The sequence below is a fragment of the Capricornis sumatraensis genome, chromosome 22 (assembly GCF_032405125.1).
Source record: "Capricornis sumatraensis isolate serow.1 chromosome 22, serow.2, whole genome shotgun sequence".
Lineage (NCBI taxonomy): Eukaryota > Metazoa > Chordata > Mammalia > Artiodactyla > Bovidae > Capricornis > Capricornis sumatraensis.
This window is the reverse complement of record NC_091090.1, coordinates 19,766,446-19,889,756: the sequence shown is the minus strand read 5'-3', so window position 1 is coordinate 19,889,756 and position 123,311 is coordinate 19,766,446. Positions and strand designations below refer to the sequence as shown.

The window sequence follows — 123,311 nt, the reverse complement described above, 5'->3', positions numbered from 1 at the left end:
ACCTCGCAGCTACTGATGCGTGTGCTGTACTTAGTCGCCCAGTCATATCCAACTCTTTGTGACCCCAGGGACTGTAGCCCCCTAGAATCCTCTGGGATTCTCCAGGCAGGAATACTGAAGTGGGTTGCCATGCCCTCCTCCAGGGGGTCTTCTCAACCCAGGCATCGAACCAGGTCTCCCACATTGCAGGTGGCTTCTTTACCATCTGAGCCACCAGGGAAGCCCAAGAATACTGGAGTGGATAGCCTATCCCTTCTCCAGCGGATCTTCTCAACCCAGGAATCGAACTAGGGTCTCCTCCAGTGCAGGCAGATTCTGAGCTACTAAGTAAAACCAAAACTAGAGTTCACCTTTCTGAACTACTAGTCCGGTGCATTTTTCACAGGCACCACAAGTTCAAAAGAGGTCTGATCTCTCTGAGATAGAATGACTGAAAAAGTGAGAACTGAGGAGGGCTTTGGATAGTGAACATTCTGATAAGTAGAAGGATATAGACGTCACTGAGTATTTTTAAAAGGGAGAATTGTGTGAGCAAAGACATATTAAGGATGGGGGTGACTAATGTAGAATATAGATTTTTGTTTGAAAACTGTAGGAAATCAGGCTGAATAAATGAGAGTTGAATAACTTGAGAGTTGCTGGTGAATTCAAGGTAGGAACTTGCAAAATTGGTAAGATATGCATTAGAAAGCCATGAAATATAAAATCATTTTAGTATCATCTGGGTTCAAAAGTAATTGAGCAGGCAAATTTATAGCTGAAAAAAATCTGTTACGTGTATAATACATTTGAGAGAGATTAAATAAAGTTTTTCTTAATCACTAAGAAATAATTTCCCTATAAATAGTCAAACAAAGCCTTTCCTATTCACTGTTAACTTGCATTTTGGGCTGAGAACAGAAGTCACCATTCCTGGGTGGTCACATGCCTTCCTTGTCTGTAGGTAAGGTGAGTGCCCTAGTTTAATGATCAGCTGTGTCTTACTTTCTGGCCCCCTCCATGATCACTCTCAGCATCTCCACCTACCTGCAGTATTCCCTTGTGAAGGACTCCTGACTTCTGGATGATTCTGTCTGGAACTGAGAAGTGTCTGTAGGGAGGAAAAGATGACTGTCCTTAATTGCCTGTGTTTGCATTAACTGAGAACATTTAAAAATTCCTGACTATCTTTCATGAAAATTGCTTCCCCCATTATAAAAATGGTAAATTTAGGTTTAATAGTAACCTTACATGCAAGATTAGGGTACTAATTCTTTTTTCCTTAAATGCAATTACTTGTGATTTAAATAGTAATTCCTTTCATTCTCAAACCTCCCAAACCAATTCCCAATTCTGTTTGCCAAAGAAATGAATAAAGAATATGACCGTCTGGTTTGATGACTAATTCTAATAGTAGAAATCTATGAACATATCTGGATCAGATTTATAACTAGGTGGGAGAGAACCACAGAAGAAGTGACCTAGTAGAGAAAAACACGAGGGCACAAGATGTCATCCCACCAGGGTCACAAGAGCCAGAAGAGGTTTTCAGCTTTACCTGGTTGATCCTAAATAACCTCTGTCCTCCAGATATGCCTCTTCCTCTGCAGCTGACTTCTGATCAAAAGGCAAAGACTTGAAAATGCCGTGCAGATGTTACCTGTTTGGGCTCAGGAGCACAGGTGGTGGGACTGAAAAGGAGTCTAAAGGAACGATTATAGGGAGGGTTTGTGCTAAGTAAAAGGACTGGCTCGCTGATTATTTAATGATGTCATACAAGGTAAAGTAGGTCTAAGGAAACTGGAATCTGGCAGCACTACTGTGATGCACAGTTCTCAGGCACCATCGTATTGCAGCCTGAGAGAACAGCATGCTTTGTTCTGCATGTCTGTGCACAGAGACCCCGGGTCTGGGAAGCCTCCCTAAGAGTTTGGTTGTGCTGGAAAGGTCCTGAGCCTCGCTCACGCCTAGACTGACCAAGATGCCTTATCTAAAGGTCAATACTGACCTCTCAAAAACAAAAGGCTGAAAAGCAATTACGAATGATAGTGTGATTTTTTCATAATACCAACCAGGACATTCACTGTTTTATTTCCTCTTCCCCTCAGAAACTACAAAAGTGCAAGTTACCACAGACCTCATCAGCCAGAGACCAATTTCTCCAAGTCACTGGTCCACCTTCACAGAGTCATAAAAATGTTACAGCCAAAGGGAGGTATTAAGATCATTGATCAAAATCTTCATTTTAGTATTTTACCACCACCAGTTCGCCACATCCCTTTCCCCCACCAACACCAACACCAACTTCTCCTTTATTAAAGTAGAGAAAAAGAAGATATTCCTGGGTCTTGACAGCTGTCTTCAAATATGAAAGAAGGCACAAAGCTGAAAAATGAGTGAAAAATTTGCAGGAAGGTAGAGTTCACCTGGAATTCTATCACTTCCACTAGCTTTGTTCATAGTGATGCTTTCTAAGGCCCACTTGACTTCATATTCCAGGATGTCTGGCTCTAGGTGAGTGATTACACCATCGTGATTATCTGGGTCATGAAGATCTTTTTTGTACAGTTCTTCTGTGTATTCTTGCTACCTCTTCTTAATATCTTCTGCTTCTGTTAGGTCCATACCATTTCTGTCCTTTATCGAGCCCATCTTTGCATGAAATCTTCCCTTGGTATCTCTAATTTTCTTGAAGAGATCTCTAGTCTTTCCCATTCTATTGTTTTCCTTTCTTATCTCTTCTTGCTATTCTTTGGAACTCTGCATTCAGATGCTTATATCTTTCCTTTTCTCCTTTGCTTTTCCCTTCTCTTCTTTTCACAGCTATTTGTAAGGCCTCCCCAGAAGCCGTTTTGGTTTCTTGCATTTCTTTTCCATGGGGATGGTCTTGATCCCTGTCTCCTGTACAATGTCACGAACCTCATTCCATAGTTCATCAGGCACTCTTTATCTATCAGATCTAGGCCCTTAAATCTATTTCTCACTTCCACTGTATAATCATAAGGGATTTGATTTAGGCCATACCTGAATGGTCGAGTGGTTTTCCCTACTTTCTTCAATTTAAGTCTGAATTTGGCAATAAGGAGTTCGTGATCTGAGCCACAGTCAGCTCCTGGTCTTGTTTTTGCTGACTGTATAGAGCTTCTCCATCTTTGGCTGCAAAGAATAGAATCAATCTGATTTCGGTGTTGACCATCTGGTGATGTCCATGTGTAGAGTCTTCTCTTGTGTTGTTGGAAGAGGGTGTTTTCTATGACCAGTGCATTTTCTTGGCAAAACTCTATTAGTCTTTGCCCTGCTTCATTCTGTACGCCAAGGCCAAATTTGCCTGTTACTCCAGGTGTTTCTTGACTTCCTACTTTAGCATTCCAGTCCTATAATGAAAAGGACATCTTTTTGGGGTGTTAGTTCTAAAAGGTCTTGGAGGTCTTCATAGAACCATTCAACTTCAGCTTCTTCAGCATTACTGGTTGGGGCATAGACCTGGATTACTGTGATACTGAATGGTTTGCCTTGGAAATGAACAGAGATCATTCTGTTGTTTTTGAGATTGCATCCAAGTACTGCATTTCAGACTCTCTTGTTGACCATGATGGCTACTCCATTTCTTCTAAGGGATTCCTGCCCACAGTAGTAGGTATAATGGTCATCTGAGTTAAATTCACCCATTCCAGTCCATTTTAGTTTGCTGATTCCTAGAATGTTGACGTTCACTCTTGCCATCTCTTGTTTGACCACTTCCAATTTGCCTTGATTCGTGGACCTGACATTCCAGGTTCCTATGCAATATTGCTCTTTACAGCATCAGACCTTGCCTCTATCACCAGTCACATCCACAGCTGGGTGTTGTTTTTGCTCTGGCTCCATCCCTTTATTCTTTCTGGAGTTATTTCTCCACTGATCTCCAGTAGCCTACTGGGCACCTACTGACCTGGAGAGTTCCTCTTTTGGTATCCTATCATTTTGCCTTTTCATACTGTTCATGGGGTTCTCAAGGCAAGAATACTGAAGTGGTTTGCCATTCCCTTCTCCAGTGGGCCATATTCTGTCAGCAGTGGCCACAGGACTGGAAAAGGTCAGTTTTCATTCTAATCCCAAAGAAAGGCAATGCCAAAGAATGCTCAAACTACCGCACAATTGCACTCATCTCACACGCTAGTAATGCTCAAAATTCTCCAAGACAGGCTTCAGCAATACATGAACCGTGAACTTCCAGATGTTCAAGCTGGTTTTAGAAAAGGCAGAGGAACCAGAGATCAAATTGCCAACATCCACTGGATCATTGAAAAAGCAAGAAAGTTCCAGAAAAAACATCTATTTCTGCTTTATTGACTATGCCAAAGCCTTTGACTGTGTGGATCACAATAAACTGTGGAAAATTCTGAAAGAGATGGGAATACTAGACCACCTGGCCTGCCTCTTGAGAAATTTGTATGCAGGTCAGGGAGCAACAGTTAGAACTGGACATGGAACAACAGACTGGTTCCAAATAGGAAAAGGAGTACATCAAGGCTGTGTTTTGTCACCCTGCTTATTTAACTTCTATGCAGAGTACATCATGAGAAACGTTGGGCTGGAAGAAGCATAAGCTGGAATCAAGATTGCTGGGAAAAACATCAATAACCCCAGATACGCAGATGACACCACCCTTATGGCAGAAAGTGAAGAGGAACTAAAAAGCCTCTTCAGAAAAGTGAAAGAGGAGAGTGAAAAAGTTGTCTTAAAGCTCAACATAGAAAACGAAGATCATGGCATCTGGTCTCATCACTTCATGGGAAATAGATGGGGAAACAGTGGAAACAGTGTCAGACTTTATTTTTTGGGGCTCCAAAATCACTGCAGATGGTGACTGCAGCCATGAAATTAAAAGACGCTTACTCCTTGGAAGAAAAGTTATGCCCAACCTAGATAGCATATTCAAAAGCAGAGACATTATTTTGCCAACAAAGGTCCGTCTAGTCAAGGCTATGGTTTTTCCAGTGGTCATGTATGGATGTGAGAGTTGGACTGTGAAGAAAGCTGAGCACCGAAGAATTGATGCTTTTGAATTGTGGTGTTGGAGAAGACTCTTGAGAGTCCCTTGGACTGCAAGGAGATCCAACCAGTCCATTCTGAAGGAGATCAGCCCTGGGATTTCTTTGGAAGGAATGATGGTAAAGCTGAAACTCCAGTACTTTGGCCACCTCATGCGAACAGTTGACTCATTGGAAAAGACCCTGATGCTGGGAGGGATTGGGGGCAGGAGGAGAAGGGGACGACAAAGGATGAGATGGCTGGAAGGCATCACCGGCTCGATGGACGTGAGTTTGAGTGAACTCTGGGAGATGGTAATGGACAGGGAGGCCTGGCGTGCTGAGATTCATGGGGTCGCAAAGAGTCGGACATGACTGAGTGACTGAACTGAACTGAACTGAGAGTTCACCTTGGTGAGAGAAGTTTTCTAACAGATACTAAGAAGGAAATGAGCTGTCCTACAAGGCAAGCTAACTGAAAATGTTAAAACGAAGAGGGTGAACTGTTGGCCCTCTGTAGTGAAATTTCAGTCTTAACCACTGGACCACCAGAGAATTCCAAGGGTGAACTCTTATCTGGGTTGTGGTAGAGGGCTATAGGTTTGGGGGAACATCTATCCACTAAAGCTTCTTTAGGCAGCTAACTCCTACATAACCCTCAGATCTCACTTCTGGCATTATCTCCTTCAAGGAAAAATCTTACTCATTTCTCAGGCTGGGCTAACAGCCATTTCTCTAGGTATCCAAACCCCTAGGTAGTCCATTTTATCACCTTTACCAGGCCATACTGGAATTCTCTATTTATATGTCTGTACCACCACCACCCCCCAAAAAAAACCTGATAATTTCACTTCGTATTCTTAACACCTATTTGAAGCATCTGATACACATAAGGACTCCGTATATGTGTACTGAAGTAAAAATTTATAATAATAAAAACAATAATTAAATGTATTGAGCACTAACCATATGCCTGGTACTGTTCAAAGCACATTATATATTTTAACTCATTTAATCCTCACAACTACCCTATGAAGTGTGTGTTGTTCTTTTCTTCAATTAATTGAGGTTAAGAAACTTGCCCAAGGGGCTTCCCCAAGTGGCTCAGTGATAAAGAATCTTCCTGCCAATGCAAGGAGACATAGGAGACTTGAGTTTGATCTTTGGGTCAGGAAGATCCCCTGGCAGAGGAAATGGCAATCCACTCCAGTGTTCTTGCCTGGAGAATCCCATGGACAGAGGAGCCTAGCAGGCTACAGTCCCTGGGTTCGCAAAAGGGTTGGACACCATCGAGCAACTGAGCACACACCCACAGCTTGCCCAATATTGCCAACCAAAACAAGTATGACCTCTAAAGTTCCTTTTAACTCTGAGATCACACTTTTTTTAAAAAAAATTCTGGTATTTCAGTGATAAATGACTCTCTCCACCTATTTTTCTCTCTTAACCTGATTTCATCTTTTGAATGAAGAGTTCCAAGTATACGAATAAAGAGAAGTGACGCCCACATAGCTTCTTTCTGCTCCCTGATTTACCTTGGGGAGAAGGCAGGTGCAATCTGTCTGTGATCACTTGTGTTAGTATTGAGCCAGTGTCTTTGTAGCTACAGAATCGGGAGGTCCCGCTGGAGCTCTTAGTGGAACAGATGGCGAAACGGTGGAAGGGGACAAAGTCTCCCCCATGACAGCTCCCACAGCGGCAGGCCAGATCTCGAAGAAAGCAGGCACATTCAAGGTGTAGGGCTGTTTGCTGTGCCTTGGGCCACAGCTCCCAAGCCCCTTCCCGCAAAAGAGGCACTCCAAATTCAAGCACCTCCATCTGAGGTAGGGATAGTTCCTCTTGTAGCTTTAGAGGAGAGTGAGCATCTGAAACATAGGAAATGCTAAATGAGAGCCTCCCTTAAGGTAGTAAACTCCCAAGCACATGCTACTAGTTTATAAGACAATTCTATCAATAATTCTTGTTTGGTATTATTGCTTCCTTTGTATAAAGAATTGTATACCAGAGATACTGACCATATTTAGGATAAAGTACAACAGGGAAGAAATGATCAGGAGACAGATTTCTTAGTTATTCCTCCTAAATTGAGCTTTTCTTTTCTATTAATATAAATTATTATAAACATCAAGTAACCAGAAAGGCTCTGCTCAAATATAAGACTTAACTCAAAGTCAAAGGGAAACTATTTGTGGATTATATGTGCTTTGGGTAGCCTATGCCACAATTTTATTCTTTCATGTGGAGAATATGAGAGTGCAGCTATTTAATGCATATCTTGCTTTGCTCACGTCTGTTTCAATATCACACTTAACTCCCTTGTGAATTTCTAAAATCAGAAATAATTTACCCACTTTTCTTCTTATTTATCCCAAGAAGCCAATAAAAGACTAGGGCAATATTTTCTAAACCAAAAATCAAGATACAAATACTTAATGCACAGGGTTTAACATGGAGCTAGAATTCTTGAAATTAAGACAATTTTGAAAAATAAAAGCTATTCATTCACTATAAACATGGCTCTTCCAAGATTAAAACAATAATTTCCCCAATTCTTTAGACATAAGCTTTAAGAGACGGGGGCCCATGATACATAATATTGATGTTCTTTCTGAACAAACACACCCTCACCCAAAGCTCTCTATTTGGGCCTGAGAACAAGGCACCAGCTCACCTGACTTTGTCTTCTCTTTGGTACGCTCATTCTCGACAGAGGAAGGCACTAATATCGGCTCCGCAGGATGCTCTTGGCCCTTATTGCACCAGCGGAGCACGTGCATATCCACAAGATCCTTCAGTACCTCAAGTAGCTTATTTTTACTCCAGCCAGGCAGGAGGTGCTGCAGCAGATCTATGTGGAAGGAGTGACCAATGACTGCAGCACATTTAACCAGCGACTGTTCCTCTGGGCTCAGTTGATCTAGTTGGTTCACTGCTATTTCTGAAGAAAAAGAAATTAGCAATGAATAAGTTTTCTACCAACAGAGAATACACCATGTTAGTAATCTGCTCATTAGAATTATAAAAAGGCTTGCTTTTCCTTTCACCTGTTCTCCACTCAGCCAAATCTCTTGAAAGAACCTTATCTCCATGTCTTCTTTTCTCCCCATTCCTCATTCATTATTTATCCAGCAATTGGGTTTTCACCACGACACTGAAGCTATTTCTTACGGTCAACTAAACATGGAGGCTGGGCTTCCTGGTCCCAGAAGCCAATTAGTGTAAAGAGCTAAAAACTGCAAGCATTTTAGTAAATTTCTCCAAATTCTGATCCATATATTAAAGCAGTTGTTACTAAATCAATTATATTACCAAACCCCAAATCTTGGAATAATTCTAAACTTTTCCCTCTCTCTCACAACCAACTAGCCACCCACTCATTCTCTTTCTAAAAGTTCTTGAGTATACTTCCTTCCAAACAATTCTAGTCTAAGTAGTCATTTTCACCTGGATCACTATACTACCATTTTGAACATCAGCAGTCTTCTTCTCTTCTTATCCCAATAACACATTAACTAGTGGTAGAACTGTACACCTAAAGTACAAATATAATGTCAGCCCCCTTATAACTTATATGGCTTTTTACAATGCAGCTTTGGCTTTTCATTTAGACTTGCTGACTGAACTATTCATTTTAGCTTATGAGTTAACAAATCCTTTTGCCTTCCCTGTGGAATACTGACCTTGTGTTAACTTTCTAGCCATTGCCTAGGATCCCCATAAAATTAGAATGTCAGCTGAGTTACCAGGTAGCACTGCTTATGCAAAGAGTGAGCCTTGACTGGAAACTGAATTTGGACTAGGAAAACTGTGAATAAGCTACAGCTACCTGGTGGTGAGCCACAGCTTTGTGGGGGTTCCTCGGGTGTAGTGATTCCTGTAATAGGTCACAGTGCCTAGAAGCTATGCCTACAGGTCTATTCTAAGAGACAGCAGTTTCTCGTTGGGAAATAGGGCATCTAAGCACCCATCCATCATAGTCTCATTCCATCTCATCTAAGTTATTCCCTGAGGTTCCAGAGGATAGCAGTAGGAACTGTTGTGAGGATCCCCACTGAAGGAAACCACTGGCTACGTTCTCCTGGAGTGCTGTTTCCTGACCTGTGCACTTCTCAGTTCGTGAAGCCAAAGCTAAGTGTGGCCCATCACAGTTGGAGGAATATGAACTGTCCAGATGGACCTAAAACCCACCAGAGTGAACAGCTTATGACAGCTAATATTCACTGACTTTATTATATACCATGATTTATTTCATTTAATCTTCAACTAACCCCATGAGGTTGGGAATATTATTATCCTCACTTGACTGATGAGAAGACTAAGGCTTAGATAAGTTTATCTAACATTTCACATCCAGGAAATGGGGGAACCAATGGTACCCAGGTTTTTCTGATGCCAGAGCCCTGGCTCTTAATTACCAAGGCGTTCTGTGTTGCTGTTTCACATTACATGTCTATATTCTCAGTAAGACCACAGTTGACTTGAAGGTATGCTTAATCATAATATTCCTGAAAAGGGGTTAATAAAGTACCCTGGCCACTATACATCTGAATAGAACATTACAACCTTCACGTATAAAAAGAGCACTCCCTGTCTAATTATGCCTAGCCGTTCTGAGGGCTTTATTCTTCATCTCATCAATCATTATAAGCTTATACTTCACCCTCTTTTTCTTAAACTCCTGCTAGGTCTCTAACACTGTCTCTTCACTAGCACCACGGATTTTCTTAAACCTCAGCAACATTTTCTCCCTTGATTACTGTCTCCTCCAGCACAGGAATATGCACAAAGGGAAACTCAGGTCATAATTTTTATTAAATAACTAGAAAACTTTTCCAAGTCAGCCTCAAAGAGAACAGTGGGCTCAGTTATGTAAAACATAACTCAAGTAGCATTACAAAGTCTTTAACAACTCTTCAGGCAGTGCCAGAATTTGTTTCTGAAAGGCAGGTTCCCTTTTTGAAGAAATGAAGCTAGTGTGATAATGAGGGATCTATACTCAATCACCCACCAAATTACTAAGTGCAAGGACATCCCTAATTGATTCACATGAGGTCTTCAAGGGACCTGCCTTTTAATAACGGTGGAAGAAGCACTGTATCCAAGTTCACATCATCCTTGACTGTGCAGACATAAAGTTCCTGGTCTTCAGAGCTGCCAGGAGAAATACTGTACATTGTGGATTTCATGGCACTGGCTGCAGGGAAAGAAGACTATGATTGAGGAAAATGCTCAGTGGCTGTAGTTTTAAAGACACAAGATAACAAGAATGTACTCAAGAAACTGAATTGTTTAAGGTGAATGGGACACACACCCTTAAAGTGGTTTACCCCACCCATCCTGCCTGTTCTCTCATTTTTCTCTTAGAAACTAACAACATTTTCTGTAATACACAGTATCTAACATTCTTACTCTTCCTGTTTACCTCCCAACAGCCCTCTCTGTTACTGCATTGCAGCTTGAGGACGTCTTTCTGGATTTACACATACTTCTACCTCTTTCTTTTTCCCTTCTCTCATTCTCCATTCAAACCCTCAAGTCATCCTTCTCATCACTAATGTGCAATTCTCTACTAGACTCTCATATTTATCAATCCTCTTTGATGTTTATAAATCTTATTTTTAAATCCCCACTTCTTGGGCTGCTCAAAAAAAGAACTGAAGTAGGTTGACTCAATTACTTTATCTGAGGCAGGTATTTAGCGTTTTCAACATGAAAAGTGAAAGAAGTGTTAGTTGCTCAGTTGTATCCGACTCTTTGTGACCCCAAGGACTGTAGCCTGCCAGGCTTTTCTCTGTCCATGGAATACTCCGGGCAAGAACACTGCATGGGTAGCCTTTCCCTTCTCCAGGGGATCTTCCTGGCTCAGGGATGGAACCCAGGTCTCCTGCACTGCAGGCAGATTCTTTACGGCCTTAGCCACCAGATGGTAAACACAGCTGCATATTATTTGTATAGTTCACTTAGCCAGGAAGGCCTAATCCAGCTTATAACGTCAGCAGGGAATAGGCATATGCCTAATAAGGGCCAGGTGATGCCATGTTCAGACACGAGCTCCAGCAGCGGGACCAGGGTAGAATCATGGGAAGCTCAGCTTACCTGAGAGAGTCTCCCACTTGCTGTTCTCCACTTCCTCCTTTTGGAGGTCATGAAAGCACAATATGTTTTTAGAGAGAAGATCCTGGCATAAGACCTCACAGTAAAGGGGGTTTCCAAAGCACCTGTGGAGAAGGTAGCTGTAGAGAGGTAAGCAGGGGATTGCTGACTAAAGAGGCCCACTTGAAGAGAGCCAAGCATAATGGTATTTCATAATGAGGACTACTTCTTTTGTTAAAGTCACTCCCTGATGATACACACTAACAGAGGGAAGCGGCAGCCCAGAAATATAAAAAGACGTTTCTGACTGGTTTTGTAATGTATTTTGGTAGTAACTTTTCTCTCTTAACTATTTTGCTTGAAATAGTTTGCTGGCTTAACTATTTTGCTGAAAAGGAACTAATACCCCCTTGCTGAAGGGTCTGGAAGAAATTGGCCTGGCCACACATAATGGAAAAATGAGGCAAGCCATCCAAGTCCTAACTGTCCTATGAAAACCTGGGTGAATGGTTGAGGGAGGTAGCCCTTTTACTGGGTTACTAGGAGACTGTCTACTCTTAAATCCACTTTTGGGCTTCATCATGGTTTCTAATGCCCTTCTCTCCCCCAACTCTGGTGTGAGACCTGAGCCTTCTCCTATATTATGGCACTGGCTCCTCCCTTAATCAAGTGCCCAGCTAGTCCTAGCCACTCACATCTGCAGCTCTTGGGGGATGCTCACCACCCCCAGTTCCCAACATGCCATTCTCAACAGTGAGGTCGCTGCCAACTTTGAAATGGGCACCAGGACAGCTGGAGGGCTCTGCAGGAAGTACTGGGCCTGGCCACACAGGGCGGAGGTAGGGGTCAACGTCATCACCATGATGATGGGCACGCCGGAGAGCAAAGTTCCTGAAAATTCCCAGGAAGCTGCATCCATATACTGGGCCTCATCAATGAGGAAAATCAGTGGTGTTTCCCTTACTGCCTGGAAATAACAGTTGAGAAACACTGAAAACCTCTGATTAGAAATGAAGTCATCTGATTTTCAAATCTACCATGAATTTCGAATTTCCCATCAACACCTTAAATGTCAGTACATGCTGGTATTTTCAGAGTAAAATGTAAACTAAGCCCAGGTAATATTTTACTTTATACATATAAAATAAAGCCTGTATATCTAATTCCTAAAGAAATGTATTGAGTTTCTTTGAACATGAAAATACTCTAATTGAAATATGAAACAAACATCAAAATGTTCTCCAAATCAAACTTGAAGCTTTCAAATATTTCATTTTGGCAAAAGCTTCAAATTGTGTGGTAATGCACAGTATTTTTAATAGAGTAACTTCCAAGCCAGGCTGCACATCAGAATTACCTGGGAGTACTAGCTAAAACCACCAATTATCATGTTCCACTCATGTAGACTTTAAAAAAAGTATTTTCTTTCATCCACATTCTCCGCCCACATTCCATTCCCCACTGCCACAGGTAATCATGCCAGTATACTTATCCTACCACCTTCTGCTTGTATTGCATTCCTATAAAATGCGCATCGCTGTTTTGTCAAGTAAAGTGTTTTTATGTAAATGGTACTGTATTACAGGTCTCATTATTTCTCTTTTTACTCAGGATTTCAAAAATTGGTTTATAGCATTATATGTTTTATGTGTACAATATTATATTTTAACTTCTGTACACACTACACCATGCTTACCACCGAAGGTATAGTTTCCATCCATCTCCATATAGTTGACCCCCTTCACCCTCTGGCAACCGATACTCAGTTCTCTGTATCTATGTGTTTGCTTTTGCTCATTTATTAATATTGAACATGAATGAAGTTATATGGTATTTGTCTTTCTCCATCTGATTTATTTCACTTAGTATGGTGCCCTCAAGTTCCATCCATGTTGTCAGAAATGGCAAGATTTTATCTTTTTTATTCAGCCATTCCACTTCTGGATATTCATCTGAAGAATATAAAAACACTAATTTGGAAAGATACATGCATCCCTATGTTCACTGCAGCATTACTTACTATAGCCAAGATGCAGAAACAACTGACGTGCTGGCCGATGGATAAATGGATAAAGAATATGTGGTGTATAAATATGTATATGGATATACACACACTCAGCCATAAGAAAAGATTACAAAAGATAAAAACCTCTGCCATAAGAAAAGATAAAATATTCAGGATTATTTTTAGATCACTCTGTGTTGCTGTGTTTTCCCTTTTGCTTTACTTCTAATATCGGCACTATATATACCCAAAGTGTGCATCTATAAATTCATGCCATCACCTCCCTAACCTTCACAAACAAAACACTGCAGTGAACCAGCTACCTGGGATTTATATCCAGAAGTAGAACTGCTGGGTATAGATGATGAATTTTATTAAAAGTTTGACTGGTTACTTCAACACAGCTTTCCAGAATGGCTACATCAGTTTCTTCTTATACAGGTCCTTGACTCTGGAATCCTAGACTGGGGACTGAGTATCTGTATTTTTGATAAATAGGAGGTAAAATAGCTATCCACCTGCGTCTAGAAATCACTGTTTTGAGTTATTAAAATTTCATTAAGAAACAGGATCAGGAAAGAGCAAACACCTTTTCTTGTATGCTGTGCTATAGGATGGATTCAAGGTTAAAATAAATATAACAATGAAGATATCAATAAATATGTAGGCCAAGAAATGTCTAAGTCCAGGCAATATGTGGATAGATTATGCTGAGCATGAATCATTTCCACCTATTAAGAATTAATGGTATGTAGCAAAAATACCCACCTTCTCAAGCACTTTGAAAAAACATGCTTTAATCTTCTGTTGTCTGGCCAGGTCATCCATGCGCGAAACTTTGAAGGATAAGGGAAACTGACCGGGAAAATTAACCATATATTATCATTCAAAATGACAATCTAATAAAAATATACAGGTTCTCAAAAGCAAAGAGAAAATGATTTTATTTTGAGTAAGAATGGGTTTCTACAGGAGTGGGCATAGGGTTACAAATACCAATCAAACATCAATATATAGTTCAGAGGGTGATACTGAAAGTTCACTGGTAGTTAGAGAGAGACATCTCCTTTTCATGCTGAACTTTGGCAAACCGTTAAAGGATCATGACTGAGGAATAAACTGACAAGTCAGACTTAGCAATGTCACTCTGGACACTTCTAGTACCCCAGTTATTCTAAATATACCAAAATGAATGTAGCATCAGACTTGTGAGAAAGTATTGCAATCGACATCCCCATTGTGCCAGGCTGGAGCACATGAGCTCCCATGGGCCTGAGAGCCAAAGTGAGACTGCTCCTTGGCGACTTCAGGGAAGGCCTGTCTTAAGACAGCCGTATGCTGAGGGACTGGAAAGATTTTTGTTTTCTCTATTTTTCATTAGATTCAATGCCCTGCATGCTGGGTAGATTAGGAGAAGTGATGAAGGATGAATAAATGGAATTGTGGACCAGGGCATTCTTAGCCTACTTGCTATTGGGTACTAGATAAATCCTAGATCACTGGAAGCTTTTGAGATTCAGATGCTGGTTCAAGTGACATACTCCATGACACAGGAATGGAAAGGGAAGGTTAAAGAACAAGATGCTGCAACCAACTAGAGAACACATGGATATAACTGCTGGGTATCCTTGACTGGTCAGTATCACCTTTTTAGCACTTTCACATTTACAGTGCACCCTACCTCCTCTAAAATTCATACAAAAACCACATAAAATACTACAACTGTCATTTTGCAGGTGAAAAAAATTGAGGCTCAGAAAGGCTAAGTGATTTGTGCCAAGACATACAACTAACAAGTTTCAGAGTTGGTCCTAGAATCCATTCTCCTCAAAAAGGAAAAAGTCTGGGTTCTGGTGTCAAAGACTTTTCAGTTCTCAATCCTGCCATTGCTAACTCTGTGTCCTTAGGATATATGTACATATATGTATATATGGCTAAAGGGTTTCAGATTAGAAGACAATCCTGGGTCCAATTATCCACCAAAAATGTCAGTAATATCAGTAATCCAGTTCACACAGCTATCGCCTTTGTTACCTTCACAAAGAAGAGGTCATTAAAAAGGCAGTGGAGTGGCTCCTCCACTATCCCACTGAGCTGTTTGCGGAGGCGCTCTTGCCGGTAATGGGCCGGGCATGTATCAATCTCAAAGAAGATGGCCATGAGAGTCTGGATGGCATAGAAGCACTGCTTGGAATCCGCTTTCTTCAGCTTCAATGGCAACACCCTGGTGAACGTTACTATGGTCACTGGGAGTCCCCTGATGCACAGAGAGGCCTCACTCCAGCAGCCCAAGGATGCCGGATCTAATGATACAAGCATCTCACCAGTGAGGGAAAGGAGCCCCAAGAGAAATACACGCTAAGTCAGAAATCAAGAGTCTTTACCTGTGCCCTTCCTTCTGGGCCAGGAAGTTTATTTCAGCCAAGAGCTGACTTTTTCCGCAGCCTTTTCCACCCTCATATAGAACAGCCTGTCCCTTCTTCTGGTGCAAACATTCCTGCTGTGCCATTCGGAAAGCTTCCAGTTCTTTCTCCCGGTCTGTTAAAGAGACAAGGAGCACATAACATACCTGTACTTCTTAGCAGATACTTATTTATTTGAACTAATTTGTAAAGGTAATTCTCAGAATGGCTTCTCCCCCAGAATCCTTGGCAGAATTCCATTACTTGATAAACCTTCAGATCTTTTTTTCCAGAAAATCAACTCTGGACTATACATAAATGTGTGTTGGGCTTGCAGGCTGTCTCCAGAGCCTAAGTAATAATATTGAGGACAATGAGGCACCATATGGACACGGGAGCTACTATATCTTCTCAGCTTTTTGTAAAAAAAATTTCCATTATAACTATTGAGTGTTCAGAATCTGTCACTGCTATGTGAAAATAATGGTCTAGTGGATATAGATAAGAGAAATATACAGACAGGGTAAACACAGTATGGGTGGAACAGTCTCGGTGCTATCGTCACCATCTCAGGATGAGGAATTTCCCTCTAAAGATTTCTCCCTAAAGATGCGAATCCTTACAAAGATTCTTACTAAATGTTGGAACTTGAAATGTAAACATCCAGCGTGGAAAAGAAATGGCAAGTCCTCCTCAAAATGAACATAAATTCACTAAGAAGGTTGCTCTCTATTTTCTATTACAAGCTTAGATGCATTTAGTCTCTTTTTGCTTTTTAAATAACATTTAATCACCTACAAAATTATGACTTAAGGTAAAAAGGGAAACTTACCTAACAAAGAGTGATTTTTATTTCTCTCTGTGGCCAAATGTCTCTTTCCAAACATTCTGGGGAAAAGGACAAAGGGAAATGTGTTAATTAAAAATAGATTGAGATAGATAATATACTTTTAAATAGAGGACAAGTTGTCCTTATAAACAAATATTTTCAAACAATCAAAGAGGTCCAGAGTTCTGTATAAATGTTTTTTAAAAACTAAAAAAAATTGGAAGGGGAGAAGGGGAGAAAAACTATTAATTTTCCCAGGCTTAGGGAAGTGACCAGTGAGAGTACACAGAGAAAAAAGAACATCTAGACTAGTGACCCACTACTACCCTCCTCTTCAGGTTGCACAGAAGTTCCCTGAGGAGCGAGCTAAGAGCTAAACATACAAGCTAAAGATCGCAGACAGGACACCCTCCTCTTACGCCTCTTATTCCATCAGGCCAGTATTAGAAGCATCGTTCTTTCTAATTTCATACAGTTAAGCACTGATTCTTTCTACGCCCACCTCTCTAAAACAGAGGGGAGTGAACTATCGCAGAATGACACTCACATACATCTTCTATGGCCAATGTATTCATACATCTTCCCTGGGTTAGAGATATTTTTCATCATTTTCTCTGGGAGCTTCCTGAAGTTGTAAGCAGGTAGCATAGATCTCAGATATGTTACCTCATCACAGGACACCAAACCCGGATAAGCAGTTATCATTCTTGCCACGAGGCTTACTTTTGGGCCAATAACTATCACAGAGACAGTAAAGAAAAGGATGGAGACTTTTTGATCACCTCCTCCATCTTTGCCTTCTAAATCACAGACCTAACAGTCCAATATCCTATCCTACCTGTATATTCGTGTCTTGAAACTGCCCCAACCATGCCACAGAATACTGGTCCGTTGGTGATACTGATGGAAACAAGCCTGGGGATGAGAAAAATAACAGTTGGTAACTATGTACTCAGAAACCTCTACTTCAGGCACCAGACTGCCACTCCCCTAGATCCAGAAATCTAGTTTTAGGGCTCATAATACACAGGGCCAGAGGCTGCTGTCAGACAGCACCACATGGTGGGTACAAAGTAGTGAATATTAGGGAAATAGTCAAAAGGAACAAAATGTTTCTCCTCCAGGAATGGCAGTTGAAAAGCTATTAGTAGTAAAAACACTAAAAGTACCTTGTATCTATCAGATACTTTATGTGTGCTCTTTGAAGTACTTTCAAATTCATTACCTCATCTGATCCTTTGAGGGATAATTAACAACAAACATGTGAGGTATGTAGGGCAAATATTTAAAATCCATTTGACAGAAGGGAAAAAAAAACTGGACCCATTAATTAACTTTTCCAGGGTTGTACGAGTTAATATTAGAACCACAATGAGAATCCAGGCCTCCTGACTCCCAGACCAATGTTATTTCCACTATACCACACTACTTCACATAAAATCCCAAACTGAAAAGTAGATCAATAGAACTATACAGGATTAATGGATCAAATAATGCTAGAATGTGAGGGAAAAGGAATACTCAGAATGTCAGGCTGCTGATGGAAGCATTTCCCAAAATATGCTCCTTAGAACATTCATCCTTCTGGGTTTTTATATGTCTTGGTGTTTGGTGATCAAGTAAATTTGAGAAATGTTGAATAAAACAAAATACAGCAAATTTCTTCACTGTGAGACTACTCAGAAACTTTGATTTTAACGTATATTGTGAACCTTCAAGAAGAAAATACAGTTGTATCAATTCCCAAACATACAGGACCATGAAGACATTTTCTGTTAGTATTTTTAAAGGGACTAATGTTCTACCAAACACATTTTAGGAAATTACTGAATCAGTAATTATCTTCAAGAAAAAAAAACAAAAAAAACAAACACTGACCTGGAAAGTAGATTTTAGAATCTATCACTGTCAAATTACTTGGCTTTCTAACATGACCTATGGGTCTTAGTTTACTTAAGTTCAGGAGGCCAAACGAGATGAACTCTAAGATCTTGTCTAGCTCTTAACATCTACAATGAAAATGAAAGTGAAAGTCACTCAGTCGCATCCAACTCTTTGCGATCCCATGGACTATACAGTCCGTGGAATTCTCCAGGCCAGAATACTGGAGTGGGTAGCCTTTCCCTTCTTCAGTGGATCTTCCCAACCCGGGGATCGAACCCAGGTCAAACTAAGGATCAAATCAAGGATCGAACCAAGAGCTAGACAAGATCTTGAGAACTCATCTCAACATCTACAATATTCTAAACTAAAAAAGACTGAAAGGATCAAGTTATGGTCTAAGAGTCATAGAAGGCATGCTTAAAGCCATTGTAAGATAACCAATCTCTAATGACCAAAGAAATGACTATCTTATTCAACAGTAAGGGCTAACGGCAGGACTGTTGAAGACCAGAAGTCAGTGCAAAATTTGGAAACAGAATAGACCGCACTGGAAGGAATGGCTTAGCATACTCATACTGGAGGTACGACTGGGAAGTAGGCTATAGTATCTGCGGATCTCAGCAAGCCTGAAAGAACTGCCATCACATACCTGGTGGCTCAGATGGTTAAGAATCTGCCTGCAATGCAGGAGACCCAGGTTCGATCCCTGGGTCAGGAAGATACCCTGGAGAAGGGAGTGGCTACCTACTCCAGTGTTCTTGCTTTGAGAAATCCATGGACAGAGGAGCCTGGTGGGCTACAGTCCACGGGGTCCCAAAGAATTGGACACAACTGAGTGACTAACACTTTCACTTTTCACCAAGAAAAGCAACTGTAGCATCTTATCTATAAAATACCAGGTTGGCCAAAAGGTTTGTTTGGGTTATTCTGTTACATTTTATTGATAAGCCTGAACGAACCTTTTGGCCAACCCAGTAAGTAGTTGGAGAGACAATCTCTAAGTTCCTCTTCAGTATGAAAAGGGAATATTTGTATTTTGTAAGAGGCAGCTATGAGGTAATGAAAATAACACAGGTTTGAGTTCAGAAGATCTGGGTGTCATTACCAGTTCTGCTACATGCTAGTAACTCCTCTTCTGGGGCCTGTTTCCTCATGTGTAAAAGGATACAAATGTTCACACTGCTAGCATATACTAAAGTATTTTAAAAATGTTAAAGTATTATGAAAGTACGTGATATAATTTTTATTCATCTTGAATAAGTATGGCAAGCAAAGAAATCTTTGACTCAACATTGACATTAGGAATGACTGTTTTTCAAATCTATTCATGTACACACTTTCCTTATACCTTTCTAGTGGAAAAAAAAATAAAACCAAAATGGTCATTTGAAAAATTCCAACCAATCATGTCATAGTTGCACAACTTCATTAGGACTCGGCTTTTGTAGGTGGGAGAGTGGTGTGGATATGGAGGCAGGAGATCAATTCAGTGGGAATTCCAGAAAAATCAACAGGACTGGGAAAGACCAAGAGTGAAAGCCAAGAAGAAGAGCGTTAACCAGCTGTGGTCCCTTTCTATCGAGGTAATTGCTCCACAACTTCTCTTCCTTCCCCCTCCCCTCCCCAAAGACAGGCAGCCATCTCTTCACATACAGATTTATCAGTTGTGTATTAATTTACACACTGGTTGTTCCTTTGCAGTGTTCTAGCATCTTGCTATGCACACTCTGCACCTTCCCCTCTCCCACCCCACTGGATGAAGGCTTACACCCATTTCCCCTGGGAATCTAGCACACAGTTCTGTATCTAGTGATTTCTTAACATATCTTGTCTTCTGACTTCTCTTAGCACGCTCCCTCCCCTTCAGGCAGACTCTGGATGCTCTCAACTCCTGATACTTGCTACCACCTCCTACCCTGCCTGAAGTGCCCCACTGGGTCTGAGAAGCTCCTCTCTGCCCCACCTTCCTCCTCACTTGGTCTCAGCAAGATTCTCCCAGCAGAAGCTGAAGATGCTGAAGGAGCTCTCCAGGGCATGTGCACACTCGTCTGGCTTCTTATCCCCAGGAAGGCCGAAAACACAGAGGAACATGCAGCCCTGAGACAGGTGACAAAGAAAGAAAAGGGAAATTGACCTGGGGAAGAAATATAGGTTGCCTCAACTGAACCAGCTTCCCTGAGTGAAGCCAGACCCCTTCCTGGCTGGGATTTCTATTAGACATGAAGGACTCTATAAGATTCATGAAATCGACATCCTAGGCTACATCAACAGGGAAATATTTAAAGAAAGAAAAACTTCATTTAACTACATAAAGAACTGAAATTTAAAACACCAGAGAAATATGTTAAGAACTTTCAAAAATTCAATTTCTAGTCTCTATCTTTGAGAGAGAGTGTCTATCAGTGAGAGAGAAACTGGTCATAAGACTATTATTCCTTACTCACCTTTAATGTTGATACGGCAAGTTCCCTTGTACTTACTGTCTCAAACATAAAGATTCGGCTCAGCTGGCCACCCCCTTTCTCTATCACTGTGGAGATGTATAACGCAGCCTCCTGGATAAGATGACACAAATGTAACATCCATGCTGTCTTGTGGAACTCGAGGCTGACCAAAACCATTGTCACAGTACGGAATTCGGATATATACTCCACAGGTTGGCCTTCATCAATCTACAAAGATATGGTCAGTCACCTTGCTGTATCTTCAACTTTCAGTACCATGTTTAGGCATTTAAGTTCTATATTCCATGGTAAACATGAGAAAATAACTTCCGGACATTAGACAAAAAAATTAAAATTCAGGTTCAAGAGGAATAGAACATGTACCAACTAGTGCACTTGGAGTTAAAATCATTTGACTTTAAATCTGACTTACTGATGAAATTTGTGAAGCTTTTCTATTTTCTTCTCTAAGACATAGTTTGATATATCTAATTCTATTAGTCTTTATATCACTTACTACAGGATTCACATATACAGAATCAGTCAACACGTATTTACCAAGCATACACTCTATACCCTATTTACAGAGTATTAGTTTCCAGAGGGACAAACAAAAACCAAATATGGTTTCTACTTTCTAGGACTGAGAAATCTAAACTTATAAGTCATGTCAGTAATTGGTGCAGATGGGAAAATCTGCTGGTATTACAATGCGGAGGAGATGAACTGGATCAGTATGAATGGTTGTCACATATGTATATGTACACTTATTTATACAAACACACACAAAGCCTACACACAATGGCTCAAGAACTAGGAAACAACCTTCTTCAAAAGGTTTTTCATTATGTGCTTCCGCAGGGTTTGCTCAAGTGCAGAATCTGGATCCAACTCCAGGGCGGTTCTTAGAATGTCTGAGAGAAGGAAAGCAAACAAAATGTCTCCAGCCATGCAAAAAATTTATCTTTGAAATGGGCACGGGTAGTATAATAAAGGACAAAGTAACTTACCAGCACTTGTCCGGTAATGCGGCAGATAATCGAGGCACTTGTAAAAATGCTCATCAAAATCAAATGGGTCAATGATCCGCATATCTCTTAACTATGGAAAGGGAACTGCTCAATTCGGTGTCCACCCACCAACTGGATTACCTTTGGTTCTTTAATAGAGGGCTGAGGAAGGCATTTCCCTTGTTTATTGCTCATCTTTTCCGCCTTACTATTCTGCCTTATTTTCCTGGGAGAGTATCCCTCACCTCCCTCCAAAATAAAGTTCCAGTGGTTACTGGTTTGGCCTGGTGTTGAGCACCGCCAGAGTACTGCCCTGTGCAGCAGGAAGTCCTTTTCAGGACTTTCAGTGGATGCGACCAGCCTCCTACCTTCACAGCTTCATCCTCCCGCATGATTTCCACTTCAAACATGTATTGCTCACAGAGCTTCCAGCAGTTCCAGGACAGGACAATCTCATTTGCTTGAGCCAGCCGTTGAGCTAACTGGACACCATCTACATCCCGCCCAATCACCAAGAGGTACTGGCGCTGCTCATCTCCAACTATAACCTGGGAAATCCGACCTGCAGAGAGACCTATCCAGAGAAAAGAAGACAAGTGATGACTAGACAAACTCAGCCGGCAAACTATATATACAAAGAAACAAAGATAAAGCTGAAAGTAGATTTTTTGTTGGAAACGCTGCAAGCTAGAAGACAGCAGAACAGCTTTCACGTAAGAGGGGAAAACTCTGTCGATCTAGAATTCTATACCCAGGGGAAATGCCCTTCAAAAACAGAGGTGAAATATTTTTTTTTGCAGACACAGAAACATATCTACAGCAGACCCAGAAACATATCTACAGCAGACCCATACTATGAGAAATGTTAAAGGAAGTTCTTCAACCTCAAACAGACAATAAAAAAGGTTGATTAGGACATGGAGAAAGTGGAACCTTCATACATTGCTGGCAGAAATGTAAAATGGTACAACCACTTTGGTAAAAAATAATTAACAATTTCTGAGAAAGGTAAACATGCATCTACCATTATGACCCAGGCCTTTCACTCCTAGGTATTTAACCAAGAGAAGTAAATGCAAATGTCCATACAAAGACTTGTACACAGATGTTCATGGCAGCTTTATTTGTAATAGCCCAAAATGGATAACAATGAATGATGCATGTAAAATTATGCTGAATTAAAGTAGCCAAAAAGTACATACTGCATGATACCACTTATATAACATTATTTAAAAATTAAAAATAAACTCTAAGATAGAAAGGAGATCTGTGATTGTTTGGGGGTGGGGAGGGAAGGGAGGGAAAGTTTATAAAGGGGCACAGGACACTTTAGTGAGTGTTGAATATGTTCATTATTTTGATTGTCGTGATGGTTTCAAAAGTATATACATATGTCTATGTACAGTTATCAATTATGAATTATCTACCAATAAAACAAAAACCAGAAAAACAAAAAAAAGGATGGTAGGAGAGATGCCATACAACTCAGAATATTCTTCACTTCTGCTCAAAATACCAATGAATAGCTGAAGCCAACTTTTGCCCTTACTTCAGAAACCCCTGGAGGTTGTGGACTCCTGTGAAGCGGTTTTTTGTATAGACCGTCCCCTTCAGCCTTGACTTTGCCATTGTTGTAACTGTGGCCTGTGTTCAGTTTTTAAATTTCTATGGCATTGTATTATATTTTTGATAATGTAATACAGTAACATAGTTCAAAAACCAAACTATATAAAGACTATACATTAAAAAGTCTTGATTCAAACTTATATATCTATCTACACTATTTTCCTCCAATAGGTAACTTTTATTAGTTTCTTATATATATTTCTGGTGTTTCTTTATATAAATTAAACAAATAAAAATTCTTAACTTTTCCTCCTTACTCAAAAGGTAGCATACTAAACACAGTGCTTTGCATCTTGCTTTTTCTCACCTATATTTTGGAGCTATTGCTAGAGCAAAACATCTTTTTTTTAAGTTGCAGAGAATCTCAGTAGGTAGACATGTTATTGTTTATTTAACTAGTCTTCCATAGATGTACTGTTTTCAAACTTTTATCACAATTTATATTGCAACCAAATTTTACACATATGATATTTTATAAGTATTCAGATGTACCGATAAGATAAATGGTATGGTTGAAGGATAAATATTAGGCTTGCTGGGTTGAAGAAAAAAAAAATGCATTTGCAATCTTGATAGAAATTACTGAATCACCCTCCATAGAAGTTGTACCACTGTTGCCTCTCATCAGCACTGTGTGAGGTTTATTCCTCACAGCCTCATCAACAGTGTGCTCAGCATCTGAATTTTTCCACATCTATAGATAAGAAATGATCTAAATTGGTACTTTCAATTGGTATTTTTCTTATTATGAAGTTGACCAGTTTTCTACAAGTTACAAGGGATGCTTTCTTTATGTGCTGCTTGTTCTTTGCTCATTTTTCTCTTAGAATGTTAGTCTTTTCTTGATTTCTAGGTGTTCTTTCTATATTAGAAAAATTCACCTGCTGTCTACATAAGTTCCAAATGTTGTTTTTCTCTAGGTTGTCATTTATCTTTTGAATTTTTATAGTGGTTTATTATTATTAACTGATCACTCTTTTAGTAGCTATTACCTATCTTTAGCTGCAGGTCCTGGCCTTCTCTGGTATGGTAGATCCCAAATTTCTCCTGTATCTCCAGACTGCATTTTGCCACCAGAGTAATGATGTCACTCAGTTGATTTTGTTCCACTGTCCAGAGTGCTAGGAGCACATTCCCTGCAGAGATAAAAAATAAGCTGACAGAGATCAAATATCTGAATTCACTCTCCAGGGCAAACCCACAGTAATGCAGATGTCATGGAAGGTGTCAGCAAGGTTTCTTGGCCCTATTTATCATGCTAGGTTAAAATACTGCTTTAGATCCTCAAAACTATTCAGCATATAAAAACATTACTAGGTAGAAGCTGAAATGTTCCTAAAACTAAGGCTATTTTTGGTAGCCCTTTCTCTTTTTTCCATCAGTATATTAACAGAAAGAGGAGAGGGACTAGCTAACAAGTTCACAAAATGTAGGATTACATTCAAGTTGAATTTTAAGTTTTTAAGTGGTTTTATTAAATTTAAATGAAAGGATAGGCCAACTCTGTGGCAGACAGCTGTTAGTGATCCTAAGAGTTCTCCAGAAAGGAGAGACAAGCTAGACTTCTCTCCCTATCGTACACTTAGCTTCTGCTATTAGTGACCAAGGTTTTCGTTCGTTTTCTCATGAGTGCTTTACAGGTACTTCTTTTCCTGTCATTCAATCTGAACAAAATGTAAAGTACATGGGAGCTGACTACCGACACGGCTTTTCCATTAAATTGAGAGATCCTCTGAGGCAGAGACTGTGCCTTCCTCATCTTTGCTTTCCCAGGGCCCAGTACATGTTAAATAACCAAACAATGCTATATGCCAAATTCCATCTAAATATAGTCTTCCTAACTTATAGTGCTGTAAATGTTAAAAAAAAAAAACCCAAAACTGAAAAATACCTGTGATATTTAGGATATCTCCTCCAAAACAGAGCACATCTGAAATCAAGTAAGGGAGAGAGAGGAAAACGAGTCAAAAATCAGAGATACGCCAGATCACGGGTAGAGTCATGTATGAGGAAAAGAATGGCCTACTGAGTTTTTCCTATTTTTTTTTTTTTTTGGTTAATTTATTCTCTCTAAAGCTCAGACTCCTTTCCCCTAAATTCTCCCACAAATCTGTGGTTCCTATATCCATATTCTCTAAAAACGGGAATGTCCTCCTCAAAAACCCTTTGAAGTTATCTTCAAAGCCATTCTATTTGTTTTCTGGATCCTAGTCCCTTTCACCCTCTTAAAAGCTTCACTCCCTTTCTTATCGTCTCTCTACTCCATCATTCCCATTAATATATATTAAACAAAACAAAACAAAACAAAACCAAAGCACAACAAAATTAACCCATGTATTCTTGACTGTTTTCTTCTCTAGTTATTAGCTCATTTTTGTTATATTCCCAGCAAAATGATTCTCAAGAGGCTGGTGATACACAAGTTTCTCCTCCTATCCTAATCATGCTTATTTTCTTTATCATTCTCTTCTCGGTTTATTCCAATTTGGCCATTCCCACCAATTCACTAAAATTATCATCGACAGCATTCATCTTGCTAAATTCACTATTTTTCTGACATCACTGCACTTGATACCCTTTCATTCTCAACCCAGCTAGAACGGCCCTCTTCTAGAGACATTACTTCCACTTATGTCTTCAGAAATACCACAAAATCCTACCTGACTGGCTGATTTACAGTCTCTTTTGTAGGTTCTTTCTCGGTAATCAAAATCCTCCCCTGGAATTCCTTAAGGCTTAGTTTTAGGCTCTTTATTTACACTCGCCCCACACAGACTCAATCATTTATTAACTTTAATATCTTCATGCCATCAACTCACTTTTCAACTCTAACAGATATATTCTCTGAGCTCCATCTCAATCACAGCTACTAACTTCATTTCTCCCCTTGAATGACTGACTTATTACCATCTTTAAACTCAATCTATTTTTTTTAAATTTTTATTTTTACTTTATTAAAATAGAACCCTTAATTTTCCTTCTCAGCCATCTTTCCCATCACGATTCAGTGATTCCACCATAAACTCAGCTACAAAAGTCAGAAAACTTGAGAATCCCCTTCCTCACTGCTTCCCACTGAAATCTGATACATTAGAAAATCCTGTCTGCTGAACTGCAAAATATTTGTATTTCAAATCACCTCCATATAGCTCCCTTCATTGCCATATATCTAGACCAACGGTTTCAACTTTTACTGCATACTGAAATTGCCTGTGAAACTTTAAAAATCCTCATTCTTGGGCCTCATCCAAGATGTTCTAATTTAACTGGTCTGGGGTGAAGTCTAGACAGGATTTTTAAAAGCTTCCTAAGTGGTTATCCAATGTGCTACCAAGGTTGAGAAACACTAACCTAGATAAAACCTCCATTATCTTGCTGCAACTGCTCCAGATGCCTCTTCCAGCTTCCATTCTTAACACCTATCCTCCACTAGTCCCCAATAATACAGTCTCAACAGGGGTAGGCAGGTACTGCATCTATTTGATTTTCCCATCTGTTCCAATACCCAGCAGTTCTTGCTTATAATACAAACATGATATATGATTTCCATCTCCTCCTTTCATCTAAACTTGAAGAAATCAATTGAAAGACTTTATTTTTAAATTAAAAAAAAATTTTGGCCACACCCCACAGCTTGCAGGATCTTAGTTCCTGGACCAGGGATTGAACCTGGACTCCAGTATTGGAAACATGGAGTCCTAACCACTGGACTACCAGGGAATTCTCTAAAGACTTTTTATACTTGTTCCTCAGGGGTACAGGGGCAGTCAAATAGTCACTTCACATGGCTAAAGGAAATGCCACGAAGTAATTATTCTGGTGAATCTCGGAATAATGATATAACTCAACAGGATACTGTCAGTAAAGAAGGCAATGTTATATTAGTACTAAAGGGTATAGGGCCAGAGTAATTTATGTTAGGTAGACCTAATGACTCAAAGCTCTTTGAAGAGTAGATTTTTGTATGCCCTGCACTTATTATAATATATGTCACAGAGACGGTACTCAGAACATGTTTATTGTACAAATGAAAAGTCCCTTCCCCCTCCAGATTAGGCAAATATCCACAAACTTAACACATGGCAGAAAGTAAACACTCATTCCTACTTCAACAGATCAAAAATGCAATAACAGAATGGGAAGGTGTTCTATATATTTTATCTGATATACACGAGATACATATTACAGTCTGAAGAGACAACCTGAGGAATACTTTATTTTGAAATAAAATACAAATATATAAAGTAAAAAGCAGCACTTTCCTCCCCTTTCTGAACAGGATGAGTCAACATGATGTGAAACTGGGTATAATGGCAGATACAGGCAAAGGTCTAGCTCATCAGTGGCAAAAATATAGCAAGATATTAACCAAAAGATATTAAGGATGAATGACACTAAGCATTTTAAAGTACCCCAGGTCCCCTTCTGTTACAAACCCTCAGGGGCCCAGCACCACACCTCTTTCCTCCCCGACAATAGTCACTCACGCTCCACGATGTCACTAATGTAATAACTGAAGATGTGGGCCAGTCTGTCCATGTCATGTTCCAACTTGCAGCTCAGGCTGAACCTGTCCATTAATGCTGTAAACCCTGACCACCAAAGCAAAAATCACTATGTTAGCTGCAAATCCTAAACTTTTAGGCTCTATTCCCTCCACACATCAGGCCAGTAAAACCGAAGATCTCTTCAAGATGAAGTGAAGCGAAGTGAAGTCGCTCAGTCGTGTCCAACTCTTCGCGACCCCATGGACTGTAGCCTACCAGGCTCCTTGGTCCATGGGATTTTCCAGGCAAGAGTACTGGAGTGGGTTGCCATTTCCTTCTCCTCTTCAAGATGAGTCATTGCATTATCTTTTAACATGATGTTACTTAGCAAGTGCTCAGGGCCAGACTGGTTGCTGCTCCCTCTGGGAGTCCGGAGGGCCACCCTCCCCCATGATTCCAGGAGCTGCCCGTGGTGAAGACTCATCCAAATTCAGCTACTGCTTTCCCATTACACCTTCTTAAGGGTCCCTGGCCCAGGGAAACTGTGGGGTTCCCCCCTGCCCCAAGTGAGGGACACAGAAACCACTGACAAGGAGAATGGATTAAAGCCTTATGGAAAACTCACGGAGAGCTTTTTGAGGACAGACACCTGAATCACTCATTTTCATATCCGTGACACTTAACTCCATAAATATCTGTTAAATAAATGACTCTCATAGCAGTTGTTTATGCATATGAAGTCACTTCAGTCCTGTCCAGCTCTTTGTGACCCTATGGGCTACAGCCCGCCAGGCTCCTCTGTCCATGGGCTTCTCCAGGCAACAATACTGGAGTGGGTTGCCATGCCCTCCTCATACGTATCTTTCCCACCCAGGGATCAAACCAAGGTCTCTTCTATCTCCTGCATTGGCAAGCAGTACCACTAACGCCATCTGCGAAGCCCCTCTGCTAGGTCTCAACTCCTAGAACAATGGCGGGCACTTACTTACAGACTCAAAATAGGAATTAACTGACCAAATAGCATCACTGGATGAAGCAGAATGTTTAATGGAAAATGCTCAAGGTTGGGAAACACTTGGGTTCAAAGCCTGCCATATGACCCTGAAAAATCCTTTCCCCTTTCTGTGTCTCAATTACATCGTCGCTGAAGTGAATTCCAGGGCTACGCCAGGTCGTCGGAAAAGGCGTCCTCCTGCTCTGCAAATGGCCCTCTAGTTTTCGGCGGAGGCGGCGAAAAGTGCAGACACACTCCGCCTTAGCTCACCCCGGGGCCACGCCCGTAACCGCCGCGGCCCAGAAGAGCTGAAGCCCAATGGCCACTCCTCCAGCAGGTCGGGAGAGCGACGCGTCTCCCTTCGCCCTCACCCGTCACGTGAACGCCAAGGAGGACGCCCTGGGCCGTGGCGAGCTCGGGTTCGGATCCCCTGGGCTTCCTGAAGACCAGTAGGTCGGGAAGCAGCGCCGCCAACCGGGCCTCTACTGGCCACAGAGGCGGCGCCGCCAGCCGCTTGGCGGTTGCCATGGCGGCGGCGGGCTTTCCCGTCGAGTTACCGGAAACGGGGTTCCTCCGCGTAGTAGCCAGTCTTCAACGACGGCCCTGACTGGTCCCTCCCATCAACCAATCAGTGCGGACTCCCTTGGGGCCGGTCCCATGTTTTTCGGCGCTTTAGCGCTAGCTTCGGCTTCCGGTGGGCGGGGAAGCGGAGCGGAAGGCGGGCTGGGCGGTGCCTTCGAAGGAGCAAAACTTGTACGTTTTAAAATATTTGAAACATGAAAATGCTTCTACAGTGAAACTGATCAACTGGGATAAGTATCGAAAGGGCGGTCCTTTTCATTTCACCGGCACTGAAAGTTGGGTCATCTTAGTTTGTAAGGACGAATTCCATTTGGCATCTGACGAAAACAAACTCAGAATGGTTCTTAAGTTTAATACCGTTAGACTAAGGCTGTTTAACACAGGCAGTCCTTTTTTTCCATTTTTGTTGTCTGCCAGGTCATTCGGTATCATGGGAGTATTTCCCGAGCGGTCTTTCTCGCACTTTTGTGTGAAAAGGTACTATTTAAGGTTGCCGGTCTGTGGTTCCTATTTGTTAAAACACTAAAAATAAAAGGATGAGTATATTATGGATTTTTAACAATCACAGAAATGCGTCCTTTTCTGCATAAAGAAATTAAAAATCACATCTTCACTGTGTTTAGTTGTACACGTCAATGCTGTTTTGGTGATAACTAAAGGGTTAGTTTTACTCGTGGAATTATTGCCTCTTGTGAGAGTATCAAATAAATGTATGATCAACCCACAGGTGGCAATAGTATCTCCTCAGGAGAGTGGGAGGGCCAAAAGGGCAGAGAGTTGAAGGGGCAACACACAGCTCCAAGTTTGACACTGTCCATAGATAGAGCACATGTGTTTACAAAGACTGCAATACATAATAAACACAATCTGGAACCCATGGGATGCAGACTCCTCAAAATTCAAGACACTTTTTTTTTTTTTTTTAGCATTTTTATGTTTATTTTAAAAAATAACAATTGAAATGACATCAATGATCCATCACCTGTGCTTCTTCCACTGCTGAGGGGGGAAAAAATCCCCAAACCCTTCTATGTAGTTGAGTCGGGAAGGAAAATCAAGACATTATTACCAGACATCCATTAGCGAGAAAAATGCTCTAAAAATGCTCTTTTGGTCCAGTGGTATAGACACTGACATGATCAATGTACCAGTGCAATTAAAATATATACATTTACAATTGTCCTGCCAAAAAAAGCACTTAAGTAAAATAACTATGTATTAAACCAATTATTCACTCATCCATTCACTCTTTTTGCATCACTACAGTCACAAGGACAAATGAATAAAAGAACTTCTAGTAACAAAGAAAAAAAATCCAAACCTCACCCCCACTTTGTGGGTTATTATGTGCTAAAATGACCACAATAAGAGGGTCATGAGCTATCTGAAATGCAATGACAAAATGACAACTGAAGCATTTCATTTTTAAAAAAACCTAAACTCAAGCTTGTGAGAAAAAAATCCCCAACAGTATGAGGTTGGTAGTATATGTACAATCTTACAGACACAAATAAATAGCATTTTAGAACTGTTGTTGGCTTAAGTACTAGAAATTAGGTCTGAGGAATTTCTTCTGAACTCTGCATCTTGAAGACTCCTAAACAAAACCAAAGGATAAAAACTCCTCATTGTTTTTAGTAATGTCATCTTAAGAACCTGGGGCTTACCAAATAAAGTCAATACCAAAGGGTCAACCCCTCCTGATATCTGGAAGCTAGGACAGATGAGTAGACTCAAGGGACTAGGGAGATCCTTCACTTCCTGCTTTCTCTGCACAGCTCTGTACCTCTGTTTTGTACCATTACATTGATTTTCTTTTGTGATGTTTTCTTTGGTGGGTTTAATTTCTTTTCCCTCTTAATACAGCTAGAGTGATATCAAAGGAAAAGCCAATCGGCTAGTCTTGGTATTAAAATCAAAACCAAATGTTCTTTGAAAGAATTACAAAGTTTTCCTTGTTTCTAAAAACCACCACAACAAAAAACCAGCAACTCTTCTGAAATCACCTTAGTTCTCCCAGGGTTCCACATCTAGAAAAGAAACATTTTTTTCTGACGCACAGCCTACTCTGGGGGCTTCAGCCTTGCTCCTGACCTTGCAAGAATCTCTATCTCCACCTTACCCCCAGAACATGGATGCAAAGTGAAAGCCTTTCTGCACAAGACTTATGGAGCAAAGGGGAAACGAGCGGAAACTGGTACCAAAGAATCAGCTGCCATGGGAAAAATGAGAACGTTCCCTCTCTCGGGCCAGCACAAAGCACAGTAGGAGTGAAGCCAACATCCACCCCACACTCTAGCAGGCAACCTGGATTAGGTCCCAGCTAGCTTGACTAAACAGTGCTTTCCAGAAACTGTCAAGAATCAAATCTCAGACCTCCCTTTCCATGCTTGTTAAAAGGTTATAGTATAAATGTAAATTCTTCTCTTCATTATAATGATCCATCCCAGGCATCCATCCACTGGCGAATCATGCTATATGACATCACAAGGGTATATATACTAGTCTTTGTCCTTCTGGACTGAAACACACACAAACCTTTCTATTCCCCAAATGCTGTCACAAAGCCTATGATTGAAAATCTCCAGTTTTGCTGTTTTGGAGTTACTATACATATCCTCACTACTTCAGTAAAGAAGTTGTATAATTTTGTTTTCTACTAAGAAAAGGCAGTTTCAAGGTCCAGTACCCTCAAAATCATCTTACAAGTAGCCTCAGCAAGAACTGTGGTCGATATGACCTGTCACCAGACAGACAAGTAGACCACATCTTGTGAAAGCCAAGAGATCCAGCAATCTATGTTTTTAGTGCTTCAATCTTTTATCATTCTATCCCCAGAGTTAACTTTTTCTTGGCTGGAGTCCAAAAATCCCAATCTATCATCTGGGTAGAAGAGATTCTTATTATTACCACAGATTAGATGAATGTATCTCAGAATTTATTGTTTCCATATCATGAGATGGAGCTTCCTTGCCTGGAAACCATCTCTGAATACAAAAGGTCCATCAGTCAGCCTGAGATCTCCCATTAGAGGGATGGGTACTGTTCAGAATCTGTGGGAAGTAATCGGCTGCAGCTTCCCCAATTGCAGTTTAGGTTGAGAAAGTTGTTCTCTGCTCAGATGGCTGGCTGGCATCTCCAGTCAACACAAGTGCTATGTGTGTACTGCTGGGCTGGCATGAGTCCCTTGCATCATCCCAATCCATGAAATGTCAATGGCAGCAACAGTCTGAGAGAAGTCCTGACTGAAAGGGTGAGACAAAGGCTTGCAACTTCAGTTTGCCAGACATCCTTGCAATTATAATACTGAGCCACTTATTAAAAACTAAGTGGTTTCTGTCCTGTAGAAAAGGGCAGAATGTGGTCGTCAGTGTCCCATCGGAAGAGGTGATCAGTTTCCCTGAACGGTGGGAAACAGCGTGAGGAAGATGGCCTCGATTGGCTCCATCGCAAGGCCTGGGGTTAGGACACGCGGATGATTTGTGTCATAGCCTCCTCATCCGCTTGATTTGGATCCTACAAAGGGAAGCATAGCAACAATTAAAGTCCTTTGCAAAAGCAACCAGGAATTCAGGGCTCTCACTACTTACCACCAAGTGGAAGTACACAAACACTCTGTCTACACACATGGACTACAATGCAATTCCACTAGGAAAGAAGAGACAATAAAATTCATTCTTAGAAAAAGATTTCAAGTCTGGTCTGGCACTCCATGACAGAGCACTCCAGAGTTGAGAGAGTATCTCACTTTTTTAACACCTGTGCTGTGCTCTACACACTTAAGGATTAAGGATCCCTACGTGGCTAAAAAAAGACCTAGAGAAACCAAGTCATGTTGTATATTTTCATTATTTAAATACTGAACACTTGGCAGGGTTGGAAAGGACATTGGATTTTATTTACTTTAATGCACTCATTTTGCAGATAAACCTGAAGCCTGGACTAGAATCAAAAAGTTAGTGACAAGCCCAGCAAGAATTAATTCTCAAATCTCTTGGCTCCGACTTAATCTTCTTTCCACTAAACTCTGCCTGCTGCCTGCCTTTTTCAAAACCCTGCACTGTTAAGACGAAGGTCAGTCCTTGGGAGTTCACTGGAGGCCCAGGGTGGGTCTGCTTTCACTGCTGTGGCTTACATTCACTCCCTGGTCGGGGAACTAAGATCCTGCAAACCACGCAGTGCTACCGTCTACACAAAAACCCACTACCTAACAGCCACCTTCAGTTCCTCCATACCAGGGCTCTGAAGCCTCAACTGGCATGATCCAAGACAAAGCTGAAACATTTCTAGGGGTGGCAGGACAAAAGGCTGAGTCTTGATCAAAGAGGAAGACCAATAACCAACATTTACTGAGTTCTCACCATGCACTAAGCACTGTGATTAAAAAAGCACTATCTTATAAAGATGGACTGGACCACAGTAAAGCTGGAATGCGACGGGTCTTCAGAATAAAGCTTCTGTATGGGAGAAACAGAATAACGGGAGGAACCTAGTCAACAAAAATTTACTGGTACTCATTCTTGAATGGGTATTATGCTAAATACAACGGGGAACAACTCTTGACTCTCTACACAGCTTATAGTCTAGAGTAGACAACCACTGCACAGTTACACAAATAAAATGATTATTACTACACTCAAAAGGAAGACGTGAGAAAATAATGGAGTAGAAGAAACCTCTGGATATGGCCTCTCAGATAGAAACCAAGACCTAAAAGATATGGAGACAGTCATGCAAAAGGATGGCATGCAAAGCTTTACAGACAAGCTATTTTAAAGACAGAGGTTCTTGAACAGTACAGCAAGAGCATGAACACCGAGCAGCAGGAGGAAATAAAGCCACAGGTGGGCAGGAGCTAGATCCTACAGGGCCCTGCTGGCCATGGTAAGCACTTTGGATTTTAGTCTGTGTGCAAATGGAGAAGGGCAGGCGTGGAAGGGAGCAGGCTGGTGATGTGATATGATACAGACACTAAGATGTGGAGAGTGAACTAGAGGGGCACAAGAGGAGAAGAAGGGAGATTAGACAGCTGTTGCCTTAACTGAAGCAAAGAAGAGAGGGTTAGACTAGCCTGACAGCAGTTGGGAGGGAAAAAGTAAGCTGATTCAGAGAACAGTTTAGAGTTAAAACCAAGAGAACTTCAAACCCGGACAACTCTAGCTTTAATAATTGGGTGAAGGGACAAGTGACTTATTGAGATGAGTGTCTGGTTTAGGTTTAAAAATAAAATAAAAACCAAGAGTTCTACTTTGGACACATTGACTAGAAATGGCAATAAGATACAATCAGTGAAATTAGATGTAAGAACCAGTATGGCTATAGACTAAGTTCTGGAATTATACACAGCCTAGGCATGAATTTCAGTTGTACCATTTTATTAGATATTTTACTGTAGGTAAATGACTTAACCTCTCTAAACCTCAGATTCAAATGTAAAACAGAAACTATAATTCTTACCTCATGGGGGTCAAGGCTGTTGTAAAGATTCAATGATAAAATGCTTAACGTAATGGCTGGCACACAGCAGTTAAGAGTTAGCTGCTGCTACCACTACCCTAGGGAATAAACTTGTTCTCTGAAAATCAAAAAAAGTGAGAATTTCAAGAAGGAATTAATAGTAGTAACTGGAAAAGACTGAGGAAAAAAAGGCCACTGGATCAAAGACCTTAGTTCTTTTAAGAAGAAAGGGACTCTAAGATATACAATGTTGCATCCAGTTTACAGACTTATTAGTCCCTAGTGTGAAAATAGCAAGAGGACACTGTGAAGGCTTCCACCCAGGAAGATTCAAGGCAATAAAGCTAATAATAAAAAGTATAAATCCTCTTACCTGCATATGAGGACTATCCTTTTCCTTTGGAGAGAAAAATCGTCCACCTTCACCACGCTTCCGTGCCATGGCATGACGGTGCCGAGACTCATGCAAGTATTTCTAAAACAAGAAAAACCAAGTTACCAGCTGAAAGCAGCAGAGCTCTCCAATGCTCAAAAGTTTAGGATGGCTGTGATCAAAACCACCAGGGGCAATTATGACCTTGTATTATGGAGAAATCTTGGAGAAACACAAACAGCAGCTAATCGTATCTAACTATCATAAGAAAGTAAATGCCAAATGAGTAATAACTAAATACAGGTTCCCCAAAGATCGCCACCTACCCCCCAATATATATCCTCCCTTTTGCTTTAGTAACAAACCAAATTTTAGCTGATACAGTCTCATTAAAGAGATGGCATTTCCTAGCCTTATTTGCAGGTAAGCACTTTGGATTTTAGTCTGTGTGCAAATGGAAAAGGGCAGGCGTGGCCTTGTAATTAAAAGTATGGCCATGTAATTAAATTTTGGCTAATGTGATTATGGAACTTTTTGAATGTTTCCTTGAAAGAAAGTTTCCTTATTCCCTCTGTTCCTTGGCTAGAGCCCAGGCAGTCATCTTGGACTACGGACAGCACACTAAACAATCAGGACAGTAAGACAGGAGGAGAATGCTCCTGAGGGTTGCCACACCCCAGGACAACAGGTCTCTGCACTCTGTGTTAGTCGCTCAGTCATGTCTAACTCTTTGCAGCCTCACAGACTGTAGCCCACCAGGCTCCTCTGTCTATGGAATTCTCCAGGCAAGAATACTGGAGTGGGTAACCACTTTTCCCTTCTCCAGGGGATCTTCCCAACCCAGAGATCAAACCTGGGTGTATTGGAGGCGGATTCTTTACTGTCTGAGCCACCAGGGAAGTCCACCTCTGGACTTTACGGAAGATTAAAAAACAACAAAACAACAATAAAACGGTATTTATGTTGTAGTTATTTTTTAACTGTTATAGTTGCAGCTCCATATAGCAATAATAAGTACCATTACAAAAGGTAACAGCTATCCAACTTCAAAGTCTGGAAGGTACTCAAGGAAACTAACCACATAAAAGGTTATTTCAGAAGTAGAACCCTGCTGTTCTCATCCTGTATCCGTCCCAATGTTATACATACCCGTCTCTCCTTTGGAATTTTCCCTTCTGCTTCTAATTTAGCCCGAGCTTGTCTCCTCTTAAGTATACGGTGGTACTGTTTGGCATTGACATAGAGAGGCTCTTCTTCAAGCATCTCTGCCCCAGGGAGAGGGATTCTCTGGATTGCAGGCACAGAGCCAGCACCAGGTACCATCTGTGTGAAGAGCAAAATCAGAGCTTATTAAGTACTAACATGAAGTATGGACCTGGGAAATAATTTCTCGGTCCCTGTTCTTCTGAATGCTACGACGAGTAGCTTTATAGAGTACTTGTTGAATGCAGATTCCTGGAGAATATTTACACTTAAGGCCGGCATTTTAAACAAATGTTCCAGATGATTCTGTAATAGGGGGCCAAGGACCCACACTGAGCAACAACATAACCCTGTCCAGGTTTTTGCCCCCACACAGCTCCATTTTCTAAGAATGTCTGCTGCCATCTAATGGTCATGAACAGTAATCACAGGCAGTAAAAGAGCTCAAAGGATCAACCAAGCGCTGCTAACAGCGTCTAGTTACATAATTGTTAACTTACTATACAATTCAACCCACATTTTCCAGAACAAATCAGGTTCCACTACCTTCCCAATAATAACAACTTTAAATGGTTATATTGTTTCTTCTAGTGGACTCCTCCACTTCTGTGTAGTTTCTAATACTTCTTTCTTAGCTTACCCATTTTAGGTATTGTACACTGACACTCTATTTTGACATTATGAGTTTACAGTCAACTCTCCTTCCCCTCTTCGCAATATATTTACATCACACCTTTTTTTTTGGCTTCTCTATTGACTACATCTTTCTAATTTTTAACGTTTTTGTTTCACCCACTTTGGGCTGTATACTTTCTACTTCCCAAAGATTAGTAGTCTATAACTCTCTTCATTTCAGTTATGAATAAGATTCCAGAAGTGAATATTTACATCTGCTTTTCTTCTGCTATATCTCTAGCACCTAGAATAGTCTCTGGCACACAGTAGGTACACAGAATGAGTTATGGTTTACTGTAATATTTATTGTAAAAGTAGACCACTGTGTCTTAAGAATCTCAGTCTCAAGAGGTCAGGATTATACACAAGCTTCATGAGAGATTTTAAAACACAAGCTGAAGAAATTTTCAAAGACAAAGATACATGGAAAAATAAACTATAGACAATGAAATGAAAAATCAGGTTTCTTACCATGACCATCCCGCCTGAACTGACCACGTTGCCTGCCACTGGCAGTGTCACGGTGACAGTCCCTTGCCCACTGCTGGTTGTGTTGGTGTTGGCGCTGGCTCCTGTCTGAACAATCTGTGCTCCTGCCAGACTGGCTGCGGGGATGGTGATCATGCCTGAAACAGGGACTGTAACTTTAAGAAAATAAAACATAAAACAAACAAACAAAAAAACAGGTATACAGAAAGAAGGGAACACAGTTAGTCCCTCTTCTATCTGGCACACATTTATTAATTCTGGAAACACATGCTCTTTTAGCCAAGGGGAGAAAAAGCACTCTTCCATTCTCTGCCTTGCTTGCTGTATATAATCCAAGTAATCACAAGTTTAGAGACGTTAATAACTATATGGGTTCTAGTCCTGAATAAAACTACTCATACTGAGCCAAAAGTTTTCAGTGGGTGACCAAATATTTTGGAGGCTTCCCTTTCTATGAGTTAGTCTGACTTCAGCTATAGCCTCTGTTCTTATATAAATGACCTGTTTCAGGATGAAGATTTTAAAAAAACTGTTTATTTTCAACTGACAATGAGTCAGACAGCTACAGGACTACATCTTAAAATTAAACCAGGCATGCCAAGCCCCCAGACTTCAACAGCAGCACTTGAGGATTTGCCCCTCATTCTCTGAGCTGTGCCTGTTCTGGCTCTCCTGGGTCACAGGAGAGCACACTGCCTGCACTCACTGGCTCGTCTACTGCCAAATTTTAATCACAAGTCAAACCTTCCATCACAGAAGACATACCACTAATAAGGGTTCTGCACGGTATTTGTTTGGTCACATTCATGTCTCGCTTACTAGACTAGAGTGTCTTTGAGAAGAAAACTGTTTTCAGTAATGTGCTACATACAGTGGTCATTTAAAGTCTTTTGCAATAAATTAATAATGAAGTGGCCTGGGGGAAAAAGAAAAAAAGCAGCAGAGATATATTTCTCTACCACTAAAGAAACTCCGTATTTCTAATCTTCCATTTAGAGAACAGTTCTCAGAAAGAATAAAAACCTTGTATAATCCCTAGGGTCATAGTGGCTGAATTTAACAACTATTGTAGTTCTCCTACGAAATGGAATCAGCACTGGTCGCATATTGGTGACAAGGAGCTAACAATCAATGGACACATCACAAAATTTCTAAAGCAGTCATTTGCTCAAGATGAACAGGATGCCCCCAAAAGTCCAACAGAAATGCCGGGCATTCGTACCTTGCTGGAGAATGGTGCCATCTGCATTAACTGGCTGGTAGACGATCGTCTGCCCTTCAGCAGTCTGGGCCACTTGCTGCCCCTGGACAGCAATCTGCTGCTGTGTCTGTAGGGAACAAATCATGACACAATGTAACAATTCCAAAGACACCACAAGAAAAAAGGACCATGCAGTGCTTTTTGAGAAAAAGGCATTTCTGTGATAGTTTTCTTCCCCGTTTCTACTACATGTGAAACACTCTACCCAGTTGTCTGACCCTCGCAAAGCAGCTGTGCGCCTCTGTTGACGCCGTGCAGAGACCGTGGAGTTACCTGCGTCTGGCCAGCAGTGACAGCTGTCTGAGGCTGCTGGATGATGATCTGCTGGGTCTGGCCCTGCTGGCCCTGTACCTGCACGGCCTGCCCACCCTGGATCTGGATCTGTCCCGGTGGGACCAACTGTATCTGCACAAGAGAACACCAAGATTAGTGCCCTGCTGACACTGGTTGCCACTGGTCCTGGAGTGTTAGCTACTCAAATTCATCTACAAGGCAGGAAATGCTCTGGAGAGGAAAAAAACACAAGTCCTGTTCTTCTCTCTTATGAATTAGAGAGAGCTTGTTTTCCACTTATGAAACTGGGGAATTTTGATCACTATCTGGATAGTGGATGATATTAAAGATGATATTGCTGGCACTGGGAATATATTTCTAAAAGCTTATTCACTTAAAAATACACCCTGAAGTATTTTTGATAGATGAAATGGTAGTGCATATATTCAAAATAATCCTTGAGTCAGGGGAAATAGATGAAAATAGATTTAAACAGTAAAATATTAGTTTTTGTGTTAAAATGGGTGATGAGGATTCGCCGTATCATTCTCTTTGCTCATGTCTATGTTTGAAGTTTTTTATAACAAAATATTGAAAAAAATTATTAAGTAACTTTAAAATTTTCTAGCTGGAATTCTATAAATACACACACACACACACACACAAAATCCTTAAAAGATTTTGTATAGAAAGGGGTATTATCATATTACATATCCCTGCAGTCAACACTGAAATTTAACAAATTAAATTAGAAAATGTTGGTAAATAAACAAGAAATTTATCTGGTTATCTGGATCTATTTCTACCTGTTTTGGATAGCAAGGAATACCTGTTATTGGTCAATAGGGTTAACTCTTCTATCTATTCATATTCTTTGCCCATTTTTCTATTTGCGTTACTTTCATATCAACACATATAAAGAATTTAAAAAAATGTATTCTGGACACAAACCCCATTATACATTAAAAATATCTTCTCCAAATTATGTCTTCTACCTTTATTTTACGATATATTTTGACATGCACCAAGTTTTTCAGTTATAAATTTTTTTTTTTTTTTGGTTTTTAAGAAATCCTCTACCCCACATCATAAAGAAAATATTCCTATGAACAGAATATAAAAGTTTCCAAGTATGCTTTTTTTATAGTTAGATCTGTAATCTATCTAGCAAGTATTTTTGATATAGTGTGAGGTAGAGATCAATTTGCCTTTTTGATACCACTCTTGAACCATTTCTTCACTGAAACTTCACACTGTTTTTGTTATATACCAATTTCCAATAGTCGTACATCTATTTCTTGGCTCTCTACTCCATTGTCTCTATCACGTCACGGATCTTAATCTGAAGAGAGAGCACAGGCTTAACTGGAATTCTAAAACAGAAGGTACAGTTCAAAAAAGGTGAAGTACACTTCTAAAAGACATGGTTATTCAAAAACCATACACACTAAAGCAATCTCTAATAAAAATGGATTGAAATTTTAAGTGTTTTATGGGAGGCTATGGAATCATACCTAGAGCCATGTCATGCAACATTAACAGAAAATAATTTTTCCAAGATGGTTTGATTAGTTACAGTGCTGCCTAGAGTGAGGGGAATAAGATAACCTTTTCAGTGTCTTCTCTTAAAGGCCAAAAATCCTACAAAATCCACAGAATCTACAGCTGAAATGAACACTAGCAATCATCTGATATAAACTGCATTTTTCAAATGAGAAAACCAACAATCAAAGAACTTGGCCGAGAGAAAAGTCTGTTTAATGGCAGACCTGCAAATGAATTCAGGTCACTGCATTCCTGACAGTCTTCCTAGCTCTGTATCACACTGTTTCTATTCAACAAAGAATAGGGCATGCCAAGCTGGGGGACTGGAGAGGAGGCACTGAGAGGAAGGACAGAAATGAAATAGCAGTGTGAAATTGAGGCAAGTACACACACTGAAGTATATTTAACGACTCATACATTTATGCATGCAGAAATGTAGAAACTATTTTTAATCCTGACTACAACTCTCTTGGCAAAAATATGCTGATAGCCTTAAAAATGACCTTACCCTTTGCCCAATCAATTCTTCCACTCCCAGAAATATTCCCCTAAGATTAAATTCAAGTGAAAAAAATAAAGCTATAAAATTCAAATACATTTATAGTAACCTTACCTATAAAAGCAAAAACAAGAAAAAAAAACAAAATAAGTACACAGTTAACTTACAAATTCTGATTCACCAAATTGACTCCTATGAAGGAGTTTAAAAATAAAAGAAAGTAAAACAAAACCATAACAGAAAAACTATATGCTTGTATTACAACTATGCCCAAGAGGTGTGCAAAAACTACAAAGGAATATGCAAAACTTAAAAGTTTGGTTATCAAGCATGGCTCAATTTTTTTTCAACTGGTGGCTCAGACAGTTTGCCTATAATGTGGGAGACCTGGGTTCGATCCCTGAGTGGGGAAGATCCTCTGGAGAAGGAAATGGCAATCCACTCCAGTATTCTTGCCTCGAAAATCCCATGGACGGAGGAGCCTGGTAGGCTACAGTCCATGGGGTCGCAAAGAGTCAGATATGACTGAGAGACTTCACTTCATATTACATTACTCCAGAAAAATGAAGATATTAATGAAATCACAGAAGATATAAGCAGCTTTAGAAAATTTTAGTAAAAAGTTCATAAACACACACATATATATATATATATATATACACACACACACACATACACACACTCACTGGGATCTGGCTATTAGTTATTAATACAAAGGTGATATGACTTAAGCATATACTTCTCTGTAAATTATTTCTCACTAAAAATACTTCATTATTAACCCTTCCCCCAAAGTCAACAGTTCAGCCTTTTTAACAAGGACATAATGTCATAATGTGTGCTGAGTCACTTCAGTCATATCCGACTCTTTGTGACCCTATGGACTATAGCCCACTAGGCTCCTCTGTCCATGAGATTCTTCAGGCAAAAATAGTGGGGAGGATAGCTATTCCCTTCTCCAGGGGATCTTCCCAACCCAGGGACTGAACCTGAGTCTACTGCGTCTCCTACACCGCAGGCAGATTCTTTACCACTGAGCCACTGAGGAAGTTCAAGGACACGATACACCATATGAATACAGTATGATGTATTCAATAGATTCTTTACCAACAGACACTCAGGCTACAATTTTTTTTGCTTGTATAAAGCTTCAATAAATGTCTTTGTATATTTCTCCCTATATATTTATCTTTTCTTCCTATAAGAATAGATTCTCAGAAGTGGGACAGGTACATCAAAAGGCTTAAATATTCAAGAGCGAGATATCTTCCAAAAGGACTTTACAATTCGAAAATCAACAAAAATAATGTGCTTCATTTTCTTTACACCCATTCTAGCACTGGATATAATCAGTGTTTTAAATTTCTGCCAACAAGATAAAAATGCGTATAATTTTACTTTTGTTTTCTGTTTCTGAATCAGTCTTTCCAGTGAATTTACCTAACTACTTTACATGTCTGTTTAAAGAGTCAGCTTTTATTTAGTTTTTTACATTTTTGCTGGTTTTCTACTTCATTCATTTTAACCTATCTTTTGCTCATTTTCTTCTTGTCCTAACTTCCTAAAAAAAAATTATTTATTTTCAGTTCTTTTAAAATATTCAAGGTTATAAATTTTGCTCTAAGTATAGCTTGAGGTGTGTGTGATAGGCTTGGACTGAAATATTTTCATCACTTGCTAGATAAGTTATAAATAACATGGAAGGAAATGAAAAGGATAATATTTCTGACCCAAAACAACAATCTCCAAAGCAGACTATACATTTCCCCCCTCAGTGCCCAGAAGAGCCAACAAAGGACACGTTGATGGTGACTTTTACTAAACTAGATGCTCTTTTTATAAGGGCTTCCCAGGTGGCACTAGTGAAGGTCCTGCCTGCCAACGCAGAAGAGATGTGGGTTTGATCCCTAGGTTGGGAAGATCCCCTAGAGGAGGGCATGGCAACCTGAAATGGAACAGGACTCTACAGTCCTTGCCCCTAACCATGTCCTCTGCCTGCCTGTTGTCTGTGGCAAACTTGAGTCAAACAATAAGTTTAAACAGAGAAGTGAGAAACGTGGAAACAAAGGAAACCAGTCAAAGGAGACTAATAATAGTACTGTAGTCAGGAAGCATAGTCGAGGACCTCCAGTTCTTCCTCAAGGGCTAGAGATAATACTCTGAGCTATGTCCTGTGAGCTGTCTTACAGATAATAAAACACCAGGTGGAGAAGCTAACTACACGATGGTCAGACTGTACCCAGGACGTGAGTGCCGCAGTTCCAAGAACTGGCCACAAAGAAATGGTGACAAACAGACCCTGGAACTGACAATTAACTACACCTAAAACAACTAGGATGGTGGTGGTCAGGCCACTGAAGAGCAATTTGAAGGTGACTGTCAGAGCTGACTGTGCTGTTCCTGTATGTAGCCCCTTCCTTCTGTCTACAAAAGCTCTTGCCTCACTGTTTGCCACTGGTGGGGAGGTGGGGAGAAAGTCAGCCTTTGGACAGATGTCCACCAGCCTTCCCCTCCCTAGTTGCCAGCATTTGAAACAAAGCAAACTTTCCTGTCTCCCTTCCACCAACCTGGCCTGTTGATTGGCGTTTGAGCAGTGAGCAGCCAGACTCTCCACACTCTTTTGGTAACAAACCCACCCCAGTACTGATGCCTGGAGAAACCCATGGACAGAGGAGTCTGGAGGGGCTACAGTCCTTAGGATCACAGAGCTGGACACGACTGAAATGACTTAGCAAGCTCTCTTTTTATATTACCTACATTGATTCAAGATCATCTCTAATACCTTAGCCCTTACCAGAAAAGTCCTATTTCTCTACAGCTCTGCTTTCTATCACTGACACTACAAAGGTGGGAAACTGACTAAATGCAACTAAATGCAAAAGGAAGGTTAAGAAGCAATTAAATACAGTATCAATTTTCAATTTGTAACAACTTATTTCTTAAAACTTCTATCCCGATATTCTAAAATTCTTTTTTTAAAAAAAATACCACTCACCTGCTGCAAACCCTGTGTCCCAGATACAGGTACTTGCATGATGGTTTGACCTTGTCCACCAGGAACAGCCTGGACCATGATGGGTTGGCCAGTTGATGTGATTAACTGACCTCCACTGACCTGTACCATTAATGGCTGCCCCTGGACCTAGAATAAAGTAAAATAAGAACAATGAAATAACATAAGACACAAAATGATTTTTACCTAAAGACAATCACTGCAACTACTCTGCTGTCTTGCTAGAGGAGGAAAAAGTAGGAGAGACACCAAGAAAATAATTTCAGGTCCTCATCCTCAAGGAGTCTTCTTCAAAAAGACAGTATCTGTAACTAAGTGCCAAGCTGAATACTTAAAAGTCAGATAAAATGGGGTATAAGCAGAGTCTTTGGGAAGTCTCAATAGATACAAGGTGTTTATCATCAAATACAGGCTAAACTCATGAGAAGTATTTAATCAAATCATCAAGACTATATTTGCCTTTTTAGCCCAACATCCAGGAACAGTCTCGGGTGAAGACTGGACAGTAGGCAGTGAGAGGGAGGGCTGATGCTGGGGATGGTGGTTGGAGTGCAAATTCTAAATAACCTGGAAGGAGTAAATCAAACTGTACCTGGTAATGACTTCAGGTGAGCTATCAAGCAGCTCCAAAAGCTTATGTAGAATACCCTTCCTCCCTACAGTTTCTCAAGCATAAATGAAACACATACCTTTTACCCTCTACCTCACCACTGAGAATTCTTGTCCCGTGGTTGTTTAACGAGCCTACTAGTATAAATGCCTAGAAATATATTGGTCAGTTTACAATTTTTGTGGTGGGACTGCTCACACTGGACCCTGCAATATCTGCATAGTTCTTTTAGCTTTAAAAAGCATGAGCATTATACAAATTTTCAACAGTACCAAAAAACTCTCAATTTTCAATCTCCAATGAGTAAATGGATCACTCTAAAACCCAGGGCACTGAAAGTGCTGTAACATCTTGAGTCCCAATGCATTCTGAAAGTCAAAAAACAAACCACTTTAGACATGAATCGAAATGTTCAACAAAATCGCTGAAAATCCAAAACTTTCAGACTCTATCTTTATTTTGAGGAACGATTTGTAACAGATCAAAAGAAAATTTGTATATCTGAAATAATCATTCTCAATGCCAGTGAAAGTATGTTCAAATAACAGTATTTATTTAAAAGATCAATCTGTCCTAGATTAGTAGATTAGATATTAAGCCCTCCCCACCCCTATGAGCATATTGGAATCTTTAGGAACATTCAAATTCTGTGTTTTGTTAAACTGCTCCTTGACAAATTCCACTTTACTATTTAAAGATTTTACAATCTGATTCTCCTCTGCTTTTCTCCTCTCACTTCCCCATCCCAAACCAAATTCCTTTTGGTATACTAATGTTTCTACATGCTCTATTAGGAAAGATTTTTAAAAATATTTGTTGCATAACTAACTGAAAGAACTATTTAAAATTCTCCACAAATAATCAGAGGCCTAGAGGAAAGGTTTCCATTATCTCTAAAGTGCTTCCATTTCTTTAAGTAAAATCTGCATAAGAAGGAAACAAGTTTTAAGCAACTGTTTTTGTAATTTTCTGGCTATCCATCATCGTAACTTTTCCCTTTGCTGACAGGCTATATATGCACATGATGAACCATTTGCGACTCCAAGGAACCTGCTGTTTTTACAACATATGATGATACAAGGATACATGCATCAGACAAGAAGCCATACAGTTAAGAGCATGTTACATTCCCATTCCACAAGTGGTTAACGACAATACTGTTTTATGTATCAATAAGATGAAGCAAGCATGAAAAACATGAGTATCAAGCTGCTGAACTCTGAGATTTGAATAGTTTGGGAGTACCTACAAACTCAGCTTATTTCAGCTTAATTTATGTTTAGAATTGGCTGTATATCATCAAACATTAGGAGTGGCAGGTATGGGAGTAGGGCTGAAAGGGTAAAGTGAAATGATTACAGTAAGGGATAGTTCGCTGCAGGATGCTTGCTCAGCAGCACTAACAGTAGAGTGAGATGCCAGTTCTACATTCTAGGTCCTTCTCATTCCATTCAGAGAAGAAAAAAAAGCAGGGTACTTGAACTTTGCCAAGTTCTCAAAAATATGGTCATTTTAGTTAAAGTAGCCTAATAAATACGGAAAAGACTTTTATTCCTTCTGTTTATATAGGACCTGGCCCAAATATAACCCCAATTTAGGTATTTAACTTGGTCATACATAATGTTAAGAAACTGCATTGTTTAAGTAGGAATTCTTACGGTGGCTATAATACCTAAGATTTACAGACAGCATCTCTCTCTTCTGTCCAACCAAGAGCTATGGGGCAATCTCTGCAGATCCAATAATAAGGTCAGGACTTCCCCAAGAAAAATAAATAGTGAATAGAATAGCAGAGATTAACAAGATTCAGTGATTAGATCAGTCTTGTCAAATGCAATCATTATTTTATATCTGAGGTGTCCTTTTAATAAAGCACAATCTAGCCTAGTAAAATGTATACATTTTCTTCTCTATTATTGTAATACAAAGTTCAAGAAAATTTACCGTGCAATCTTATTACAGAATCTGAGCTCTAAATAGGTTCTAATGCCACTTGTAAGAATTTCTTCACTGATTTGTTCTCAGGTATTTCCCCAAAAACATACTAGCCAAATGGCACTTTTCAGAAAACTGGTACAGCATCACTATATGATTTAGCACAAAGCATTAGGAAACTGGCATCGTATAAGCCTCAAAGGCAAGTTAGCAGCACCAAAGTCATGCAACTGGCTCTGCCGTCCCTCCGTGAGGTCCTACCACGAACAGCACCAGACACGAGGAGAGAGGTTCATGCAGTGCTTACAGAGAGTCAGAGAGAGCACCACTACCTGCAGGGTCTGGACTTGCTGGCCTGAGGCGGATGCCACCTGGGCCTCAGTCTGCAACTGGACAGCAGTGACACCACCCTGCTGCTGAGAACAGGAACAGGAAGAGCTTGAAATGTGTCAGGAAGGAAATGTATAGTTCAAGACATGAGATCACCTTACCTCTTGTGGGAGAGGAAGGGTCTTCTTTCAATAGCCCCACCCTACACAGGACTTTCGAACTGGAGACTCCCTATACTGAAGCTTTTTGTTGAAGGTAACAGGTTACAGACTTCTGTCTTACAAATTACAGATTACAGTCTTCTGTCTCCAGAGCAGAACTCAAATACACTTCCATGACTCAAAAACATCGATGTAGCTGACATCATTAACAAAAAATTTTTAATGTAGTCCTTCCCTCCAAAATTAAGCATTTGATCCTTCTGCATGCATTTAGTGTTCTTTTTATTTCCTCAAATGAGTTCACAAGAACAAAATAGTTCATCAGGTTTTAGCAGCCTAGAAGCTACAATGAAGAACTTCTGGAACTTGAATGCAATCACCAGAAAGGAAGAATAAAGCAATCACTATGAGACAAAAACATCTTCATGACGTCACTGCCCTCATGTCCCCAAACTAGGATTACTCCTACTCAGTTGGACTACCTTAGAAGCAATGTGTTCATAGATTCAACTTAATTTTTATTACCCCTAGTAGTAACTTCAGACAGAGCAAGAATTCACTCACTAGGGCACTGGTATGAATGAATGGAGGGTCCTCTGTGGAATCTCCCTTCCTTTCAAGGCAGCTGAAAGAAGCTGTAGTTGTGTGGAAGGAAAAGCCAGCAAAGGAATTTTGACAATTAATCTCTTTTAATAAGAAGTAGCTCCTTCCTTTGGTCATTAGATAGAACAACTCACCATCAAAACACCCACTGCCCACCTACTCCCCCCCACCCCCACTAATTACTTTTCTATATTATCTAGGTCCCATTTTGGAAACATTTTCAATTTTGGCCTACAGGCCAAATCAATGCACAATAAATTTATTTTCTTTCAGGGAGAAAAAACAAGAGAAGTTTTCCTAAAACAAACCCAGGTATATATAATCAGAAAATGTAATCTGTGTATAAATTCAAGGCAACCTATCTTAATTAGGAATAAACCAGCAGCAGAAATCCTTTCTAATATGTGTTTATCCATAACTATAGATACCTATCACCTTCATATTGAACTAGAGGTTTTCAAAATAAACAGTGTGATGGATCAAATTAAACAGTGGATTTCTTAGAAGCTATCTTGGTTTGTCGATTGTGGCCAAAGCCTTACCAGACCACAAGATGGCTTAATCAATAAGAGAAACAACCAAATTTAATGCAGGAAAACAAAACTACCCTTCAAAGCTCCATCTGAAAACAGACTAGGTATTTTTGATTTCTAGTAAGATAAAAGGGGGCAGTTTATTAAACCAGGAACCCATGACACCAAATTCTAAGTAATTATGGACTGGATAGACTTCTGAACAGAGAAAATCAGAGAAATCACAATAAATCCAATCATCAAAAAGTACTTCAGCACAAGTCACCAGACCCACTAGAAGATCTGATGCCTCTCAAATCCAGAACTGAGAAGTGCTATTATCACCTCCACTGCTGTGACATTTAAAGCAGTTTTCCTTCCATACCTGCTGCTGAATCTGTCCGGCCTGTACAACAATCTGCTCTGCTGAACTGTTGCTGTTTGCTGCATACTGTTCCATGGTCCCTCCAAGTCAGAGTCCCGTCCACAGTCAGTGTCACGCTGGAGATCCTAGAGGACTGCCAGATGCACTCCTAATAGAGAGGGAAGAAAGGAAAGTGAACTGAGAGTGTTAGCCAAGGCCTCACGAGATATTTAATTCATTGTTAATATGCATTAACATATTAACATTTAATATGTTAAATATCATCTTGACAATGCCATTTAACATATTTAAAAATGCTTAGTCATTTCTCATCAGCAACCTTCCCTTTCAGTACTACTAGAGCAACACTTGCACCTCAGAAATTCTCATTAAGTTACAGTATCAATTTCTTACAAGGCCCATTTAACACAGATTTTCAGGCCTGCACATGTACTTTAGAGAACTGTGCCTTTAATTTGTAACACATTTGCACTAAATGTGATATGAAATTTAAAATTTTAGGGTTTATTATTTAGTGCGTAATTACCCAGATCTGAAGTCCAACAGATTGCTTATTAGTGTTAAGTAAGAAAGATACAGTGAAGGTTTAGGAGTTTGGGCTTTAATCCAGAGCAATAAATAAAAAGGAATTCCATAAACGCTATTTGCAGATTAAAGAAAAATTTTTTTCTGAAAAAAATCTACATTTTCCTCAATCATGAATCTGAATGCCTGATAACACCCCACCCTTTGTTAATTTTAATGACAATTTTCAAATATATACCCCAAATAGTGAGAACACTATAATGTTCCACCTAATCCCCATAGCAATCACCCAGCTTCAACAATTTTCAACCCATGGTCAATCTTATTTCACATATATCTCATCCATTTTTTCATTCACTCTCCCCCTGCATTGCTGTTGTTCAGTCGCCAGAGTCCGACTCTTCGTGACCCCATGGACTGCATTATTTTGAAGCAAATCCCAGACACCTTATTACTCCACAGCTCCATAAATACTTCAGCATCTGCCTCCAAAGAGTAAGGATTCTTTTGTCTTTATCATTTTATCACAATGATACTGTGTCTCTACAATTACTTCAAACATTAAAATTTTGTAAGTTCTTAATACTATTAAGAAAAAAAAAAGCAAAAGCAAGGGAATTCCTCCCCCTCAAAAAAATCTACTTCTGCTTTATTGACCATGCTAGAGCCTTTGTTTGGATCACAACTGTGGAATATTCTTAATGAGACAGGAATACCAGACCACATTACCCGCCTCCTGAGAATACCAGAGCACATTACCCGCCTCCTGAGAAACCTGTATGCAGGATAAGAAGCAAGTTAGAACTAGACATGGAAAAACGGACTGGTTCAAAATAGGGAAAGGAGGATGTCAAGGCTCTGTATTGTCCCCGTGCTTCTTTAGCTTATATACAGAGTACATATCACGTGAAATGCCTGACTGGATGAAGCAGAAGCTGGAATCAAGACTGCTGGGAGAAATACCGACAATCTCCAATAGGCCCACAACACCACTTTAAAGGCAGAAAGTGAACAGGATCTAAAGAGCCTCTTGATGAAGGTGAAAGAGGAGAGTGAAAAAGCTGGCTTAAAATTCAACATTCAAAAAAATGAAGATCATGGCATCCGGTCCCATCACTTCATAGCAAACAGATGGCGAAAATGTGGAGACAGTGTCATGTTTCATTTTCTTGATCTCCACAATCATTGTGGACGGTGACTGCAGCCACAAAATTAAAGACACTTGCTCCTGGGAATAACAGCTATGACAAACCGAGACAGCAAATTAAAAAGCAGAGATATCACTTTGCCGACAAAGGTCCATATAAATCAGTTATGGGTTTTCCAGTAGTCGTGTATGGATGTGAGAGTTGGACCATAAGAAAGGCTGAGCACTGAAGAATTGACGCTTTTGAACTGTGGTGTTGGAGAAAACTCTTGAGAGTCCGTTGGACTCCAAGGAGATCCAACCAGTCAATCCTTAAGGAAATCAACCCTGAATATTAATTGGAAGGACTGGTGCTAAAAGTTGAAGCTCCAATACTTTGGCCACCTGATGTGAAGAAATGACTCACCGGACAAGACTGATGCTGGGAAAGATTGAGGGCAAGAGGCGGCAATAGACGATGAGATGGTTGGATGCCATCACTGACTCAATGGACAGGAGCTGAGCAAACTCAGGGAGATAGTGAAGGTCAGGGAAGCCTGGTGTGCTGCAGTTCATGGGGTCACAAAGAGTCAGAAATGACTCAGCAACTGAATAACAGCAACAAATATCATTAAATATGCAGTCAAGGCCCAAATTTACTCTTCTCATACACTTTAACAGCTGAAAGCTCCTTTTTGAAATAAGGACATGATTAGATAAACTGAAGTAATAATGAGAACCCTGAATAAAGGCTTGATTCAAAACCTTTAGATCTTCTCCCAAACTTTTCTCCAGGCCTCCATAAATTCTAAAATTTGAGTGACAGTTACATTTGAGTTACACTGAATTACATGAGCTGCACATCATAGCAGCAAAGCCATGTACCTCTCCCCACAAATCCACACATGGTGGATAAGATGAATTACCCACCATGATTGTAAAGTGTCTCAGTTATTTGTGAATGCCCAAATATTTAGGAAGAAGTGCACTGATGGGTCGGAGAAGCCTGGTGGGCTGCAGTCCATGGGGTCGCTAAGAGTCAGACACGACTGAGTGACTTCTCTTTCACTTTTCACTTTCATGCATTGGAGAAGGAAATGGCAACCCACTCTAGTGTTCTTGCCTGGAGAATCCCAGGGACGGGGCAGCCTGGTGGGCTGCCGTCTATGGGGTCGCACAGAGTCGGACACGACTGAAGCGACTTAGCAGCAGCAGCAGCAGCACTGATGGGTGAAGTAGGTTTAGACATAGATATATACAGACACCTCTCTAAAAAGCCAAGTACAGTACATTAAGAGCAGACTCTAGATGGCGGGTACACAGGTATTTATTATAAAACTCAACTTTACTGTATATCTAAAAAATTTTATACTAAATGTTGGGAGGAAAATCTAATAAAGCTCAATCAAGTCTATTACTCACAACCAAATCGGTACAGAGGATAAGAGCCATAAACGAGTGACAGGATGACTACGCCGCTGAGCCAGACAGTGTATCTGGCCATATGGTTCTTCATCTCACCACCCTTGCTCTAATGGAATGCTCACCAAACACGCATCTAGCTATAATTTGGGTTCACATATACAGTAGCCAACAGGGAGCAGATATGATCAGTAACACAAGTAAACCCAACAGTTAATGCTCATTGCATAGTGACAAATCAGCCTTCTGATTTTTATATGTCTCTTCTAAACTGGTTGACTGAGTTGGCTCCTCAGAGATTCTGGGAACAGTACAGAAAACCAGATTTTCAGCCAGACTAAGTGGCTCTTTCACGGAAGTGAATGGTCTTTCCTAAATTCTATCTTGTCTCTAACTGCAATATCCACAATGCATTTATGTTTCTAAGCTAATAAAATTAAAAATTAAAGGTCCTGAGTAGTGTGATTTCATTTATATGAATCCCTGAGATGGTAACAGTAATCCAGAGACGGAAGGCAGATCAGTGGTTTCCTGGAAATGGAAAAGGGGGAAGAGGGAAGTTGACTGGGATAGAGCATCTGGAACTTTCTGGGGGTGATAAAATGCCTTATTTTTTCATTATGGTGGTGGTTGCATTTGTGTATAAATTTATCAAAATCCATGAAAACATACACTTAAAATGATTATCCTTTATGTCTAAACTATATCTCAAAAGAGTTGATTAATAAAACAAGATCAGGAAGGAATGTCCTCTGTATTTTAACAACCCACTCCACCTTCAGTCCCCTTCCTGTGTGAGATTTTTTTCCTTGACCCCTAATTTCCAGAAATTTACATCATACTGGAAGTGTAGAGAAATGACTGATAAAATATCATGCAGGTTTTAACTAATTTATTCTCATCATATAAATACTACAACTTAAAAACATTTAAATCCACTATACTTTGATGGGTCAAAACAGAAGCGGTTTCAAGTTTAACAGCAATTTCCTGTCATATATTAATGAAGGAGTGATTCAGCTTGGAGGATGATATTTAGACTGCCAATGGTGAAGAACGGTTGCCACCAGCTTCTATGAAGCCATGTGTTCCCATTATTGTGAGCTTTAGTTAGCAGAACTGCAATATAATCTGACATCGTCTTTCCTGAAGTGCTTTTCTGCCCACATTCTGACAGAATTAAGTGAGCCGGATTTAGCCTGTCTAGTTCTTGCTCCTAACTCAAAGTTTGAATGTCTTTTCCTCAAAGACAGAAAGAACATATGTTTATTCTGGTTAGCAAGAAAATCTCTTCCTCCTCACTTCAAGGTACAGAACCTGAAATGCAACTAACTACTTAAAAATCCATTTGTTTTGGACCAACACACGTTTTAACTCAACCAGAAACTCAACCTTAATAAACAAGTGAAAAACCCTGCAGAATTATCATATTTGATCATCACTACCAGGCAAAGACTAGAAGAGCAGTTTCTAAACTTTTTGACAGCTCACAGTAAGAAACACATTTCGTATCACAAATGCACTGAGAACATATTTTAAAAAGTAACTAAAAGTTTCATAACTGATCTTTGTAAGTATAACTTAAGATGAATGGTGGTATTCTCTATCCTACTGTAAAAAATTACCAGCATTGGCCCACTAAATTGACTTCACAACTTAACAAACAGGTCCTGATCTATGTTTGATAGAAGACTAGAGAACAAAGAACTGTCCTGTATCCCCATCATCCAAAAGGTTTCTGGATTGCAGCTCCTAATTTCATAATCCCCACTAACGATGGACCACCTGTCAAACACTGTCTTGAAGGTTTTAGAAAGAAAACGAAAACTATTAAGTTTTTAACTTCAAAGTCTTTAAATTTAGTAAAGGAGTAAAAATCTATACCCAAACCCTAAAGGAAAAAAACAAACAAAAGAGTTTGAAGGACAGAAACTGGGGACAGTCATGAAGTCTTTAGAAAAAATGTGGCATCTGACCTGGTCTTAAGCACAAGTAGGATTTACACATGTCGAAGTGGAAGGGAATGGAGTGCTCCAAATGAAGACACAGCATAAAAACAAAGAGAAAAATTTCCACATATAAAACAGCAGGCTAAAAGGCCACACGTCAAGAGAAAGCTAAAGGTCAGATTACTGCACTCAAAATTCCAGGCAAGGAAGTTCTTTTGCAAATAGGTAGGGTTTCCAGAGGGGTTTAGCAATAATATGACCAGACAATAACTGTCTATTAGAAAGAAGTCTAGCAAAAATGTTTGCTGATTTTAAAGTGACACATACTACCATCTTTAAGTCCCAAGGTATTTATCCTCTCCAAAGGCAAAGGTAAACGTTCTAAAAAAATATCTAAATCACAGTGCCCCATCTATCAGATATTTTACAAATCAATTTTTAAAATGTGTTCAACAATAAAAAATTCATGGCAAAAATGAAAACAAAAGTGTCCCCAATTTTTTAGTAGTGGAAAGAGCACTAGTGTAGCTTTCTGAAACTTACCAGTTATGACTTCAGTAAATGTGATTATAAACACAGGCATCATATACTAAAGGCTGACTGTATGTAACAAGGACTGCTGTACTTTGAAAAATAGTACACCTGAATAAAAAATTCTAAAGTCCTAGGAGAAAAATCTCCCTTCCTCCCCTCCAAAGTCAGCTGTTATTGTGGAGCAGAATCTCATAAGCCAGTAACTTATTTTTCCAAACTTGGAAAAAAAAAAAGTGCTTCTAGACTTCTTCTGAAATCTCCACAAAATAACTGCTTCTGAAAAACCCCTTAGCAAAATATACAAGCGGTTTTACCAACTGCGTTTCCCAGCCTACTGAATTGTCACAAATGCCCACTGCCCAACATTTTCTTCTTCCCCCGAACACAGCAGTTTGGTGCCTCAGCACATGCTCTTCTCTTTGTGAGCAATGCTCTTCCGTTCTTTCCTGCCCAAAGAAATCCCATTATCCTTCAAGGCCAATTAGAAGTGTGGCAATGCTGGCCTTCCACCGAGGCTGTCGTTAGCTCACACATCACAGAATTGAACTTGGCCCCGTTACAGCACTAACCCTGAGATATGAATTACCTGTTCACCTGTCAATCTCCACCAGGCTGGGAAGGTTCTCATCGACCTCTAATCACTCTCCCCCCAGCAGATGGACGCCTGGTTCATACTGTTAGATACTTGGCTGTCAAAGGAGATTTCCTCTCACCCTAATGAAAACCCCAGAAGACTGTTACGTTTCTATAAATACCCAAAAAAACGTTAACATACTGGGAAAAAAAAAAAAACTAAGAGATGGCTGTGAACCAAGCTAATGAGTGAAGTCTGACATGTTCGAAGTGACACAGAAAGGTGAAAGGAAAAGAAACTACATTCCTAAGGGAGCGAGAATCCACGAGATGAGCAACAACAGATTAAGACTAATGAAAGCGAATTGTGCAGCCTCGGGGGAAAGGAATGCACAGAGCTCGCAATCTTCCAGGAGCGAGGTTCCAGGCACCGAATGCACAGGGGCTTACAGCCCGGGCAAGGAAGGGACACCGCCTGGATGGGCTCCAGGACGGAGGTGTGCGGTTCTGCCCGGCGATCGGGGCGGGGAAGAGAGGAAATGACGAGCCAAAAGGGGGTGGTAACGGCGCCGGGACCGGAGACCCGGGAGTGCGCTAGGAGGAGGGGCGCAGCGGGGTCCGAGAAGGGGGCGCACTAACGAACCCCTTCCCCTCCCCCTCCCCCCCCTGCAGAGGGACGGCGAGGGCGGGCCCGCAGAGTGTCGAGGCGGGGGCGGGTCGGGCCCTCTCCGCGCTGCACGCGGGGCCCGGTGGCCACGGCGCGCGTCTTCCTTGGTCCTCCTTCCCCACCTAGGAGGGCTGCAGACAGGACAGGCCCCCTCACGGAGGGGAGGGGTGCGCGGGCCCCGCGGGGGGAGACTTCCCGTCCCGGGGGCCGCCGCGTGTTGAGTGCAAGGGCAGGTTTAAGTTGTGAGACCAGAAAGACCAGGAGGAAACTGCCTAGGCTCGAGTGAGTGTATACCTGAACATAGGGGCCTTGTGGCAGGCAAACCCCACACCCCCGGGTCTGGGGCCCGAGAAACTGGGCCAAAGGGTCGGGAAGAACAGCGACGCATCCCCAACTGGCCCTGGCACCCTGCGCGGGTCTGGGCCCCGAGATGCGTGCTCCCGAGGGCGCCATCCCCTCGCGGGGCGGCCCCCTGCAGGCCTCGGTGGGGAGTGCCCCGGAGAGCTTCGCAGGCTCTGGTCCGGGGCAGCAGGTCGCCCCGCTCGGCTAGACTCAGCTCGACTCCCGGGGCTCGACAGGCGCCTGGGCCTCTCCTGAGTGGTCAGCGAGACCCGCCAATCGGGGCGCTGGGGCCGGCTCTGGGCCGCTGGATATTGGCTCCTCACACTCACCGTGCCTCGCTCCCCCGGTTCGCTGCCCGCGCTGATTGGCTCCAGTACCGGACCCCGAAACCCAATCAGAGGCTCCAGCCGCCGCTGCCGCCGCCACTGCCGCTGCCTCGCAAAATGGCGAAGTCGAACAAAGGGGAATCGGGCCTCCCTCCAACTGCCTCCGCGCAGGCGCCTCTTAGGCCACGCCCCCTACCCCGAGCTCTGGGCTCGCCCCACCCCCGCGGAAGCAGCACTGCGCAGGCGTATGCCTTAGCCACGCCCACTTTCCTGATTGGCTCCCACCCGGCCGAAGGAATACGCAGGCGTCTTCTAGGCGCGCCAGACCCTTCCACTCAAACAGAGCCTTGAATATTAGCAGCACGCAGGCGCTAAGTAACTCCTTTGCTAACTGCCCTCCCTCTTCTTTGCGGCCCCTGGAGACACACCCCTTGGGACTTAATGCGCAGGCGCCGCTCTACCGAACTTGCATTCGGCTGTCTCGTTACGCATGCCCTGGCGGCAGCGGCGGTCGGGCTTCACCGCCGGAAGTTCGGCGGCCATCACCAAAGAGTGCAGGTTCGGCTAGCTAGCTAGAGGGGCTCGTTTCCGCCCGGCTCCCGGATGGTGGGCGGCCATCTTTGGTGCGCGCAATTAAAGGCTGTGGTGGGATTGGCTTCGCATCGTGGGCTCGTCCGCTGTTACCCACCTACCAGAGCCCTTCCCCGCGGGGCGGGACCTCGTAACGGCCAACTCCTTTCCAGGTGAAGGGTAACGGCGGTACGTTGGGTCTTTGAGCAAGCCTCCTCGCTTCCTCCCACGGGATCCCAGGACAGGCCCTACGCCCTGGCTGATCAGCCCTAGGGTAGGAGACAGAATGGGAGGCCTCTCTCTACTTCTTCCCCCAGTTCCCGCCCCCCGCCCCCCGGCAAAAAGACGGGGGTGAGTCTTCCTTAAGGGGCTACCTTCCCTCTCACCCCTGCCCGCGCCTTGGCAGTACACACCGCCTGACCGGTACACTCTCTAGTTGGCGACTTAACGGGACTGTGGCCAAGTCCCACCTTTTTGTCCCTGGGCTAGACCCAATGGGGAAGTACTCTTGCATCTTTCAGAGAAAAGACTGTCCTAAATCAGCCTTGCTCGGCGCGGGCGCGGGGAAAGGAGGAGGCGGGTCTTAGGACTGCCTTTCTTCCGCTTCTGCGAAGCGCGAAATGCAATCGGGTCACGGCCGCCTCCGAACCCAGGCATTATTCCTCTCCTTGCCCCGAGGATTTTTGCGTTCCTTTCTAGAGAAGTCACGCTCAGTGATAAACGGTGGGGGGAAGAGTTAGAACGTGGGTGGGCAGGGCAGTCTGAATGTAATATATTTAGGCTACCTAAGCATTTTTACTCCCTTTTTATAGCCGAAGAAACACTTAAGTTCTGGAAATAGCGACCCAGTATCATGGCTGGCAGCCCTAATGAAGATTCAGAAGGAAGCCGAGTGCGTAACAACTATTAACTTATTGGTGAACTGAAATTTAGAATGATTGAGGTCCAAGCACACACAGTTTTAATTAAACTAGTAATTGAATTGTCTTATTTTCCTCTTCTGTTGATTTATTTTAGAAAGGCTGATACAATCTTAGGCAGAGCCCACTCATTACTTTACTTTGCACATGCTTTAATTCGCTTTAGATAACTCATTAAATTCTGAAAATTTGTCTTTTTTTTTTGGTGACGATATTTTCACTATTTACTCTTACTTCATATATCACAACTGTTTTGATCACAATGTTTCAAGATAAAAGTTGCATATCAGTTAAATTTTATGGCCCATTTTTTTCCCTTAAATGTTAAATAGTTTATTATTTATTTTTTTAATTTTAAAATCTTTAATTCTTGTCTCTTAAATGAAGGAGGGACGAGGCGGGGAGAGGTAGTGGTGGTGGTGGGCACAGTAAAGGAGAAGAAGTAGCTTAGTATTTTTCTATATGTAACAAAAGTTTTCTTTCTCTTTGCACATTTTAGATTACTTATGTGAAAGGAGACCTATTTGCGTGCCCCCAGACAGACTCTTTAGTGCATTGTATCAGTGAGGACTGTCGAATGGGCGCTGGGATAGCTGTCCTCTTCAAGAAGAAATTTGGAGGAGTGCAGGAACTGTTGAATCAACGTGAGTTTTGAAAGCACCTGAACTCACATGCCCTGACCAGACCATCTTTTGATGCTCCTTTTAAGCTTACTAATTTAAACAAGATATATATGCACAGATGGGGTTCCTAACTACCGATTCCTTTTAACTCTGTAGATTAAGTTTTTCCTCTTCAGAGATGGTCTGTAGTTTGGGTTGGCCCACGAAACCTGAGTTCTTGTAAAAGTTTTAAATTTCTCCGTATTTCATAAATCTTTCTTAATAATATTACTCCATTTGTCTGAAGCCTTTAATAACTCTGGCATGCTTAGCAAAGTCCACAGTTTTTAGCCTGGCATTCAGGATTCTCTGTTTGCCCATACTGTGCTTATGCTTCAAAGAGTTTAGAACTTTTCCTTACAAACACTTCCTGTTGCTTGCTCCCAGTGATTGTAAAGCAGAAAAGTGTACTAGAATCAGAGGTGGAGCTTCTGAAAACAGTTGCTTAGACCACAGTCCAGGCTTACTGAATCAAGTCGCCACTGGTGATTCCGTTCCGCTTCTAGCCTTAAGAAAGCAACTTCTTAACTGCTTTGTGTTATATTTGTTTCAAAACACTATACAGTTCTCCTGACTGGAAACTGTTAAATAATTAACTTTTTAATGTTAATACATCTATGTTCCCCCATAATGCTTAACACATTAGCTGTTTGTATGTAAAAATATAATTACTAAATTATTAAATACACATTTGGCAAGTGAAAAATGCTGTACATTCTAAAACATTTCAAGGCAGTAGACATTAACATTTTTTAAGAGAACAAGAAAGGGTATTTGAAAATGTAGCAGGGTTGAAGATGGAGTGTGAGGAAAATGTGATTGAAAATGTGATTTCCTAAAACAGTAGGAAAACTGGAAGTTAAGGTGTATGGTATTTAGGAAGGCTGATAAGGATCAAAGGGTTCTTCAGAGTTGAAAATTAATTCTACTTCTGAAGTAGACTTAGATCTATGAAGATCTTTTAAAAATCTTAAGAATGAAGATCAGTGTTTTGGTGTTTCTTTTTTACTATTAAATAACTGTTTTTCTTAGAGAAAAAGTCTGGAGAAGTGGCTGTTCTGAAGAGAGATGGACGATATATATATTACCTGGTAAGACGGGGCCAATTCTCAGTGAGTTTTAAGTATTAGCAAACAGATCGGCTGTGCTGCATTGTGTTGATCACAGTGTTTCTTTATAGACCATCAAAAATGTCCAAAAGCTGCCTCATGCTGACTCAGATCCAGGGCTGGTGGCTATTTGGTGCCCTGCGTTAGAAACGTGAGGCTGCATCCCAACTCCATGGGAAAAAGCTGTGATATTTACCAAAGACTTGTTATATGATGTGCGAAAGTTAGGGATGCTTCCCTTGCTTTAATTTCTTCATTGTCGTAGTGAAGTAGAGACAATAAAGTCTCAAGAGATGGATTGCTCAAAAGAGTTTTTCTCTCATTCTTCCTTACCAAATGCAGTGCCAGGTAATACTCTGCTCCTCTCCTGCTTGCTTTCTCCATGTGGATTTCTTCCACTGTCCCAGTGGCCTTTGACCTGTGAAGGAGTGCAGCTTCTTGGTGATGCTGCTGGATGACTTAGAGCCAACTCGCTACAAGCTTGGTTTGGGTAGCACACAAAGTGGGGATGCTGTCCTTAAGGCTACTGTGACTTTCAGTCTTGTTTGGAATGCTACCAGTTTCTTTCTGTGCTTTTATAGGGAAATAAAAAGCAAGCACTTTCTAAATAAATAAACCTAACAGGAAATTTTTAGGTGCTATGGGTTCTTCCTTGTTATAGGTAGGTAGCTTATCTCTTGGAAGTGGCACAGGAACTTTGACCTACCTTGCTTAAAAACAATAGACAATAGGCACACCTACTAATCTGGGTTTCTTAGGAAGAGAAAAGATGTGGCAGTGTCTGGGCCTCTGGCTCTATTCAGTGTATTCCTGAGGGGCTCGCCTAGCTGGAAGAGACTATATGACATTTGTTATCTAGGCTAGTCTATAAAAGTATGCTTATTTTAATTATCACGATGTTGGGAGGACATGATGATGTATTTTGCCTCTCATTTTGGACTAACGGAAATTTGAATTTGTTCTTCATACTCAGATTACAAAGAAAAGGGCTTCACACAAGCCAACTTATGAAAACTTACGGAAGAGTTTAGAGGCTATGAAGTCTCATTGTCTGAGGAATGGAGTCACCGACCTTTCCATGCCAAGGCAAGGAAATCCAGGGCCCTAAATGAAGACTTGATTGGTGGGGTTTACTGTCTTACCCAAAGACAAATGACTTAAAAGCTTATCTTAACCCAAAATGTAGACTTAAAGGTGGACAAATTTCAAAACATTTAAAAATCATCAGTAAACCAGTTGTCAGATCTTTGCTCAAGGCATGCCCGTCATGCTTAGGCTGAATGAATCAGGATGATTAAAACACAGATCTTCCTCAGCCCGCCTAGTAGGGAGGAACCATTGTTCACCACTATTTGTTGAATTCTTGGCATCCTCTAGTACAGCTCAAGAATCAAGACTGAGCAATTGTGATTTCTCTCTGGGCCACTCCAGGTGTCCCAAACCTGTTCATTCTGTGTGAACAAAGTTGTAGGTTGTCACTGCTTTGTAAACTGCATGATGTTTATGTTCAGCATGGATAGTAGCCAGAGGGTATGTTGCTGGTGTAATGTCTTAGACCCTAGATATTGGGAACTTAAGGGACTGATGTTAGGGGTTTAGTACCCTCTTTGTTTCCTTTTCAGGAATAGGCTTGGGGTCCCTTCTCTTCCTGACAGACTAGTTCTGAGTCAGTACTGACCATGCATGCAGGTTTATTCCAAGCTCCGAGTTAGAAATGTGGTTACTTGATCCCTCATCTTACACTGGTCTGTAATATATTCATGACTTATGTACCAGAAACTTCTTTTTTTAATCACAGTTTTTTCAGGTACTTAATGCATTAATAGAAAATTATCAATTTTAAGCCTTTCTTTTTTCCCTGTGGATATTGAGGATCAGTAAAGTAACATCTTGGAAGAAAGCTGCCAGGTAGTAGTTTTGTGGGCTGATTGAGGTTTCTCACCAGGGTGTCAGGAAGATTGGAATTACAATCAGCTTGGCATTTCCCAGTTATCTTCCTTAACATTCTGTTATCATAACTGTATTTTTAAAATGGGCTTTCCTGGTGGCTCAGTTGGTAAAGAATCTGCCTGCAGTGTGGGAGACCCAGGTTCGATCCCTAGGTCAGGAAGATCCTCTGGAGAAGGACATGGCAACCCACTCCAATATTGTTACCTGGAGAATCCCCATGGACAGAGGAGCCTGGCAGGTTATAGTCCATGGGGTCGCAAAGAGTCAAACACGACTGAGTGACTAACACAGTTTAAAAATACCAACCTTTTCCCATCCACCCATGGCTAGTTTTCACTAGTAGAAACTGAGTTCTTCTGACTCGCGGCAGAGTTACACATTTCTAAATGTACCCTGAAGTAACTGGGAATTGGTAGTTTATTTGGCAAAAGAGAAGTGACAGCTATTGGATGGTAGGGCTGTCTAGGAAACAGCCTTAGGTGACTCACAATAGGCAGTAACGTCTAAACTCCCACCATGGTGGCCTATAGGTGTGAGACCAGATGTTATCTTTGGCTTTGGGTGGATGCAGCCTAGGGAAAGAGGGAAGGAGCTTTTTCCTCAGTCACAGCCAGTGGAGATATGTTGTCTTTTTCAGGATTGGATGTGGTCTTGATCGTCTGCAATGGGAAAATGTATCCGCAATAATTGAGGAGGTCTTTGAGGCAACAGACATCAGCATTACTGTGTACACACTCTGAACAGAAGAGCATTTTGGATGTGTCTACCTTCTGCATCGCCTGGGCCACAGGATTGAGCAAACTGACCTTAAAATGGGCAGAGGACCGTTTCTTGTGAAGTAGTCTGTGTCACAGGCCAGACTTGGGTTGCTGTATTCTCAGGATTGAATAGGACTGAAGGAGGGGTTTCTTGTTGCTGGGAATTTTTCTTTTTCAGGAAGGTAAGGGGAGGGACCAAATGTTGGGCCTAGGACCCCTATTTTGCTGCGGATGCCATGTGATTTGTTTGGGTTGCCACTAGGTGGCAGCATTGCTTTTCTCTGCTGTTTTAAGAGAAATTTCAGGAAGGATGTCAGTTTTCAGTTAATTTTGCATCTTGTGTCATTTGTGCACAAATTGATCCTAGGAGAGAATTATGGGTTTGATTTTTGTTTAAATTACAAGATTTTTATGTTTACAAGGAATTTGTGGTGACAAAAATGGAAAAATAAATATCTTTTTTGGGGGGGGGGGCTCCAGTGAGGTTCTGTGCACATGTCTGTGTTGTTCTGTACTTGACTAATGGAGGATTCCCCTGTAACTTAATTTGGAAGAGTCAGAGGGCCCAGTAGGAAGAGTGGCAAGGTGAGAAGACATCAGAATGGGCAAGAACATTGGAAAGGCAGGCTTTTAGAATCTCCTTGTGGTGAACTCTTCCTCTCTCCTGTCCACCATATAGTTTCTGTGACTGAAGGAAATGGCAGCCCACTCCAGTGTTCTTGCCTGGAGAATCCCAGGGACGGCGGAGCCTGGTGGGCTGCCGTCTATGGGGTTGCACAGAGTCGGACATGACTGAAGTGACTTAGTAGCAAACCTGTCTGAATTTAGTCATAAAACGGAATAGCATATGAAACACCTGGCAAAGTTCTTAGTGTGAACTAATGAATGACTGAACCTGCAGTTCTCAACAAAATCCATACACATCTCTTTAAAGGTCCACTCCCTCTTAAACAGGAATTCAAATTTGGTAGTTAGGGGTGGGGGAGAATGGCCAGTTTTGTGTTTTTGAGCTCCAGAGGATTCTGATGTGTGTCCAGCTGGGATGGAAAAGAGTAAATTTGTCCCCTTCTAAGTTCAGAGCAGCACTTTGTCCACTCTTGATTTCCATATTGGAAGAATAAGGCTCATGGAATTTAGCCAGTGGTTCAGTATCAGGCTTCCTTGGTGGCTCAGAGGTTAAAGCGTCTGCCTGCAGTGTGGGAGACCTGGGTTTGATCTCTGGGTCAGGACGATCCCCTGGAGAAGGAAATGGCAACCCACTCCAGTATTCTTTCCTGGAGAATCCCGTGGACAGAGGAGCCTGGTGGGCTACAGTCCACGGGGTCGCAAAGAGTCGGACACGACTGAGCAACTTCACTTTCAGTATCAGAGGTGTGGGGAAACAAGGAGACTATTTCTACCCTCTGTTCTCTTACTGTGGTATTGAGATCAGACAGACCTATTGATTTTCTTCGTAGAATGAATTCTTGGTCTGTCACAGGACTTGCTGCTTTCCCAAGTGTAAAAAAAGAACTGGATTTTAGAAGGGGCTTGTTGAAACACCAGGAGAGCACTGGTTAAATGTAATCTTTGTACTTTAGACTTGTGTTCTTATTGCGTGGCAGCCTGATATGAGGCAGCAGTTTCAAAAAGTATTTGACTTCTTCTGTATCTACAGTATGTGTAACAGACAAGTTCTCTATGTTGTTGGGGTAGGGGCAGTGCTGGGAGCAAGTTCATTGTCAAACTTTTAGACTAAGGCTTTTCTGGAAGCTTTGTTTCTGTCCACAGACACACAGAGAGGTTGAAAGGGAAGAAAGAATGTACAGAACTAAAAAGGAGAGTGGGATGGTAAAAGGAAACTTAGAATTAAAGTATTTTCCTTAGCTCTGGAAAGAAATCTTATCACTGGGTCGAAACATTGGTTTTCTAGGATTAGGGTTAATTTGTTTCATGGAGTATGAGCCTTGTTCACATTTCTGTTAACAAAACCTAGTCTTGTGAAGGTCCGGCTGTAATTGGAATTCCACAGGGATGTGATAAAGTGCCCTGTCATTTGCAGATACTCTTGGGGTCAAATTCCGATGACTTATCACACTTGAAGCCTGGGGAAAGGAGGCATGACCTGATAATCAGAATGGACACATTATTCCTGGAAACCTAGTTTGGCAAACACCCAGAAATTTACATGTGAAATTTTGCTTCCACATAGGACTCAGACAAGCCTTATAAGAAATGAGACTTTTGACACCATCCTGCCCTTGCCATCAAATAGGACGCACAGACCACCCCTACATTATGTGTATCCAAACATTTAAATCCTTCTCACCTTTTCCTCTTTAATCAAGGAGGTAATTGCTTATGGATTGGGAATTGGAACAGGAACAGGTTTCCTGTACCTTTTGTTTCATCCTCTGGCATACTCCTTGTTTTCAGAGGAGGGAAAAGACACTCATTTGCAAGTAATCTTGAGACTATTTTCTGAAGGTCAAGACAAAGGTGAAATCTGCATGGGAGTTGGTACATTCTGTGTAGCCCTGGCAAGTTCTGTTTAAGCCTTTCCTCTACTTTATATAATGTGGCTTGGTTTATAGCCTGGGACATTCCTGTTTCTGGAATTTGCTCACTGTAATTTCTAAATGTTCTAGTTCCTTAAAAAACCTGGTCACAGAAAGACCACGCCACCTCTTTTATTAATGTTGCTGTTTAAAAAAGAAATCCCAACTTAACATGAGATGCATTTCTAGACATGTTGCAAAGATCTGTTCAGACTTTGGGTCTGAGGCTCTTTGCCATAAGCCCAATTGGGGGAATAATACGGACCTTCAGTCCCACGGAGCCTGGTGCCATTTGTCTCTTCACAACTCACTTTCCTGTTTTACAAGAGCAGCCTTAGAGAGGTACAGCGTAAGTGATTTATAGCGTAAGTGTATTTTGAGTTGTCAGAGGGCCTTGGGCAGGATTGGTTGGTGTCGAATGTTGTCCAGCTCCAAGCGGTGTTAGGGAGTCAGGTGTGTCCCCGATGACCACGTGTCATTGCTGTCTCGGTGGCAGCAGGCAGACCTTTGTGAGAAAACAAAGCAACGTTACTGAGAGCCCTGCTGGCCCCAAACAACGAAGAGTTTTCTTTTTGAGTTAGGGTTTCTTTGTGCCTTCCTCAGTGAATGCCTGAATTTCTCCATAGTCACCTGTGATTTCTGTTTTACTCAGGATTGGATTTGTTTCATTTATACTTTGGTGTGGTTCACACAGAGAAAGCCCCAGCAGAGATCTGCTTCAACTATGGTGCAGCTGCTGCTGTGTAGTTACTAAGTTGTGTCTGACTCTTTGCAAGTCCATGGACTAGCCAGCCAGGCTGCTCTGTCCATGGGATTTCCCAGGCAAGAATCTTGGAGTGGATTGCCATTTCCTTCTCCAGGGGATCTTCCTGACCCTGGGATTGAACCCACGTCTCCTGCTTGGTGGGTGGTTTCTTTACCACTGAGCCACCTGGGAAGCCTAACTCTGTTATCTTGCTTTAACTATACGGTTAAATCCTATTCTGTCATTTTTTCAAAAGATGGAAGAAGACATACGAGACACATTTTCTTTAACAAATGCTTATTTCTTGAGAGTATTTTAATTAAGCAAAGTTCTTTGGGGCTTTTAGATTACAACTTGATTTCATGCCAGTTTTTGGTTTTTTTTTTTTAAACTTGGTACATTTTAACCTCTCCCTTCAGGAATATGAGCAACTCAAATAGAGTACAGGGAAGCATGTTAATGGGTCCAGATAATACAATTATGTACACTAATGGAAGGAGGCTTAGAATGTGGAACATGTCCAATGATATTTTATTAAAAAATAATTTGACTTAGAAGTGGACTTTTCTCTCAAACTGATTTATCTGTTTATGTTGATTTAGATCAGCATAAGAGGCAACTCTCAATTATCCAAAATTAAAAGCTTTTTAATCCTCCTTGAAATGCTTAATTTTTATAGCAGATTTAGCTATTTAATTATTTGACTTAATAGGTAAGACACACTCATCTCTGAGGTCTTGCTAGTTTGGCAGCTGGAAGAAGTGGCCTGTGACTACAAGATCTTTAAGAAGAAAGTATACTGGAGTTAAAATTAGGCTGCCAGTCGTCATTCTACAGAATTTATGTAGGGTTTATAATTATGATTGCTAGTCCCTACACTAATAAAATCTTCAAGGAATTTTTGTATTTTCAGAGGTCACCTTTAGAAATCTTTGTATTATTACTCACCACCACTCTTGAGTGGTATTTTATTTTAGGTGAGCAAGGTATCACATGGCACTATCTGACCCTGGTCTCACTGAACTCAGTGAATGAATCCTGCTTTTTTGTAAGAAATGGCTGAGAACTGTGACTTCATAGATTGGTGAATGCTCAGCTAGAGAATGATCCAACACCCTGTGTGCATAGACCTGCCAACATCAGGCTCTGGAACATTGATGTTTCCAGAACACGTCCATGAAGCAACATCTCTTTATTAAGACTGAGAGGCACTAACTCCATGGAAGCAAGCTGCTTTCATGTTTTATTAATCTGTGCTGCTGCTGCTGCTAAGTCACTTCAGTCGTGTCCGGCTCTGTGCGACCCCATAGACGGCAGCCCACCAGGCTCCGCCGTCTCTGGGATTCTCCAGGCAAGAATACTGGAGTGGGTATTAATCTGTGAGGTGTCCAGAATTAAAGCTGGATGAGGGTGTGAAGACACTTTCTGGTAAGGGAAATTTTTGATCAGTAACTCAGGTCTTGTAAAGGGACTTAGTCATACCACTTCTGTGGGAGCAAACTAGATCAGACCAAATTCAAAAGGAGACAGTAGGAGGTCCTGTACCCTCTTTTCCTGAGGGCAATTGGCCTGTTTCTCTGAAAGAGTCTAATTTACCCTCAGCAAGAGGTCGAATTGGCCTTAATTGTGTCCTAATTATTTGCTTAAGTAGCTAATCTTTACTTCCAGTTCTCCTATCCCATCTTGATACCTGTTAGGAGGCCACTTCTGAGCTGTTGCCTAATTTGCACACATCTTTTTAACCCTTTAAACATTCCTTTATCGCAGAACTTGCTGCTTTATTATCTCCATTCCTGAATTCATCGTTTTTCTGCAAGTTCTGCTGAGGTCTTCTCAACATAAGAGAAGTGGTCTTGCATTGTATGTTCACACAGCAATTCCTGGTCTCCCTCAAAGCAGAACCATTTGTTTGAAAACATGAGTTTCTCTGCCTCCTTTCTCTTCACAGAGTTGAATACAAATTCATTCAAGGACATTCAAAAGTACCAAAAATGAGGGGAAAAAATGCCCCTGTAGGAATGAAAAACCAGCATTAAAGGAAAAATAAGAATGGTAAGATTGCAAATGGGGTGGGGGCAGAGTGTCTAGAAGGTGTCTAGAGTTTATAAGTTTGGACAGGAGGACATGGGGACTTGGTAGAGGACTGAAATATCTTTGCTGTTCAGTAACAGGTCCTTGCGGGCGTCCCAGCTGGTGTAGTAGTAAAGAATCCACCTGCCGAATGCAGGAGATGCAAGAGTCGTCGGGGGTTCGAGCCCTGTGTTGGAAAGATCCCCTGGAGTAGGGAATGGCAATCGGCTCCAGTATTCTTAGCTGAAAATTTCACGCACAGAGGAGCCTGACAGGCTACAGTCCATGGGGCTGCAAAGATTTGGACATGACCAAGCAATTGAGCATGTGTGCACGTGTATACACACACACACCCCCCACACGTGCGCAACAGGTCCTTGTACCATCCTCATCTTAGTTATTCAGTCTCATCAAAGCTTTTGGATTTCTATCACCCTTTAGCACTCTAAGTTATGGAGAAAGTTTGATAGAAAAGGATAGGAGAGAAAGGATTTAGGGAGAGGAATTTAGAGGAAAGAGAAAAGGCAGGATCTAAGAATGTTGTTACCACCAACCAGAAGAAAAAAAAGATGAAATCCTTTCAAAGGAAAATCAAAGAGACCACTCATTCCACCTGACCTACCCAAGTTGACAGTGAACAGACTCACGTGAGGCTGAACCTAGCTGCCTACTTCAGGATGTCCGCCAACTTCTCCTCATAGTACAGGAAGTTCTCCTGAATGTCCTCCCAGGGCTCAAAGGCCTTGGATTCACCCTCTTCTTGCTCCACGAAATTCTGCCAGATGTACTCGAAGTCCTGGGGCTTCATGATGCGAAGTCTGCAACCGGCCTCCTTCAGCTTCCTGAGAGCCGCCTGCACCTCAGGCTCCTCCCACATGAAGAGCCGCCCTACCAGGATGAGCAGGCGCAGGTTCTTGGTCTTGTTGAGGGTCTTGACAATGCGGTCTGCACAGGCCGCGCAGGGGCTGGAGGACACGTACCAGGTGACCACGTAGCGCAGGGCGGGGTCGAAGGTCGGCATGATGCTGTTGAAGAAGGCTTCCTCGGCGTGGGCAGCGGCATGCTCGTCCTCCAGATACCCTCGAGAGGCCTGCACTTGGCCTCCCTTGCTCTGTGCTTCCACCACATAGCAGAGGAAGGTCTTGTTCCTGCCGGAGCTGTACTCCACGTTCCGGAACTGAAACTTAAAGAAGTGGGCAGGCAGTCGCTCCCTATGGGTCAAGGAGACAAAGGCACAGGGAAGGAGAGTGGATGATGAGTTCTTGTGCTAGGACTTGCCTGGAGTAGGTGGTTTTCCAAGATCAATTCCCCCGGGGACAGATTCATTCTACTGAAACAGGCCTTGCCTATATGCTAACGGTGGTGACAAAGGGACGAGGGAATTCAAATGGTATATCTGAAGGAGAAGAGAGTGTGGAGTGAGGTGTATATCCTGGACGCCACGTTAGCACAGACCTCCAAACACTCCTTCACTCCCAACACACGGCACATGCTCAGATTTCTAGATCAGTGACTCTGTAACCTGACTGTGCACTAGAATCCGCTGGAGGAGCTACAGATGTCCGTGCTGGTGCCCCACACCAATAAATCAGAACATTTGGAGGAGGCCTGGGCATCAGTGTTTTAAAAAAAAAAAAAATGCTCCAGATGATTTAAATAAGTAGCCAGGTTTGAAAAGCAGGGTCCAAATAGTATTACAAAGTAGCAAGCATGTAAAAATTCTCATGACAGAGCAAGGCAGTGATTGTGCAGAATATTTCACACTTGCATAATCTCTCCTTGTCACTCACAGATATTGCAGCTTAGGTAAGATGTGGCCTAAAACGTCCAGTCCAGGCTCTCCCAAGGACTTTCTCATGTCATCTTTTCCCTCAGGCGAAAGAATGGTTGTCATGTAAGTGTCCAAGAAGGTTTATTTTTGAGGCTAGGCTACCTCAGGGTACTTTGATATGAATTAACTTGTGTAGTATTGACACATTTCAAAACCATAAAAGATAGCCTCTGTCCTTTAGATGCTTATAGTCTTACCAGCGAGATTCTAACCGGAAGGCAAAGATGTGAGTAAGACAGCTGAGAACAGTAGAAGCCTGCTGACAGTGACGAGGTGCAGTACAGACCCATGGTGAAGTTTCTTAAAGTTTAGCCTTGACTCAGGAGTCAATAGAGAATTGTTACAGGTTCCCGAGGAAAGAAAAGTATAATGAAACTGAGGTACATGGAAGAGTTACGGGGGGTGATTTTAGGCAGAGACAGTGAAGCTGGGGAAAAGTCTGAAATTTGGGAAGCCCACTTGGTGTCTTAGGGCACCAGACTTGGTGAGGAATATGTCCAGTGGCTTCCAGGGGAAGTGGATGATTAGCAGATGAAAGCAGCAGAAAAAGGCCAGGTGTTTCAAAAAGTTTGGTAATAAAGGAGAGAAGCTAAAGAAGCAGCATCAAAGCTGAAGATCGTCTTGTTTGTATGTGCATGTTTTTCTAAAACAGGGAAGATTTGTGCGGGTTTGAAGGCCAGATGTGACTGCAGCCATGAAATTAAAAGACGCTTACTCCTTGGAAGGAAAGTTATGACCAACCTAGATAGCATATTCAAAAGCAGAAACGTTACTTTGCCAACAAAGGTCTGTCTAGTCAAGGCTATGGTTTTTCCAGTGGTCATGTATGGATGTGAGAGTTCGACCGTAAAGAAAGCTGAGGGCCAAAGGATTGATGCTTTTGAACTGTGGTGTTGGAGAAGACTCTTGAGAGTCCCTTGGACTGCAAGGAGATCCAGCCAGTCCATCCTAAAGGAGATCAGTCCTGGGTGTTCATTGGAAGGACTGATGCTGAAGCTGAAACTCCTCCAATACTTTGTCCACCTCATGCGAAAAGTTGACTCATTGGAAAAGACCCTGATGCTGGGAGGGATTGGGGGCAGGAGGAGAAGGGGACGACAGAGGATGAGATGGCTGGATGGCATCACCAACTTGATGGACATGCTGCTACTGCTGCTGCTGCTAAGTTGCTTCAGTCGTGTCCGACTCTGTGTGACCCATAGATGGCAGCCCACCAGGCTCCCCCGTCCCTGGGATTCTCCAGGCAAGAACACTGGAGTGGGTTGCCATTTCCTTCTCCAATGCATGAAAGTGAAAAGTGAAAGTGAAGTTGCTCAGTCGTGTCCGACTTAGCGACCCCATGGACTGCAGCCTACCAGCCTCCTCCGTCCATGGGGTTTTCCAGGCAAGAGTACTGAAGTGGGTTGCCATTGCCTTCTCCACGATGGACATGAGTTTGGGTGAACTCTGGGAGTTGGTAATGGACACGGAGGCCCGGCGTGCTGTGATTCATGGGGTCACAAAGAATTGGACATGACTGAGCAACTGAACTGAACTGAGCTGAAGGCCAAGGAGAATGAAGAGGCTGTAAGAAGAGAGATTGAAAAGGTCAGAAGGAGAGGAGGGGATGAGTACCAGCTGGAGAGGCTGAATGTTTTCTTTTTAAAAATGTAATCTCAGATTTTCCTGGGGGTCTACCAGTTAAGAATCAGCCTGCCAATGCAGAGGACACGGGTTCAATCCCTGCTCCAGGAAGATTCCACATGCCGAGGAGCAACTAAGCCCTCATGATGCGACTGCTGTGCCCTGCTCCCTAGAGCCTGTGCTCCACAACAAGAGAAGCCTCCGAAAGGAGAAGCCCCCGCTTGCTGCAACTAGAGAAAGCCCACATGCATCGATGAAGACCCAGTGCAGACAAAAATAAAAAAGCTTTAAACAATGTGATCTCTGTGGTTGCCCCAGAGGATCCCCAACTAGCAGCTCTGCTCTTTCTTGCCTACACCCCTTCCCTCCCCCCAGAGAGGTCACCCAACTCCCTGGGCTTCAGGGGGATCCCTGGTATCCCAGGGCCTTGGCTTCTTAGTGATAAGTAGCAGGTGCCAAGGAGCTGAGTAGACGTGAGCTGTTTCCCTGCAGTTGTTCCCACCCCCATCACCAATTCCCCACCCAGGTTTCCGTGTCCCTTGCTGTCAGGTTAGGTTTCCACTGGGGAGATGGATGTGTTTGGGGCCCCAGCCCCGGGATTCCTTCGGGTACTATCTTTAGCTCTCTTAAGTCCCTCTGTCCCTGGTTGAATGTGTTTATTATTTACTTAACATTTGGGGAGAAAGGATGGCCTGATGATTCCCCTCTCCTCTTTCAGTCCCTGCTGGGAAGTCACTTACACTAGGCTCTCCCCTGTTAAACTCACCCCAGAAGACCACTCCTCAACTCAGCCAGTTGTTAAATGATCCTTTCACTTCCTAGAGTGGCTTTTTTTCCTCCTGAGAAGCACGGAGCCTACACTTCTTGCTGAAACTTTTTTTTTCCCTCTCTAATCAGTGCCAGACCACCCCCAATCCCACCCCCACCCTCCCAACCATCCCCAAGTCCAATCCAGAGCCACCTGTAGGATGGATTCGCAGGTAAAGGTTCTGGAAGGATTCATAGCTGCTTGGTTGACTTGGGGCTTCAGCAGTAGCTTCCTATGTGGTCCCTCAGGTTTCCTTTCGGAAACTGAAAAGTATTGCTCCAACTTTGCCAAGTACAGCCCAACCGAGAAGACGTGTGGCCCAGTGTGAGGTTGCATGCTGGCTGGATGGTCTACAACTGATGCTTCTCTCAGTCTGTCCTCCTCTTCTTTAGGCAAGAGGAAAGGACCCAGAGAAATGGGAAGGCCAATGGAGAGGGAGAAGGTTCACCTCTCCATAAATATTGGTTTCTGACCCCTGGGGCCAGCAGCCTCATGGTCTGCCCTGTCCCTCAGCAGGGCGTTCTGGACCCGTTACCTCAGAAAGGGAAGTGCATTCAAGGGGCAAAGGAAAGTCAGGGAAGGTCTCGGCTCCCAGTCTTCCTTGGGATTGGCTCAGAGACAGCCTGCTTGGCTTCTCAGTGAAATTCTTGGTTTTTCTAGAAGGAGCATACAGGTTGAATGAGGTTCTTTGGGCTTTTCAGACTGAAACAGCCAGGTCCTGGAGGGCCACCAGGAGAGCAGAGTTGGTCTGGAATTTCTCCAGAGAGCTAGCCCATGTGGTCGTCTTGGGTTATGTTATAGAATCACAAAGTAAGTCAACACTATTATGCCCACTCGGCTTCCCTGGTGGCTCAGTAGTAAAGAATCCACCTGCCAATGAAGGAGACATGGGTTTGATCCCTGGGTCGGGAAGATCCCCTGGAGGAGGAAATGGCAACCCACTCCAGTATTCTTGCTTGGGAAATCCGATGGACAGAGGAGCTTGGCAGGCTACAGTCCATGGTCGCAAAAGAGTTGGACATGACAGAGTGACTAAATAACATTATGCCCACTAGTGGGAAGAGAGAAACAGTGACGGTGACTTTGTAGATGATCACACGCATCTTTCATTTTCTAGTAGCATGACATGCTCCAGTACCATATTTACATATCGCTCTTTGCTCTCAACCCCAGCAGATATTTTCCTGCTGAAGTGTGAGTGTGTGTGTGTGTGTGTGTGTGTGTGTGTGTGTGAGTGTATGTTGGAGTGGTAGCCAGGAGACAGATGCTGATGATAGATTTCTTCACCTGGACCTAGTCCCTTCTTCAAGCACAGAAACTAACAGCATAACTCCTACTCCCTCCTGCCAACTTCAGCACCTCCTTAGGAGCCATTTCCTCATACTTTCTGCAAACAAGGCCATTCACACTTCATCTCCTTAGACCTGGGTTTCTGGACATTGCAGTTCTCTAGGCTGGAAACCAAGAATCCTTATATCTAGAAAAAAGAGGGACAACTGTCTGCTTGATGGAGGGAGAAGAGATGTGACTCAGTGCTATATATATATATATTTCACCCCCCTCACTTTTACATTAAAAAACATTTGCATTTCCTAAGCATAAATCTAGACAGTGAAGGCAAGCAACTTGGAGGGCAGTGGAAGCTCGTCTGAGATTAGACATTCGCCCCCCAAATAATCCATGGAGCAGAAAACCTACTCACAGGTAACTGAGTGATGACTCATTTCCACTTTGCTCACTAGACCTTTTCATGACCTACTTGAAAGAGGCAGAATTGCCAATCTGAGTTTCCTTTCCCCTTTCTCAGACCACTTTTCGAAGTGGATGCTACAGAGTGGGCATTGTCAGAAGGAGGAAACAGAGTTCTAACAGCCAGACTTCCTGGAGCTGAGAAGGTGTTTGATGGGCTGCTGGCTCCTGACTGGCAGTTCTGGATGGGATTCTGCAAGCCCTGGGCCCGCCCTTTTTCTTGGGCCCGCCGTTTCTCAGAGGAATGCCATCCTGCACATATGCTTCAACCTTCCCCTGACCCTCAGAGGAGACCAGAGTCCGTGACCATCTTCTATCCGTTATGAAACAAGCCCTTCACAGTCTGCTCAGGAGTCCAGGTGAGGGGCGAGCATTAATAGTGGCATTGAACTCCTGGCCCAGCCTCTCTGAACCCTGCTTCTCCTCTCTCTCCTCACGTGGGTGGAGTAAGCTACGGGTGGCTAAAGAAGTGGTTGAAAGGAGACTCACTGCCTGTGCCATTTATCTCTGTTCCAGAATAACCCCTTTGATAGCAGCTTCAACTTCATGTAAAATCATGCACAACATAACTAGAGATAAAGACAAACACACAGCAAGCGCTGCTGCCAGGCAGAGCTGCAGCTGGGATGGAGGGATGGGGAACCAACCCATTCAGGTGCCCCAGAGCTTCCCCCAAGCAAGCTGAGTTCAGAAGCAAAAGAACCAGAGGAATTCTTTTGTGAGCCTACTGCTGTTGGATCTTTGTATATATATTAATAATATATCTGGAACTTCTCCCCTCAAGAAGCTCCCCCTGAAGGTTAGGGAGTTTGGGGTCGATGTGTACACACTGCTGTATTTAAAATGGATAATCAACAAGGACCTACAGTATAGCACAGGGAACTCTGCTCAGTGTTACGGGGCAGCCTGGATGGGAGGGGGTTGAGGGACCATGGATACATGTGTATGTATGGCTGAGTCCCTTTGCTGTCCGCCTGAAACTATCACAACATTGTTAATCAGCTATGAGGTGACAGTCATTCAGTCGTGTCCGACTCTTTACAATCCCACGGACTGTAGCCCACCAGGCTCCTCTGTCCATGGAATTCTCCAGGCAAGAATACTAGAGTGGGTTGCCATTCCCTTCTCCAGGGGGATTTTCCTGACTCAGGGGTTGAACCTGTGTCTCCTGCATTGAAGGCAGATTCTTTATCATCTGAGCCACAGGGGAAGCCCTCCAATATAAAATAAAAAGTTACAAAAAGTAGCCCTCCCCTCATTAATTCCCTACCCAAATGTCTGACAGAGAGCCTACCAAACAATAGGCACTCAATCATGAGTTCACTCATTTATTCAACAAATAATTATTGAGCACCAGTCAGGAGCTGGGTACCACTCTTGGTACTGGGGACAAAACACCTAAAAGGCAGAGTCCTTGTCCTCATGGAGATAAAATACTTCTGGGGAAAACGGGCAGTGAATAAATGACTGCTTTTCAGAAATTTTTTGTTGAATTTGCATAAAAGATGTCTCTTTATGGCTTTTTCTGGATGTGGTGTGGTGATTTGGAGTCAGCCAGTCTTGGGATTCACATCCTACTCCATCCACTTCATGCACGCGTTCTTAGTCACTGTCGTGTCCGACTCTTTGCGACCCTATAAACCGTAGCCCTCCAGGCTCCTCAGTCCATGGGGATTCTCCAGGCAAGAACACTGGCGTGGGTTGACATGCCCTCCTCCAGGGGATCTTCCCAACCCAGGGATCCAACCCAAGTCTCTCGCATCTCCTGCATTGGAAGGCAGGTTCTTTACCATTAGTGCCACCTGGGAAACCTGACGTCACCCACTAGCTTTGGGCAAATTCTCTCTCCCTCTGAGGCTTGGTTTCCTCATCCAGAAGACAGACTGAGTAATCTCACCTCTCTTTGGACAACAGTCGACTTTTGAAAAATTAAACCTGATACTGAAGGATGGTGCCTTCTTTGGCCCTCAAGTCTTCCCCTTTTAAGCACATCCCTCCTCTGCCCTTCCATTCCTATTCAGAGGGTTCTCTCTCTCAGTGCTTTTTTTTTTTTTTTTGTAAAGCCTTGATTTCTAACATTTGCTGCTTTCCCGTACACACACCTGCTGTGGAGATTTCAAGAAATGAACAGGAAGTCAGTGAACACAGATGTGGTAAGAGGTGCACCCGATGGGCCCTCAGCTGAGGCAGGAACAGGCCTGGGCACACCACTGCTGCTATAGACCTTTTGCTAGCATTTTCTATCACATCATTTTTAATGTTCTAAAGTCTGCTTTTTTTTTTTCTGACCGAGTCACGCAGCCTATAGGATCTTAGTTCCCTGACCATGGATTAAACCCGGGCCCTCGAGAGGGAAAGTGCCCAGCCCTAACTCCTGGACCACCCGGGAATTCCATGGTTTCTATCCCGAGTGCCCTATTCACACCAGAATCACAAGTGGGCATGTTTCTCCTTATTCATACCTGGTAGTGCCCCTGCCCTCAGACTGTTTGCTCAAAAGCCATCTGCTGTTCTAGTCTGGGGCCCTGTTCAAAGGAGCAGTGTGATGAGACCCTCCCCCGGGAAGGCCAGGCTCTGCTGGCCCTTTGATGCCAGGACACCTGGAGAGCGGAGCAGAGGAGAGCTTTCCCTCCGCCTGTCCCCTCACAGACAGCCGCACCTCGGGGCTATTTTAAGTTGTCTGTTTACCCGCAGGGGCCCAGGAGACAGATCTCCACAGCTGTTCCTTGAGGCCGGGAAATATGAAGGGCTCCACCTCCCTCCTGAACTGCTCTCAGAGCGTCGTGAAAGTGGCCCTCCTGTGCCTCACTGGGGAGCCTTGGCTTAGGGAAGACTTTGCACCTCACCACCTGGAGGATGGAGACAGGTGGGAGCTCTGTTTGGGAGACCAGTGAAAAGGACGCTAGGCTGGAGTCAGAAAGCATGCCTCTTACTGGTTCTGTGGTCCAGGAGCATGGCTGGACCTCCCTGTTTCTCCAGCTGTAGTGTGGTGGTGATACAGCTCCTCTCTCAGCCTCACGGTGAGGCTGGAATGAACTCAGGTGTGTGTAAGTGTGCCGGCATCATAAACCCCCGGACACGTGTCCGTAACATCAGAGGATTTAATCTTTCAAAACCTACCACCCTGAGCCCCCAAAGCATGTTCAACTCAGCAAACATACTTTAACTCTCTTCCAAACTGACCCTGCCCGTGTGCTGGGGAGATTACAACACAGCACAGAGTGGGTGTGCCTCCGTGTGTGCGTGTGTGTGAGAGACCAAGGCCAGCATGGGCCAGCACACTTAGCTGTTAGAAAAAGGATCTCTTTCCATAAAAAGCCACTGGAATGGAGGACACTCCCGGCCTGGCGGCCCTAGGCCCTCCCTGTGTCTATATTAATCTGTGCCCCGTGGCTCCTTTAATCCTGGGATGGGGGTGACATTACTCGGTTGGCCACGGACAAGTGCAAGTTCAGGGGCTCTTCCCTGAAGCCTTGCCTCAGGAACTAGGATACATTTCCCTCAGGTTCTCTTAGAAACCGGAAAATGTCTCAGCCGAAAGGGAACTTGGGAATCAAGTAGCACAACTTCCTAAGGTTACAAATGAAAAAATTGCAGCCAGTCCAGGACTGGAAAAACACTTGCCCAGCTTCAGACAGCAAGTCCCAATCACCTCCCAGGGTTCCTTCTGCCCTTGAAGGCATCATGCCTCCATGGAATTTCTCTTCCTGCGGCCCCTCCTCTGCCTGTGGGCATTGCTGGAGACTCCCAAGAAGGAATCCTTATGCCCCCACATACTCAGTCCCTGGGTCAGGAAGATCCTCTGGAGGAGGAAATGGCAACCCACTCCAGTATTCTTGCTGGGAAAATCCCATGAACAGAGGAGCCTGGTGGGCTACAGTCCATGGGGTCACAAAGACTTGGACATGACTTAATGACTAAACAACAACAATAACCACAAATTCCCTTCTTATTCTTTGTTTAGGAATTTAGCAGAATCTTCTGCCAGAAGGACAGGGAGAGAAGAGGAGGACGACTGTCTTGCCTTATTCCTGGAGGTGCCATCATCTAGACAAGGCAGGGGGACCCTCTTTGGAGCCTCAGCATTCTCTGCTGCAGGTCCTGCGCCCTCCAGGCTGCGGTGGAGGGCGAAGGAACACCTCCTCCGCCCAGAAGCTCTGGCCCTGGCCTGTACCCTCTCTTTTTCCCTGGGGGCGGATGCGAATCTCTGCCCCTGGGGAGATTCAGAGATGAAGCAGCAAGAAAACCAGACTGCGTCTCACTCTAGCTTGGGAAAGGATGGATCTGTCTTTCCTAGCTTAGGCTCTTCGACTTCAGGGAGAAGCTCTAAAGAAAGAGAGGAAGACATACATACGGGTAGAGGAGAGGCCCACTCAGAAGCAGGGACAGAAGTTGAAGGAGGAGGTTCTCTGGGACCTTTCTGAAATGTGCTGGCGGTATCCCATGATCTCACCCAATTCCCCGGGACTAAACTGCTTTTACCCAGAGAAGCAGGTGACACCCCAACACCACGAAGCCCCAGGGCTGGTTTCCTTCTCAGGGTCCTCGATTCCCCAGAGTTCCCCCTACCTCCGCTGATCGGAGGTGTCACTCTGAGAGGCCCAGAGTGAGTTGCTGCTGCTTCCCACGTGGTGCACACCTGGGTGCTCTCCCGGCTGCAGCGTGGTGACCCCGACCCCTGCTATTACCATCCTAAGTCCACCAGCCTGTCCCGCCTGCTTCGTGCCGGGGAGGAGGAGCCCAGCCCACGCCCAGCTCTCACCCGGTGACGATCTCAAAGGGCGGCAGCTCAATCAGCTCCTTCAGCTTCTCGGGGTCCTCTAGGTTCTCCACGTCTTCGCCATTCTGGGAGGCAGGCTCCGCGGCCGCCGCGGCCTCTTCTTTCTGAGCCATGGAGGGACTGAGGCTCTGGAGTCAATGAGAAAAAGGGGAGAGGCGGCGGGTCTGGGCCAAGGCCTGGCGGCAGAGTCCCAAGCAGCTGTCAGCAGCTAAATCTGCCTGGGGTGACGGGGAAAGGATGGGGCAGGCCAGGCGAGTGCACTCAGCCCCTGGCCCGCAGGCTTTATAGCCGGAGGCCCCTCCCCCAGCTTCTCTCTCTCTTTTTTTAATTGAGTGACGGCGGGTGCGGGGATGGGGGGAATGGAAAATCTGGCCATCGGTGTCCCCTGTTTATCAGAAGCAGAGACAGGAGGCTGGCAGGTGGGGATGGCTTGGCCTGCACCCCTGCCCCCTGCACCGGGTTACACAGGTCTTCACATGCTCTTTCTCTTCCTCCCTAACTGGTTTTATTTCTTCTCCCCCACCCAGCTCGCCTGGGGAGATTGGGTGGGTGAGTCTTTGGAGGGGAGTTCTCTCAGAGGTTTAAGTGGGACAAGGATTGTGTTGAAAGGGACCCAGGCCAGCCTGACTGGGGGGACTTGGGTTCAGGGAAGGAGGGTCCTGAGATGGGGTGAGGGGGATAAGTACTGCCGATGGGGAAGACACTGTGAGCTGTTACTCAAAGGGAGTGCACGCTGATTTGCCTATAATGATGCCTAGTGCAACATCACATCCACTGGCAGCCTCCAGAAGTAACTATATTGCCATTGACTAAGCTTAGAGTTTTGGAAATAGGCCAGGCAGTGACTTTAGTGTTTTCTGTGTGAAATCGGACTTAATGCTGTCAACCATCCTGGGAGGGCATGTGGATTATCGCCATCTTACACAGAAAGGTTAAGGCCCCTGTTTGGGGTCGCAAGCCCCAAAGTGGCAGGGCCAGGATTAAAGTGAGGACTTTTTGTTCCTGAGGCCAGACATTCACCTGCTGTGTGTGTGTGTGTTCCCTTCCATTTGGTCCTTTATTTGTTTAATAAATATTTATTGAGCATCTATTAAATGCCAAGGGCTGATTCAGTTACTTGGGCACGGCAAAGAAGAGAACAAATGAAAATCCTTGCCCTCATGCAGCTTGAGGGGGTTGGAAAATATGCAGGGTAAGTCATATACATGGTCTGTTTGGTAGTGCTAGGAAGGAAAGGCAGAGAAGGGGGACAGAGTGACACGTTTTTTTATAGGGCGGCCAGAGAAGAACTTTGAAAAGGAAATAACTGAGAAAAGATCTGAAAAAGCTGAGGGAAATAATTCTAGGGATATCTAAGGGGGAAGTGTTCCAAGGAGCAGAAGAGCAGGTGCAAAGGTCCTAAGGTGGGAGCGCTCCTGGTGTGTTTCAGGACCGAGTAGGAACATTTGTGTGGCTTGGGAGTCTTAGGAGGTGAGGCCAGAGAGATAAACAAAGGCGAAGTAGGCTGGCATCACCGACTCAGTGGGCACGAATTTGAGCAAGCTCCAGGAGATAGTGTAGGACAGGGAAGCCTGGTGTACTGCAGTCCATGGGGTCACAAAGAGTCAGCTACGACTTAGCGACTGAGCAAGTACGCGAGGGCCTTAGGGGCTGTTCTAAGGACCTTGGCTTTTTCTCTGAGTGAGATAGGAAGACACTGTCTTTGACCAGATGAGTCACGTGGTCTGACAGATATTTGTAGGCTCACCCAGGCAGCTTTGTTGAGAACAGAGCAAAGGTGAGAAAGAGCAGAAGCAGAAGGACTGGTTAGAAGCCTATTGAAATGAATGAAAGATGACGGGGGCCCCTGGAGCAGCCCCTGAGCTGGAGCAGTGTCGGGGAGGCTGGGTGAATTTTGTTCTTCGCGTGGTGCGTGCTGAGCTGGGGCCATGGGTTTTTGTGTCTAGGGCAGGGCAAACACTCTCAGGGCAACAGAAGGTGGGGGTCAGAGTCACCAAGAGGCTGAAAATGAGGAACCTAAGAATGTTGGGGAACTAGTCTGAACATAGCTCCCAGAGCTAGTGGGGGTGGTGATGAGAAGGTACCCCTACCTTTCCATGGTCTAATTAGAGGATAGGAGTCAGCAAGGTTGGGAGGATCTGGGGCTCTCTCCTCCAGAGAGTTCTGGGCAGCATGGCACCCTATGAGTAAGATGCCCAAGCATTTTGATCTGTCATAGTTTATATCTGTTGTCCAGGTATAATTGCTACTGGCTCCCCAGTCACTCCCAAAGTGCCCCAGTACCGAGACTATATGGTCACTTTCCTTATTAGGCTTGTTGCTAATTCTGGCATTCTTATCCAGAAGTTATTTATTTTTTTTTCAGGCATTTTTTCCAGGGGATGTAAGGCACAGGATAGTGGTAGTGGTGCCTGTGTCCTCAGAGAAAAGGCAGTGATAGCTGATAAATAACAAACACACATTATTATTATAATTAGCATCACACAAACAATCAACATTTAAATGCAAAAAGATCACTTCGTCCTTTTATTTGATCAACAATTATTGAGGGCTTCTAACAGCCAGGCACTCCTGGAGTAAACACCAAGAATATGGACATGAATGAGGTGCTGCCCCACCAGGAGCAGCTCCCAGTCTTAATAGCTTTGGGGGGCATTCGGGCCCTCAGGCTTTCATTATCACATTTGGTCCTCATGCCTGTCTCACAGAGTATGTATTATTGTCTTCCTTTTGCAGGTTAGAGCCCTGTAGCTCAGAAAGGTGATTTGTATAAGATCACACGAGGATTTAAGTCCAGGTCTTCTGAGCTTATGTTCTTATTTCCAGGGCCGCGCCCAGCTAGCTCCGATCGATACATCTCTAAAGCATTATCTCCCACTTCTGGCTGCAGCTACTGGACTAACGAAGAGTAAACTGTCTTGCAGGGGGGAAGGTGGGGAGAGGGATCCTTTCAGCTCGCTGTTCCCTTGTGGGAAAGACTTCCTTCCTGAGGGTGAAAGTAAAAGTCACTCAGTCGTGTCTGACTCTTTGAGACCCCATGGACTGTATAGGTCCCCAGGTCTCCCACACTGCAGGCGGATTATTTACTAGCTGAGCCAAAAGGAAAGCCCAAGAATACTGGAGAGGGTAGCCTATCCCTTTTCTAGAGGATCTCCCCGACCCAAGAATCGAACTGGGGCCTCATGCATTGCAGGTGGATTCTTTACCAACTGATGAGCTATCATCTTACATTTTGGCTGTAGTGTATGCCCTAGGGGCTTCCCAGCTGGCACCAGTGGTAAAGAACCTGCCTGTCAATACAGGAGGCCTAAGAGACATAGGTTCAATCCCTGGGTTGGGAAGATCCCCTGGAGGAGGGCATGGCAAGCCACTCCAGCATTCTTGCCTGGAGAATCCCACAGAGGAACCTGGCAGGCTGCAGCCATAGGGTTGCAAAGAGTTGGACACGTCTGAAGCGACTTAGCACACACGCACACACGCATGTATGTCCTAGACTGGGGGGGAGGAAAGATCCATGTTTATATCCCCATCTCAGATCTCGATTCACTGTGTGATGATGTTGGCCAAATCACTTAGCATCTCTGGATGGTCCTCGGCGTCCCAGCCCGTGACAAAGGCCGAGTTATTGCTCGTATTCCAGGATGCCCAAAGGGATGAAAATGTGGAATCAGGCCGCTCCCAAAGACCTGTAGTGTGGGGATGAACAGTGTGGTGGAAATTTTCTGAGTGATGTTGGGAGATGGTACAGATGTGGTTCATGTTCCTCCCTGAAGACATGATCCCTCACCCCTGCCACCTCTATACACTGGGGAGGGTGCCCTGGGCCTCCCTGGACTGATGACTGACGGTTTCCTTTCCCACTGCACCTTCCCCCGCACCGCCTTCCCTGGAGGCTCTCTGACTCCCTCTGGCTATTTATGGCACCTCCTAGGGGCCCACATTCCTGCCTTGTCCCTGGCTTTCCTTTCCAAGCTAGTCCAGTTTCCCTGGCTGGCCTGAGTACAGCAGTTAATCTGGGGGGTCGAGTGCCAGGGGCCGGACCCTTCCTCCTGCAGCTGCCACTGTTCTCTTTTTAGTGTGGGCACTCCCCCCACACCCCCGTGTTAGTACTCTTGGGTATGTTTCTATCAATAAACCACTTCTGTCGAAGAGGAAAATGAGAAACAAGTATTTATTTCAGTGGTATCAGCAGGGTGTTGGGACTTGAACTCACGTCTGTCAGCCTCCAAGTTCCATGCTTTTCCCACTGTGTTATGCAGCCTGGAATTCAGTAATGCGAGAGCTGACACCAGCCCAACCCTCCCTGGGGTGTGATGGGGTTCTAAGCAGGTCACATAAATGAACTCATTTACTCCTCGTAAGGATGTTGGGGTAGGTACTAGTATTTCCTTCATTTTATTGGTGGGGGAAATTGAGATCAGAGAGGTTAAGTGACTTGCCCAAAGTCACACAGCTAGTGAGAACAGAGCTTTGGGCTTCTAGAGTCTTAAGTCCTCCACCTTTCAGTCCCGACTGCTACCAGGACCCCTGAGGCCAGGCTCTGAGGGAGGAGGGGCAAGAAGGGGACTAGGGGGAGAAGGTGTTCTTGCAGGGAGACTGAGCTCTGGGGAGCAACTTGTGTATGAAGGGGGGGTGTGTGTGTGTGCGTGTGTGTGTGTAGGGGATATAGGTATGGAGACAGCAGACACCAGGTGAGTGGGAATGGAAACTCACAAGGGAATTCTCCCACACTGTCTTGAGACCCAGCCCCCGGTGTCTGGGAGGAGCTGGGTTAGGCCCCGGGCCTGCATCTTTCGGCCCTATTTCCCATGGTCATTTCAGAAAACCTTCCGAGGTCCTAGGAGGCGCTGAGGAGGAGGTGGCAGGGTCAGACACGGCTCTTCCTCGGGTCTCGGCCAGAAGCCGAGCTGCCCTCACTGGGAAGGGAGTAGAGAGGCCACGAGGGGGCTGGTGGAAAATAGCTGCCTCACCAGGGGAAGGTTTAAATTCTCACTCTGGGAAAGCAGATACCTCGGGAACCCGCTGATGGAATGGATGCTTCATGTGCAGGGACAGCTGGTGCCCCAACAGCACGTTGCCCCAGCGACGCAGCCTGGGAGTGCCCGCCCCGTGGTCACTACTGAGACGAGGTACACAAACAATGGGCCACGGGCACGAGGCACCCCCTGGTGGGCAGGAGCCTGCCCCTGCTGGCAACCGCTGTGTTGACATAAACAACAGGGGGTGTCTGGAGCCTTGGCGGGGTGCAGCAAAGGGGCCCCGGGTCTCCCAGAGTCTGAGGCTCCCTGGGGAGGGAGGAGAAACTCAAATCACACAGGGCAAGATGGAGTTTCCAGTCTTCTCCTGGGCAGGACACCATGCTTGGCTGGCCATGCAGGATGCACGGCCTGGGGAAAAGTGGTGACAACTGGGACTTTAGTCCTAGTCACCTCGGTCTTCCATTCCAGCGGTCACTCCCGGCACCACCTGGCCCCCAGGGCTGGCTGGCGCTTTGAGTCTTTGAGGAGAGCGATCTGATTAGAATCGTGCCCATTAGGTGACTAATAGTATTCCCCTTTGAAGGGGTGTTTGCAGGGCCACAAAACTTACTGGGAGAAAGCGATAAACTTAATAATCAACTTCTCAGAGGAGACTTTCAGCCCTTGGAAATGTGCTGGAGTAGGTGCAGGTGGAGTGGGAAGGAGCTCACTGGGTGCCTCTCTGCCCAGGTCATTTCTGGGCAGGCTGGGGGGACCTCAGAGATACAGATACCAGAGGGACGAAAGAGGCTGATTAGACACCCCCGAGGCTCCTGGTGTGACAAAGAGGCCTTCTCCTAGCTTGCAGGTTAGAAGAGGGGGATTTTGTTATGAAGGGTTCTTGAAAGCTAGGTTGGGGGAAGGGGCCTCGGTGGACTCTGTGTGAGGGGGGAGGGGGGAGGTCCAGATTTGAGTGGATGCCTGCCAAAGTCAGGCTTTGTTTGGACGGGTAACTTCATCACTGATGAAGATCAGCAAGAAAGCTTTAAAACAAAAATATCTTGTGCTTGTGTTCTGAAACTACAAGAAAAGGGAACTCTGGAAAGACTCTGAAACAGGGGAACCCTGGGAGATAGAATGGGTGGAGCACAAAGGAAGCAAGCCTTCGGAGCCCTGGCGTGATCTTGACCGTACTGGAGGGCCTTACACCTCCCCTAGAGCATCACCTCTACCTGCCCACAGGGCAGGACCAACGTTTGTCCACTGAACGGACACTTACCAGCCTGCCCACCTCACCTTCCACTGTGTATCCTCATTCTGCAGACATTGGCAAAGGGAGGAAGGAGAAAGGGACTGGGGAGCAAAGAAAGGATGATGATACAGCAGAGTGGGGGATCGCCCTGCCTGCTGGGGGGGCCATTCCACCAGAAGCTGCTCCCCACCTCTCCAGACACTGGTGAAGGGCTTGTCTCTCCCCCACTCACTGAATGAATCATTTTCAGACACCATGTTCCGCTCAGAGGCAAATGGAAAAACACTGCCCAAGGGCACAGAAGCACACACACGTGGCTCGGACTGTGGAATCCCGGGACACGTCTGGCAAAGGGAAGAAACAACTCCGACTCTATTTAGGCACAACTCTTTCACTTTTCACTTTCATGTATTGGAGAAGGAAATGGCAACCCACTCCAGTGTTCCTGCCTGGAGAATCCCAGGGACAGAGGAGCCTGGTAGGAGGCCGTCTATGGGGCTGCACAGAGTCGGACATGACTGAAGAGACTTAGCAGTAGCAGCTAGGTGATGAGAGAGGAGGGGCCAAGGGCAGTGTGTATTCCAGGCTGGGCTCAGAGCTGGAAAGCAGGGTAGAGGAAGGGCGAGAGGCCAGGCAGGTGGGGAGGTGAGGGTGGGGGACAGGGATCAGAACTCCTGTTCAGAAACCAAGGAGTAGGTGCTGAGGAGGAGATTAAGGACAACTTTGGGTCAGAGGATAAGTTTGAGGTTGGAGATCCTGCCCCTTCTGGCTGTTTTTGCACAAAGCCAGGAAGCCCTTTATTTGGCTCATGCCTTGCCAGGCAGTCAGGCTATTCCTGGGCTTGGGACACTGCCCAAATTGAGCTTCCTTCTAGGACCAAAATCCAAAACTAGAGGCATCTAGACTTCTGGGCTGGTGGTGTTTGTTCTGGGGTGGTTGGAGTCACATGAGCAGCATGGTGCATCTTATTAGAGAAACAGTTTAATTTCTAGAATTAGTTGGCAACATCAATACAATTGGTAGCTAGTATCTATAATGCCTACGTGAGATAGTGATGGTAAAGACAATGACAAATATCTCTGGAAGGTTCATATGTTGAAATGGATAAGAACCTATGCAGTGTGGCTCCTGAGCATGTCCTTGATCATTTATAAATTTAGTTACCTGGATCAATGGAGTTTTCAATTCAACTAAAAGCAGCTTAAAAAAAAAATCTGTTTGAGGTGAAGTCAAAGTTCATGTGAATGTGTGCAATAAAGAGTTCACCATTTTGTGTGTGTGGCACAGTCAGGCTGGTCCACAGACCCGTGGGGAAGGTCACTCAGCCTCCCAGCACTTAGGAAGTCCAGGAAATACTTCTGGGGTCTCAGGGCAGAGTGGGTCTCCATTGCTGTATGAGTCAGAACCACGGGTGCTCATTAAACAAGTGACCTCCCGGGGTCTCCTCTTAGGACAACCAACATTTATTGAGCACTTCCTCTGTGCCAGATGCATTCACTCTTTCCTCAGATTCTCTGAGGTCCCCATTTTACAGATGAAGAAAATGAAGCGTGCTGCTGCTGCTGCTAAGTCGCTTCAGTCGTGTCCGACTCTGCGTGAATGAAGCATAGACAATGAAGTAAGTTGTACCGGCTTATCAGTTAATGAATGACAGAGTCAGTGTCCAAGCCCAAGGTGATCTGTCTCCAAGGTCGGAACTGCAAACAACTGCACCCTATCTGTGGGCCCTCATTCCTCAAGTTGATCTGATTCCGTGAGTCTGGAGCAAGGCTGGAGTCCAGGCCATCAACCAGGGTTCCAGGAGGTCACTAGGCTGCACTTTGAGAGGCAACGCCCCCACAGCCGCTGTTCTCAATCTGCTCGCGCAGTAGAACCACCTGAGAAGTTTCAACAGCTATGCACGCCTTTGTGCGTGCTAAGTTGCTTTAGTCGTGTCCGATTCTTTGTGACCCATGGAAAAGAAATGAAAAAAAGCAAAATGGCTGCTTGGGGAGGCCTTACAAATAGCTGTGAAAAGAAGAAAAGCAAAAGGCAAAGGAGAAAAAGAAAGATATAGCATCTGAATGCAGAGTTCCAAAGAATAGCAAGGAGAAATAAGAAAGCCTTCCTCTGCAATCAGTGCAAAGACATAGAGGAAAACAACAGAATGGGAAAGACTAGAGATCTCTTTAAGAAAATTAGAGATACCAAGGGAACATTTCATGCAAAGATGGGCTTGATAAAGGACAGAAATGGTATGGACCTAACAGAAGCAGAAAATATTAAGAAGAGGTGGCAAGAATACACAGAACTGTACAAAAAAGATCTTCACGACCAAGATAATCACAATGGTGTGATCACTCACCTAGAGCCAGACATCCTGGATTGTGAGTCAAGTGGGCCTCAGAAAGCATCAGTATGAACAAAGCTAGTGGAGGTGATGGACTTCCAGTTAAGCTATTTCAAATTTTGGAAGATGATGCTGTGAAAGTGCTGTACTCAGTATGCCAGCAAATTTGGAAAACTCAGCAGTGGCCACAGGACTGGAAAGGATCAGTTTTCATTCCAATCCCAAAGAAAGGCAATGCCAAAGAATGTTCAGACTACTGCACAATTGCACTCATCTCACACGCTAGTAAAGTAATGCTCAGAATTCTCCAAGACAGGCTTCATCAATACGTGAACCGAGAACTCCCTGATGTTCAAGCTGGTTTTAGAAAAGGCAGAGGAATCAGAGATCAAATTGCCAACATCCGATGGATCATGGAAAAAGCAAGAGAGTTCCAGAAAAACATCTATTTCTGCTTTATTGACTATGCCAAAGCCTTTGACTGTGTAGATCACAATAAACTGTGGGAAATTTGAGAAACCTATATGCAGGTCAGGAAGCAACAGTTAGGACTGGACATGGAACAACAGACTGGTTCCAAATAGGAAAAGGAGTACGTGAAGGCTGTATATTGTCACTCTGCTTATTTAACTTCTATGCAGAGTACATCATGAGAAATGCTGGGCTGGAAGAAGCACAAGCTGGAATCAAGATTGCCATGAGAAATATCAATAACCTCGGATATGCAGATGACACCACCTTTATGGCAGAAAGTGAAGAGGAACTAAAAAGTCTCTTGAGGAAAGTGAAAGAGGAGAGTGAAAAAGTTGGCTTAAAGCTCAACATTCAGAAAACGAAGATCATGGCATCTGGTCCCATCACCTCATGGGAAATAGATGGGGAGACAGTGGAAACAGTGTCAGACTTTATTTTTTGGGGCTCCAAAATCACTGCTGATGTTGATTGCAGCCACGAAATTAAAAGATGCTTACTCCTTGGAAGGAAAGCTATGACCAACCTAGATAGCATATTCAGAAGCAGAGATATTACTTTGCCAACAAAGGTCCATCTAGTTAAGGCTATGGTTTTCCAGTGGTCATGTATGGATGTGAGAGTTGGACTGTGAAGAAAGCTGAGCTCTGAAGAATTGATGCTTTTGAATTGTGGTATTGGAGAAGACTCTTGAGAGTCCCTTGGACTGCAAGGAGATCCCACCAGTCCATCCTAAAGGAGATCAGTCCTGGGTGTTCTTTGGAAGGACTGATGCTAAAGCTGAAGCTCCACTACTTTGGCCACCTCATGTGAAGAGTTGACTCATTGGAAAAGACTCTGATCCTGGAAGGGGATGGGGGCAGGAGGAGAAGGGGACGACAGAGGATGAGATGGCTGGATGCCATCACCGACTCGATGGACATGAGTTTGAGTGAACTCCGGGAGTTGGTGATGGACAGGGAGGCCTGGCGTGCTGCGATTCATGGGGTCGCAAAGAGTCGGACAAGACTGAGCGACTGAAATGAACTGAACTGAACTGATAGACCATAGCCTTCCAGGCTCCTCTATCCATGGGGTTCTGCAGGCAAGAATACTGGAGTGGATTGCCATGCCCTTCTCCAATGATTGCCATTCCCTCCCTGCAAAGAGAGGCTTTTTCAGTTGGTCCAGGGTCAGGGGCAGGTGGGGGCTGGTCAGCATTATATTTTAATGGGACAATGTGTTCCTTTATTTAATCAATCAAAGATAAATGAACAGCTTCTCTGTGTCCTGTGCCACACTGTGGCTGGGGACACAAGGGCAGGTGGAACACAGGTGACCCACGGGCCCCTCTGGGCAGAGCATGCCCGGAGGAGGCGGGGAGGAGAGATTCCTTCTTGCTTCTTCTTCCTTGGTGAGCTCCAGGAACAGCCTGTCTCCTTCTCAAATGATAATGTCCTCCGGCATTGTGGTCTGGAGGACACGATGTTCCCCCTGTGTGGTCCTTGGATCCCCCACGGGGATACGTTTGGTCCCAGACCCAGAACTCAACCCACAGGATCTAAGGCTGTCACAGTAAAGAGAGCCCTGAAAGACCATCCGTGCTTGGAGCGCTCTAATTTCAGTGAGCAGCTGATAGAAGTGCTGCTGCTGCTGTGTCGCTTCAGTCGTGTCCGACTCTGTGTGACCCCAGAGATGGTAGCCCACCAGGCTCCCTCGTCTCTGGGATTCTCCAGGCAAGAAATAAATCCAAAGATGCCTAAGCTCACCCCCAAAGTTCTGATTCTTAGGTCTTGGGTAGGGTACGAGGAACATGCATTTTTATTAATTTTTTGGCTGCATGTGGGATCTTAGTTCCCTGACCAGGAACTGAACCCATGCCCCTGCATTGGGGGCATGGAGTCTTAACCCCTGGACCACCAGGAAGTCCCTTTGCATCTTTAATAAGCTTCCAGATGGCTCTGGAACACCCTCAGTGGAGGTTCTCAGGTGGGCTACACATGAGGAAGTCCTGGCAGTTTTAAAAACACCGATGCCCAGGCGCATCCCTAGAGTCTGGTTGATATTTTTAAAAGCTCCTTGCACAAGGCACCTGGGCCTTCCAGCTGGCTTTGTTTAAGATTTAGGGAGGCAGCTCTGGGGCCATCAATTCTTGCCACCATCAGGGCTTTGAGACAACAAGGGAAGAAAGCAAGAGGACGGAAGAGAGGAAAATAAAAAAAAACATTAGGAAGGTTTAGAAAGAGAAGTAAGAGAGAAGGCTGGACAAAAAACTCCTCCTCAATTCACTGATCAGCACTGAGGCTTACATCTTTTTCAACATGTTTTCTTATTAATAATGATTAATTGATGTAAAAAACTAATAGTATAAGAGGGCAAAAATAAAAAAGATCTATAATCTTATCAGATATAATGACTTAAGGTCTTAGTATGATGTATATAATGGATAATGTATCGTATAACTGTATTATATTGTTATTAGTGTAATTAATTAAAATTAATTATAGAAATTGAAAAAGAGTAGTATGACATATATAATGCACAATGTATCATATAACTATATATTGTATCAATGTAATTAATATGATTAATTCAAATAAATTAATTATAGAAATTGAAAAAGTGTAGATACACATATATGTATAAGTGCGTCACTTTGCTGCACACTTGAAACTAATAGAATATTGTTATTCAACTATATGCCAATATAAAAAAATTAAAATACATTAAATAAGATTAATATAATATGGAATATATTATTATGTAGGTGGTATATAATATATATGTATATATTATGATACATAATATAAAATAAGCAATAAATATATAGTTTGACAAGATAATTGGTATCCTTTCTTACTTTATTTTTCTGTGGGTTTAAGTTCCAAATTTTGAGTGAGGTTTGGCAGGGCATTCACACCTTCATTCATGTGAGCGCACGTGCGCGTGCACACACACACACACACACACACACACACACAGGCATGTCCATTCCCACCCAGCTGTCCCGAACCTCACACACTTCACATCATACCCAGATAGTTAGTTAGGATTTTATTCCCTGATGCTATTACTACTAAATTAATTCCTGTTAATACAGGATGTATTACTTTATATTGAATGTGAACTGTTTCCCCCTCTCCCGTGCCTCTGAATCCTAATGGAAAGTGGCATGAGGGGACCCAGGACAGTGGCCGCATTGGATCAAGTCACCTTCAGGGACTCACCACCGTCCCCTCCACAGCCCTGCCTGTGGTTTCCTCTGCCCCCACCCCCGCCTCCCTCCTCTCCCCTGATCCTGGCCTCAGTCACCCCTCTCCCCTTGGGGGCCCGTCCTCGGGACAAAGGCTGTCCCTCCACAAGTGATAGGTGATGGAAATGCCCACGGTGAGCCAGGCCAGGTAGGGCAGCAGCAGCAGGGTGGCCAGCTTGTTGATGGGGTGCCAGATCAGAGCCGTGCTCATCACCAGCCCGAAGAGCAGCAGCAGGTGCAGCAGGGCCTGGGCGGGGGCAGGCAGTCAGGAGGGCTGCCCTGGGAATTGCCCTTGACCTTTCTGCAGCACCCTGGAGCCAGTGAGCCAAGTTGCTCTGTGCTTGGTGCAGCCTGCTCCGCCGCTACCTGCCTGCACCTGACGTGCCTTGCTCCCTGTTTCGGAGGCCTTGCAGCCTCCCTGCCCTGTCCCCTGCCCCACTGCTGAGCTCTGGTGCCTTACCAGGCCGGGGGTGTGGGCTGCCGACAGGAGAATCAGGACAGCCCAGCTGATGGTGAGCTGCACAGCGTAGAGACCGAGGGGCAGTGCCAGCAGCTACCTGAAGCCCCCCCGCCCCCCCCGCCCCAGGTCCTTCCACACCAGATGGGAGGCATAGCTGTGGACAATGCTCAGAGGAGGCTGATTCATGGTAAATGGAGCCTTGTGGTTGCCAAAAGAAAATCCTCTGTGGGCTGAGCCAGGGGGACGTGGGTCTAGACATCCTTTGAGGGCAGGGGGCAGGTAAGGGAGGGTGGGCTGGAATCCTAGGCAGGTACAGAGGAGACACCCCGAAAGAGGCAAGATGAGGTCCCATCCCTTTAGAGACCAGCGTGCGGCAGCAATTCAGGGATGGGGGACTTGCTCCCAGCCCAGGGCATGAGAAGCAGGGACTTGCCCCTTGATGGAGTAGATGGTTGTCCACACCAGCAACAAGACTCTGTGAGGTGGGCACCAGGGCAGCTCTCTCAGGCTGTCATACCAGTCAGACATCGAGTGATGGATGAGCAGCCAGACAAGGGTGGGCCCCAGAAGGGGCAGGATCACAAAGATGGCCCCTTGAGGCCACATTCTCCTGGAGGAGGTGCGATCTGGGAAGGCAGAGAACACGCTGATGAAGTCTCCTCCTACACACTCTTGCCCGGCCTGAGCCTCTCATAGGAGGTCTAGTCCTGGACACGCCCTGGGGTCTGTGCCCAGCCCCCTCCTCTGAGCCAACGCTGCCTTCCCCCTTTTCCACGTTCCATGGACTTACTTTCTCCACACCACTCATGTGGGACTCAAGAGTGTCCCGTCTAGGACTGACAACTACTTCTCAGTGAAAGACTCCTCTCCCCCAGTGTGTGTCTGACTCCTGGATCTCAGGTCCAGGATCACACATCTCTTCTGCCTCCCACAATGGATGGCATTTGGCCAGGTACATAGCAGGCCCTTGATGGAGGGCAGTGTCTGAGATCAAACTCAACCAAGCCAACATAACCAACCTGGAAGAACCACATTTGGAAGACAGGAGCCAGAGAACCCTGGGCTTCCTTTCCAGTCCAGAACCAACCAGCGCATCTGCCCTAGGCTTATCTCACTATTCCAGACTGGAAAACCCCAAGGGCCCACTCTGCCGGAGCTCCCATCCAAGTTCAGACTCAGCTGAATGACACTATGGGTTCCTTTCTCTGAAGTTCTCGTCTACCCTGAGAGGCTGGCGGAGGTTCCCCCTCCATCTTTCCACTTCCAGAGGGTCGGGGCCACAAACACAAGCACTCAGATGTCTTGTGGCCTGACCTCTCAAGGGAACAGCCGCTTGGTCTCTGATTAAAACGCTGCCATGCTTACTTACTCGGAGAAGGCAATGGCAACCCACTCCAGTGTTCTTGCCTGGGGAATCCCAGGGATGGGGGAGCCTGGTGGGCTGGCGTCTATGGGGTTGCATAGAGTCGGACATGACTGAAGTGACTTAGCAGCAGCAGCAGCAGCAAAGTAAGGCAGAGAAGGCAATGGCGCCCCACTCCAGTACTCCTGCCTGGAAAATCCCATGGACGGAGGAGCCTGGTAGGCTGCAGTCCATGGCATCGCGAAGAGTCGGACACGACTGAGTGACTTCCCTTCCCATGCTTACTTGTATTTTGTTCCGCGTCTTCCTTTGCAAGCAGGGTGAGGCACAGACCGTCCTCCAACGGAAGCTATTGTTTAGTTGCTAAGTCGTGCCTTACTCTTATAAACCCATGGACTGTAGCCCACCAGGCTCCTCTGTCCATGGGATTTCCTAGGCAAGAATGCCAGAGTGGGTAGCTACGCTCTTCTCCAGGGGATCTTCCCAACCCAGGGTTACAACCCGAGTCTCCTGCATTGCCGGTGGATTCTTTCTCTCTGAGCCACCTGGGTAGTTCCTCCAACCAAGATCCCCCACCCAATATCATGCTTCTCATTTGCCTGTGATATTTCAACCTTGTCCCCATGATTGCCAGAATTTGAAGGGGAAAAAAGGTGATTTTTCTCAGTGTCTGGAGTGACAGTCTACACCATCCTCTTCTGTCAAGGGCCCATGAACATGTCCTGGAGGTTCCGGGGACAGGGCTGACCATCCTGTTGGCCTGTGCCTCTTTCTATTTATTCTCTGCTTCTCACTGTCTGTTTCTTCCCCTTCTGCCTTCCTGTCTCTCTATCATTTCTAGTTTTCTATCCAGTGTTGGAGGTCTCCCTGCTCCCACCACCCCCAATGCTTTTTTCCTGTTCTCCTCCAACTGCTGGTGCCTCCTTATTTATTCTCAGTCCTGTGTGTCCCCTTACCTCAGGCAGCACACCTCCCAGACTGAGTGCCGGTGTTGTGTGATGTGTGGAAGGCAGAGGAGGGTGGGGACAGGGAGAAGGGTGGAGTGGGGCTCCCAGCTGGACTGCCTTTCTCCAGTGACAAGGGTGATGGCATTAGCCGGGGAGTCCAGGTTGCTGCTTGTATGGCCCAGAAGGGTTCCTCTCCGCAGAGGGTCCCCTGGTCTACTAGACCCAGTCTCTGGAGGGGCCCGCCCCCTTGATGAAACTATTGAGGCGTTGGTGCTGTGCAACCTGAACCTCCTGAGACTGCTGAGCCCCAGGCTGCCAGGCTTCTGATGCCTGGCATCTTGGTCTCTGCATCGCACGAACTAGCTTTGTGTCTGTAGGGGTGGCAGGGACCCTCAGATGTAACTGGGGCTGTCCCCAGTGAAACAAGCCCCAGCTTCGGAAATGATCTCATAAGATGTAGCCCCTCGTTATTGACTGCTAGCTCACATGGCCCATCCTGGCTTGGAATAGATTGACAGATGTCTCACAAACCCCTGGAATCTCATGATTCAGAGAAAAAGGCAGCCACCTGTGTGTCTCAGAGCTTTGTCCAGCAAAGACCAACCGCTCCCCTCTTCATCCCCCAAAGTTCTGAGCACCTCTTTCTTGCTTGTGCTTTAGACAGGTGGTCCTCTCCCCAGGTTGGCTACTCTCCACCCTTCCTTTGCCCCATCTCTCCACTTTGGGGACCTGGGCACCTCTGGGAGGTATTTATCCCCTCCTCCCAGGGAAGGCGGCGCAGGGGTGGGGGTTGCAGTTTGGGACAAGAAGCTAGAGAATCATTAACTAAGACGAAAGAAGCAGCAGTTACTCATTTTCTATGGGTGATGATCAATGTGGGGCTGGGAGAGACCTCCGCTGCAGGAGGCCAGGCCATGGCAACAAGTTACCACTTCTGAGTAACCATGCCCTGGTGTGTGCTTTATGTTTATTAGCTTAATAATGACCATCTTTATCCCTCTCAAGGTAAATATTATCATGTGCTTTTGACAGGCCAGGAAGTGAGGCTCAGAAAGGTTGAACAACTAACCTATGATTACACAGTCAGCGAGTGGGTCACTGGGTTCAGTGTTGGCAGTCTGGATCCCAAAATGCTTCCTCTTTCCTCTCAGCTGGCCCACTCTTTCATCCAAGTCTTTATTAAACACCTACTTTGGATCGATCGGGCTCTACCTAGAGCTGAAGATAATGGAGCAGATGGCTGGAAAAACCTCCCTCTGCGAAGGGAGCTTTCATCCCAGTGGCAGAGTGACAAAGGAAGGACCAGGCTGGCAAACATCCAGAGTGGCATCAACCCTGTGGGCAGTGGAAAGAGCCTCAGTAGGGAGTGGATATGGTTGTGCCCCAATGCCACCAGCAACTTGTGGGCCATTAGCCCAGTGTCTTCACTGTCATATCTGTGCAGGAAGTGGGTAGAACTAGCCATTGTCTAAGCTCAGCAGTAAAAAATCCACCTTCAAAGCAGGAGATGTGGGTTCGATCCCTGGGTTGGTAAGACCCCCTGGAGAAGGAAATGGCAACCCACTCTAGTATTCTTGCCTGGGAAATCCCATGGACAGAGGAGCCTGGTGGGCTACAGTCCATGGGGTCACAGGAGTTGGGCACAACTCAGCAACTAAGCCACTACCAAGCTCCCTGGGCAGGCCCACAGTGCCATCACCTGGGGGCTTCTAAGACAGAGAACCTCAGGCCCCACCTTAGGCCAATGGGTCAGAACTTGCATTCTTACAAGGTCCCTCAGACGGTTCATGTACACATTACAGTTTGAGAAGCCCTAGTTAGGATTCCTCCTACCTTGCGCTGTTGCAGCAGCCACTGACCAGCAGAGGGCAGTCTAGAGAGGCCTCACCTGTACCCAGGTTGTCTCCCTCTGTCCCTCCCTTCCAGACCTAGATGGGTAAGTCCACGGACTTTTGGATCCTCCCTCACCTCGTCTGGACTTTGCCAGCATACAGGACAGACTCCCCACCCCTCTTTGGGGCGGCTGGGAGGCAGGACTCTGCCGAAGCGGGAAGCGGGAAGCGCCAGGCCACTCCTGCCTGAATTCCCTGAATTCCCCGCCCACCTCCACTTGTCTGCGGGCTTGTCTGGAGTCTGGCTGACTTCTCTGTTTCTCAGAGAAGGAACTGCTGTTCTTGGACAAGCCGGCAGCCTCTGGGGTCACCTACACGGTAAGGTGCGCACCCCCTGGGGCAGCCGGGGGTGGGCTGAGCGTTAAGATGGGGCTACCTGGGGCCCTGGGGTGGAGCTAGGCCAGCTCAGGTGAGGCTGGCAGGTGTGGAGACCAGGTGCTGGAGGAAGGAGAAGGAAGGGGCTCGGCAGAGGGCCACAGCCCAGTGCGTGTGAGGACCAGAGGAGGCACTCGGTGAATGGAGCTCATGACTTAGGCTGGGACTCACTATCCTGGTACACGTTTTATGTATAATTGGAGATCTTTCAGCAGTAGACCCAATAAGAAGCAGTGATGTGGAGAGGGGTTGAGAGTTTCCTTAGAGAATATGAGCAGAACTTTGCAACAGGAGCCTGGATCCTTGTGCTGGAGGAGGCAACTCCCTAGGGACAGGTGATGGCACATCCTAAAATACTCTCATCTTGGGAAAGTGCTACCCAGGATGATCCAGAGTCTGGGGCAGGACATACTGGAGAGCTGGGTACCAAAGGGTCAGCCATGGGGTTGGGAGGGTCCAGTCTGCAGGTACCAGGCTGTTATGCTATATATTCGGGACCCTTTCCCTTCCTGGGGGCAAAGAGAAGGATGGGGTGAGGACCAACACAGCCTGGAGAGCTGTCAGCCTGCAGAAAGGGGGCTGAGAGGAGGGAGGAGTTACCTGCTCCAGGCCAGGTAATGAATTGGCTCCTGTGAGAGGCCCTCCAGGCTGGAAGGTAGGACAAGGGGACTCTGCTGCACCACCCAATGCAGTGGAGGGGATTTGGACTCTGGTCTTTGGAGGCCCTGGAAAAGCTGTTGCTATAGAAACAGAGTGAGCCCCTCCTTTCTTTCCCTACAGCTGGCCCATCTCCTGGTGCTGGCGCCTCGGCGGGCAGGGGGCAGGCGAGAGCGTCATTCGCTGTGGCACCGAGGATGCGCCTTTAGTCCCTTATGTTCGCATTTCCTTCTATTTATTTTCATTTCTTTCTCTTTCAACTTCAGTTGCTCGAGAAATGAAAAGGAAGAGACCTCGGGGAAAAAGAAGGGGCAGGGAGAGAAAGGGAGTGTTTCTGGAAGCTCTTGTCATCCTTGCTCATCCTTTCCTTCTGCCTTCAGTTGTAGCTTAATAATCCATCCTCTGCCCTCACTGGGGGAGGAAACTTGGCTTCCTTATCTGGGAAGTGAGATAAAAATAACAGCTAGCTCATAAAGCTGCTGTGAGGATCAAACGAGCTGGGCCATGTAGAGTGCTGTAACACCCTGGCTCTGTGGATGTTAGCTATTATTATTACAGTTATAATTCCAATTATCTTTACTGCAGAAGGACTGAGAGGATTGAATGGGATGTAAAGGGAAGCCTGTGGCTCTGATCCCCATCTCCGCCAGATTCAGCCATCGCCAGCTCACTTATTCCACTCATGTGCCCTGCCAGGGCCACCGTCTGCAGGGTTAGATGTTAAGGCCGAGGGAGCAATGTCACGCCTTTCCTTCTTGTCTATATTTTCAATGAAGACTTGGGGGAAATAGATCCCACCCCAGGGCTCCATCCTGAGGATACAGAGGAGTTTTAGCCCCTGGCCAGGGGGAGCTGGGAAGGGGGCTTAGGTTTCATGGGTCTTGAGAAGGAAGAAAGAAGGTGGGCAAGGGTGGAGCAGGTGCTTGGGGGCGCAGCCTCAGGTCGGGGTTAGGGGTGTGAAGTGAAAGTCGCTCAGTCGTGTCCGACTCTTTGTGACCCCATGGACTATACATTCCATGGAATTTTCTAGGCCAGAATACTGGAGTGTGTAGCCTTTCCTTTTTCCAGGGGATCTTCCTAACCCAGGGATTGAACCCAGGTCTCCTGCCTTGCAGGCGGATTCTTTACCAGCTGAGCCACAAGGTATGAGTGAGGGAATAATTCACCAGTGCAGATCCTAGTGGATCAGCCATGGGGACCCTGGGGACTCAGAAGGAGGATGTGGTGTCTCACAGAACTCAACCTCGGAGTAAATGAATCCCATGCTCTCAGAAGCTCTTTGAGAGCCAAGTAAGATGCCATTGTGTCAGGACAATGCCTAGGCCACAGTAGGTGCTCAGAAATTGCTCATTTGAGTGGAAATCCATACAGGACAGCATGTGATCAAGAATCAATCAGTATGGACTTCCCTGGTGGTCCTTGTCCAGCAGTTAAGTCTTTGAGCTTTCAATGCAGGGGAGGCGTATTTGATCCCTGGACAGGGAACTAAGATACCACATGCTGTGCGGTGTGGCCAAGAAAAAAATTAAAATAAACAGTTAGTATGGTGGGAGGATGGTGGTCAGGGAGGGCGAAACCATCAAGGGCTGGTGAGTGGGGGCTGGCAGGGGGCACTACTAAGCAAGAGTGGTCCAGGCGAATGAAGGAGGCAGAGGGTGACAGCGTGAAGCAGAGGACAGCAGGAACAAAGGCCAAAGCTTAGACTTCACCAGCTGCTCAGAGCCCAGTCTTGCTGAGGGTGGAAATTAAGGGAGTAAGAGGATAAGTTGGAGGAGAAGACCTGGGGAAGAGCTGGCATCTTTTAAAAAAATTATTTGTTTATTTATTTGGCTGCATCAGGTCTTAGCTGCGGCATGTGGCCTCTGTAGTTGGGGCACTCACACTCTCCAGTTGGGGCATGCAGGCCTAGAGGGCTCAGTGGCCTGTGGGATTTTAGTTTCCCCAACCAGGGATCGAACCCAAGCCCCTGCAGTGCAAGGTAGATTCTTAACCACTGGACTGCCAGGGAAGTCCCAAGAGCTGGCATCTTTAGGGGGATGATGCTGGACAGCACAGGCCCCCATCTGACCCTGGGAACCTGGTGGACCTCACCTGGAGACCCTCACTTTGGGTTTTCTTTCTCTTTCTGCTTCCACTTTTAACTTCTGTTACTCTTGTAGAATATATATATATATATATATAATATATCCCTGTGAGTTACCCTCTGACCTTTCTAGCAGAAGGAGGGGCATAAATAAAACACACGTATTTGGACAGGGTTTATCATCTACAAGTGATTTTCACATGATCTCATGCCATCCTCATCATCAGTCTGAGAGGCTATTTTTTCCCACTTTTAATAGTGTTTAAAAAGAATTAGAAGATTAATAGAAAGACAAGCTTGAATGTGAAAAATTCAGACTACAGAAAAAAGGGTTTAAGAAAATAGAAAAGTCCTCTTTTACACCTTCCAGCTCCCCCAATTTCTCATCTCTTTCAGTGACAACCAGTAAGAATAGTTTGGAGGCTGTCCTCCCCCAGACTCGCATGTCCAGGGCAGGAATCACTAGAACATGTTGCTGCTGAGCCCTTGAAGTAGACAGAGTATCAATTGCCATGTGCTGTGAGTGTAAAATACATATGAACTTCAAAGACTTGTAATGAAAAAAGAATGTAAAATATTGCAATAAATTTACATTGATTATCTGTCAACATATTATTTTGAATATACTGGGTTACATAAAATATATTAAAAATTAATTTCTCCTGGTTCTTTTTACTTTTTTAATGTAGACTCTAGAAAGTATAAAAGCACATCTGTGGCTCACATTATATTTTTTATTACACAGCTCTGCTGCAGACTTTTCTCTATCACTTAAATCGTGCATGTGTGCATGCTAAGTCACTTCAGTCATGTCCACCTCTGTGCGACCCTATGGCCTGTAGTCCGCTACACTCTTCTGTCCATGGGATTCTTCAGGCAAGAACACTGGAGTGGGTTTCCATGCCCTCTTCCAGGGGACCTTCCCAACCCAGGGATCTTGTGTCTCTTATGTCTCCTGCATTGGCAGGCAGGTTCTTTACCACCTGGGAAGCCCATCACTTACATATGCTGCTGCTGCTGCTAAGTCACTTCAGTCATGTCTGACTCTGTGTGACCCCATAAACGGCAGCCCATCAGGCTCCCCTGTCCCTGGGATTCTCCAGGCAAGAACACTGGAGTGAGTTGCCATTTCCTTCTCCAGTACATGAAAGTGAAAAGTGAAAGTGAAGTCGCTTAGTCATGTCCAACTCTTAGCGACCCCATGGACTGCAGCCCACCAGCCTCCTCCGTGCATAGGATTTTCCAGGCAAGAGCACTGGAGTGGGCTGCCATTGCCTTCTCCTCACTTACAAATACACACTCATAAATATATATCTACACTTCAATCTAGTTTTGCTATCTACATTAATGAGATCAGAGGATGTCTAGCCCTTTGTGACTTCATTTTCTATTTAAAAAAGATCCTTTGTGCATATATATATCTTTGTTGACACTCTGCTATATTTGTTTTTTATTCATGCATTTATTTATTGTGGCTGTGCTGGGTCTTCGTTGCTGTGCTTGGGGTTTCGCTAGTTGTGGAGCCCGGGAGACCCTCCGGCTGCTGTGCACAGGCTTCTCATCGCAGCGGCTTCTCTGGCTTCTGAGCGAGGCTCCAGGTGTGCAGGCTTCAGTGGTTGTGGTGCAAGGGCTCATTCGTTGCAGCTGAGGGCTCTAGAGCTTGGGTTCAGGATCTTCTTGGATCAGGGATCAAACCCATGTCCCCTGCATTGGGAGGCAGATTCTCACCCACTGTGCCATCAGGAAAGTCCTTGCTTTTCTATTTTAAGACTTTCCATGGGCTTCCCTGGTGGCTCAGAGGGTAAAGTGTCTGCCTGCAATGCAGGAGACCTGGGTTCCATCCCTGGGTCAGGAAGATCCCCTGGAGAAGGAAATGGCAACCCACCCCAGTACTCTTGTCTGGAAAATCCCATGGACAGAGAAGCCTGGTAGACTGCAGCCCATGGGATCGCAGAGAGTCGGACGCGACTAAGCGACTTCACTTTCTTTCACCTTGTGTCGGCCCATGGAGATCAAGGGCTCTATTTAGACAGAGGTAGAAACTGAGGTACATTAAACAGTAGGACAAGCTCACTCAGGCAGTGACCAAGGTGGCATGTGAATTCACATCCTCTAACTCCAAACCCAAGGTCTTTCTGTCTAGTGAGAGGTGAAATTAATTCGGGCATGGGGAGTCACGGCAGGTTCTTGAGGGAGAGAGAGGGAAATAGACAGTGGGAGGGAGGGAGAGATTGGTGAAGTTCTTTTAAGGAAATTGATCTGACTGGGGTGCATGGGGTAAGCTGGGATGAAGACAATTTGCTCCCTCCTCACTGCAGCCACTTAGAAGCCAGGTCTTAGCCTCCGACGGCTCACGTGACACTGACTCTCTTCCCCAGGCCCTGGGCCTCGGCTGGCACGTGGGTGCAGGGCAACCGGCAGCATCAAGTGACCAGGCGGATGTGCTCCTATGAGAGCTCCTTCCAGCCCGCCCAGTTTCTACTGCTGGTGGGGGTTCCGGTGGCGAGCGCCGTGCTCCTGGTCCAGTGCCTTCGATGGCGCTGTCCTCGCCGGCTGCTGGGGGCCTGCTGGGAGCTGGAGAGCCAAGAGGAGCCAGTACCCCCTCCCACTCCCCTACCGGGAGATGAGTCCTCCAGGGCAGGCCCGCCAGCCACGCTGCAGGAGGTGGCCACCTTCTATCAGGAATTGCACACGCCCACCCAAGGCCAGACCGTCATCCGGCAGCTGATGCACAAACTGTTGGTGTTTTCTGCTCGAGAGGTGGACCACCGCGGTGGCTGCCTGATGCTCCAGGATACAGGCATTTCCCTGCTCATCCCTCCAGGTAACAGCACCCAGCTCCCTTCTCAGCCTACAGCTGTTCATGTTACGTATTAGACAGGGGCGCCAACCCCGAGAGAGCACCATTCAGAGACACCTTCATAAATCTGAAAATTGTATGTTTCGTGTACGTCTTTCTTGACTCCAAAGATGGATATACTACACATTTTTATGACAGTTTCGTGGCAGGTGGAGGCAAAGGGCCTTGTTCTAATGAACAGTCTGTTACGACAGTTCTCCCCAAAAGGGAAGTAAAGTGCCTGGAGGAAGAGCACCCTTTGCAAATCCACACAAGAGCCTGAGTGAGCTCGCAGCATCCCTCGGAGGAGGGGGACGACTTGCTTGTGGTTCCATCCCAAGTCAGTCACCACCCTCTTGTTCTCCTCCACACTGCCCCCTGCCCCGTGTGCCCTGTGGCGTCCCCTCTCCGGGGCTCCCGGTCCACATCCTCTCCCGCTCTGGCCGGGCCTCCTCTGCGGCAGGGGTGTGCCTGCCTGCCTGCCAGGCCCCCCTCAGCTCTCCGTCCTCCCCAGGCGCTGTGTCTGTGGGCCGCCAGGAGCGGGTGTCGCTGACCCTGGTGTGGGACCTGACGGATGCCCCCTCGCTGTCCCGAGCTCAGGGGCTGGTGAGCCCCGTGGTGGCGTGCGGCCCCCACGGGGCCTCCTTCCTGAAGCCCTGCACCCTCACCTTCAAGCACTGTGCCCAGCAGCCCAGCCAGGCCCGCACCTACAGCAGCAACACCGCCCTGCTGGACGCCAAGGCCTGGAAGCCGCTGGGGCGGCCGGGAGACCACACCTCCCGGGATGAATGTCGCATCCACCTCTCCCACTTCAGGTGGGTGCCCACCTGTGGGCCTGGACTTCCCGCCCCTGTTTCTGGCTGCCTCGTCCTCACCTCTCTGAGGGGACTGCCTCTTATGCTGTCCAAGCTGGCCTGCAAAGCCCGTATCTCCCACCCTTCCCCACTCCCTCTGTCCCAGTGCCTATGGCTGCTTATCTTGCTGCCAGCCCATCCAGGACTGTGCATTCCCCCATGGTCCCTCTGTCCGTCTAGAAAGGTCTGGCTCAGCCCCGGTCGTCTATCTAGAGGGGCCTGTCCCGTCTCCACCTCTGTCTCTAATATTGTCTGTCTCTTCTCTGTGCCCCGGCTCAGGACTGTCTCCCCGCTGTCTAGGGCACATTGCCCCTTCCAGTTCTCTAAGACTCCATCCCAGGTTATGTCTGTCCTTGGCTCTGTCCTTCTAGGATCCTAGACCCTCTGCCTCCCAGTCTCCTTGCCACCGATGACCAGAGCAGGGCCCTGCATGGTGGCCCGGAGCTCAGCTTGCCTCTTTCCTACACTGACCCAGTGACAGTCACTGGCATGACTCACATTCCGTCCCTCTAGCCAACCCTCCACCCTAGTTCTTCCCTACATGGCCTGGAATGTTCTTCTTTCCTCCCTGGAGGCCCCCACTGAGGCCCCTGGTGCGGTGGGAGCTGGGTGGCAGGTGGGCTGGTGTCCTGGCCTCCCCAGTCCCATTGCACGTGGTCCCTGCCACCGCCTCTCTCTGCAGCCTCTACACTTGTGTGCTGGAGGCGCCGGTGGGCCGGGAAGCCCGAAAGTGGCTGCAGCTGGCTGTGTTCTGCTCGCCGCTGGCCCCGGGGCAGTCCCACCTGCAGCTGCGTGTCTACTTCCTCAATAACACGCCCTGCGCCCTGCAGTGGGCTGTGACCAACGAGCAGCCGCACGGTGGGCGCCTGCGCGGGCCCTGCCAGCTCTTCGACTTCACCGGGGCCCGAGGAGACCAGTGCCTGAAACTCAAATACATCTCAGAGGGTGAGGGAGGCGGAGCTGGGGAGCCCCGTGGAGGGAGGGGTCTGGGCCTTCCCTGAGGTGGAAATCTGGGTGCCTCGTTTCTTTTTGAGACTTCTGGGCATGCAGCAGCCTTGGGGGGCGGAGGAGGAGGGTGCTTCTGGCTCCTCCTGCTGCCTCCCGGAGCCCCAGGCTTTGCTCAGTACCTCCCTCTGCTGCACTCAGCCCTGGGCCCTCAGCGGGTGGACAGATGATGCTGGTGAGCAGCGGGAGGAGAGGTGTTGCCTCCGCAGGGGCAGGGCGGGAGGAGGAGGCTTTTATGGTCCTGCCTGGTTGAGCCCACGTCAGAGGAGGAGGCCCAGTCTTTTCTGCCCTCGTTCCTTTGTGGGTTGGCTGCGGGAATCGTCCATGGCGCCAAGGGTGTGGTTGCGTGGGTGCGGACAGGGCGCGCATGCGTGCTGCTTTTAGAGGATGGGAGGGTGGGGGTTGGATGGGAAGGTGGAAGGGCGGAGGGGTGGGTCTACGTGCTGGAAGAAGGAAGACCACGCACAGGGTCCCCGCCCAGGCCCTGGGACCTGCCACCCACTGGAGTCGCCCTCCTGCATTTGCTCCTGCCCTGACCTCCCCTTAAACGAAGGCCACCCTCCTGAGGCCCTCTGCTCTCTGCAGGTTGGGAGAACGTGGACGACAGCAGCTGTCAGCTCGTGCCGCACCTGCACATCTGGCACGGGAAGTGCCCCTTCCGCTCCTTCTGCTTCCGGAGAAAAGCAGGTAGCCCGGGAGCCCCGTGTCCCCCTCCTCCCCTCCCCTCCCCTCTCCTGGTCACCCTGGAGCCCTGCAGCGCCTCATTCGGCCACGCGTGCAGAGATTCCCTTTAAAGATAGGGGCCACAGCAGATCTTCACAGAGAGAAAGATAGGGTGGCCAGCACAGCTGCTTCCGAGCTCCAAAGTCTTTCTGTGGAAGTCTATTTGCTGTCCTGCTCTTCTCTCCCGGGCCTGTTCCTCCCTCAACTGCTACATCTCCTTTTTTGTAGCCAATGAGAACGAGGATTGCTCGGCGCTGACCAATGAGATCATTGTCACCATGCACACCTTCCAGGATGTGAGTCGGCGCGGAGGGGCTGAGGAAGGGCAGGGCGGGGGAGTGGTGGACGAGGTAGGCGAGGGTCTGGTGCCCAGCAAGTATGGCTCTGATCACACAGCCACGAGGTGAAGAGGGCATTCTTCCAGGGGCAGAGACTGTCTGGCCTCCAAGTGACGCTCCATCTTTGACTCTCCTGTCCACCCATGGGTGGATCCAGCTGGAGGGTAAAAGAACCAGACCCTACATGAACCCTGTAGGGGTTTCTTCCAACCTGGAGGCACTTGGGCGTCAAAGAGAAGTACTTTCTTTCTGGACAGATTGTCTGCATCTGGGAGACAGTGCTGTGTATCTTCGGACGGAGAGTGACCCAGGAGGAGGAGGGGCTTGAATAGGTGGGATGGAAGTTAGAGATCCCGCCCTCCTGCAGGAAGACAGGAAGAAATCAGGGGAATCTTTGGGGAACCATGTGGCATCTTATTGGAAACTAGGCAGATACCCCTCAAGGTATCCTTCGAGGAGTAACCAAGGAGAAGAACAATGGAGGAAGGGGGCACATATATATGCCTGAGTTCAGCATCTCTATTATTACGTGACCTCCCCTGCCCTTGACCCCACTCAGCACTTCTCCTGGTGCCCTAGGATGTACCTTGTTTGGTCTTCATGTCCCAGGTCCCAAAGAGCTCAGTGAGCAAACTCAAGGCTGAAGGCTTTGGGGTCGGGGGAGCAGAGGGTAGAGGGTATTGGTTAGGGTGGGGCTGTGTCTCCTGGCTGAAGCAGAGATGGGAGGAATGGAGGTGGGTGCCCTGGCCTTTTGCTCACGGGACGTCTCATGATCCCTAAGTGTGTTCCCTGCCTCTCTGTTGGCTCAGGGCTTGGAGACCAAGTACATGGAAATCCTCAGGTTCCAGGCGTCAGAGGAGGAATCCTGGGCAGTCCCACCCCCAGTCACCCAGCCACCCCCCTGCAACAGGTGAGGTGGGGGTTGCTTGGGCTGCTGTGAAGGGTAGGGGATGTTTGGGATTGCTGTCCCTGGGCTTGCAGGGCGAGCACAGCATTGAGGTATCTGTGGAGCCAGGCTGGGCCTTTGGATTCTCCCCTTCAAGGACACACCTTCCTCCACCTCAGGCTGCCCCCAGAGCTCTTCGAGCAGCTGCAGATGTTGTTGGAGCCAAACAGCATCACTGGCAATGACTGGCGGCGACTGGCCTCTCATCTGGGGCTCTGCGGTATGAAAATCCGGTAAGAGGGATAAGGTCTGCACATGGGAGCGGAGGGTGGAGTGGTGGGGGTTCTCAGGACCCCTTGGAGACTGGACCATTCACAAGAGAGTGACTTAGAAGTCAGGGAATGGCTACTCCCCACCCTACTTCCCAGAAGAGAACTTATTTCATTGGCAATGATCTCATTTGTTTGGGTCCAACAGTCTTTGTTCTCATGGCTTCAAAGAGAAGAGGACATGACAGGTGAGAGAGGAAAAAGCCAGGGGAGAGGACCAGGGGAAGTCACAGGGACTCCACAGGAAGGTTCTGGACATCTTTCTGTTTATCACTGTATTCTTGATACCTAGAGCGATGCTTTGGAGAAGGCAATGGCACCCCACTCCAGTCTTCTTGCCTGGAAAATCCCATGGACGGGAGAGCCTGGTAGGCTGCAGACCATGGGGTTACTAAGAGTCGGACACGACTGAGCGACTTCACTTTCACTTTTCATTTTCATGCATTGGAGAAGGAAATGGCAACCCACTCCAGTGTTCTTGCCTGGAGAATCCCAGGGACGGGGGAGCCTGGTGGGCTGCCGTCTATGGGGTCACACAGAGTCGGACACGACTGAAGTGACTTAGCAGCAGCTTAGCAGCACAGCGATGCCTGGTTCATGGCCAGTGTGCAGTACATAAATATTGGCTCGGTAAATATTTAACAATGAATCAGTTCACATGTAAGTCACTGGTACATACTGAGTACTTGACATGCTGTGCCCTGCGGGGCAGAATGGAAGACTACAGGATAATGTGTGTAAAGCCTGTAGCTGAGTGCATGGCACATGTTAATTCAATAAATATTGGCAAAACAGGCAGTGCAGCTATGCACTGCATAGAGAGATGAGTAGACCAATTCTGAGCTGAGCTCCGGCACTCAGATGATGACAACAGTGGTCAAAGACCGCACCCAGGAGATGGGATGAGAGCTGGATCCTTAAAACTAGGTAGATTTTAAAATCACCCACTTAAAAGACTTCGCTGGTGGTTCAGTGGTTAAGACTCTGTGTTTCCACTGCAGATGTGGGTTCAACCCCTGGCTAGGGAATTAAGATTCTGCATGCCATAGGGTGTGGCATAAATAAATAAAAATTCTCCCTCAAAAGCAAAAAATAAAGCTGCTCTTTTATTAAATATTTATCAAGTACCTACTAGTCCTGGAAAAATTATACTAAGCATTGGGATACAGAATGAATAAAATATGGTCCCAGCACCAGGGAGGTCACTCTGTACTAAGGGATACAGAGAGCTTAAAAAAAATCAAGGTATGTGTTCCTTTGACGTTCTTTTTATGTACTCAATATTGTGAGGCAAGTTGAAAACAGGTACAAAATGGCTAAAGCAAGAATAATGAAGACTTACGTCAATTTCAGTTGACCTGCACAATGTAGAGGTTAGAGGGGTGACCCTCCATGCAGTTGAAATCCTAGTATAACTTACAGCTGCCCTCCACATCCACGGTTCAGCCTCCACAGATTCAACCAACCAAGGACCATGTAGTACTGTAATATTTACTGTTGGAAAAAATCTGCATGTAAGTGGACTCACACAGCTCAAAGTGGTGGTGTTCGAGAGTCAACTATATATCTCAATTAAATAAAAAAGAATAATAAAGCCTAATGGGAGTCTTGGAGAAGGCAATGGCACCCCACTCCAGTACTCTTGCCTAGAAAATCCCATGGACGGAGGAGCCTGGTAGGCTGCAGTCCATGGGGTCACTAAGAGTCGGACACGACTGAGCGACTTCACTTTCACTTTTCACTTGCATGCATTGGAGAAGGAAACAGCAACCCACTCCAGTGTTCTTGCCTGGAGAATCCCAGGGATGGGGGAGCCTGGTGGGCTGCCGTCTATGCAGTCGCACAGAGTCGGACACGACTGAAGTGACTTAGCAGCAGCAGCAGCAGCAATGGGAGTCGGGACTAAGGGGTGCAGAATGGTCTTCTCCACCTGAGGTGGGAACAAGCGCTTCAGGTGGTAGCGAAGTAGGGGATCAACTTGGGGAGGGGGCCAGAGGGTCAGCTGCAGGTCTGGTATGCTTAAGGTGGGAAGGAAGGTTCAGAATGGGAGCCAGGAGAAAAGGTCAGAAAAACACGGCAAGGCCAGACGGTGGGTGGCCTTGGTTAGCAGGTGAAAGAGACTCTGGAGGGGTTTTGAGCAGGGGAGGGCCCTGGGTAGGAAGAACTATTTCCCTGGTGGTGGGCAGGATGTGGCCTGGGAGAGAGGGAGGGTGGGGAGTGTTTGGGGCGGGGGTAGGGCGCAGAGAAGGCAAACACAGAACATCGCAGATGGATATTCTGCATCCTCAGAGGTCTTCTCATCCAAGCCCTGGTGTGAGAAAAGAGAAAACTGAAGCCTAGAGAAGAGTAGACTTTGAGCCAGTACAATCTCAGATGTGACCCAGGCAATCTCTGATTTCAAAGTCCTGGGTCCTCCCACCATCTAGAGTGCCCTGAAAGAAAGCATGATGAGGGCCAGAGCTGGGGGCAGGTGGGTGGTGGATCTCGACGCAGGGCCCCCTCCCTCCTCTCACACCCCTCCCCCCCACCTCCTGGCCAGGTTCATGTCCTGTCAGCGCAGCCCCGCGGCAGCCATCCTGGAGCTATTTGAGGAGCAGAATGGCAGCCTCCAGGAGCTGCACTACCTCATGACTCTCATGGAGCGGCTGGACTGCGCCTCCGTCATCCAGAACTACCTGAACGGGACGCAAAGCGGCAGCCCACCCCGGCTGCGCGCTGGCGCCCAGGAGAACGAAGGCCTGGAGCTGGACGAGAAGCTCTGAGCGCCCCGGTACGGCGCAGGGTGCGGCTCTGTCCCCCGGGAGGCCGTGGATGATGTGCCCCGACACCCAGGAAGCAAAACAGCTGCTCTTCCTGGCTGGACCCACCGACCTCAGCAGGACCCTCGCGTGGTTCCCCCGGGGCCACAGCAAGGCCAGACGCCACTGTGAGCCCGTGCCTTTCAGGACCGCCCTTCCGGCCCGCTTCGTCCTGTCTGCAGAGCCCTTCCTGGCCGGCAGGGGGCGCAGGAGCCCAGGAGATGGCCCCAGCTTGGCCGACCTCCGGGAAGCTGTTTAATAGACCAGTGCACTGTTAGACTGCCCTGTTGGCACTCCTTGGGGACTGGTTAGTCCGCAGAGTATTCGCCGAGCACTTAAGTGATACTCAGCATTGGAGTGGCTATCATGGGAACTCCTGGAATAAATGAGGTCGGGTTTGGACCCTTGCGAAACTCCTCTGGGAAAGATTGAAGACCAGGAGAAGGGGGCGACAGAGGATGAGATGGCTGGGTGGCATCATCCACTCAATGGACATGAGTTTGGGTAATCTCCGGGAGCTGGTGATGGACAGGGAGGCCTGGCGTGCTGCAGTCCATGGGGTCGCAAAGAGCCGGACACGACCGAGCAGCTGAACTGAACTGAACTGAACTGAACTGAAACCCCTCTTGAGGAAACCAAGATGCCCTCGTAGGAGCTGAGGGCAAACTCCCAGCGCTTGCCCTGTGGTTAGGGATATGAATGTCATATGAACTGTACCAGCATAAGGAGCTGGGAAAGGAGGGGGCTGAGTATGGGCTGGAGCCGTGAGAAAGCCTTGTGAAGGATGTTGCAGAGATGGTTTGCAGAGTGGCTCAGAGATCTTCAGGTGGAGAAAGGGAGAGATGTGACTGGACTTAGAGTAGGAGCCTGATGCACATGGGTGCTGAGGCATCAAGGAGCCCAGCACGGTGAGTGTGAGGCGAGGGCAGGACCAGAGTTCAAGGCCAGATCTAGAGATGGGCAGTCACAGCAGCTGGCCTGCCTGTCTGCCCTGACTTCCTTCGTCTCTGTCCTCTCATTCTTGCCTTGCCTTCCTCTCTCTCTGCCATTATCTCTGTCATGAAACGTTAAAGCTGGAAAGAAACTTCCAAGATGATTATTGTTGCCCGACCTTTTAATCTCTTTATCTCGAGCTGTGTGCATTTTAAGTCTCTCTGACTGCATTTTGCTGTTGCTGGCCCCTGCAGTGTCTCCATCCCTGAATCTCTTGGTCACTGCTCGTCTGAGCATCTTTTTGTTTTTGCCTAGTTACTGTGCTTGCCCTTGTGTGTTTCTTTTTCTCTCTGAGACCCTCAGTCATTCCTCTCAGGCAAATGTCTCGAGACCATGGTTAAGTATCAAGGCTACTGAAAGACACCAGACTGCCCTAGGAATCGATGGGTGGGGGTTTTATCTTGTGAAAGAAGAAAGTCACTCGGTTGTGTCTGGCTCTTTGCAACCCTAAGGACTATAGCCCACCAGGCTCCTCTGTCTATGGAACACTCACGCCAGAATACTGGAGTGGGTTGCCATTCTCTTCTCCACGGGATCTTCCGGACGCAGGGATCGAACCCAGGCCTCCCACATTGCAGTCAGATTCTTCACTGTCTGAGCCACCAGGGAAGTCCCTTATTGTGTGAGTCAGGATCCAGTTTAGGGTCAGGAGAGAGAGGATAGGGATTAAAGAACATCCCATTTAGTAAATTATTTATTCAGTACCTACTGTGTGTTAGACACTGTATAGAAAATAAATCAGTAGGCTGGGTCCTGAAAGGAGAACAAAGGATTTGACTCTATTCAAGCAATTCTTTTGTTGGCAAATAGGTGTTGTTAAATTTTTCAAGAGCAGGCAAATGATCTCTCTGGCAACACTAACAATTTGCTTCTGTATTTAATTAAAAAATATTACAGCTTTTCCTATGATGAACAATATTGTATAATAAAATATGAAAATTGCCTTTCTTTGTTACTAACTGTATTTTGCTTAGATTGGTAAATTCCGATGTGGATAGGAATGAGTTTATGTGGTAAAGCTGTACCGATGGGAGCAGGCTGGAGAGAAGTGTTTTGTAGATTGTACTGCTGGTATGAATGTCATCTGGGTCCAGAATGGTAGATTAGGGAGGTTTGCTTTCCATTCTGTTAGAAGCAAGCCTTCAGGTTGGGACCCTCCCACTGCCTACCACCGCACTGCCTCCCTCCTCCCCTAAGCCCATCCATCCTGTTAGTCCTCCTACCCCACTGGGGGATGCCAGCCACTCCAGGCTGGCACCTTGGCCTTCTCTGTCTTCATTTGGCTCAGGATTGAGTAAGAGCATCTTTCTCACCTGGAGTCTGGTGCCCTTCCCCCCACCCCATCACCAATTGTTTCTTCCTAGTTTTCTACACCAGCCGAAGGCATCTTTATTTTGTGTTACTCCCTACCCTGGAACAAGTCACTTTAGGGGTTTTATGTCTTGTGGAATTGTGAATAAAAGCCATAGGGGATGTCGTGGAGGGTGGTTCTAGGATGGGAGAGACTGCCTTCTGGCCACAGCCTTAATTCATCAGGATGGGCTCACAGAGCTGGGAAACGGAGTCTTGGAAATCTTGAGGTAGGTGGCAAACTGCCTGATGCCTGTAAGGTGGATCTTCCCTTTCTCAAATCAAACCCAGTTGGCACATATTTGCCAATACCTAAAGCCAAGAGAAGGCATGTTCCGATGGCGTTGGGACACTTAGCAATTCTAGTGCTAATTAGCTTGGCTCTTCCCTCTCTGGCTTCAGTCTCTACACTGGGATGAAGCGACCATGTTCAAGGCTCTCAAAGGGCCTATTTGGATTTTATGGTCCTGTGCAGAGATGGCACACGGGAGACCCAGGGAATATCCACTTGGGGATTTTTCTTTGTGTATTGCCTTTAAGTAGAGCAGTTGGTCACTACTTGTGGCCCTGTCTCTGGCCCTTTCCCAGGTAGGTTACCGCTCTGGTCTCTAAAAATATCAGATTTGTGACTTCTCTTATGCATGTTGTAGCAGCCCATGCCTGAACTTTCACCTGTTGGGTTAAGAGTCAGGAGGGGAATGAACTGAGAGTCAGGTCCACGTCTGCAGGGGTAGAGGCTGCAGTGCCCAGAGGTAACACGCATCGTTGGCCCCCTGTCTGTCTCCGGAATGACATTCGTGAGAAGGTCAGATTCAAGATGCCCCTCAGAATACTGTGAAAGCCACATACTGTGAAGCCTACATTTTCTAGTAGTCATATCAAAAAATGTAAAAAGAAACCGATGAAGTCAGGTTTGAATAATATATTTCATTAAACCTGGGCTTCCCTGGCAGCTCAGATAAAGAATGTGACTGCAATGAAGGACGCCTGCATTCAATCCCTGGGTTGGAAAGATCCCCGGGAAAAGAGAATGGCAACCTACTTCATTCTTGCTTGGAGAATCCTATGGGCAGAGGAGCCTGGTGGGCTATAGTCCATGGGGTCACAAAGAGTCAGACACAACTGAGTGACTTTCACTTCCCTTCATTTGACCTAATATATCTAGGATAGTATAATTTCCACGTGTAATCAATATAAAAATTATTAATAGAATAGTTTACATTCTTGTTTCATAAAGTATTTGGAAACTGGTGTGTGTTTTATATAAAATGTGCTAAATTTTCATTGGAAATATATGATCTGTATTTCAGTTCAGTTCAGTCACTTAGTCGTGTCCAACTCTTTGTGACCCCATGAATTGAAGCACGGCAGGCCTCCCTGTCCATCACCAACTCTCGGAATTCACTCAAACTCATGTCCATCGAGTCGGTGATGACATCCAGCCATCTCATCCTCTGTCGTCCCCAGCCATCTCATCCTCTGTCATCCCCTTCTCCTCCTGCCCTCAATCCCTCCCAGCATCAGAGTCTTTTCCATTGAGTCAACTCTTTGCATGAGGTAGCCAAAGTATTGGAGTTTCAGCTTTAGCATCAGTCCTTCCAATGAATACCCAGGACTGATATCCTTCAGAATGGGCTGGTTGGATCTCCGTGCAGTCCAAGGGACTCTCATGAGTCTTCTCCAACACCACAGTTCGAAAGCATCAATTCCTTGGTGCTCAGCTTTCTTCACAGTCCAACTCTCACATCCATACGTGATCACTGGAAAAACCATAGCCTTGACTAGACGGACATTTGTTGGCAAAGTAATGTCTCTGCTTTTGAATATGCTATCTAGGTTGGTCATAACTTTCCTTCCAAGGAGTAAGTGTCTTTTAATTTCATGACTGCAATCACCATCTGCAGTGATTTTGGAGCTCAGAAAAATAAAGTCAGCCACTGTTTCCCCATCTATTTCCCATGAAGTGATGGGACCAGATGCCATGATCTTCGTTTTCTGAATGTTGAGCTTTAAGACAACTTTTTCACTCTCCTCTTTCACTTTCCTCAAGAGGCTTTTTAGTTCCTCTTCACTTTCTGCCATAAGGGTGGTGTCATCTGCATATCTGAGGTTATTGATATCTCTCCTGGCAATCTTGATTCCAGCTTGTGCTTCTTCCAGCCCAGCGTTTCTCATGATGTACTCTGCATAGAAGTTAAATAAACAGGGTGACAATATACAGCCTTGACGTACTCCTTTTCCTTTCAGAACCAGTCTGTTGTTCCATGTCCAGTTCTAAATGTTGCTTCCTGACCTGCATATAGGTTTCTCAAGAGGCAGGTCTGTATTTAGCTTTCATAAAATTACAGCTGAAAAAGTACATTTACATACGCAAGTTAAGTGAGCTGAAAGTTTTCCAAAAATGAAATGAAGTATGAACTAAAAATTTTCAAACAATTAAAATAAAATGAAAATTCAGTTCCTCAGGGGCACTATCCACATTTTAAGGGTGCGGTAGGCATGTCTGGCTAGTGGGGACCATGATGGACAGTGAAGATCTGTATTATGGATCCAGCTGGGAATAACTTTATAGTGTACTTGCCTATTCATTAATTCATCAAACACTGGTTGAACACCTGCCCTGTACAAAGTGTTGGTTATAAAAAAATCAGTGAAGAAGAGCACTCTTTGTTTGTTAGAAGCTCCTGGGATGGTGGGAGTCAGAGATGAGCACTTGCCTTCTATCTCTCTCTGCACCTGACTCAAGAGGGAAGTAGGAGATAGGTCCAGGCAGACACTCTGTGCTGTAAGAATGGCTCAGATGGCAGTGTGGTACTGAGGGTTGGATTCAGAGTCAAGTATTCCTGGCTCACCAGCTCCAGCACATCAGATTGGTTCTTAGTTGCTGACAACAGAATCCACTCTTACTGGGGATTACAGATGGGGCATTAACCTGAAGACTAAACAATCATTTGAAGGGCTGAGAAATATAATTGAAGTTAAGCTTCCAGACTGTTGCCCTAAACTGTGTGGAAGTGTCAACCCAAGGGGAGGAAACTGCTGTTACTGTGGCTGCTGCTACTGAGCACTAGAGAGCAGAATTTCAACTTTATGCAACCTCTTCTGCCACCACTTCTGCTACTTCCGAGTCAGGAACCGGATCTTACCATCACCTCTGAAAGCCGAGGCCTCTGCTGCCATCCATGTCAGCAAAAATGGAAGCTCCATGTATTTCTCACCTTTTCTGAATCAGATCTCAAGTGTGTGTGTGTGTGTGTGTGTGTGTGTGTGTGTGTGTGTGTGTAGGGGGGCCTTCAGGGAGTCAGAGCCCAGATCACATGGTGAATCCTAGCTACAAAGGACTTTGGAAATTTGAATTCTGACTTTACTCTTGGGAAGAAGGGACTCCTTGTATGCAGATATCCCCAAATATGGAAAAAGCTACTCAAAGTTGATGGAAACTGTGAATCTGATGGGTGTCCACAATAGCCAGGGTGTGGTTAATGCTGTGGCTCCAGGGAGCAAACTCTCCTCATGAAAAAAGTCATGCCCCCAGCAGGTGTTAGCCTTATTCCCTGACTTGCAGAATCTTCTCAATAAAGCACAACTGCACACATCCCTCGGAGCATCTCTCTGATCCCTGCACAATCCAGGATCAGACTGGACACAGTTCATGAGGATGCAGCAAAAGCTCGCCAGCAATAGTGAACTGATCTGCTCAACGCCTTCTCCAGCCCCACTTGCCTTCCTGTAGTGCAGAGGCTGAAAACTAAACTTACGCTTCCCAGACTCGCCGGCACATAGGGATCTAGAAGTGCTTGTAAGTGTATGTTAGTTGCTCAGCCGTGTTCCACTCTTTGCAACTCCATGGACTGTAACCAGCCAGGCTCCTCTGTCCATGGAATTCTCCAGGCAAGAATGCTCGAGTGGGTTGCCATTCCCTTCTCCAGGGGATCTTCCTGACCCAGGGATCGAACCCAGGTCTCCTGCATTGTAGGCAGATTCATTACCGTTTGTGCAAAAGCGAAGTCCTTTAGATGTGCTTAAGTTCTGCTGATCAGCTGAACTCAGGTGGGGCTTTGACTTGGTGTGGAATAACGTAATGTAGGGTGTTGAATGGGGCAAGAGGGTGGTGATTATTTTGAGGAGTGGAAGTGGTCCAGGAACCAGCAGCTGTGGCTGCACCTTCCTGACTTGGCAGCTCTCTCAGTGGCCTGATGCTGCGATGGGGTTCGGGGACTCAGGACAAGAAGCCCTATTTATCTATTCCTTCAGCCCTTCCAATGATTCCATGGACTCTCTAGACTCCATAATCTATTGCTTTCCACTTAAACTAGCTTGAGGGAGACTCTATCATGTACAACTAGGACCCCTATCCAAAGTGCCCATGATTTTTTCTCTGTAAAGACTGCCTTTTATTTTGTGTTCATACCCTTTTTACTTTGCTGGTATCAAAGAGTCTATTATCTCATGAAAGGATAATAGTGGAGATGATAGTTTTATTAAAATGTCCTTACCTGGCAAAATAAAAAGGTAGTGATCCTATGTTGATCTTCCCCTTCCCAATCTAAAAAAACAAAACAAATAAATTTATTGGTCTTTGATATTCAAAAACCGGGGAACATTCTTTTATGAGAACTGTCATCCTCGTTCATCCTTTTTAAAGCCTCACACAGGTATGTTTATTCATCTACTCAGCACATATTTGGCTACTTATTATTTGCTTAGAATCCTTCATTTATTTTCTTATCTTCAGGTAATCTTTCTCACACTGGCTTTGTTCTAATCCATGCTAGTTTCTCGTAGGTAGACTGCTATGGCTTTTGGCTAGAAAAAAATCTATCATCAGTACTAACTGGTTAGTGCTGTAAAGTCATAAAGACGTTAGCCTGAGGACAGGAATGTACTTTATATAAGCTTCAACCCTCAAGTGGGAATAGATTTGCTTTCCTTATTTGGAAAACATCTTTATTTACTCAGAAAGATGCCATCTGAAAATTACAATAATCTGTAGGCAATGCTGAAGTGAGTATCGATGGGATTGTAAGAAAATTCCTTAGTTAGGTAGAGAGGGAGATGGAAATCGCAAAGAGTCTAACACTTGATCCAGGGGGTAGCTGGCCACCCTGCCCCTGGGAATTCAAGAAAAGTGTAAGGAGAGTGGGTGACAGAGAAGGGCACCCAGTGGCATTGGTCATCCTGAAGATCGGCCAGGAAAACCTTCATGTCTTGCTTGGGTCCTCTTGAGTTCCGGCCGAAGAGGCCACGTGTGGCTAGATGGCAGGAGCAGACCACTTTCGGCGCCAGAGCCTGAGCCTTTGGGAAGTCTCAGTTTCTGGAAGCTCTCCTTCTTTGTGTGCCTGTATTGTCCTTTCTTCCCATGTGCCCTCTTCCTTCTGGGCCAAGCTAGGTAGAGATGACTAAGGTACATTCCATCCCTGGGAGCAGATCATGTGATCTCTTTACTGCAGCCTTTGTTTCTCTCCCTTGATGAGCCTTTACATTTATTAAATGTTATCAAAGCAGAATGTGGTTCCATTCCCTTGAGGCCCAATCTTGGAAGCCTGGCAATGTGACCTGAGCCTGCCGTTTACAAGTTGTGTGACCTTGAGTGAGGTGATTGACGTCTGTCTGCCTCTATTTCTGCATCTGTGAAATGGGACTAAGGGCAGTGCCACAGTAAGAACACCAGTCTGCAGGGCTGTCAAGGTTAAAAGAGATAGTGTCTTCAAAACACTTAGCTTCGTGTCTGGCAATCAGTAAGCTCTCACCAAATGTGAGCTGTTGTAATGAGCATCAGCTCCGACTAAACAGATTATATATTTTAGAAATTTGTACAGTGGATTGGTTTGTCTCATTGTGAACACACTCATTGGCGCTTGGAAGCAAGAAGCCTCTTGCTTCTCTAGTGTTTGCTCTGTCCTCCCCTTCTTCCTCAGTTATCGCTTGTACGATTCCAATTCTTGAAGAATACCGGGTTGTAAAAATTTATAGGGTTCCTGTATAGCATCCAATTTACAGCAGGCTTTCAGGAAACTGTGTTCAATAAGTACTTGTTAACTCAATCAAAAATGAAGTCATCCATGTGGATAAACGACTAGCTGCCCAGGTGGCTGAAGCAGCATGCATGCACGTACATGCGCACACACACACACACGCATTCACACACACACACACACACACACACACACACACACACACACACACAGAGGCAGAGGCGTTCCTGCCACATTTCTCCAGGGTCACCTTTGGAAATCTACTCATCTGAAGCCCAGAGCTTGGACAGGGTTTCCCAAGGGCAGCTTTGGTGGTAGACTGCATAGGTCCCCTCCAACCAACAATAATCCCAGACGTGTGGCAGCGCCTCTCAGCGTCATAGCCATGCGACATCGGCTGTGTCCCTGGATCGTCTTCTACAGAGAACTGACAGCTGAGAGGTTCAGTGATTTTCTTTTCTTTTTTTAAAAAATGTGTTTATTATTTATTTGGCCGTGCCAAGTGGCATGTGAGATCTTAGTTCCCTGACCAGGGATCGAACCCATGACCCGGCGGTGGAAGTGCAGAGTCTTAACCACATGACCGCCAGGGAAGTTCCCAGTGATTTTCCTCAGTGAAGGGCCTGGACTCAAACCCAAGCCTCTTCACTCTAAAACCTGGATTATAATACTGCTCAAAAAGGTCAAATCCCCACCTCCCGTCAGAACTATTCTTCTGGGTTAAGTCTTGCGTTGCCATTAGATCTTTGTTAATAAAACATACAAAACACACATATTCTCTGAAGGGGATCCAGTTCTACCTCGATGGCTAAAATTAGTTTGTCAGATGGTATGGCTGTTACCTGGGGCAAACATTTCTCCATATGAGCATCTCTGAGCGTAACTGAGATGAGGTGGTTGACAGTTGTCTCTTAGAACACATTTCCCACTTCTTTGAGGTAAAAGAATTGCACTGGGCATACACTTGTCAGCCTCCCTGCAGTTAGGTGAGGCCAGGTGACAAAGCTCACCAGCAGACTGTGAGTAGGGGGCGCGGCAGGAGACTCCCAGGCCTGGGGCCTTCGGGCAATCAGCATGGCTCCCCCACACCCCCTTTCTCTTCCCCGCCGGCTGCAGACAGACCTGATGGTGACCCAGCTTCCCCTGGGAGGACAAGGACCCTATCTTGGGGGACAACAGAGAAACAAGATGGAAAGAGCCAGGGTCACTGACTCTCTGCCTGAAATAGAGCATCCCGCTGACCAGGAAGACTCCCTCAGATGTTACGTGAAAGAGAAATAAACCTCTAACGTTTTTAAGCCACTGAGTTATTGTTGAATGTCTTTGTCACAGCAGCCTGCCTATCTGTCAGAATTAAATGAGTTTACCCACATGAGCTGGTTGGCGGGGCCTGGAACGTAGTAAATGTTAGCTCTTTGACACTGTTTGGGTGTTAGATCTTTGCATTTATCTCCGAGTCTCTCAGTGGAGTGGAGAAGGCGATGGCACCCCACTCCAGTACTCTTGCCTGGAAAGTCCCATGGATGGAGGAGCCTGGTAGGCTGAAGTCCATGGGGTCGCTAAGAGTCAGACATGACTGAGTGACTTCACTTTCACGCATTGGAGAAGGAAATGGCAACCCACTCCAGGGTTCTTGCCTGGAAAATTCCAGGGACAGGGGAGCCTGGTGGGCTGCCATCTATGGGGTCGCACAGAGTCAGACACGACTGAAGCGACTTAGCTGCAGCAGCAGCAGCTCTCAATGGAGAATTTAGGAGCAGTTTTTCGCAAGGGCGCTGTTGGACCTGGGCTGCTCTGTGCTAGTGCCCAGGTGACCAAGCCTGGCTTGGAGCGGTCATTTGCCTGCCTGGACCACTGAGAGGCTTTAGGCCAGGGGAGACCAGTGGCCTTAGTTGGGTTTGCCGGCATCAGGAGGTAACTTCTTCTTTTTTAAAAAAATAATTTTGTTTATTTTTATTTCTGGCCACGCTGGGTCTGCACTGCTGCACAGGCTCTTCCCTGGCTGTGGTTCCCAGGCTTCTCATTGCCTTGGCTCCTCTTTTTGTGGAGCATGGACCCTAGGGTGTGTGGGCTTCAGCAGTTGTAGCCCCAGATCACAGGCTCATCAGCGGTGGTGCAGGGGCTTGGTCACACCACGGCACGCGGGATCTTCCCAGATCAGGATTCGAACGTGTGTCTCCTGCACTGGCAGGCACATTCTTTCCACACCAGAGAAGCCCAGGAGGCAGCTTTTGGAACCTTGGTCCTGGTGACCTCCACCTGCGAGGGGGCCCTGATGAGGCTCTTCTCTGGAGTGACTGAGGGCAGAAGGCACCTGCAGATGGGATGAGAACAGCAGAAGCCAGTGCAAGACCGGCGGGCTCGTGGGAGAACCCTCAGAAGCCCCCAGCGATGTCCGGGTGAGATGTGGGCTGGAGCAGAAGTTCTGAAAGAGCAGGTAGGGGCAAGAGGTGGTGAAGCATGGGTGACATACGTAAATGTGAGCCCCTGTGTAGACAGGTAAGATGGGAAAACTTAGATTACCCTAAAATAAGGTTACCCCTAAAATAAAAGAGTCTGCTCAGTCAAGGGAGAGCTGTCATGTTTTATATCATGTCTAGAATCAGGGCCACTAGTGCACTCTTAAAATTCATGGGCTGTTTTTTTCTTGCTAGTAACTATTTAGGATCTTCCCACCCCCACCTCTGGCCCTATGTTTTCAATGGGATGTTTCTTTCCTTTCTTTTCTTAAAGATTTTTTTTTTTTTTGATGTGGACCATTTTTGAATGGTCTATACTGACTTTGTTACAATATTGCTTCTGTTTTGTGCTTTAGTTTTGTGGCCTCAAGGCATGTGGGATCTTAGCTTCTTGACCAGGGGTTGAACCCACACACTCTCCATTCGAAGGAGAAGTCTTAACCACTGGACCACCAGGGAAGTCCCAGGATGTTCATATACACATTTTTTTTTTTCAGATTTTCACTGTTAACAAATCATAGACTTATTTGAAGTTGCATAAAGAATCCAGAAACTACAATAAACTCATCACCCACTCCTCACAGTGGTGGCATATTACTAATTATCAGGAATCATGAAAATTAGAAAAGTACCATTGCCAACATCCGCTGGATCATGGAAAAAGCAAGAGAGTTCCAGAAAGACATCTATTTCTGCTTTATTGACTATGCCAAAGCCTTTGACTGTGTAGATCACAATAAACTGTGGAAAATTCTGAAAGAGATAGGAATACCAGACCACCTGACCTGCCTCTTGAGACACCTATGTGCAGGTCAGGAAGCAACAGTTAGAACTGGACATGGAACAACAGTTCTGGTTCTGAATAGGAAAAGGAGTACATCAAGGCTGTATATTGTCACCCTGCTTATTTAATGCAGAGTACCTCATGAGAAATGCTGGGCTGGAAGAAGCACAAGCTGGAATCAAGATTGCCATGAGAAATATCAATAACCTCAGATATGCAGATGACACCACCCTTATGGCAGAAAGTGAAGAGGAACTAAAAAGCCTCTTGAGGAAAGTGAAAGAGGAGAGTGAAAAAGTTGTCTTAAAGCTCAACATTCAGAAAACGAAGATCATGGCATCTGGTCCCATCACTTCATGGAAAATAGTTGGGGAAACAGTGGAAACAGTGTCAGACTTTATTTTTGGGGGCTCCAAAATCACTGCAGATGGTGATTGCAGCCATGAAATTAAAAGATGCTTACTCCTTGGAAGGAAAGTTATGACCAACCTAGATAGCATATTCAAAAGCAGAGACATTACTTTGCCAACAAAGGTCCATCTAGTCAAGGCTATGGTTTTTCCAGTCATCATGTATGGATGTGAGAGTTGGACTGTGAAGAAAGCTGAGCACCAAAGGATTGATGCTTTTGAACTGTGGTGTTGGAGAAGACTCTTGAGAGTCCCTTGGACTGCAGAGAGATCCCACCAGTCCATCCTAAAGGAGATCAGTCCTGGGTGTTCTTTGGAGAGACTGATGCTAAAGCTGAAACTCCAGTATTTTGGCTACCTCATGCAAAGAGTTGACTCAATGGAAAAGATTGATGCTGGGAGGGATTGGGGGCAGGAGGAGAAGGGGATGACAGAGGATGAGATGGCTGGATGGCATCACCGACTCGATGGACATGAGTTTGAGTGAACTCCGGGAGTTGGTGATGGACAGGGAGGCCTGGTATGCTGGAATTCATGGGGTCTCAGAGTCGGACACGACTGAGCGACTGAACTGAACTGAACTGAACCATTGGCACAATACAGTCAACAGGTGGATTAGTTAACAGACCTTACTCAGATTTCACCGGCTTTTGCAGGTGCTCATTTATGGGGTATGTCTTTGGGCATAATTCTAGGCTCATTTATCACATGCATAGATTTCTGCCACCACTGCACATCTAAATACCGTTTTCTTCACAGGAGGAATAAGTATGTTAACAACCTACAGTGCAGGGAGGAAGAGCAGGAGTTTTGTCAACAGACAGACATGGATCCTGGCTTCTCCACTGGGCAGCTGTGGGACCTTGGATAGGGAAGATAACAGTTTTCCCGAGCCTGTTTCCCCATCTGTAGAATGGGGATGATAGAAAGAGTACGTGCTCTCTGGATTGTCTCCGAGATGAAACGAGGTCATTCCCAGCAGAGCACGTGCCTGGTGTTCTGTATTATCAGTGCCCTGCTGTTACTGTCTTTTCACTTTATGACTCAGGGTTGTTGACTCAGCTTCTAGAATAATCAAGGTTCATAAGAAAGAAAAAAAAAAAGGAGAACTTGCACGTGACATACTCAGTCCCCTGGGGCTACACTTGTCAGCTCCCCTCCCCAAGACGATGCCCTGTGACAAGCCTATGCCAGGGTCCCTGATCACACACCCCATTGTACCTCCTCACAGATGCCCTATAAGGGTAGCTCCTCAGAATCCCTGTTCGACTCATCCTGACCCTCCTTCATCTTTCCAAGTATCTTCAAAACCTCTTGTCTTTTTTGCACTTGCCTCACCACCTTTTCCTGCTCCTTACCCTCACCTTCTTATTCCAGAATCATGGCCAGTGGGAGCAACTCACATGGCACTTATGAGACCATCACATATAGAAATACACACGTGCAAACTAGGACTTTATTTAAGGGGAACTTGGATGGAGAGAGATGACTATGCCCATATTGACACCTGTTTCTTCTTTTCTCTCTCTTTCTCATTAGACTGTGAGCTCTTGGAAGACAAAGGTTCTTTGAGTTGCTCAGGCCCATTTCTAGTGCCTATGGACACAAACCTTCCTAATAATAATCGCACACAAATCCTTTGTTTGCGCACTCTAAAAAGAAATGGTACAAATGAACTTATATATGAAACAGAAACAGACTCACAGTTAGAGAGTGAAATTATGGTTGGCGGGGGGGGGGAAGGATGGGGAGAAGGGTAGTTAGGGAGTTTGGAATTGACATGTAACACCGCTATATTTAAAATGTATAACCAACAAGGACCTAGTGTGTATAGCACAGGGAACTTTGTTCAATGTTATGTGGCAGCCTGGATGGCAGAAGAGTTTGAGGGAGAATGGAAACATGCATATGTATGGCTGAGTCCCTTTGCTGTCCACCTGAAACTGTCACAACATTGTTAATCAGCTATACTCCAACATTAAATAAAGAGTTAAAAAATCCCACACAAATAATGGTGGGATTTCAGGGCTTCCCTGATAGTTCAGTTGGTAAAGAATTTGCCTGCAATGCAGGAGACCCTGGTTTGATCCCTGGGTTGGGAAGATCTGCTGGAGAAGCTATTCCCTTGTGGCTCAGCAGGTAAAGAATCCACCTGCAATGTGGGAGACCTGGGTTCAATCCTTGGGTTGGAAAGATCCCTTGGCGCAGGGAAAGGCTACCCACTCTAGTATCTTGGCTTGGAGTATAGTCCATGTACAGTCCATGGGGTCGCAGAGTCAGATGCAGCTTTCACTTCACTTTATTGATTGAACTGCAACCATGTTTTTATCATGGTGCTTAAATCTATAATTCACTTTGTTTTTCAGTCGCTAGGTTGTATCTGAATCTTTGCGACCCCATGGACTGCAGCACGTGAGGCTCTCCTGTCCTTTACCGTCTCCGGGAGTTTACTTAAGTTCATGTATATTGAGTCAGTGATGCTATCTTACCATCTCATCCTCTGCCACCCCTTTCTCCTTTTGCCTTCAATCTTTCCCAGCATCAGGGTCTTTTCCAATAAGCCAGTGAGTCAGCTCTTTGCAACAGGTGGCCAAAGTATTGGAGCTTCAGCTTCAGCATCAGTCCTTCCAATGAATATTCAGCATTGATTTCCTTTAGGATTGACTGGCTTGATCTCCTTGCAGTACCAGGGACTCTTAAGAGTCTTCTCCAGCACCACAATTCAAAAGCATCAATTCTTTGGTGCTCAGCCTTCTTTATGGTCCAACTCTCACATCCATACATGACTACTGGAAAACCATAGCTTTGACTATACAAACCTTTGTTGACAACTATGTCTCTGATTTTTAATATGCTCTCTAGGTTTGTCATAGCTTTCCTTTCAAGGAGTAAGTGTCTTTTAATTTTATGGCTACAGTCACCATCTGCAGTGATTTTGGAGCCCAAGAAAATAAAATCTGTCACTGTTTCCACTTTTTCCCCATCGATTTGCCATGAAATGATGGGACTGGATGCCATGATCTTAGTTTTTTGAATGTTGAGTTTTAAGTTAGCTTTTCAACTCTCCTCTTTCACCTTTATCAAGAGTCTCTTATGTTCCTCTTCACTTTTTTGCCATTAGAGTGATATCATCTGTATATCTGAAGTTGTTGATATTTCTCAGCAATTGATTTCGGCAGTCTTGATTCCAGCTTGTGCTTCATCCAGCCTGGCATTTTGTATCTAATTCATTTAACATTGTGCAAAGTAAGTATTGGGACAATTTCCATTCTGTGGGTGCAGAAACTGAGGCTTAGCATGAT

At 45.2% G+C, this 123,311-nt stretch overlaps 5 protein-coding genes across 9 annotated transcripts; 2 read left to right on the top strand and 3 right to left on the bottom strand.

Annotated features, from left to right (window-relative positions):
- Window positions 1-30,348: 30,348 nt before the first annotated feature.
- On the bottom strand, window positions 30,349-56,232 carry NFYA (nuclear transcription factor Y subunit alpha). Of its 3 annotated transcripts, XM_068994289.1 has the most exons (10): window positions 56,139-56,232; window positions 48,672-48,819; window positions 47,010-47,096; window positions 44,118-44,264; window positions 39,079-39,210; window positions 38,767-38,872; window positions 37,527-37,699; window positions 36,327-36,500; window positions 35,178-35,279; window positions 30,349-32,863 (listed from the first exon to the last, which is right to left on the bottom strand). In XM_068994289.1, exons 2-10 carry the CDS (start codon window positions 48,744-48,746, stop codon window positions 32,810-32,812), a joined length of 1,050 nt encoding a protein of 349 aa, XP_068850390.1. In that variant the 5' UTR covers window positions 48,747-48,819; window positions 56,139-56,232; the 3' UTR covers window positions 30,349-32,809. The 3 variants fall into 3 exon arrangements, with proteins under 3 accessions (XP_068850390.1, XP_068850391.1, XP_068850392.1); XM_068994290.1 differs by lacking the exon at window positions 47,010-47,096; XM_068994291.1 differs by lacking the exon at window positions 47,010-47,096 and having other exon boundaries at window positions 37,527-37,681.
- Window positions 56,233-56,758: 526 nt separating this feature from the next.
- Window positions 56,759-62,595, top strand: OARD1 (O-acyl-ADP-ribose deacylase 1). 3 transcript variants are annotated; one of them, XM_068994305.1, is made up of 6 exons: window positions 56,759-56,878; window positions 57,518-57,597; window positions 58,125-58,269; window positions 59,320-59,378; window positions 60,370-60,482; window positions 61,984-62,595. In XM_068994305.1, exons 2-6 carry the CDS (start codon window positions 57,559-57,561, stop codon window positions 62,084-62,086), a joined length of 459 nt encoding a protein of 152 aa, XP_068850406.1. In that variant the 5' UTR covers window positions 56,759-56,878; window positions 57,518-57,558; the 3' UTR covers window positions 62,087-62,595. The 3 variants fall into 3 exon arrangements, with proteins under 3 accessions (XP_068850406.1, XP_068850408.1, XP_068850407.1); XM_068994307.1 differs by having other exon boundaries at window positions 56,794-56,894; XM_068994306.1 differs by lacking the exon at window positions 56,759-56,878 and adding an exon at window positions 56,912-56,979.
- Window positions 62,596-68,123: 5,528 nt separating this feature from the next.
- On the bottom strand, window positions 68,124-78,360 carry APOBEC2 (apolipoprotein B mRNA editing enzyme catalytic subunit 2). Its single transcript, XM_068961121.1, has 2 exons — window positions 78,230-78,360; window positions 68,124-68,667 (listed from the first exon to the last, which is right to left on the bottom strand). Exons 1-2 carry the CDS (start codon window positions 78,358-78,360, stop codon window positions 68,124-68,126), a joined length of 675 nt encoding a protein of 224 aa, XP_068817222.1.
- A 12,184-nt stretch (window positions 78,361-90,544) lies between these two features.
- Window positions 90,545-91,555, bottom strand: TSPO2 (translocator protein 2). Its single transcript, XM_068961023.1, is given in 3 exon segments — window positions 90,545-90,736; window positions 90,950-91,103; window positions 91,383-91,555. Coding segments are annotated over 3 exon segments (519 nt in total).
- A 9,150-nt stretch (window positions 91,556-100,705) lies between these two features.
- On the top strand, window positions 100,706-108,002 carry UNC5CL (unc-5 family C-terminal like). Its single transcript, XM_068961135.1, has 8 exons — window positions 100,706-101,090; window positions 101,620-101,920; window positions 102,642-102,904; window positions 103,550-103,651; window positions 103,916-103,983; window positions 104,835-104,935; window positions 105,091-105,204; window positions 107,780-108,002. The coding sequence occupies exons 1-8, from the start codon at window positions 100,706-100,708 to the stop codon at window positions 108,000-108,002; spliced, it is 1,557 nt and encodes a 518-aa protein (XP_068817236.1).
- Window positions 108,003-123,311: the final 15,309 nt, after the last annotated feature.

What these genes read in the sequence shown, in the direction of transcription:
- APOBEC2 (XM_068961121.1), bottom strand. Translation starts at nt 78,360, where the DNA reads ATGGCTCAGAAAGAAGAGGCCGCGGCGGCCGCGGAGCCTGCCTCCCAG. An exon ending in CCCTTTGAGATCGTCACCGG is followed by an intron (nt 68,668 to 78,229) that starts GTGAGAGCTGGG and finishes CTTGACCCATAG; the next exon opens with GGAGCGACTGCCTGCCCACT.
- OARD1 (XM_068994305.1), top strand. Translation starts at nt 57,559, where the DNA reads ATGGCTGGCAGCCCTAATGAAGATTCAGAAGGAAGCCGA. An exon ending in GCAGGAACTGTTGAATCAAC is followed by an intron (nt 58,270 to 59,319) that starts GTGAGTTTTGAA and finishes TGTTTTTCTTAG; the next exon opens with AGAAAAAGTCTGGAGAAGTG. An exon ending in GACGATATATATATTACCTG is followed by an intron (nt 59,379 to 60,369) that starts GTAAGACGGGGC and finishes CTTCATACTCAG; the next exon opens with ATTACAAAGAAAAGGGCTTC.
- NFYA (XM_068994289.1), bottom strand. Translation starts at nt 48,746, where the DNA reads ATGGAACAGTATGCAGCAAACAGCAACAGTTCAGCAGAGCAGATTGTT. An exon ending in TGGCACCATTCTCCAGCAAG is followed by an intron (nt 37,700 to 38,766) that starts GTACGAATGCCC and finishes ATTTTCTTAAAG; the next exon opens with TTACAGTCCCTGTTTCAGGC. An exon ending in GTTCAGGCGGGATGGTCATG is followed by an intron (nt 36,501 to 37,526) that starts GTAAGAAACCTG and finishes CTCTTCACACAG; the next exon opens with ATGGTACCTGGTGCTGGCTC.
- UNC5CL (XM_068961135.1), top strand. Translation starts at nt 100,706, where the DNA reads ATGTGCTCCTATGAGAGCTCCTTCCAGCCCGCCCAGTTTCTACTGCTG. An exon ending in TTCCCTGCTCATCCCTCCAG is followed by an intron (nt 101,091 to 101,619) that starts GTAACAGCACCC and finishes CGTCCTCCCCAG; the next exon opens with GCGCTGTGTCTGTGGGCCGC. An exon ending in ACTCAAATACATCTCAGAGG is followed by an intron (nt 102,905 to 103,549) that starts GTGAGGGAGGCG and finishes TGCTCTCTGCAG; the next exon opens with GTTGGGAGAACGTGGACGAC.